The sequence below is a fragment of the Balaenoptera musculus genome, chromosome 6 (assembly GCF_009873245.2).
Source record: "Balaenoptera musculus isolate JJ_BM4_2016_0621 chromosome 6, mBalMus1.pri.v3, whole genome shotgun sequence".
Lineage (NCBI taxonomy): Eukaryota > Metazoa > Chordata > Mammalia > Artiodactyla > Balaenopteridae > Balaenoptera > Balaenoptera musculus.
The window spans coordinates 78,781,032-78,887,523 of record NC_045790.1 but is presented as its reverse complement, the minus strand read 5'-3'; the positions used below and the strand labels follow the sequence as shown (position 1 = coordinate 78,887,523).

At 43.8% G+C, this 106,492-nt stretch overlaps 2 protein-coding genes and 1 non-coding gene across 9 annotated transcripts; 1 reads left to right on the top strand and 2 right to left on the bottom strand.

Moving 5' to 3' along the window:
* Positions 1 to 20,077: 20,077 nt before the first annotated feature.
* Positions 20,078 to 28,799, bottom strand: DNAJB5 (DnaJ heat shock protein family (Hsp40) member B5). Of its 5 annotated transcripts, XM_036855250.1 has the most exons (5): positions 28,663 to 28,794; positions 27,681 to 27,822; positions 25,078 to 25,322; positions 21,649 to 22,250; positions 20,078 to 21,506 (listed from the first exon to the last, which is right to left on the bottom strand). In XM_036855250.1, the coding sequence occupies exons 2-5, from the start codon at positions 27,746 to 27,748 to the stop codon at positions 21,273 to 21,275; spliced, it is 1,149 nt and encodes a 382-aa protein (XP_036711145.1). In that variant the 5' UTR covers positions 27,749 to 27,822; positions 28,663 to 28,794; the 3' UTR covers positions 20,078 to 21,272. The 5 variants fall into 5 exon arrangements, with proteins under 5 accessions (XP_036711145.1, XP_036711146.1, XP_036711148.1 ...); XM_036855251.1 differs by lacking the exon at positions 27,681 to 27,822 and having other exon boundaries at positions 28,663 to 28,799; XM_036855253.1 differs by lacking the exons at positions 27,681 to 27,822; positions 28,663 to 28,794 and adding an exon at positions 27,882 to 28,200.
* Positions 28,800 to 33,592: 4,793 nt separating this feature from the next.
* On the top strand, positions 33,593 to 33,696 carry LOC118897634. Its single transcript, XR_005020520.1, has one exon. It is a non-coding gene; the product is annotated as a U6 spliceosomal RNA (small nuclear RNA).
* Positions 33,697 to 35,721: 2,025 nt separating this feature from the next.
* PHF24 (PHD finger protein 24) lies at positions 35,722 to 65,481 on the bottom strand. 3 transcript variants are annotated; one of them, XM_036855256.1, is made up of 8 exons: positions 65,394 to 65,481; positions 46,311 to 46,692; positions 45,490 to 45,675; positions 42,019 to 42,097; positions 41,517 to 41,722; positions 41,022 to 41,182; positions 40,621 to 40,716; positions 35,722 to 40,293 (listed from the first exon to the last, which is right to left on the bottom strand). In XM_036855256.1, exons 2-8 carry the CDS (start codon positions 46,686 to 46,688, stop codon positions 40,197 to 40,199), a joined length of 1,203 nt encoding a protein of 400 aa, XP_036711151.1. In that variant the 5' UTR covers positions 46,689 to 46,692; positions 65,394 to 65,481; the 3' UTR covers positions 35,722 to 40,196. The 3 variants fall into 3 exon arrangements, with proteins under 3 accessions (XP_036711151.1, XP_036711150.1, XP_036711152.1); XM_036855255.1 differs by lacking the exon at positions 65,394 to 65,481 and adding an exon at positions 64,701 to 64,832; XM_036855257.1 differs by lacking the exon at positions 65,394 to 65,481 and adding an exon at positions 64,701 to 64,832 and having other exon boundaries at positions 35,722 to 39,357.
* Between the last annotated feature and the right edge of the window lie 41,011 nt (positions 65,482 to 106,492).

Below are 106,492 nucleotides of genomic sequence, written 5' to 3'. Positions count from 1 at the left end.
ACGGTGTTTAAATAAATGTAGGTTTTCGTAAGGTAAGAAAGCTGTTAATATTTTTTTAAAAATAAATTTATTTATTTTAGGCTGCCTTGGGTCTTCGTTGCTCCACGCAGGCTTTCTCTAGTTGCCGCGGGCTACTCTTGTTGTGGTGCGCGGGCTTCTCATTGCGGTGGCTTCTCTCCGTGTGAAGCGCAGGTTTTAGGTGCGCAGGCTTCAGTAATTATGAACGCAGGCTGAGTAGTTGTGGCTCATAGGCTCTAGAGCGCAGGCTCCGTGGTTGTGGCGCACAGGCTTGGTTGCCCTGCGGCATGTGGGATCTTCCCGAACCAGGGATCGAACCCCAGGGATCGAACCCGTGTCCCCTGCATTGGCAGGCGGATTCTTAATCACTGCACCACCAGGGAAGCCCTATTTTATTTACTTTTTAACATTTATTTATTTGGCTGTCCCGGGTCTAAGTTGTGCCATGCAGGATCTAGTTCCCTGACCAGGGATCGAACCCGGGCCCACAGTGGTGTCCTAACCACTGGACTGCCAGGGAATTCCCCTAAGCATCATTTCTGATGACTGTATTATTCTCTGAAGTAGATTTTGTGAAGTAGTGAATTAGCCACTCATGTGGTTAGTTATTTCAGCACTGACTTCTATGAGCTTCAGTCTCATCGATTCCAGTTGCTTGCTAAACATCCCTAAGCTCAATTTCCCACGGGTACCCAGGCCTAACATCTTTATAACTTAGGTCATTTTCTTCTTCTGTCCCAACCTGTTCTTCCTGTTGTATTTCCCAAAGCAATTAGTATCACCTAATCATCCAGGCCAGAAACACAGGAGCCATTCTACACTGCTCCCTCTTCATCTTTCCTATTACTTGTCAGTCACCAACTTTTGCTAATTATATCTGCTATTTCTCAAATCTTTCTGCCCCATCCTTACTGTCACCCTAGTAGTTCAGGCCCTCCTCATTTCTCCCATAAACTGTGCAGTAGCTTCCTAGCTGATCTCCATTCCTCCAGCTTTATCCATCTTAAATCCTTTCCATTCACTACTGCCAAAGTAATCTACCTAAAACAAAAATGATCATGACACTCGCCTCCTTAAAATCCTTCAATGAGCCATACTTTCTGCATGGTATAGAGAACCCTCCACATGCAGGTCTTTCTCTACTCCTTTAGCTTCTCTAGTCATTACCTGCTGGCGTTTATTATTCTAGTAATAGAAGAATGCCTCTAGTTTCCCCTGAGCCCCCCATGCTGTTCATTGCTTCTATATCTTTTTGCTCATCAATATTTTGATTTCTCTGTCTGGAATGGCCTCAGCACTTTTTTTCAACTGGCTAATTCTGCATTGGAAACATGGAGTCTTAACCACTGGACCACCAGGGAAGTCCCCAACCTGGCTAATTCTTAATTGTCCTTCTATCCCAATTCAGGCATCATCTCAGAAAATTTACCCTGAAGGTCTGGTTTGGGCTAAATGTCCCTTTTTCCTGCTCTACATAGTGAAACCGAGTGGGGCCCTGTGGAGCTTCCGGGCATGGAGGCCTTTTTGTCCCCCATTTCTTGTAGGCAAGACTCCAGCCTCCATGACATTCCCTAAGTTCCAAAGGGCAGTTTCGAACAGTTGCTAATGAAGGAAGGAGCAGCCACGAAACCACCTGAGGCAAGATTAAAGGGATTAGAGAAGCTCATTAAGATTAGGAGACTTGAGACCCTCCACACAGCCTCATCTTGTCAGCAACCCCACCCTTGGAGCAGACCAGACCCAGTGTTGTAGCCATTTTGAAACTTTGCAAAAGAATGCAAGACTGTTACTGCCTTGATCCTTATTGCATACCCCTGACCACGAACTCCAACTATAAGACCTCTCCCTATTCCCCAGGGAGGGGGGCACAGTTCTTGAGGTGCTAACCTGCTGTGTTCCCCTCTCTGCCTGGCAAAGAATAAAGCCACCCTTTCTTTCTCCTCCAAAACTCTGTCTCCATATCTTGTATCTCATTTCGGCATCAGTGTACAGGAAACCAATATTTTGGCATCAATAGTGATTATCTCTGTCTTTTCATTTAAAACATCCTTCAGAACCCTTTAAATCTATTACTTTGTGTATAATGACTTTCTTTTTTTTTTTTTTTTTTAATAAATTTATTTATTTATTTACTTATTTTTGGCTGTGTTAGGTCTTCGTTTCTGTGTGAGGGCTTTCTCTAGTTGTGGCGAGCGGGGACCACTCTTCATCGCAGTGCGCGGGCCTTTCACTGTCGTGGCCTCTCTCGTTGTGGAGCACAGGCTCCAGACGCGCAGGCTCAGTAGTTGTGGCTCACGGGCCTACTTGCTCCGCGGCATGTGGGATCTTCCCATACCAGGGCTCGAACCCGTGTCCCCTGCATTGGCAGGCAGATTCTCAACCACTGCGCCACCAGGGAAGCCCTAATGACTTTCTTTTTAAAAATTAATTAATTAATTATATTTATTTATTTTTGGCTGAGTTGGGTCTTCGTTGCTGGTTGCAGGCTTCCTCTAGTTGCAGTGAGCAGGGGCTATTCTTCATTGCGGTGCGTGGGCTTCTCATTCTGGTGGCTTCTCTTGTTGCAGAGCTCGGACTCTAGGCACGTGGGCTTCAGTTGTGGCACGTGGGCTCAGTAGTTGTGGCTTGTAGGCTTAGTTGCTCTACGGCATGTGGGACCTTCCTGGACCAGGGATTGAATCCATGTCCCCTGCATTGGCAGGCGGATTCTTAACCACTGTGCCACCAGGGAAGTCCCTATAATGACTTCCTTATAATTTCAATAGCAGCAGTCTGAGCATGTCTTATTTTTCAGTTTGTAGTCTTCCTAGACTCTTGCTTATGGAGTCTGTTTCCTTGTATGTTTGCTATATTTTACTAGGAGCTCATTTGGTTATACTTTTAAACTTTGTGAATCCTGAAGAGCCTGGATTGAGATGATTTGTCTTGGTTTCTCCTGGGTGCTAAGGTACTTGACCAACCTGGAATTATTTGTTTTTTTCTTGGATTGACTATGTTTATTTCTCAGACTATGAATATGGTGTAAATTCACATCCCGGGTCTTCATGAAACTAGGGCTATGATTATAAATTATTAGGGAAAATTATTAGTATTAATGTTGTTAGTGTTTCCACTCAGTTTTGCTAATTCTGTTTCTCAAATCTGTCTCTTCTCCCAATCTGATGCTGAAAACTTGGCCTCTGTGCACTGGTGCTGAATCGAATCGAATCTCAGAGACTGAGTTTTGGGTGAAGTAGAAAAAAATAGCTTTATTGCTTTGCCAGGCAAAGGGGGACACAGGGGTCTCATGCCCTCAAAAACTGTGTGTCCCAACCCGGGGTGCGGTGGGGGGGCACTTGGTGAGGAGTTTTATAGCAGTGGTTCAAGGGTGGGGTTGCTGATAAGGATCAGGGTGTGTGCAGGGCCTGCATTCCTTTAATCTGGCCTCAGGTGGTCTCTTGATGAGCTTCTGTGGTTCTCAAGGTTATCAAAATGTGACCTTCTCTCTGGAATGAAGAATGCTTCATCAAGTAGTTAACATCTTCCATTTGTTGGGGGTTTTAGTTCTGCAGAAGAGCTCAAAGATATTGTTATGTGTATCCCTTGGGGCGAGGAGGAACCAGGACCCTGTCCCAAGGCTGCACTGTTGTTTCTTGACTGCTCCTCCCTTGTCTCTGCATCCCCTCCCTTCCCTGATTAGCAACTGTTTGAACCTGTCCTTTGGAACTAAGGGAAGGTCATGGAGACTGAAGCCTATTTCCTACAAACAAGAAATGGGGGACACAGAAAGACCTCCATGCCCAGGAGCCCCACAGGGTCCTTCTTGGTTTCACATTCTTAGTGTCACCAGAGACAAATTGGATTTTTATTGGCTCTTGTTTCCAGCATGCAGATTTTTTTTGTTCACGTGTTCACAATATAGCCCTTTTGGTTGCCTAGCTTTATGTGCAGTTCTCAGATTCAGCTCCCCCACTTTGTCAAGTCTAAATACTATTCCTTGGTGGGGCTGATAACCAGCAAAACTTTAGGTTTCTGGGTTGGGCATATTTTTAGGGCAACCGTAGTGTCTGTGTTGGCTTTCCATCTAATTTTGGCTCTAGAATCTCCTTCTTCCTCCTTTCCTCACCTCTTTCCCTCTCTCCCTTCCCCTCTCTTTTTTTCCCTTTCTCTCTTCCTCTCTCCCTGTCTCCTTTCTTCTTTCTTTCTCTCTTTCTTGCCTTCTCTTTCTCTCTTTCTTTCCCTTTCTTTCTCTCTCTCTCCCTCTCTCTCTTTCTTTCTCTCTCTCTCTTTCTTTCTCTCTCTCTCTCTCCTCCCTTCCTTCCCTCCTTCCTTCCTTCCTTCCTTCCTTCCTTCCTTCCTTCCTTCCTTCCTTCCTTCCTTCCTTCCTTCCTTTCTCCCCTTATAAAAGTGTATTTGTTCTAGTTAAGCCAGCATTTGGATTTTTGCAGTGCAAGGGCATTTCATAACATCTAGCCTAGTTAAATTGCCAGAAATGGAAATCTTATAGACTTCATTTTAAAAATTGGATTCTATTTCAAGCTTACTTGCAGATTTTTACCATGGAATCTCTGTCAAATACTTGTTTGCTTTTCTTTTGGTTATATTTAAAATTAGTGTTTTTTGTTGTTGTTTTTTTTAAATCAGAGTAATATATGCACATTGCTTTGAAAGTCAGATAGTAACAAAAAGCAGGCTTGGGAATTCCCTGGCCATCCAGTGGTTAGGACTCCGCACTTTAACTGCTGGGACCTGGGTTTGATCCCTGGTGGGGGAGCTGAGATCCAGCAATCCGTTCAGCGTGGGCAAGGCAAAAAAAAAAAAAGACAGGCTCTTTTCTCCCACCTTCTTCTACTGCAAGCTCTGCTTACCAGAGGTAACCACTTTAAGTTCTTTTGGCTATTTTTTGCATTGTTCACATCCTTATTTTTTATTTTAAAAAATAAGTTTATTTATTTATTTATTTTTGGCTGTGTTGGGTCTTTGTTGCTGTGCGCAGGCTTCCCCTAGTTGTGGCGAGCGGGGGCTACTCTTCGTTGTGGTGCGCTGGCTTCTCATTGCGGTGGCTTCTCTTGTTGCGGAGCATGGGCTCTAGGCGCGCGGGCTTCAGTAGCTGTGGCACATGGGCTCAGTAGTTGTGGCTCGTGGGCTCAGTAGTTGTGGCTCGCGGGCTCTAGAGTGCAGGGTCAGTAGCTGTGGCGCATGGGCTTAGTTGCTCTGCAGCATGTGGGATCTTCCCAGACCAGGGCTCGAACCTGTGTCCCCTGAATTGGCAGGTGGATTCTTAACCACTGAGCCACCAGGGAAGCCCCACATCCTTATTTTTAAGTAATAAACTTTTACCAATATTTCTTGATTTATTAATTTTAGACAGTATATATTGATTTTTTAAATTGAAATATAGTTGATTTACAATGTGTTAATTTCTGCTGTACAGCAAAGTGATTCAGTTATATATATATTCTTTTTTGTATTCTTTTCCATTATGGTTTATTACAAGATATTAAATATAGTTCCTGTGCTATACAGTAGGTCCTTGTTTATCTATTTTATATATAGTAGTTTGTATCCGTTAATCCCAAACTCCTACGTTATCCCTCCCCCACCCCCTTTCCCCTTTGGTGACCATAAGTTTGTTTTCTATCAAACACTTGATTTTAAATGTGTTACAGGACAAGATCCATTTTCTCATAAATATTTTAAAGTATTTATATAGAAATCTCAAGTTTTTAACAACATACACAGTTGTTTCTTTATGTATTTTTTGGCATGTTATAGTTACTGTGTCATTATTGTGCACATAATATTGTGTGTAATAATGTGCACTGCAATTGCCTTTGACAGATGATTTCCTTTATGTCGTGTGGAGGAAATTCACTTAAATGAGTCCTCACAGTTGACTACAGAGTGAGACCCAATGTTCAATGAGGGTCATCACCAATGCTGCAAAAGTCTGTTGTGAAAAAGTGTGTTTCTGAGTGATAAACACCAAAAGAATGCTCTACAGCAGAGAAAAATGAAAAAGCTGGTGGTTGTGTAAAAAATTTCCAGATAGTAAAATGGACAATGTTAAGAGACATTTGAGCAAATATTAAGAGATATTAAGAGCAAATTTGGTAAGGAGTTTCCTTTCGACAGTCATTTCAACATGTAAGCAATATGAAAAAATAATTACTGAGACATCTTTCATCCTTTTTGGTACTGTATTCGAAATCCAATGTATATTTTACACTTACAGCACATCTCAATTCAGACTAGCCCCATTTTAAAGTGCTTTAGCCATGTGTGGCTAGTGGCTACCATATGTAACAACACAGGATTAAATTATGAAGACAGTTCAGAGTACTTACAGGAGAACAGTCTTTAAACACACATTCTTCAGTCATGGTACCTTCTCAGGTATCTCTGGATCACGTGTTTCCTTCGTGATTGAGCTGATCTGGAGCACAATGCTGAGATGCTAGAGTCTAAGCTCCATACCCAGGGGACAAAATCCTATCGAATGGAACATTCATGCACTTGTTGGTCTGAGATTATTTACCCTTTTCATTAAGGAATACTGACTAAAAATCAGTTGAGGATCACGTACAGAAAACATTTGTTTGAGATTTTCAAAGGAGAAAAAATAGAAAATACTTTAACCATTTTAAAAATGATTTCTGGGTAAGAACCCAGAATTTCATTAATTCAATGTAGAAAATCATATTGTTCATATATAATGAATGTCTGCAGCTTGCCTAGAGAGAGGAGAGTAAGAATTGAGTCCAAGCACCTCATTCCTTTTTTGTTTTGTGGCATCAGTGCAGGGAAGAAGAGGAGCAAAGAGGGAGCATTTTGTGGGTAAGGTTCTGCCTATTCAATCTGGAGCTCTGAAGGGTTAACCTTAATCTCTCCTTTCTGTGAGACCCAGGTCCATATCCACAGTCTCTAAGGATGTCAGCTGCTAGAGCTCATCCCTCTTAGAAAACAAAGCTCTCAGCAGGGAGAGTCATAGGAAGGAGTCAGAACCAAGAACACTTCTCCAGTTCCCTGCTAGGTCCATCCCTGGGAATGGAAAAATGGTGGAGCGGGCCTGTGGTTCTTGCCCACTAGGTGGCAGTGTGAGACACAGTGGAAAGGATATCTGGAGGCAGACCTTTTGGGTCCTGTTTTGGGACAAATTGATTAATTTTCCTAAGGCTCAGATTCCTCCTTGAGATACACTTGACCTTCATCCCTCACAGCGTGGTAATGACGATCAGATGGGATAAAGTATAAAATGCTATTCCATACTTGAGCCTGTCTATTGTTGTCACTGTTTGACCTTGTGTACTAATGCTTGGGGCTCTTGGAGTCTAGTCTCCCAAGAGCCTCCCCCAGAGGACAGTTTTGCTCAGCCTCCTATAAGATCCTTTGCTCCTACCTTCACCACATGTAACCAAGTCTCCTGCTTTCCCAGCTTGGAGAGTTTGCCAGAAAGGAGCGCACGTGACATGGGACCTGCTTACTCTTTGGAAAAGCAGGTATTGATGAAGCTCTTCTCCTTCTTTTCTTCCCCCTCTTCCTAGCATGGCCTCTGTGACTGCAGGGCCCCTGTGCAGCCGAGGTTGACATGAGAGGGTAATCCTATAGGGAAGGGAATGTGAAAGAACTCCCTCATTGAGGAATAAAAGAAGCATCTTGAAGTCAGTGACGTAGGGAACGTGACTCCTGCCAGGCTTGCTGGGCCCTCCTAGCCTCATTCTGCTCCCAGCTGCAGCTTGTACATCCTGTCTTTTGCAGCCATCTGGGCAAGCTTCTTGATGAGGACAATTTGTAGCAAGATCCCTGCTGAGAGGATCATGATAGAGTGACTGTAGAAGCTGATCTTCTGATGTCTGGGGAGGTTGGGGAAGCTGCTTCTTCCTCTGTGTCCCTTTGGCTGTGTCCCATAGGTTCTCTGCCTGAGCCACCCACTGTCTGTCCTCCCCACTCTCACCAGACCCTCTAGAAAAGGAATTAAGAGCCCCTCTGAGTGACCTCTCTCACACTGTCCTATTTATCCCTCTGTCAGCCTGAGAACCTACAGAGACCCATCTTCCCATGCTGTACTCATCTTAGTTCATTGTCTCTCTTCCTTTAATTGTACCCCAACATCCCAGTGGGCCCCAGGCCTACATCACTCTTTTCATTCACATCACTGGCCTTCTTTCTGCCATTAGAGGTCACTCTGCCATTTGCCCCCATATTTTCACTGACCTATTTTTCTCATCCACTGATAGTTTTATCTCCTCCATCTGTGGAGTTTTGCCACTGGGTGCCCTCCTTGCCTTTTTATTCACTTAACCTTCTTTGACCACACCTCTAACTTTCTTTTTTTGAAAATAAATTTATTTTTATTTTTGGCTGTGTTGGATCTTCGTTGCTGTGCGCGGGCTTTCTCTAGTTGCGGCGAGTGGGGGCCACTCTTCATCGTGGTGCGCGGGCCTCTCACTATCGTGGCCTGTCTTGTTGCAGAGCACAGGCTCCAGACGCGCATGAGCCTCCCTTTATAACCTGTCTTTTTTATTACTCTCACCACCTTTTGGCCACCAGCCCTTTTTGCCACTGATTCCCACTTTCTTATTGGATTGTCCTCCATCTCTAACACTTGCCTTTTCCCATTTTCCTTCAGAGCACACTCAGATCCTATTCTCTAGCTAGACTTTGTGTCTGGACTATTTCACCTCACCTAACTCCACCTTTTCTCAGGATATCAACCTCTTATGCATGGATCTCTCTTATTCATTTAAAAAAATATTATTTCTAAAAATTGAGATATAATTCCCATACCATAGAATTCACCCCTATGAAGTGTACGATTCATAGTTTTTAGGATATTCTCAAGGTTGTGCAATCATCACCACTATCTAATTTCAAAATACTTTCATCATTTCAACAAGAGGCATGCCCATTAACACACTCCTCATTCTTTCCTTCTCCCAGCCCCTGGCAATCACTAATCTATTTTCTGTCTCTATAGATGTGCCTGTTCTGGATATCTCATATAAATGGAATATATAATATAATTGAAAATTTGTGCCTACCTTCTTTCACATAGCATAAGATTTTGAAAGTTTATCCTTTTGTAGCATGTACTAGTACTTCATTCCTTTTTTATGGCTGAATAATATTCCATTGTATCGATATACCACATTTTGTTTTTCCATTTGTCAGTTGGTGGACATTTGAGTTATTTCCATCTTTTGGTTATTATGAGTAATGCTATTATAAACATCTGTGTGTAAGTTTTTGTGGAAATATATGTTTTCATTTCTCTTGGGTATGTACCTTGGAGTGAGATTGTTGGGTCATATGATAATTCTATGTTTAACTTTTTGAGGAACCATAAAATTATTTTCCAAGTGACTGCACCATTTTACATTTCTCAACAATGTACAAGAGTTCCCTCATGACCCATGGCATTGACATCTTCTCATGTGTTTGTTGGCCATTTAAATATCTTGTAGTCTGGCAAAATTTCTATTCATGTTTTTTGCCTGTCTTAAAATTGGGTAGATTGTCTTTTTGTTGTTGAGTTATAAGAGTATTTTATGTATTCTGGATACTAAGCCGTTATAAATGTATGATTTGCAAATACTTTATCCCATTCTATGAGTTATCTTTTCACTCTCTTGACAGTGTCCTTTGACGCCCAAAGTTTTTAATTTTGATGAAGTCCAATTTTTCTATTTTTCCCTTTGTTGCTCACATATTTGGTGTCATATCTAAGAATCCATTGCCAAATCCAAGATCATGAAAATCTACTTCTGTGTTTTCTTCTAAGAGTTTTATGGTTTTAGCTCTTATATTTAGGTCTTTGATCCATTTTGATGTCATTGTTGTTTCTTTTAAATCATTAATTAATTTTATTGAGATATAATTGACACATAACATTGTATTAGTTTTAGATGTAGACTTCTTTTTTTTTTTTTTTTTAATGTTGTGGAGTGTCACGTACAGGGAAGTGTAGATTGTAGGAAAGCTCAGTGTTGTGTTTTTTAAAATTTTATTTATTTATTTATTTATTTATGGCTGTGTTGGGTCTTCGTTTCTGTGCGAGGGCTTTCTGTAGTTGCGGCAAGCGGGGGCCACTCTTCATCGCGGTGCACGGGCCTGTCACTATCGTGGCCTCTCTTGTTGCGAAGCACAGGCTCCAGACGCGCAGGCTCAGTAATTGTGGCTCACGGGCCCAGTTGCTCCGCGGCATGTGGGATCCTCCCAGACCAGGGCTCGAACCCGTGTCCCCTGCATTGGCAGGCAGATTCTCAACCACTGCGCCACCAGGGAAGCCCCGACTTCATTGTTTTTTATTGTGATAAAATACACGTAATATTTCTCATTCGTAAGTGTACAATTCAGATTCAGGCATTAGATACACTCACAATGTTGTGTAATCATCACCACTATCTACTCCTGAAACTTTTTCATCATCCCCAACATAAACTCTGTACCCATTAAATAATAACTCCCTCTCCGTCCCCCTCCCACAACCCCAGCTTCTGGTAACCTCTATTCTACTTTCTGTCCCTATGAATTTGCCTACTCTAGGTACCTCATATAAGTGGATTCATACAATATTTATCCTTCTGTGTCTAGTTAATTTCACATGTTTTTAAGATTCACCCATGTTGTAGCATATATAAAAATTTTCATTTCTTTGTTTTGGCTGACTTATATTCCACTGTATATATGGACTACATTTTGTTTATTCATTCATCTGTTGATGAACACTTGGGTTGTTTTCACTTTTTGGCTATTGTGAATAATGCTGCTATGAACATTGGTGTACAAATATATGTTCAAATTCCTGCTTTCAATTTTTTTGGATGTATACCTAGGAGTAGAATTGCTGGGTCATATGATAGTTCTATGTTTAACTTTTTAAGGAGCCACCAAATTGTTTTCCTTAGTGGCTGCACTATTTTTACATTCCCACCAGCAATGCACAAGTGTTCCGATTTCTCCATATCCTTGTGAACACTTCTTATTTTCTGTTTTTTAAATTTTATTATCCTACTTGGTGGAAGTGGTATGTCATTGTGGTTTTGATTTGCATTTCCCTCATGACTAATGAAGTTGAGCATCTTTTCATGTACTTATTGGCTATTCGTATATCTTCTTTGGAGAAATGTGAAGTTCTTTTATCTTCGATTTGGATTGTTTGCTTTTTTGTTGTTGAGTTGTTTATATATTCTGGATATTAATATCTTATAAGATATATAATTTGCAAATATTTTCTCCCATTCTGTAGGTTGTCTTTTCACTTTCTTAGTAGTGTCCTTTGATTCATAGAAGTGCTGAACTTTATGAAGTCTAATTTATCTATTTTTTTCTCTTGTTGCCTGTGCTTCTGGTGTCATACCCAGGAAACTGTTCCAAAATGCATTGTCATAAAGTTTTTTCCCAATGTTTTCTCCCCAGAGCTCTATAGTTTTAGCTTTTAAGTTTAGGCCTTTGATACATTTTGAGTTAATTTTTATATATGGTGTAATATAAATATTCAGTTTTCTCAGCATCATTTGTTGAAAAGATTGTCCTTTCCCCATTGAATGGTATTGGAACCCTTTTCAAAAATCAATTGACCATATATGTGAGGGTTTATTTCTGGGCTCCTTATTTGATTCCATTGGTCTGTATGTCTATCCTTATGCTAGTACTATACTGTTTTAATTAATGTAGTTTTTTAAAAAATTTATTTATTTATTTATTTATGGCTGCGTTGGGTCTTTGTTGTGGCGCGCGGGCTTCTCATGGCGGTGCCTTCTCTTGTTGTGGAGCATGGGCTCTAGGCATATGGGCTTCAGTAGTTGTGGCACACGGGCTCAGTAGTTGTGGCTCGCAGGCTCTAGAGTGCAGGCTCAGTAGTTGTGGTGTATGGGCTTAGTTGCTCCGCGACATGTGGGATCTTCCCGGACCAGGGATTGAACCTGTGTCCCCTGCATTGGCAGGCAGATTCTTAACCACTGTGCCACCAGGGAAGTCCCAATTAATGTAGTTTTTTAGTAAGTTTTGAAGTAAAGAAGTATGAGTTCTCCAACTTTATTCTTCTTTTTCAAGATTGTTTTGGCTATTTGAGACTCCTTGCAATTCCATATGATTTTGATGATGGCTTTTCCATTTCTACAAAAAAGGTAGTTGGAATTTTAATAGGGATTATGTTGAATCTGTAGATCATGTTGGATAATACTGACATCTTAACAATGTTAAGTCTTCCTATCCATGGGTACAGATGTCTTTCCATTTATATAGTTCTTTAATTTCTTTTAGCCATGTTTTTTAGTTTTCAGGATATAAATCCTTAATCTCCTCCGATAGATTAATTCCTAAGTATTTGATACTTTTTATGCTATTATAAATGGAATTGCCTTCATAATTTCCTTTTTGGATGGTTTATTTGTGGTGCATAGAGAAACACAACTGATTTTTGTGTGTTAATCTTGTACCCTGCAACTTTGTTGAATTTATTTATTAGTGCTACTAGCTTTCTTGTGGATTCTTTGGGATCTTCTATATATAAGATCATGTCATCTGTGAATAGAAATAGTTTCACCTTTTCCTTTCCAATTTGGATGACTTCTATTTCTTTTTCTTATCAAGGAGAACTTCCAATACACTGCTGAACAGCAGTAGTGAAAGTGAGCATCTTTGCCTTGTTCCTGATCTTAGGGGGAATACTTTTAGTCTTTCATCATGGAATATGAGGCTAGCTGTGGATTTTTAAAAAAAATACTCATTGTCATGTTGAGGAATTTTCCCTCTACTCCTTATTTCTGAGTTTTTGGCATGAAAAGTTTGGATTTTGTCAAATGTTTTTTCTGTGTCAGCTGAGATGATCATGTGGTTTTTTTCCCCTTTGTTCTATCAATATGATGTATTACATTGATTGATTTTCTTATGTTGAACCACCCTTGTATTCCTGGAATAAATCACACTTAGCTATGGTAAATAATTCTTGTAATATGCTATTGAGTTCAATTTGCTAATATTTTGTTAAAGATTTTTGCGTCTATTTTTTGCGTCTGTAAGGAATGTTGGGCTGTAATTTTCTTTTCTAATCTAATTTTATTATTTGAATTTATTATTTTCTAATTTTAGAATGTAAAATGGATTGTTTTCTAATTTTTCATTATCTGGCTTTGGTATCAGGGTACTGCTGACTTCATAGAATGAGTTAGAAAGTGTTGCCTCTTCAATTTTTGGAAAGAGTTTGAGAAGGATTGGTATTAATTCTTTAAATGTTTGGTAGAATTCACTAGTGAAGCCATCATTCTAGAATTTTTCTTTGTTGGAAGACTTTTGATTACTGATTCAATCTCTTTGCTTGTCATTTATCTGTTGAGATTTCTATTTCCTTTGAAGTCAGTTGGTAATTTCTATGTGTATTAATCAGGGTTCACCAGAAAAACAGAGCCAATAGGAGATCACATATATATATATATAAAACCTAGGCTCTCCTAATAATATGTATAATAATATATATATATATATAATCTAGGATCTCCCATTGGTTATGTATGTGTGTGTTTGATTTTTACATATACACAAATTTCCCCATTTCCCTTCTCTTATTGATTTCTTTCATTCCATTGTGATCATGGAACATACTTTGTATGATTTCAGTCCTTGTAAGTTTATTGATATTTGTTTTAACGATTAATATATGGTCTCACTTGGAGAATGTTTTATGTGTACTTGAAAAGAATGTATATTCTGCTATTATTGGATGGAGTGCTCTATAGATGTCTGTTAGGTCTAGTTGATTTATAATGTTGTTCAAGTCTTCTATTTCCTTGTTAATCTTTGGCCTAGTTGTTCTATACATTATTGAAAGTGGCATATTGAAATCTCTCATTATTATTGTTGAATTGTTTATTTCTCCCTTAAATTGTGTCAGTTTTTGCTTCATGTATTTGGGGTTCTGTTTTTAGGTGCATGTATGTTTATAATTGTTATATCTTCTTAATGAATTGACTCTTTTATAATTATAAAATATAATCTCTTTTTTTTTTACCTCTTGTAACAGTTTTTCTTTTAAAGTTTGATTTGTCTGATATTAGTACAGACACTTTAAAGCTTTCGTTTTGTTATTGTTTGCATGGTATATCTTTTTCCATCCTTTTACTCTCTCTTTTTTTTTAAAGGATGACCATATTTTAAAAAAATTATTTATAATTTTTATTTATTTATTTATTGATTGATTTTTGGCTATGCCAGGTCTTCGTTGCAGCATGCAGGATCTTCATTATGGCACGCGGATCTTTAGTTGCAGCATCCGGACTTCTTATTGTGAAGTTGTGGCATGCAGACTCTTAGTCATGACATGCAGACTTCTTAGTTGTGGCATAAGGACTTCTTAGTTGCGGCATGGGGGCTTCTTAGTTGCAGCATGCAGACTCTTAATTGCGGCATGCGAACTCTTAGTTGTGGCATGCATGCGGGATCTAGTTCCCCAACCCGGGCCCCCTGCATTGGAAGCCTGAAGTCTCACCCACTGGACCACCAGGGAAGTCCCTACATCCTTTTATTCTTAATTATCTGTGTCTTTGAATCCAAAGTGTGTCTCTTGTAGATAGCATATAATTGGATCGTATAAATATATTTTTAATTAATTAATTAATTAATTAATTTTTGGCTGTGTTGGGTCTTAGTTTCTGCGCGAGGGCTTTCTCCAGTTGCGGCAAGTGGGGGCCACTCTTCATCGCGGTGCGCGGGCCTCTCACTATCGCGGCCTCTCTTGTTGCGGAGCACAGGTTCCAGACACGCAGGCTCAGGTGTGGCTCATGGGCCGAGTTGCTCTGCGGCACGTGGGATCCTCCCAGACCAGGGCTCGAACCCGTGTCTCCTGCATTGGCAGGCAGATTCTCAACCACTGCGCCACCAGGGAAGCCCTGGATCGTATATTTTTTAAAGTCCAATTTTCCAATCTCAGTCTTTTAATTGGAAAGTTTTAATCCATTTATATTTAGTGTAGTATATGGTAGGGGTTATATCTACCATTTTGCTTTTGGTTTTTTATATTTCTTATGTCATTTTTGTTTGTTTCTCAGTTGCTCCTTTACTGCCTTCTTTTTTGTTAAATAGATGTTTTCTGGTATGCTATTTTAATTACATTGTCATTTCTTTTACTATAGTTTTGAGTTATTTTCTTAGTGGTTGCCTTGGGGATTATAATTGTCATAATTTATCGTACTAATTTAGCCTGATAAATCTTATCTGTATCTTATTTTATCTTAATAAATCTTAATTTATGACAATTTAGTTTGGACTAATACCAGTTCAATTTCTATAGTATATAAAAATTTTGCTCCTATACAGCTCCATTTTCTTCCCCCTCCTTTGTACTCTTATGGGCATACAAATTGCATCTTTATACATTGTATGTCCAGCAACACAGATTTATCATTATTGCTTTATGAAGGTATTTTAAAAATCAGATGGGAGAAGAAAAGAGTTACAAACAAATATACATTTATACTATCTTTTATATTTTCCTCTGTAGGTACCTGTGCCAGTGCTATTTATTTTTTTCATGTGGATTTGAGTTACTGGTCTAATTTCCTTTTTTATTTTTTTTCCAGCCTGAAGGACTCCACTGGTATTTTCTGTAGAGCAGAATTGCTAGCAATGGGTTTTCAGTTTTTGTTTATCTGGTCTTAATTCTTCCTCCATATTTGTGGATAGTTTCAGTGATTATAGAATTTTTCTTTCAGACCTTTGAGTATGCCATCCAATGCCTTCTGGCCTTCATAGCCTCTGATGAGAAATAAGCTGCTAATCTTATTGAGGATCTCTTGTACGTGATGAGTTACTTTTCTCTTGCTTCTTTCAAGATTGTCCCTGTCTTGTCTTCTGATAGTTTGATTATGATGTGTCTAACTGTGGATCTCTTTGTGTTTATCATACCTAGAACTTGTTAAGCTTCTTGGATATGTAGACTAGTCTTTCATTCAACTTGGAAAGTTTTGGCCATTATTTTTCTGGTTATTATTTCTGCCCCTTTCTTTCTGTCCTCTCTTTCTGGGACTCCCGTTATTTGTATGTTGTACACTTGATGTTGTCCCACAGGTCTTCTAGGCTCTGTTAATTTTTCTTCATTACTTTTTCTTTCTGTTCCTCACATTAGATAATCTCAGTTGACTTATCTTCAAAATCACTGATTTTTCTTCCACCCGTTCAGATCTGTCTTTGAGCTCCTATTGAAAGTTTCATTTCAGTTATCGTACTTTTCGACTTCAGAGTTCCTATTTGGTTATATTTAAAAAGTAATTCCTATCTCCTATTTATAATCTCTATTTGGTGAGCCATTGTTTTCATACTTTCCATTAGTTTTTTCTAAAACATAGTTTTCTTTACTTCTTTGAAAATATTTTGAATGGCTGATTTAAAGTCTTTGTCTGGTAAGTCCAGTATCTGGATTTCCTCAAGGTCAATTTTAATTTATTTTTATTATTTATTTATTTATTTATTGGCTGCACCATGCAGGTTGTGGGATTTTTATTTCCCTTACCAGAGATCGAACCCAGGCCCTCAGCACTGAGAGCACGGAGTCCTAACCACTGGATCGCCAGGGAATTCCCAGGGTCACTTTTTATTGATTTTTGTTTTTTCCCCTGCATATATGTATGGGCCATACTTTTTTGTGTCTTTGCATGTTTTATAGTTTTTATTGAAAATTGGACATTTTAAATAATATAACATGGCAACTCTAGAAGTCATATTCTCTCCAGAGTTTGTTGTTATTGCTGTTTTGTTATTTGCATATTGACTTTTCTGAACTAATTCTGTAAGATCTATATTCTTTGTTGTATGTAGACACTAAGTCTCTGCTTGATTAGCTTAGTGGTCAGTTAATTATTGAATAGAGGTTTTGTTATATCATTAGAACCGATGAGTTGCCCAGTCTTTGCTGAGAGGATATCTGGGACTATTTTAGAGTCATTTGCTGACATGCAGGACACCCAAGCTCCCAACCACTGTGGAACACTGATGACAAACCAAATCAACTGCACAGTCTTCAGCAGCTCCCACATCCTCAAACCTGGGAGGACTGTTTGCAGCATAAATGGAGCCAGCTTTTCTAGGGTCTCCCCTCTCTGCACAATGAGTCCCTTGTAGCTGCTGTCCTGATTTCTGGTGGTTGCTCCCCACTGGAGTCTCCCTTTGTTTTATTCAGTGGAATTTCTAATGCCTGTTCCTTCATCCCCTCTAATTTAAATGCAGGCTAAATATTCCCCACTGCTTCCCCAGCCCTGAACCCTGTTTCATTCCCAGCCCCTACCTAAGGCCCACCTTCAATCCTTGCTCCTATTCTTACTACCTTCTTCTCCACCCCAGATTAGGGCCTTTGGAGTAAACTTTCCTAGGACCCAGTGTGAGGTATAGTCTCTCACTCCAAATGAAATAATACCTGTTACAGAAGCAGACTGAAAATTTGTAGGTTTTAACTTCTTTTTGTATAGCCTGGGCTCCCAGCCCTATGTTCCAGTTTCCATTTTTCTTAGAGAATTTCCTATAGATAATATTTGGAACCAACTAAAGCACCACCTTTGAAAGAGTTCCATGTAACACTAGTGGGTCGTAGCCTGCAGGATCCAAGAGTTTCTGGCACTGATGTAGCCTCAGGGCAACTAACAGACAAATCTCAGAGAAGGAGCGATCATAGACTTTCACAGCCCTCTGTGTTTATGGGCCAAGACAGCAATGATCTAAGAATGATTGGATTGTGGCACCCAGGAATTTTCTATGTGAGGGGCCCAGCAAAGTTCCAGTTAGAGAATGACCTAGGGAAGAACCTGAGGCATAGCCTGAGAAAAGGCCCCAAATTTAACCTGTCAAGAAATTCAGAAAGCAACCTAGTGAAGGTTTTGAGGGACCATTCTTCAGAGGAGATAAAAAGTGACTTGAGTCACTCAGGGAATGAATCAGGAAATGACCTATCAATGTGTTTAAAAGAGAACCTAGACTAGAAGCAACTGGAAAATGTCCTGAAGGTTTACTTGGGCAAGAAACTGGGGCAGACCTATTAGAATGGGATCCCTATAGATATGTATTGTTCATGGCTTGCTGCCAAGTATACTCTACCCCCTCCTGGAAAGTCCTATAGCCACTTGGAAACTGGATATTTGGTTTACTCAGTGAGTCAAGAACACTGCCTGAATACCTCTTGGAAGCTTTCCTTCCTTGATCTAGGCATTAGACAAGCATTAGTAAGCCCAGATTATATGGTTTGGGGTATGGTAGAGGTAGAGCTTACCTCGCAAGCTCCTTGAATCCATAAAACTGTTTAGTTGATAGAGACTCAATCATGGCCCCTTCCTCAGTCCACCCTTCTCTCTCAGCCACCCAACTGTGCAGTTGATTTGGTTTGTTTGAGGGATGGCTAAGCCGAGGTTGCTTAGCTGTTTGAAAGAAACCCCGAGGCAGGATGAGGGACAGGCCGATCATAGTTATTATATAAATGAACAAATGATTGTCATAGTACTGTCATACAAAATTACCCCCTGACACACACACAACTACTATAAAAGGATTCAGGGGCTTGATCAAAGTGAGATAACCCAATAAAGACCCCATTCCCCAGGACCTGGCTGAACCAGACTTTCTCCCAGTTTCTTTACTATCTTAATTTTTATACAGGTGTGTGTGTGTGTGTGTGTGTGTGTGTGTTTAAGGTTACACAGGTATTAAAGAACCACAAATCCCGCATGTAATCTCCAAGAATGATAAGGCTGAGATTGTAGGCATAGCTGCAAGGCCAGTTTCAGGGTTTTCTCATTGAAGTGCCCCTGACCTCAGACAGCCTGGCCTCTAAGGTCTCATAGTCTATCCCCAGAAAGTACTCAGTGGGGACATGATAATTTTCCAGATCCCAGATCCTCTGCGTCCACAGGGAGGCCAGAGGGAGCAGTCTGGCCCAGCATACCTAGATCCCAAAGCTTCAGGCCTCAGGAAAGAGCTAGGAAAAGAATTTAGCCCTGGGTGAAGAGAGGGACAACCCTAGGAGACCTGGAATTGGAAAACATTGAGTAGGGGATGCAGGATTAGGGATCTCCCTGCCCAGGCTGGGGGATTAGCAGACATCCTTTTGAACAGAAACCCCTTGGTTTCTTCACTGGAAGGAACAGGCTCCGCCCAAAAGTATTTATTCTCCCTTGAATAAAAGAATGAGCTTTTTTCATTGGTGTTGTCCCAGGATAAAAACAAGGGCAGGAAGATCCCTGTTAAAAGCCTAGACCTTGTCAGCCTCTATGTGGAGCCCAGGTACAGGTGAAGGCAGAGTTGTCTTCATAGCACTGGGGACACTGAAGTTCAGGAGGGCATGGCTGTCATGGGCCTGATCCTGGAAAAGAATCTGGGAGGAAAGTCAGTACCAGGAGGAAGTCCAGGCCCAGGCAGAGCCTGCAGATGAGCATTCCTGCGACTACAGGGCTCCTCCCTACCCAGATCCAAGGAAAGTGACAAGTGCATCATGCAGTCAACACACAGGCCCTGAGGAACAGAGTTGTCTCAGCAGGGACAGGCAATTCAAAGACCTGGACAGACATCCCTGGAAAATTTAGACTTAAGTATCAGTAACAGTGTTCATGCCTCACAGGAATCCTGTGTCTTCAGCCAGGCCCTGCTAAGCATGGGCCAAGGATGCCAGGTACCTCCAGCCACCCTCTCCACTTGCCTCAGGCTCTGTCTTTGGGAATGTGTCTCTTCTAGTCAGCCAGAAAGTCCTCCTCCATCCCTCCTAAAAGGAAAATTTCTCTCAAAGGAAAATTCCAGTCCATGTAGAGAAAAATCTATTGATTCTCATGCTAGCACATCCTTAGAGGATAGTCTCTATTTCTCATAACCCAGGATATTTATTCTTTCCAAATATTTTTTGTTTCCTCTAATAGCTGAGTGATATCTTCTGTCTTTGCTGTGTTTTGGGTGTACATTTTGGAAATTCTGGGAATCTGGGCTTAGAGGAAGGAAGGAGTCAGCTTCACTGTATATTGAGGGCTGCTTGGGCTTCTCAAAGGTGAGCGGGGCTCAGGAGGGAGATTGTCAGGGCACATCCACTCCTATCACAGGTTCGTTGCTCCTGCTCAGATTCCATATTTTTAAAATACTTTATTTTTTCCATAATACTGTCATTACAAAAAAATACAAAAAAACTACTATAAAAACATTCAGGGGCTTGTCAAAGTGAGAAAGCCTAAAAACCCCACCCCAGAACATGGCTGAAGCAGTCTTACCCTAGCTCCTTCACTATTTGATCTTTATACAATTATGGGAGTGGGGTGGGGTCACACAGGCGTCAGAGGGCTAGAAATTCCCCCGCAGCCTCCATGAAGGGTAAGAAGTAAGTAGCTTTATATATCACAAAAATGGGATTTGGGAGTTTAGGAGTGGCTAGGCCCTGAGTTCAGAGGTGTGGGGAGAAACCTGTGACCCTGAATCTCTTGGTGGGGAATAGCTGCCACCTGACCCAAAGCCCTTTCCCTTCCTGATGAAGGCTAGGAGACAGACCCTGCCCTCCACCTCTTTGACTTAATACAGCAGCCCCCTCCCCTTCCTCTACCTTTGCACACTCCTAAGAGCAGCAGGGAGGACAGTACTTCCAGCTCTGCAGAGTCTGGGCAGGGCAGCTGTCAGGGAGGCTGCTGAGGGCCCCTTCACCTCCCTTTCCCAAATGAAAAGTGTCTCGTGCTCAATGGCCCGGTTCATGGGTTATGGACCTTCCCTTCCTATCTCAACCCTGGAGAGGCACACACAGCTCTAGGTGTGTGCTTTGTGTGCATGAATATGTGTGTGATAACCTTGGACACTGTGGACTTGGGGGTGGGACTGGGGTGGGGAAGCAGTGTCCTTTTTATCCTCTTCCTCCCCCAGTAGGAGGAAGCTGAAGGGAAGGGAAAGGAGAGGTATTAGCAAAGCTGAGAGGGGAAGGAGGACATGCTATTTACAGGCGTGGACAAGGAATCTCTATATCTTCAAGTAGCACTCAGGTCACTCTCCAGCCACTGGAGTGGGAACTGGATTCAAAGCTTGTGACATGAAAATTAACCCCTGGCCTGGGCTAGCTCTCCCCACCTCCCTCCCACTCCCCCAAGGCAGCCCAGCTCTGAAAGGGGTCAGGGACAGGAACATTTTCCCTGAAAACCAGTGGGTTTTTTTTGTTTTTTGTTTTTTTTTGCATTTAGAAAGAGTTGCTAGTGTCCAGTGGACATCAAGCTGGGTGCACAATGGGTGGGGTGAGTGTGGGGCTATTGCTGTGGAAGGCTCTGGGCTGGCTGGGGCAGGGCCTAGGAGCACGGTAGGTGCTGCTTAAGGATCTGTCTTGTCTGTGGTGTTAATCTATCTGGGAAGCGAACTTTGAACTCAACAATGAGGTCTCCCCGCTGGGTGGGCACCTTGGGGAAGGGAAGACCCTCCCCACGGAGTCTCTTCACGGTGCCTGGCTTGATGACATCATTGCAGGGCAAAGGGATCACTCGGCCATCAATGGTGGGAATGTTCACGGTACAGCCACACAGTGCCTGGGGAAAATGAGACAGAAAGTGAGGAAAAGGTAGGGTAGAGTGATTGGGAAGGGAAGAAAAGAGAAAGTGGGGAAAGAATGTCTCCGTCACCTCCACCCCCCACCCGATAAAAACACACACAATCTGATCCAGGCCCCACCTCCTTGAGGCTGATCAGGGCACTGTAGAGCACGTTGGTGCCATCTCGGCGGAAGTGTGCATGGGGCTTGTCTTTGAGCACAAAGACGATGTCAGCAGGGATGTTGTCGGGTGTGGCATCGCCCTCTTTGGGGAAGGTGATCTTGGTGCCTTCCTTCCAGCCACGCTTGATGACAATGTGCAGGATCTTGTCCTCGGTGCGTACAGTTCGCCCGTCAGGGTTGAGGCGCCGCCTTGTGATCTTCATGCGTTTGGTGGAGCCGTGGTAGATTTCCTCCAGGGACACCCTCAGCTCATGCACCACAGGTGGGTCCTGCACCTTGCGCCGAGAGTACAGTGGTTCTGGGGCTCGCCTTGGACCCCTACTCAGCCCATTGAACCCAAAGCGGCCAAAGGAGCCAAATGGGTCCTCATCTTCATCCACATCCATGTCGTCTGGGTCAAAGCCACTGAAGGGACGAGTGGAGCGAGTGCTGGCAAAGAAGATATCGAAGGGGTTGGAGCCGCCAAAGAAGGAGGCAAATGTGGCGTGGGGGTCCCCATGAAAGGTGTAGTGAAAGGAGCCACTGGAGCCCCCTGATGAACCGCCGCCGCTCTTCAGGCCTGGAGGGAGGAGAAGTTAGGGGCAGTATGGCTGGTCTCTGCCCCACCCCACTCTCCTCCCCCTGCCCTCTAGCTCCTAGTTCATGGGCCTAGAGAAAGAAGCAAGCTTTAACTTCCACAGAGAGGGCTGGCCTAATAGAGTAAGAAAAATCTCTGGCAAGATTTCTACTCTTAATTATATGTTTAATAATAAGGCACATCTTGAGGTTCAAAGAGGCTGAAAAGCTAAGACTAGAAGACTGGTAAGATGTGACTTCCAGCACTGTAAACTCTTCCATGTACCTGTGACCCAAAGATGTCTCACAAAACCTTGAATGAGTGGCCTGGGGTCACATTACAAGTCATACCTGGCTCCCATATCTTTGCTTATCTCCAAAGACAGGGCAAGAGGCAATCAGACAGAATTTGACCATACAGAGGGCTGTAAGTGACCTGTCCCAAATAAGGTGGCGATACAGTCCAGGAGGAAGTCCACTCTCACTCTACTTCTAGCATGGTTTCCTCTTTCTCTGACTCGTGCCCAAATGGGAAATCAGGAGGGCCCCCAAAAAGCAGGAAAGATCATTAGCTTGGAGAAGAGAAGCTATTTCTCTACAAAAAGTTTTCAAGTGCTTTGTTCCCACACTCATGGCTCACAGTGTTGCACAGCTCCAGGGGTTGCCATTCACACACTGGACAGACATAGATTGCAATGGGAAGGGAGCTCCTTGGAGTTGTACAACACCAAGGCTTACACCCCATACCTAATGTCAGAGCAACCAAAAAGGATAAGTGAGCTGGCACATTGCAGGTGGTGACCCCAGCTACTCTCTCTGGAGTCAGGTTCTGTCTAAGGGGCTCAGATTTGTGGGGGCAGTCTTCAAGGGGGATGGTAGTGGTGGTGATTGGAGTAGTTGGGGGGCTTGTGTGGGGAGGAGTGAGGAAGGGGATTAACACTGAGGGGTGGGGCCCAGGCTTGGGGAAGGGACTCTTCTCTTTGAGGGCTTTATCTAGAATTTCATTGGCTGTGGAAGCCTGAGCCTAAATTAGCCTCTTATTTCCTGGGACCACAAGAGGAGATTTGGGTTTCATTAGAGAGGCCAAGTGGCAAGCAATTCAGTGACTTGTGACAGCTGCCTCTTCACCCTTCCCCTAAGACTCAAGGTCTGTTCTTTCCTTTTATTGAGGGTCTGATTATCAGGTGAGTTCAAGAAGCTTGGCAGAGCCCAGTGAGAGAGGGAAGTTGGACTGATGATGACAGGAGGGGGTGACTTCTCTGCAAGGATTCCTGCTGTACCACTACCACCCCCCTTTCAAGCTGGGAACAACTTGTCCCCAGGGAGGGCTGCACACAGAGTCTATGTGCACAACTGTTCTAGCTGGCTACTGGGGAGGGGGCAGGGCAGACAGAAATACAACCCACATTTCCAAGGCTGCTTCTCCCTTCCCAGGCCCTGGATGTCTCCTTAAGGTTGTGCTGCATCCTCAGGAGCCCTCCTGGGATGTAGATCTCCATTAGAACTGGTGCCTGGACCTCAGGCATGAGCTTTGCCCTTCGCTTAGGTTTGGTCATGCAGAAAGCGGAGGTCTCCCAGCTCCTACCTTCTTCCTAATCAAAGGTGAGGCCGAGCAGAGGAATGAGTGCAATTCCTAGACAGGTCACATGGTGGCATGGTGTCTGTACTGCTTCCCTCTTCCCCACCACTACCCCTCCCATCCCTCTACCCCAGAGAGAAACATTTCTTAGCTGAGAGAATACTGGGGATTCCAGCAGATGCCTGGTGAATCTGGGAATTGGCAAGTCTAGTAGGTGAGGAGGGAAAAACGGAAGGAACTAGTGGCATGGAGAATAAGAAGAGGGGGTTGGGAGGACTGGGGTGTACAGAGGACAGGGCCATGGAACATAAAGCAAGGAGGAGGAAAGGAAAAGAACATTCTTTTGAGCACCTGCTTTGTATCAGGTACAGTATATATCATTAGCCCATCTAATTTTGAGACTAGAACGGGGGGAGTGAGGAGGAGAATGTGGAAGAAAGGTGGATGCCACTGGGGAGGAAGGACAGTTCCTCCTGGAAAGGAGAGTCCTCAGCTGTGACAATGTCTCTTAATATAGCCTGACAGGTGCTTGTGGCTGGCGGGTGGCAGGCGGCCCTGAGGGGCAGGCCCAGAATTAGCAGCTACATCATGCCCGTGGGATGTGCTGGGAGGAGCCGCCCTCTCAGAGGCTTTATTTGGACCTTTCCTGACACCCTGTGCGTGGCCACCAGCTACCCCAGGAGGGGGCAAGGTGCCAGCAGCAGTTCCCCTTCCACTCTTGCTTGGATCCCTGCCACTTCCGCAGGGAGCCGAAACTCTACCTCTGTTCTGCTGGCCTGAAGTGGGCAGGAAGGGGGCAGGGAAGGGGACAACCATCTCTAGCTCAGAGCTCCAGTGGTTAATTCCTCGGCTGCTTAAGGGCCAAACTTTTATGCTGATGACTGTAAATGCGCTGTCCTCAGAGAGCCACACACTCCCTTTCCTAACCTTCCCCATCAGCCAATGAAGAAGCGGGGACTTCAGGCAGGACTAATAAGGCTGGGAGGGAAAGAAGGGCGGGGAAGGTCTCTGGCTCTAGCTTTTCTAAGGCCTTAACTTGAGGAGGGAGAGGGGCAGAGAGAGGCAGGGAGAGCTGTGGTGAGCTGAGGCTGGGTAGTGGGTAGTCTCTTCTTTCCTCTGGATGTCAGTGCTGGGAACACTTGCCTCCCTCACCCCCTTCTCAGTCTCCAGTTCCCTGCTTTGAGAACTGGGTCACCCAGGACCCCAGACAAGGACAGGTGTCCAGTATCAGGCTGGAGCACTGCCCTCTTACCTTCCTCCCCATACTGGTCATACAGGCCCCGTTTCTTAGGGTCACTCAGCACGTCATAGGCCTCTGCGATCTCCTTAAACTTCTCCTCAGCGTTGGGTTCTTTGTTCTTATCTGGGTGGTACTTCAAGGCCATCTTCCGATAGGCTTTCTTGATCTCATCCTCATTGGCTCCCGATGGGATCCCAAGAATCTTGTAGTAATCCTTTCCCATCACAGCCACCGGACCGGCACTGGTGTCCTTGTTTCTGAAAGAAACCAGGGCCGATCCTTGATGCCTCTATTCCCTTCTACCCCGGTCCTGTTCCTGATGATCCTGCAATCCCTAAATGACTCACTGTGTAACTTTCAGCAGGTCATGCCTGTTCTGTGGGCCTCTGTCTCCCCATCAGTAAAATGAAAGGGTTGGACTAGATGATCTCTTCCAGCTCTGACATTCTAGGATTCTGTGATTCTCTCCTTAGCTCCTGGGTTTTCCCAACAGGAAGCTGGGGGCTGTGGCCCACTTCTTGGGGCTATTCTAAGGCCCAGGTCCTTGGGCCAGACTGAGGACTCCCACGAGCTCTGCTGAGTGAGGTGGCACCATGGACTGACAGACCCACGCACAGAAGCTGGTGAAGATCAGCGTACTGGGTGAGGTCACCTGAGCATCGTGGTCTCCTATGCCATGCCTCAGGCATAGTGCCCAGGCTAAGGGCAGCTGGGGCAGTGGCCCAGGACTGGGAACAGGCCTGGGTCTTCAGCCAGCTGCCTTGGCCAGCCAGGCTGAGTCAGGGTGTGTGTACCTGAATTCCTCTCGGCCATTGGAGACCCCAGGCCTCCCTGCCCCCGCTCCCCAGACTATGCTAAGCCTCACGTGTGATTCAGATTAGAGGATGACTCACAGCCTTTGGATACTGCTGTTTCTAACTCTCTCATTAGCAGGGCGGGGTGACACCGTCCTTCCCCCAACCAGGGCAACAGTTCCCTTTAGTCATTTCCCAGTGTCTACACACAAAACTGTGTGTGAAGACATGTCTGTGCCACCTAAGCATCAGTGTTAGTGAACAAAAGCATCCTGGAGGTAGGGCCTTTTAAACCTTAGTTGTTAGGAGACAACTGGGCACTAACCACCAGTTCCTTAGTACCTTCTCTACCAGTCCCTCCCTCTCACCTGCCTCATGGTTTAGGATCTGGCCCAGTGCCAGGCCCACACTCCTCTGATAGTCCCTGACATGCTGGGTGCAGGGGCATTTGTTATTTATATGAGGGAGAAACACAGGACTCTCATTCTTTCACTCTAATCTCCCTCCATCAATGTCTCTGTTGTGGATAGAGGGAAAGGCACTTTCCTGTAGCTAGAGCTAGTTGGAGGAATGGCCAGAAGCCATTCTCTAACCCATCTGAGACTTGGCCAACCCCTGCCAAAGCCCAGAGAACCGGCGTCTTTCTAGCAATGTCCTGGGCTGGCAGCCACAGCTAAGGCCTGCTTTTTTGCCTCTGACTGCTTCAGAGAGATTACAGGGTGTCCTGGCAGGAGTGAGGGCTGTAATGGGTTAGGGGAGGCCTCAAGGGCCCAGGTAGACAGGGACAACAGCCCTAACTCCTGCCCCCACAGGGCCTGTTACAGGTGGCTGGGTTGACTCATGGTTCTGGGAGTCACCTCACTCTGACGAAGAGAAGGCTCCATTAGGGCGGGCACTCCCCCTTTTCCCCTACCAGCATGTCATGCCTGGTGGGGGAGCCTGTGGCTGGGGAGGCAGAGAAGAAAGGGCATCTGGGGGAGGGCAGCCATTTTCGGAAGCAGCAGTAAAAGCTGTCTGAGAGGGAGTTGGGGGTGGTCTGCCGGCATCTCTGCCTCAGCCTACACCTTCTTTCCCCTGAAACTGGGAAGGAACCCTACCTAGCACACCAAGAGGGTGCCCCCAGAGAACTGTAGCAGCTTTTAGGCTGAGGGTGAGTGGAACGCCTTGCCAGTGCTTTCAACCCTCCCCTCACTGTCCCTGCATTACCCCTTCATCCGGCCAGCTTCCTCCCTTGCACCCCCGCGCTAGCTGTTCTACACCTGTAATTCTCTTGCCTCCACAGACATAGGGCAAGCTCTTTCAGGAGTTGCCTTTTTTCCTCCTTCTTTCCTCCCTCCCTCCCCTACCCACAAGCCACGTGTTGGAATGACAAAGGAGCCCCATGGCATGGCACTGCCTTTGATGGAGAGAATGAAGAGGATGTTAATGTAGAGGCAGGACTAAAAAATGAGAAATGGCAAGAGGGACTGGTACAGGGAGGGGGGATGGTTGATACAGAAAATGAAGTACTGATGGAGGGGGATGAAGGATGACAAATGGAAAATGTCTGAAGTGGCAAATGGGTTACCAATGGGATGTAGAGAGTTGAAATACTAGAGGAGGTGTTCGTGGAAAACGGATGCCTGAAGGGTTTGGTATAAGAGATGAATGACAAGGGGTGCAGTTCATTCAAATGTAAGGGTGGGACAGAAGGGGGGTTCTTATACGTAACTGGGGATGAGACGAGGATGAGATGGAGGAAGCGGGTAGGCAATGGAGGGGATATGACATGGAGAATTTGACTCGGTATGGGTATGAGTGCCCTTCTCCAGAGGGACTTACCGAAACTTTACAAACCCATTCAGCGTCCACGCTCGAAGTTTTAAGGGCTCCAGCTGAATTTTAAACATCAAGCTGGCTAAGAAGTCTTCTCCCCAGAAGTGTGGGAAGCTCCGGAAAGCGCCTCGGGCCTGTAGTTGGGGTGCTGCTGGGGATGGGCAGGAGAGCACTGTACGCTTAAACATGCCCAGCCCAGCCCCTCACCTCTGATCGCTCCACTGGAGCCTGCTTGGAGAGCTGCAGCTCTGGAAGCCGCCTCCTCAGGTTCTCAGAGGCACTTGCCCAGCAAGGCCTGTCCGGTGCAGCAGGAGGAGTTGGACCTGATCCCCAGGTGTGGAGAGTGAAGGAATAGGGTCCAGCGGTCACCTGCTCTCAGGTGCAGCGATGTCTGGCTGATCGTGAATGGCTGTATGGCTGTGTGACAGTAAGGCTGGCAGTGCGAAGAGTGTGTGCTTGTGAGTGGCAGCGTGTGTACCTCTGACAGGTGCGATTGTCTGTGAGGGCCTGAGAGGCAGCGTGTTCTCGCCTCTCTCTCCGGGGAGGACCAGACCCCAATCCCCAAGAATCTACTCAATGAAGTCACTGACAGGGAGTCTCCTCCCTCGCAGATGGGCGGGGCGGGGCGGGGCAGAGCTCGGCTGGGACAAAAGGCGCGGCGAGGAGAGGAGGGGAGGAGAGGGGAGGGGGCTCCGGCGGGGGAGGGTAGTCGGTGATGTCACCGGCGCTGGCTGACTGGGCTGGCTCAGAAACGCCTCCCCGGAACCCAGTGCGACCCGGCCCGACCCTCCCCCGGCTCAGACGCGGGCTGCCCCCTGTAAGAGGGTCGCGGACATCGAGCACCTTGCAGACCCCGAGCCTCCACACCCCCGCGGTGGAAGAGCCGATGGGCCCTCAGTGTCCCGACATCCCGACACCAGGACCCCTGGCTTCGCGACGCGCGACGCCCCCCTCCCGGGACCCTCGAGTCCTGGCTCGGCGCCCTCACCAGTGAGGAGCTGCGGGCGCCGCCGCGGTCCGTCAGACAGCCGTTGCCCCCTCCCCCGGCTCTGGCTCCGTCGCCTCCACTCGGGACAGGAGTCGCCCGCCCGCCCGGCGGCGGCCAGCGGGCCCGGGAACCCGCCCCCACAGCTCCGCCTCCGCGCTGCCCATTGCGCTGTCTGCCCGTCACTCAGCTCAGCCTCTGCTGTAATTGGACAGCTTTCAACGAGTGGCTTTGTGGTAGCCGCCCATTCTCCGCCTCTGTCACCCGGCCACACGCGCACACATTCCGGGCCGTGATTGGTGTGGGTCTGATTGGTGCACTTTGGGATCAATCAACCACACCTCTTCGCTATCTCGTCGTGTCATTGGTAAAAGGGACAGAGGGCGGCAACTCCACGCGCCCTTTGATTTTATTGGTTGGTCTGTGGGGCTCAGACCCCAGTCGGGGGACAACTATTTTAGTCCAATCTCCGGTTTGAGAACGTGGGACGTACTGGCCACTGCCCGAATCCCCGGGAGAACCTTCTGGAACCCGTGCAACGTCAAAGGCAGCCTTAAAGGAAAACTGCGCCCACCAGTTGGCGGTGACTCTGGGCATTCTTTCCTGTCTTCATTTAGGAGGGTAGGGGAGAGAATAGTGCACTCTGGGAGGTGTGGTCCCTGGACCGGGGTGAAAAGGTTACCATTCTTACCTGTCTTCCATTGAACCGTGAACTGACCTAGCCCTGACCTGATTTAGCTTTACCTTACCGTGACCCGGAGTTGACCTGATATGACCTAACTGAATCTCAAAACGGACCCCGGTAGACGAGCATAGTTTAAGTACCCTTCTGCTCTCTCCTTTGTAACCGAGCAGTTCTCCACGGTTTTAGCACCTCCAAGATTCCCTTTATGAGTCCCCTTTTCATCCTCTGTATAATCTCCTCAACCCTGCTCCCTCATGAGCAGCCCCTTCTCAACAATCCCCACAATCCTCATTAAAGTTCTCCCTATAATCTTTCATCCTACTTCCCTTTTGAGTTCCCACATTTTATCCCCCTTTTACTTCCCCCCCCCCCTTCCTGGCCCCATATGATCTCCTGTCTTTCCCCCATGATCTTCTGTCTTATCCTATTCTTAATCCTTATCCACTCCCATGAGCTCCCCTATCCTAGCCCCCCCCCCTTTAACCCTTCGTCTCAGCTCCACATGATCTCCTTTCTTAACACCCTCAGAATCTCCCATTTCAGTACCCCCACCCCCACCCCCATTAATTCTCAGCCCCAGTGTCCCCGATGTTCAGAGCAGGCAGGGCTGCGTAGGCGGTTGCCAGCGGAAGCCGACGCTTGAGCAGACACGGTGCCTGGCGCCCACGTCACTGTCTCCCAGGCCCATCTGTGCTAGAGGGAGCGGGGATAGGGAGGGGGTAATCCAGGGGTGAAGAGGGGGAAGGAGTTCTTGGGGGCTTTGAGGACAAAGGAAGGGCCAGAGCAGAAGCTTTCACTTCTCTTTCCTTGCAGTTTCCCTGAGGCAGTGTATGGACACCCATGAGGTCATGCAAACTAGACAGAGCTGGAAACAGGCTTGGAGAGCATCAATACCTAGGCTACAGAGCAGAACAGGAGAGCAGTCTAGGGATCCTGAGGTTAGGTCTGCCTATTCTCCACTATACGCCTTCTTTCTAGTTATCACGATGGGGATCCCAGGTATAAAGGGGTGTGCGGTGTGAGGCAAGGAAAGGAAATGTGGTAAGAGGAGGCAGGGTGCTGGGGATAAGGAGAGGAGGGAGGGAAGATGGGGTAAGGGAGTGGAGGGAGGGGAGATGGGGTGAGGGGGATAGGGAGAGGAGGGAGGGGAGATGGGATGAGTAGCAAAAGGATGGGACAGAGAGATGAGGTGAGAAGAAATGAGGAAGGGAGGGGAGGTGGGGTGATGAAGGAATGGAATAGTGTGACATGGAGGTGGGAAAGGGAGGGTGAGGGGGCCCAGGAATGGTACTGGCTCCTTATGTCTGAGGGCTCTCACTCCCCCACCTCCAGATTCATGGGGGCCTGGGCTGTGGGCGGCTCTGCTTCTTCCTATGCCAGGTTTGTCTATTTTGCCTCCTCCAGCCTTGCCTGTGCCAACACGGAGGCAGAGTTTAGTCACCGGCCTTTACCTGGTCCCTGCTAATGCTGAAGTGTAGGCTTAGACCTTCAAGGGTGCAGGGCTGTGCCTTCAGGTATTGGTGGCACAGATTCCGTTGTTTGCTGAGTTTGCAGTTGCTGTCCTGTGTCCCATTGCGCTGGGTATCAGGAACGTATGAGAGGAACCAGGGGTGCCTCAGGGTGTGGCATAGGGTATGAGAATGTAGGCTCTGAAGGCAGACTGTTGACCTTGTGAGGTTACTTGCCACATCCTTGCCTCATTTCCTCCTTTGTAAAATGGGGACAGCAGTACCTCATAGGGTCATTGAGAGGGTTAATTAAGGTAACACATGTAATGCACTTAGTTCTGAGCTCGGCCTGTAGTTAACGCTCAAGAAAGTTAACTTACACTGTATGTTCACAGATATCTCGGTATGTGAGTGCATCTGTAAATGTTTGAGCCTGGGAATTATTTGTCATGTTGTATCTGTCATGCAATTTGTAAGTGAGTGTATCTGTGTAATTATTTTTGTGTGGTAGTGTGCCTGATTCTGTGTTATTTGCTGTAGGTATGTGATTTTGTGTTACTGTACATATGTGATTAAATGACTAAGCAGGCCTGTGTCTACATGACAAAGAGTGGATGAAGTGTGGCTTCATGGCTGTTGATATGCTGACACCATGTCTGCCAGTGTATGCATGCATCTGTGATCATGTCAGTTCCAAACACCCCCACTCACCCTCCCTCCCTCTGGAGACATCACAACCCTAGATGTCCCTCATTTCCTCACCCTGAGGGAACCAGAACCCGGGGGCAGGGGCGGGGGTGGGTGCCAGTGAGGAGGTGTTTAGACAGGGGCACATGTTCCCTCCCAGACTGTGTCTGGGAGGGGGACCCCTATCTTGCACATATCCTGAAGCCTCCAGAGGAAGTGCTCCCCCCCCAACTTGTTCTCAGTTCCCTGTCTTGTCACCATGGCAGCAGTTGCCAGGGGCTCCCAGGGTTGCTAAGATCTGGGTGTGGGAGGCTGCCAAGCCTTGTTGCCAGTAGACACAGAGAATCCTGGGGGAAAGGAAGACTACCCCCACAGCTGCCAGCTTTCTGCAGTGACAGGACTGGTCCTTGGACCTCTCCTGTCCCCAAATTGTTCCTATAATTTGTATGTGGCAGTACTAGGGTTGGTGGGGGGCTTTAACAGGAAGCTGGAACTAGAACACTGAGATTCACATTCTGAGGAGAAAGGGGTGCTCTAGCTTGGCTATTTCCATCTTTAAGGTTGGGAGGTCCTTAGAAATTAGCGACTTGCTTATTCTGTCCCCCATCTCTTATACTTCTTCTCTGGCAATATCTCTGCTTGAGTTCTCCAATGGCTGGTGCTTATTATCTAATGTTTCCACCTGGTATAGGAATACTACATTGACCCCAGTACCCTGGATGCAGACTGACTCCTTCCTGTGGTCAGACTCTTAGCATATCACCTGGATACACACTTCATGCTGACACTTGAGCCCAGAGTTCAGTCCCACAATGAGCCCTAACTTTGGCCTCAGCCTGAGACACTGACCTTGGTCTTAGTCCTGGACCAGAAAGTTCCCTATACCCAGCCTCAGTCTAAGCCCTCCTCCTAGACACAGATGAGCCCTGATCTTGATACTGATACTTGAACCATCCACAGATTCAGTTATGATCCTGTAAGTTGACTGAACACTGACCAGTGATCTAACTCCCTGGTACTTGCCTCGTGTCTCCCCGTCTGTTCTGAACCTACACTGACTAGTACCATAAAGGTTCAAAAGGGTTTTTTCTTTGGGGTGAGAGAACAGTACTGGGAATGACCAGCAGAGGGCGTGCAACATCAGGTTCTAAAGGCATGCTTCCCAGAGCCCACCTGGAAAGGGGATAATAGCCATATTGGGATCTTGGATCTTTTCTCTCAGGTCAGGACTCAGAGCTGGAGGCACAGCAGTCGGTTTAAGAGGTTGAACTGAAAAAAGGTTCCCAACCCAGTGATGCTGATGCTTTGGGGTCACTTGGGTCTGTATAAGCATGGATCTTCCTACAGCTCAGCAGGCCTCAGGGCTGGGGATGCACCAGAAGGTGCTTAACCATTTACTGGCATCGCAGGTCTCAAGAGGACTGGGCACCTGGGAAGACATTTCACCCCCAACTCCACATTTCTGTCATATGCTTGTACAGCTTCACTACCTTCCCTGGTATTCAGTTATCTTTTGGTCCTATTGAGCAGAAATCTGTCTCTCTTCCACCTTTGATCTTAGCTCTGTGCTTGAGGTCACATTGACTTCATTGGTCCCATCTACCAGACATCAGCCATCTGCATCCCTTGAGTCTGATCCTCGACAGGGTGAACACCTCTCAGGCCTTCATGGGTTCTTCCTCTGCCTTGTTCAATCCCAGCCACTAAGACCATGTTCCCCTGGCTGGGTTTCAGTTCATGATGCCTGGCTCTGGTTAGCTTTTTCCAGGAGTGCTGGTGCAGCATACCAGCCGGCCTGCATCCCTCCTCTGACCCTGTACTTCTTTCCATGTAGCCTCAGGTTACATCAGCTTTTTAGTAGTTCACTCACACCAGGTGAAGACTGCATCCTCTGTTCTCCCTGACCTGCTAAATCACATCTTGCCCATTTTGTACCTGTTATAGTTTTGAAAGGAGTGTTATTATTTATTTATTATTATTATTAAAGACAAAGATACTTGAAATTACTGAAATAAAAAACATTTTGGCACTAATTTCTGAGCTTTAGGGCAATCCTTGGGCTTGGAAGTCTCTGTATTTGATGCTTACTTAGATGGGACAAGGAGGGACTCAAGTGCTCACTTTAGCAGCACATATACTAAAACTGGAACATTACAGAGATTAGCATGGCCTCTGCACAAGGATGACATGCAAATTCATGAAGCGTTCCATGTTTTTGTTTTTGATGAATATTAAAATGTAATAATGTAAAGTGAATGTATATATGGATAAATTAGTATATTGCCAAAAAAAAAAAAAAAAGAAAAAGAGGGACTGAAGATCCCCAGCTGGCTTGGCTGTGACTTCAGCACTGTGGACAGAGGCCAATGGAAGTTCCCACGGCTATGCCTGGGACTGTGGGTGGGTGGAAGATGATACACACACAGCCTTCAGGTGGGGCCAGAAATTCTTGCTGCTCACTCAGTGCCTTACAGTGTACCAAGCTCTTTCCTCTTACCAGATTTATTCTGTCCTCACTCAACTATCAGCCCAGGAAGCATACAAAATGAACTGTTTTCCAGATTTTTACAGATGAGGAAACTGAGGTTTTGCAAGGTCAAACTCCAAGTAACCCTATGAGTGGGATGGGAGAGAGAACACTGATTACTCCATATTTAGCAAATTTAGCAACCACTGCCCTTCTCTGACTCAAGTGCACTCCTCTTTATCTCTAGGGAAAGTCAGGGTCGGTGGAAGTTTTTGTGGAACTGAGGTTCCAGCCAACCATGGAAACAAGTGGCAGTTGGTAGCAGGAACAGTGCTGGGAGGCTCTGAAGTTCCAGTCAGGACTGCCCGAATGAGGGTGGGGAAACCTTGCTTGTCATTAAGGTTCACAGAGGTCCAGCTTTTATGCCTCTTCTTCTGTCCCAATACTTGGCTTCACTGAGCCTGGAGATAAGGAAAAGGGACGTGTAGGATGTTATTAAGGTGTTTCTGAGCCTGATGGACCTTTGTGGGAAAATTCCGGGAAGGGTGTGGGAGTCTTTGTGAAGGGGGTGTTGTGCAGGTGGTAAGAAATCCTCTGACATGGGCTACAGGTCTGGCTATCTGTGTATGCCTATTCCCTGGGTGTGGAAACAGGAGGTGCTGGACCACACAGCATCTTTCTTTGAGGTGTACTTTGACAGGCAGCACAATAAAGTAGTTCAGAGCGTGGGCACTGAAGCCAGACTACCTGGTTCCCCTGCTTCCTAGCTGTGTGACTGTGGAACCTTGAGAAATTCTCAGCCTCTCGGTTCCTCACTTTCTCATCTGTAATACAAATCACGTAGGGTTGTTTTGAAGATTAATTAGTTTATGCAAAGCACTTAGAATTGCCCAGTGCATAGTAAGTGCTCAAAAATATTAGTAATTACATTTGGCTCTTGAACAATGTGGGAATTAGGGGTGCCAATGCACCCGCTGCAAAAATCCTCTTGTAGCTTTATAGCTGGGTCTCTGTATCCCCGGTTCCACATCTGTGGATTCAACCAACTGAGGACTGTGTGGTACTGTTGTACCTATTTATTGAAAAAAATCTGCATGTAAGTGGACGCATGCAACTGAATGGCCTCTGGTCCCTCAGGGGTTAACCATATTTGTATTTGGGGCTCCTATGGTTTTGAGGTAGAATATCTATCTGCCTCTGATCCACAGTCTAGAGATGCTTTCCTGTCTACATGTACTGGCTCTGTTCATACCAGGCAAAAGGGATGAATGGGGATTTCATAGTCCTCTGAAAGCTTCTCCAGACCTTAGTTTACCCAGCCCTACCATATCACATTAAAACAATTTGCAAAGATGGGGAGGAAACTCAGACCAAGGACAGCCCAGAAGACCCGGAGAAAACAGCCAACTAGCTTCCCTACTTTGTAGCTCAGCAAAAACTGGGAAGGGAAAAATGTCTAAAGCTGGCCCTTGGTGTGTGTTTGGGGGCAATACATAGCAGACAGGCTTGGAGGGCTTACCTTTTCCTTAATTTCTTCAAAAACTTTGGCTCTTCTCTTCAGTGCCCTCATCTCCTCCTTGTCCATGGTGGAGCCCCTGCCTCCTCCCACCCCCACCTATCTTATGGGTTCCTTGGAGGTCACAGCTGCTCCTATTTTAGACTCAGGAATTGGCCGATGACAGGAAACCAAACAGAAACTTGGTAGGTGCCCCAAACAACAGGAAACAAGAAGCCAAAATAGCATCACAATCTTTTTATTATGATTCCCACTGTGCCCAGCCTCTGGGAACATCAGCTCCTTCTGGAGTGAAGGCTGAGCCATGGGGAGGAGCATGCAGCTGTAGTGATGGGAAGACAGGGCTTGAGGATGTTCCCCTCAGCTTACTGTCAAGTTACCTTCCGCAGAAAAGCACACAGGAAGGGCATAAAGGACCAGAGGCCATTGGCTCCTCCATTGTTACTTGAGCGCTCTCAGAGCCCTTCTCACAAGCCTGTGTTTGGCGGGGAGACAGATCAGAGGCCATCTCTTATAGGAGGCTAGGCTTGATGGCCTTCGTTTCACCATGGATACGGAAAGGCCTTGCTACTTATACATTGATGTTCTTATCTGTGGTCATGCCAACCCATGCTATACAAACCAGAATGTGATTGGGCTTCTTAGTCACTGGCCTGAGCAGACCTGACACCCTCTCCATGATCTGGGTCATCAGGGCACTTGGCCCAGAGGGAAGAAAGTTTTTCCTTCGTGCTAGTGGGGTCTACTGGAGATTCTGCAACCTGTTCATTTTCTTTCCTTTCAAGGTTTCTAAAAGCAGTGGCAGCAGAAAAGCAACAGCAGAGAAAATGCCCAGTCCCACCCCACTCCAGCGTGGGCTGTCGGGAGCAGGCAGGATGCATTACTATCCCCCAATCAAGGAGAACTCTGTTGTCTGGGCTGTAGCTAAGGGCCCAGAGAGAGATTCTGGGCAATTCAAACTAAGAGGCATGGAGAAAGCAGCAAGTTTATTCCACTGTAAATAGAGGGGTAAAAAGGGGTTACGGTTACAGGTGCTGCCTGGATGTCCTGAAATTCTGGCATCAATGTTGTTTTGCCTTTTAAACTCCAAGTATGTATCTGCCTTTACTCTGCTGGTTTAAAGGGGACATGCCTGCAGGATCACTAGAGCCTGCCACCAGTCCTGTCTGAAAGTTACTCTTGGCTCCGTGGTGGTCATGGCTGGCCTGTGACCCTGCCATACAGCTTCTTCTGAGCTTCCCTCTTGCCTTTAGGGCTTCTTGCACCAGCTTTACTGAAGCCACGAGACATGCAGTGGTTGAGGTTGAGGCTTAGAGGCCTAGGCACAATCCTGAGCCCACCCCCCAGAGAGGTGCCCTCTTCCCAGGTGGTTTGATTCTGTGCTTCCCATACTGTTGATAGGAATGGGGGACCCCTATATTTGGCCACTCTAACAAGGCCAGAGTGACATGCCATAGGGAGCACCAGGGCCAGAAAGGCCAGTGTCTGGCCTGCAGCCACAGTTGCTTAGGCTGCGGACAGAAAGAGGCAACATGCTCATAGCTTCAGCCGTGGCTGTCCTCAAAGGAAGAGCTCTTGAAAGGGGTCAGTACCTAGGAGTAAGGAAACTGCTCCATCCCTGGGATCAAAGGGGCCCATTGCTCAAAAGAGCAGAGCCTGAATCTATTGGGGAAGGCTGATCTCAGGAGAGGAAGCCACGGAGCAGACCTAAAGAGGCTACATGGCCACAGCTATTGCCTCAGCTGACCCTGTGTCCCTGAAGCTCCATCGTGTCATCAAATGCCCCTGTCTTTAAATCTGAGCATGGAAAAGAGGACTTCTGGGTGAAAAACAGACTTAGGGCAAGTAGTCTTCAGAGGAGCATCTGTGTAACCTCAGCCTCCCTTGGCTGGGGGGTGGGGTGGGTGGTGCTTGGGAAAAGAACTGATCTCTGCAATTTTGGGCAGCCAAGAAGAAAAGACTGAAACATTTTCTCATACTCTTATTAGAGTCAGTCGCTAATTTCTGTACTTGGCAGAATTTCAGACAGTCACAATGATGAAAGGGCTTGAAAAGGAAAGGAAATTGGCTTCACTACGTTTATAAAAGTTTGAACATGTCCATATGTACTGGAGAGGGGCTCCGTGGATTAGGACACTGCAAAGGGAGATCTCAGAAAGGGGCTTGGGGTGGAGCTTCTGCAACTCTTGACTGAGGGAGCAGTGGAACCTCTCCTTTGGTAAAAAGCTAGATGCCTATGGAGAAGAGGCTGGTTGCTTCTCTGTGCTTTTCTGCTTCCTAGGATTCTTGTGACTGGGCACTCTATCCTTTGCTGAGGGCAACGTCCCCTGGACCCTTTGCAGCACGCCCCCACTGAGGAAGCTTACCGCCCTGGAATAGGGAGAGGGTGATCCCAAATGGGCCAGATCCTGTTGTGGAAGAACTCTGGGGTCTGCTTTGCCAGGCCCTGGTATACAGCTGGCCTGATCCAGTGGCCCCCAGTCTTTACCACTCACCCACAGAAAGCTAGAAGCTGCAGCTCCAGAGAGGTAGGCATCGCCTTGGTCTGTGAAGGATCAGGGAACAAGAAGATGGACTGCCAATCCTTTTGACTGATGACGAGGCAGGAGAAAAAGCTACCGAGTTCTCAAAGCCCAGAGCTTGTTTTTACTCAAAATGCCCTGTCCATGAGATCAAGCAGCCCAAGGCCATTGACATAGAAGGTGATTTGCCAGGAGAGTAAGCAAAAGCCCTTGTGCTTAATGTGCTTTAATCTCAGCGCAAAACCCTAGGGCTGGCTGCTTCGGATGCAGTCTTTGGGCCCAAAAGTCATGTGCTTTCTATTTCTTTCTTTGTTTTTTTTTCTTTTTTTGGCTGGACTGAATAATGGCCCCTCCTACTGATTAGTCTTGGGAGTATGGCTATGGAGTATTTACAAAGAACTGGGGTTTTTGAAATGTTCGGAGCCATACACATGAACCCAGTTCATCTTCTGTATGCTTCCTTTCAGTCCTAAATAATCCAACCTCAGAAGCCTCTTACCTGGCTTCTAGGTCAGGCTCTAAGGGAGGAGACCATATAGTGCTCTTACCATGCCCCAGGTTACAGCTCCCTGCTTTCCTCTGAGCAGCACTGAGCTGTATGCTGCTTCTTCTGTAGAAGTGCCTTGAGCAATGGGGTTGTGTTAACTTCTGCATGACTGAGCCAACCCCCTCTCAAATAACTTGGTCGTCAGAACTGGCTAACCTAAGCCATTAGCTTGGAAACAGAAACTTGAACTCCAGGGCCTGTGCTTACCTGTAACATACACTGATTGGGGAATTTAATGACAACTTAGGAAGGACAGCTGGGGCTGGGAGGCCAGGCTTGGTGGCCTTGTGGCAGCCTCTCCTTGCCCCCAAAGTCTTCCCATGCCAGGTCCAGGCCCTACGCTGGTGGGGAAGGACATGTAGTGAGCAATGGGGAAAAGCAGCAACTCAGGCCATATCTCAGTAACAGGGAGAAGGGAACACCTCTTCCTTCTGTGAGGCTTTGCTGGGACTTTCTCTGTTCAAGAGAGTTGAGATGCAAATCCTCTTCTTAGCTTCAGTGTCTTATCCTCATTGTCAGGTGGTTTGAAAGGAATCCCTTTTGAGGGCTTCTGTGGAGTTGTTCTTTCTTGGGCTATGAAAAAGGCTGGCTCTGTACTCCATACCATGGCACACTTTTCTAGGTCTGCAGTTGAGCTGAGCTGGAAGAATGGAAAAGCATGAGCCTTCTTCTCTCCTCTTCCATCCAGGCCTTGTCCTCATTGGAGCTCAGGCTTTGGGTCTCTGTGGTAGCTGACCTGGGTGAAGCACTTAACCCAGAGGGCTGTGACTCTTGCCATCATACCTGTTCCATTCAGGCCCCTGGGCTCTGGGTCATGAGCACCCACCTAAAAAACAGGGGCCAGGATGGCTCACCTTGGTTTTGGACTGTTCTGTTAAATAAAGACTTTTGGACTTGAATGACCTGGCTGAGAGGTTCCTAGAATTCTGGGTCCCTGGGAGGGGCTGCCTTCCCTTTTCTAATTAGGACTCCACAGACTAGTTGCCTTCTCTGTCACCAGGAATTGGAATTTAAATAAATAATAAATAAATAATAAGTGCAGTGGTGGTTTTCAACCATTTCCCCACCCCACCTGAGGGACATAGCACACACCTACCGGAACAGTGGCTCACCACAGAAGGGATTTTCAGTGTGGGAAGAGGGAGCCTGTCAGCATCTCTAGGAGAGTATGTGAGTCTGATATGCCCCCTTATTAAGAATCACTTGGCCAGAGACTGATCTATTGTGAATCAGAACTGGCCAATAGAAGGGCTAAGTAGAGACCCCCTCGTTTATACCAAGGGCTTCACGAAAGAACTTTGGTCCTTCTTCAACCAAAAAGAACCAGGTCTCTGCAGGCATGGACAGCTAGGCATGTGTGTATGTGTGCATGTGTGTGCACACATATACGTGTGCAGTGGCAGGTCCAGTCTATGGTGTGAGGGCAGGGGGTGGTCCAGGAGCAGATACTGCCACAGCTCCCAGGGCTTCTCCCTGTGGCAATGCATTTACTGTCTCTGTTGTGATGGGAATGTTGATTTCAGTGCCATAAAGCTTAGTGACAAACTGAGATGTGGCCAGTGCTCCATCCCCATAAGTCTCAGTACCAGAGGTTGGTGGGGGAAGGGAGAAAGTAAAGGAGGGAGAGAACGCCACTGTCCCCAAACTGAGCTTTTCTGCTCCATGCTATCCTGGGGGTTTCAGGTGAATGGCTGCACTGTTGGGGCGAGCAGCCAAGATGTAGACGACATTCTCCTGCAGGAAGGTAGGCCAGTCCACAAATCTGGAGTGGAAGCAAAGAACAGGTTTGTGAGGCCGGTTGCTGAGCCTGGAGGCTCATGAGACCTGCTCCCAGTGGCAGCATGGCTTGAGGTGGGCAAAACTCAGGGAAGCCCTGGCTTGTGCGTGACATGGTGATGGCAGGCTGTGCTTCCAGGGTGACAGACCAGCTCACTGGCCCTATGGATCTGGGGTCAAATGTGTACTCTTGAAGTCTGGTTTCTGGGGTGGGCATTTGCTGTTTTGGGGTGATGGCGGGTAACACCCAACCTTACTTGTGTGTGTGTAGGGGTCAGGGGTGTAGACAGCCAGGTGAGGAGGTGTCACTCACCTGGACTCAGGCTCTGTGGGCAGCGGGGCCTTGTCCTGACTCTTGCTGCTGCTGCTGGCTGGGCTGCTGTCTGCTATGGGACCCACATGGCTGACGCTGTTGGGCACAAGGACATGTGGTTAGGAGTGGGACACTGAAAGGTCCGGCCCCTTCCACATTCTGGTGAACCCAAAGCTCTGGATGTGCTTGTCCAGGCTTTTCTGACATGGGGCGACAGAGTTCGGAGCAGAGGCTGCTCTACGCCTTGGCCAGTAGGAGTCACTGTCCACTGTGTAAAGCACAGGAGGATCTTCTGGCTCTTGGAGAAACTGGCAGGAGGAACAGGGAGGTGGGTACCTTTCATATCAAGGGCCATTTGGCATGGAGAAAGGAGGAGGGGCAGGGATTGGTAGGGAGCGGACCTGACACTGCAGGAGGAAGCATCTGGGGGGCGTTTGCAGAACCAAGAGTGCTGGGCACGGCGGCACTCTGCCTCACTGATAGCGCTCCCGCTGCCCCGGGCCAGGAAAGTGGCCCGGGCTCGCTCCCGCTCCTTGACTGTCAGAAGCCTTAACAGAGAGTTCTGGGGAAGAAGAGATATAGTAAGACCTGGAGGTGAAAATATTTTGTAAACGGTCAAGCCACAGAGAATCCTACCTCCATTACCACCTCTGCACCCTCCCTTTGAAGCTGCCCAGAGCGTTTCTGGTAACACCAACATTTGCAGTGGGGTCCAGCGCTAATCAGTCTTCCTTGGGCAGTTTCCCCAGCCTAGGCACTGGATCACCTGTCACTGGATGGAACCTGAGCCCTTTCCTGCTCAGAGAGTACCCAGTGCTCCTCCAACCTGCCTGGCATGTTTCCCTGGTCTCTGTCACCCAGTATCCCACGGATGTTTACCCCCAGCTGGCCCTTACCTGGGGACGTAATTGCTGTAGAAGTAGGAGGGACTCATGGGACAAGAAATCAGGCCACTCTATGTGTCCTCGGTGTTCAGGGTCCAGGGCTGCAAACTGGCGGGCTGCCTGCTCCTCTTGCTCCTCACTTAGAGCCCTGTCACCGTCCCCTCGCTTCGCTGTTTGGTGGCGGTAGCGCAGGAAATCATCCAGCGTCAGGGAGCAGTCTGTGGGGAGGCACCCCGTGCTAGCCATGCCCACCCTTTCCGCAGCCTCTGGAGTACCTGCACTCACCGCTAGGGTACCCTCCAGAGCCCCACCACCCACAGCTCTCATCCAGTCTTTGTCTCCATAGCCAGGATAACTGAGGCTGTGGCCAGTGGTGGGCCAACAGCTTGCGAACACGGCCCCATTTATGCCCTTGCCCCACAAATTCCGGAATACTCCTTTCATGGTTCATCCTAGAAAGTATGAAGAAGAAATCTGCCTGGCTCTCTCCATTGGCACTACCATCCAGCCTTACCGGGGATAACTTTACACTGCTGAAAGGTCTCTGTGAGGCTGTACATTTCTTCCTCAGTTAGCAGCAAGTTGAGGTTGTTCTGAAAAAGAGGAAGAGCTAAGTCAGTGGCCATGTTGGCCAGTAAGAAAGAAAGGCCAAGGATCAAGAAGGATGGAAATAGTATTTCAGCTGGAAGGCAATTATTGGATCATCTAATCCCAGCCTCTCATTCACAGTCAAGGAGACTGAGGCCCCAGAAAGGGGAAAGGACTTTCTCAGAGCTGTCCAGCTCTGGGCAGGATCTTTCCCAGAACCCAGATATCCTCCTGGCTCCAGCCCTGAGTCCCTTTTACTAAAATAGTGGTTTTTGAATTATTCTCTGAGATAGCTTAGGGGTTCCCTGGAGGTGCCTTAGGAAGCTGTTGCAAGGGAGAAGGGGGCAAGTGGGCAGGGTTCTGAATCCCTAGCTCCATCAACCAGAGCAGCTCCATCTTTATCCATTTTATGTATCTGGCTTCTGTGTTAGGCTGTGTTCAAAGAGTATTTTAGTTAAAAAAGTTTAATTCTAACTCCAGTTTCCATATTGCTAAAAATTGTTTAATCCTAAAGTTGTATCACTTTAACTCCAGAATGGTTTTGAAAGAGATGCCATCATGAAAAAGTTCCTAAAACCAAATGAATTTTTTTTTGTGGTGCCAGGGAAGTTTTAATTCCAAAAGAGCACTGATATGTTATGTTGTTAGCATTAATTTACAGTCTTACAGTCTTTAAACTACCGAATATTCTTTATAGTAGATCATTTTCCCTCTAAAATACCAGTAAAGAACAGGAGCAGACATTTCATGTCTATTCATTTGTGGATTTCATGAAGAACTCAAACCATTCTTTCAATAAACACTTTTTGAGCACCTAGTATGTGCTTGGCACAATGGTGTACAACACTGTGAGATGTTTAGTATGGCTGGAATGTAGAGTATGTGTGTGTGTGTCTGTCTTGGGAGAGGGTAGGGTGGGGATAAAAGATAAGGGAGGGGAGGTAGGCAGAAGCCTGACTGTGAAGTGCTTCAAATGCCCTTTTTGAGCCCCTCAAATTGGGCCTTTTTTTCTGAGGGCAAATGGGAGTCATGGAAGGGTTTTTAAGTGTGGAGTGCCATGGTCAGCTCTTTGTCTGCTGTGTGGAGAATGGATTAGATGGGCAAAGTCTGGAGGCATGGAGGGCAGTTAAGTAATTGTTGCAATAAAGAAAAGTGGCTAAACTAAGACATGAGAATGAAGAAAAGGGGAGAGATTTGAGAGAGATTAGGAGGTAGAGTGTATAGGACCGGCTGACTCACTGGACGTGAGGGGTGAGGGAGAGAAATGAGTTGGGATTGGTTAACTGTGGGGTGGTAGTGGTATTACTATTCACAGAGACAAGGCAGGGAGGGAGAATGGGTTTGGGGAAAAAGATGAGTTCATTTGGGGGCATGTTGAGTGTGAAGTACCTGTGAGACATCAAGATGGATATAAGTCCAGGAGACAGGAAATTTAGGTCTGGACCCACAGATTTGGGAATGATTGGTATTTAGATGGTGGAGTAGCCAAGTGGATGAAGACCCAGAGAGAGAGAGTATAGTGGGAAAAGAACCCTGAGAAACACCAGCATTTAGGACTGGGACAAGAAACTAAGGGCACTTAGAAAGAATGGTCGGGACTTCCCTGGCAGTCCAGTGGTTAAGACTTTGTCTTCCAGTGCAGGGGGTTGTGGGTTCCATCCCTGGTCATGGAGCTAAGACCCCACGTGCCTCGTGGCCAAAAAACCAAAACATAAAAAAGAAGCAATATTGTAACAAATTTAATAAAGACTTTAAACAATGGTCCACATCAAAAAAAAAAAATCTAAAAAAAAAAAAAACGAAAGAAAGAATGGTCAGAGAAGAACCTGGGAAGAGAATCAGTAGAGGGTACTGGAAGCCAAGAAAAGAGAGTTGTACAATGTAGGAGGTAATGTTAACAGTGGTTATACGAGTCAGATGGAATTTTATTGATTTTCTATTTTCTCTGGTTTCCGTATTTTGTGTAATAATTCTCACAAAAATACTCATACCCTAAGAAAAGAGGGGGCAGTAAGGAAGTGCTAAATACGTCAGAGAGATCAAGTAAAAGATTCCTGAGAAAAGGTCACCGGACTTGACAATTAGGTCACTGGCGACCTTAGAAGAGCTAATTCAGCAAAATGATGGATGCAGAAGCCGAATTACAAGTGGTTGCAGAACCACAAGGAGATAATGAAGTCCTCTCAAGAAGCTTGGCTGTGAAGGGAAGGAAAGAAAAGGGAGGAGCTTGGAAGAAGGCTTTGTAAAAGGTCTGGTGGAGAGTGGTGGTAATGAAGGCAGGACTGTGACAGAAAGCCAGGAAGGGAGCCGTGTAATCCTGAGGGTTTAGGAAGGAGACACTCAGTCCTACATCAGCAGAACACTGCCAAGCAGAGTTGCTGTGAGTGTGAAAAGGCTAGCATTTGGAGGAGTGGTGACTAGAGAAGATTGCCTGTAGAGCAGGCTCTGCTGTGGCATATTCCAGCTGGGGAGAAGGTATTTAAGTGACTGGAAATAACTGTTCTATACTTCATTTTATGGACAAGCCATAGAGAAAGTGTTATTTGTTAGAAAGTGGCACATCTTTGCTTTCTCCTAGGCAGTAGGAAGAAGAGGGGATCAGCAGATACTCCTTACTCTGAAATCAGTGGATGAAGATACCTGCAGGGCAACAGATCAATAAAGCAAGACTTGAACTCTATTCAGGTGTGCTGAGAAATGGATATGAATCTCGCTTTTAATCTTTTCAAAATTTGGAAGGCATTTATGTATAATTTGCAAAGTTCTGAATCAACAGGCCTTTGTTACTTAATTCACAAAATGATTGCTTCAGAGATGAAGAAAAATGCTCCTAAGAGTTAGGTAGAAGACCAAGTGAGAATCTTAGGACTAAGATGTTTTTCTTGGATGGAATCCATCCCTATTGGAAGCAAGCCGGTTAGGATTTCAGGTTGGTTTTTCAGATGAATACAATGAATGACAACTATAGACTAACAGAGAGTAAGTACTGCTCCAAGCAGAATTCGTTGTGAATAATTAGGTCTCGTCCTACCCATTCAGTCCTCTAGCTCAGTGGTTCTCAATTGGAACAATTTCGTTCCCCCACGATACATTTGGTAGTATCTGGAGATATTTTGGGTTGTCACAACTGGGGGTGGGTGCTACTGGCGTCTAATGGGTAGAGGCTAGGGATGTTGTTAAACATCCTACAGTGCACACAGCCCGCTCAACAAAGAATTATTGTGCCCCAAACGTCAATAGTACTGAGGTAAGGAAAGTCTGTCCTAACTCTAGTGACCTGAACCTGAATACTCTTCAGGTTACTGCCTAGAAACCAGTGGTCTAAGACTGGGCCTCCAGGAAATGTGCCAAATCTCTGGCAGTGCAGGAGCCCACCATCCCTGCAGTCTAGGCTCACACAGTAGTGGCAGCTCCAGCCTGTTTCCGTGTGTGCCGTCTCAGTCACCTCCGCGGCACTGTCTCCTTGGATGTAGCCCATGCGGCGCAGGCAGCCATCATGGAAGACCCTGGTGCAGACCCTGCACGGGAAGAGGCTCTCGGCTGTCCAGACCTCACAGACATCACACATCTCATCATTAACAACCTGGGGAAAGATGGCAGGAGTGTATAGGGATGTATAAACACAGCAGCAAGATCCTAGGCCACCAAGCACAGTGCTACCTGCCTGGGGCTGAGTGACCCTGGAGCAGCCTAAAGGAACTGAAGCCAGTGTTATGGCAATAGAGCTTTCTCTCTGGAAGACAAGAACCAGTAGGTTCTTCCAGCTGCTCAGGTCTCTGTGATCATGTTTCTGAGCAGGGATGCTACTAGCATTTTTGGAAAGAATAATCTGTTGTGAGAGATTGTCCCAGGCATTGCAGGACCCTTATCATCCCTGTTTTTCTTGGCACCAAATACCAGGAGCAACTCCCAGTTTTGTGACCTTCCTGAACTCCCCCTACCCCCACCCCAAATTTCCAATTGCCTCCTACAGGGGACAGTATTATCCCTTAGGTGGGAGGGCTGGCATGGTATAATTCCTTATCACCCATTTTCTCAAGTCTTTCACTAAGACAAATCCAGGATGTAACATTTTTATTCTTGGGGAAGAAATTCAAAGACTCAGCTCCATCCTTCTGGTTTTGAGTCTCACTTCAACCATACCCAGGCCTCCCTGTCCTGCTCCCTGATCCCCAGAAGGTCTAAGACTGCGGGATTCTGCCCTTACTGGACACTCACAGGCTCTCTGGGCTCCAAGCGGATATCTGGAGGCTTGTCATCATCCAGCTTCCGGGTGGGGCGGATGAAGGCAGGGGGTGTGAAACGACTGGTCCTGTCAAACTCCTCCGGCTCCACTCCACGCCCATCCCGGAGCCTCTCCCAGGCGGCACGGTTGACACTGCTCTCTTCTTGGAGTGCTGGGGTGCTTGCCTCTGCTTCTTTCTCTTCCTGCACCTCCTGGACAGAGCCCTCTACCGTGCCACGGTGAGACCCTGAAAGTTCACCTGTGCGTCGGATGGAAGGCCTGTCCCGCAGCCCATCCTTGAAGGCAGACACAGCCAGGCTCACCTTCTGCACCTGCTCCACTGTCTGCCGCTTGGACATCAACACCCCCATGGCTCTGTGGACAGAAAGCAGAGGGGTCCAGACTCAGCCAATGGCTGACCATATTAGGGCAATTCGTTTCAACCATTCACCTAAGTGGCAAGTGCTATTAAATAGCTTCTCCCTTTTCTGGAACTCAGTAGCATGGCGGGGTGGACAGAGCACTTGTTAAAGGGTCAGAAGACCTTGGTTCTATTTCTGACTGGCCCTGTGACTTTGGTTTTCCTGTCTACAAAATGAGGGCGATCTGCTCAGCACACTTCATAGGGCTATCATGAGGATAACATCAGAAAAGGGGCTTAACAGCGCGTGTAGACTAGAAAGCATTCTACAAATGTGAGATGGTATCTCTGTCTCCCTTCCTGTCCCAAAGCCAATTAGGTATAGGGGTCCCAGGCCTCCGCGACTTTGAGATAGTAGGAGACTCCAGAGCCCAAGTCTCTCCCAAAGATGACCCAAGGCATAAAGCAAGACTACAGCTACACATTTCAGACTTCTGACTGAAGGAATGCTCCTCTGACAAGTGCTGTGCACAAGAATCCATATCAAACGCCTACTTTTTGAGTCAGAGTGAATGAACTCCTATTTTTAGAGGACTCCTGAATTAGGCATTCAGGAAACTCTACCACCTCATCCATGTGGTCAAGGTCTCACACACTCCTTTGCTCCTTCTAATTAGTAGCTATGCCTGTTTATGTGTCTGTTTGTCTATCACAGACAACCTGCCCATCACAAGCTCTCAGGTGCTTCTCACACTTCTAAGGCTTTACTAATGTCACTGCCACATTTTCTGCTTTGATTCTCACAACAGTTCAAGAAAGGTCCATATCCTTTACAGGTTAAAAAGGAATGTTATTCTTGCTCTTCTTCTGTAGTACCAGGGCATTGGAAAGTGAGGGTATGACATGGCACACTGCAAAGCTGGTCTGCTATTTCCTAGCCTGAAGGGTCTTAGTGGCATTCAGTTGGGGAATGTTTGTTCTAAGTGGAGCAGAGAGTCCATTTTAGCCTTGCTATCAATCCATCATAATCAAGGCTTATTGAACAGTACTATATGCAAGGCACCGACTGCTCATCATTGGAAATAGAAGATGGGAGAACACAGTCTCATCACTCAAGCTACTTAAGATCAGAACTGAAAGAAGAGTAAGACAGAGTACTGGAAGTGCCTAAAGGAAGGTGAGACCATATTACTGGGAGTCAGAGTGGACCCTGAAGGATGGGTAGGAAGTTATCCTCAGTTTGTTTGGGGAAAAAGGTGACAGAGGGAAGGAGGAGAGATTCAGACCAACTAGAAGGCTACTATAATAGTCCAGGCAAGAGGTAGAGGGTTTAAACTGAAATGGTGGCAGCAAGAATGATACTGAGTTGATTTGATACTATGGAAATAGAGAAATTTAGGAATAAATTGATAACTTGATTGGATCAGGCGTGAAGTGCAAGAGAGCAATTTTATATTTATTTCCCAGCTTTACTGAGATATAATTGACATATAACATTGTTTAAGTTTAAACTGTAAATGTGATGATTTGATACATGAATATATTGTGAAATGTGTAACACAATAAAGTTAGTTAGCACATCTTTTTTTTTAACATCTTTACTGGAGTATAATTGCTTTACAATGGTGCGTTAGTTTCTGCTTTATAACAAAGTCAATCAGCTATACATATACATATATCCTCATATCTCCTTCCTCTTGCATCTCCCTCCCACCCTCCCTATCCCACCCCTCTAGGTGGTCACAGAGCACCGAGCTGATCTCCCTGTGCTATGTGGCTGCTTCCCACTAGCTATCTATTTCACATTTGGTAGTGTATATATGTCCATGCCACTCTCTCACTTCGTCCCAGCTTCCCCTTCCCCCTCCCCGTGTCCTCAAGTCCATTCTCTACATCTGTGTCTTGGCCCTAGGTTCTTCAGAACCTTTTTTTCTTTTTTAGATTCCATATATATATGTTAGCATATGGTATTTGTTTTTCTCTTTCTGACTTACTTCACTCTGTATGACAGACTCTAGATCCATCCACCTCACTACAAATAACTCAATTTCGTTTCTTTTCATGGCTGAGTAATATTCCATGGTATATATGTGCCACATCTTACATACCCATTCATCTGTCGATGGACACTTAGGTTGCTTCCATGTCCTGGCTACTGTAAACAGAGCTGCAATGAACACTGTGGTACATGACTCTTTTTGAATTATGGTTTTCTCAGGGTATACGCCCAATAGCAGGATGGCTGGGTCGTATGGTAGTTCTATTTTTAGTTTTTTAAGGAACCTCCATACTGTTCTCCATAGTGGCTGTATCAATTTACATTCCCACCAACAGTGCAAGAGGGTTCCCTTTTCTCCACACCCTCTCCAGCATTTTTTGTTTGTAGATTTTTTTTTTTTTTTAAATGGCACATCCATCAACGGAGTCTTCCCAGGCTATTATTATTATTTATTTATTTATTTATGACTGTGTTGAGTCTTCGTTTCTGTGTGAGGGCTTTCTCTAGTTGCGGCAAGTGGGGACCACTCTTCATCGCGGTGCGCGGGCCTCTCACCATCGCGGCCTCTCTTGTTGCGGAGCAGAGGCTCCAGACGCTCAGGCTCAGTAGTTGTGGCTCACGGGCCCAGTTGCTCCACGGCATGTGGGATCTTCCCAGACCAGGGCCCGAACCCGTGTCCCCTGCATTGGCAGGCAGATCCTCAACCACTGCGCCACCAGGGAAGCCCGTTTGTAGATTTTTTAATGATGGCCATTCTGACTGGTGTGGGGTGACACCTCACTGTAGTTTTGATTTGCATTTCTCTAATGATCAGTGATGTTGAGCATCCTTTCATGTGTTTGTTGGCAATCTGTATATCTCCTTTGGAGAAATGTCTATTTAGGTCTTCTGCCCATTTTTGGATTGGGTTGTTTGTTTTTTTGATATTGAGCTGCATGAGCTGCTTGTAAATTTTGGAGATTAATCCTTGGTCAGCTGCTTCATTTGCAAATATTTTCTCCCATTCTGAGGGTTGTCTTTTCGTCTTCTTTATGGTTTCCTTTGCTGTGCAAAAGCTTTTAAATTTCATTAGGTCCCATTTGTTTATTTTTGTTTTTATTTCCATTTCTCTAGGAGGTGGGTCAAAAAGGATCTTGCTGTGATTTATGTCAGAGTGTTCTGCCTATGTTTTCCTCTAAGAATTTAATAGTGTCTGGCCTTACATTTAGGTCTTTAATCCATTTTGAGTTTATTTTTGTGTATGGTGTTAGGGAGTGTTCTAATTTCATTCTTTTACATGTAGCTGTCCAGTTTTCCCAGCACCACTTATTGAAGAGGCTGTCTTTTCTCCATTGTATATTCTTTCCTCCTTTATCAAAGATAAGGTGACCATATGTGCGTGGGTTTATCTCTGAGCTTTCCATCTTGTTTCATTGATCTATATTTCTGTTTTTGTGCCAGTACCATACTGTCTTGATTACTGTGGCTTGGTAGTATAGTCTGAAGTCCGGGAGCCTGATTCCTCCAGCTCCGTTTTTCTTTCTCAAGATTGCTTTGGCTATTCAGGGTCTTTTGTGTTTCCATACAAATTGTGAAATTTTTTGTTCTAGATTGGTGAAAAATTCCATTGGTAGTTTGATAGGGATTGCATTGAATCTGTAGATTGCTTTGGGTAGTACGATCATTTTCACAATGTTGATTCTTCCAATCCAAGAACATGGTCTATCTCTCCATCAGTTTGTATCATCTTTAATTTCTTTCATCAGTGTCTTATAGTTTTCTGCATACAGGTCTTCTGTCTCCTTAGGTAGGTGTATTCCTAGGTATTTTATTTTTTTGTTGCAATGGTCAGTGGGAGTGTTTCCTTAATTTCTGTTTCAGATTTTTCATCATTAGTGTATAGGAATGCAAGAGATTTCTGTGCATTAATTTTGTATCCTGCTACTTTACCAAATTCATAGATTAGCTCTAGTAGTTTTTTGGTAGCATCTTTAGGATTCTCTATGTATAGTATCATGTCATCTGCAAACAGTGACAGCCTTACTTCTTCTTTTCTGATTTGGATTCATTTCTTTTTCTTCTCTGATTGCTGTGGCTAAAGCTTCCAAAGCTATGCTGAATAATAGTGGTGAGAGTGGACAACCTTGTCTTGTTCCTGATCTTAGAGGAAATGGTTTCAGTTTTTCACCACTGAGAATGATGTTGGCTGTGGGTTTGTCATATATGGCCTTTATTATGCTGAGGTAAGTTCTCTCTATGCCTACTTTCTGGAGAGTTTTTATCATAAATCGGTGTTGAATTTTGTCAAAAGCTTTTTCTGCATCTATTGAGACGATCATATGGTTTTTCTCCTTCAATTTAACATGGTGTATCACATTGATTGATTTGCATATATTGAAGAATCCTTGCATTCCTGGGATAAACCCCACTTGATCATGGTGTATGATCCTTTTATTGTGCTGTTGGATTCTGTTTGCTAGTATTTTGTTGAGAATTTTTGCATCTATGTTCATCAGTGATATTGGCCCGTAGTTTTCTTTCTTTGTGACATCTTTGTCTGGTTTTGGTATCAGGGTGATGGTGGCCTCATAGAATGAGTTTGGGAATGTTCCTCCCTCTGCTATATTTTGGAAGAGTTTGAGAAGGATAGGTGTTAGCTCTTCTCTAAATGTTTGATAGACTTCGCCTGTGAAGACATCTGGTCCTGGGCTTTTGTTTGTTGGAAGATTTTTTTTTAAAATTAATTAATTAATTAATTTATTTTTGGCTGTGTTGGGTCTTCGTTTCTGTGCGAGGGCTTTCTCTAGTTGTGGCAAGCGGGGCCACTCTTCATCGCGGTGCGTGGGCCTCTATCGCGGCCTCTCGTTGCGGAGCACAGGCTCCAGAGGCGCAGGCTCAGTAGTTGTGGCTCACGGGCCTAGTTGCTCCGCGGCATGTGGGATCATCCCAGACCAGGGCTCGAACCTGTGTCCCCTGCACTGGCAGGCAGATTCTCAACCACTGCGCCACCAGGGAAGCCCTGTTGGAAGATTTTTAATCACAGTTTCAATTTCAGTGCTTGTGATTTGTCTGTTTATATTTTCTATTTCTTCCTGGTTCAGTCTCGAAAGGTTGTGCTTTTCTAAGAATTTGTCTATTTCTTCCAGGTTGTCCATTTTATTGGCATATCGTTGCTTGTAGTAATCTCCAATGATCCTTTGTATTTCTGCAGTGTCAGTTGTTACTTCTCCTTTTTCATTTCTAATTCTATTGATTTGAGTCTTCTCCCTTTTTTCTTGATGAGTCTGGCTAATGGTTTATCAATTTTGTTTATCTTCTCAAAGAACCAGCTTTTAGTTTTATTGATCTTTGCTATTGTTTCCTTCATTTCTTTTTCATTTATTTCTGATCTGATATTTATGATTTCTTTCCTTCTGCTAACTTCAGGATTTTTTTGTTCTTCTTTCTCTAATTAGTTAGCACATCTTTTATCTCACACGATTACCATTTTGTTGTTGTTCTTATGGTGAGAACATTAAAGCTCTACTCTCACAGCGTCTTTCAAGTACACAGTATAGTATTGTTAACTATGGTCACATGCTGTACCTTAGATTCCTGGAAGTTTTTCATCTTATATCTGAATGTTGGTACCCTTTGACCAACATCCCTCCATTTCCCTCACCCCTCAGCCTTTGGCAACCATCATTCTGCTCTCTGTTTCTATGAGTTCAATGTTTTTAGATTTCGCACACAAGTGAAGTCATACAGTATTTCATATTTCATACAGCCTATCCCCGCCTGACTTAGAGGACAGTCTTAAATCGACTAACGAGAAGAAGGGTAGTGCCATTTACAGAAATTGTGAAATAAGAAAGAGGAACAATGAAATTGGATTTTGTATGTATTGAATTAAAGATGTCTCTGTGACATTCAGCTGATATGTTATCTGCTGCTTAAAACTTTTCAATGGCTTTCCAAAGCTTTCAGGATAAAGTCCTCCAAATCAGTTTCTTTACTATGGCCTGTGAGGCTCTCCTCAGTCTGGTGTCCCTTCTTTACTCTGTTCTAACCACACTGGTCTTTCCGTCTTTGTTTGCCATGCTCCCTCTATTATTATTATTTTTTTTTAATAAATCTATTTATTTATTTTTGGCTGTGTTGGGTCTTCGTTGCTGCGTGCGGGCTTTCTCTAGTTGTGGCGAGTAGGGGCTGCTCTTCGTTGTGGTGCGCAGGCTTCTCATTGTGGTGGCTTCACTTGTTGCAGAGCACGGGCTCTAGGTGCATGGGCTTCAGTAGTTGTGGCACACGGGCTCAGTATTTGTGGCTCGCGGGCTCTAGAGCACAGGCTCAGTAGTTGTGGTCCATGGGCTTAGTTGCTCTGTGGCATGTGGGATCTTCCCGGACCAGGGCTGAAACCTGTGTCCTCTGCATTGGCAGGCAGATTCTGTCCCCTGTGCCACCAGAGAAGTCTCCATGCTCCCTCTATTTTGGACCTTTGAACATTCCTTTCCCCTGATTAGAGCTCAGTTCAAGTACTGCTTCCTCATGGAAGTTACTGCCGTCTCCCCAAGCCAGGTAGGTGTGCTGACAGCACCATGCTCTTCTGCTCTAGAACACTCATCTTTGTTATTACATATTCAATAGGATGATTATCTAATCAGTGTCAGTTTCCTCTCTTAGATCGTTTTACCATGTGTAGTACCTGTCTCCACTGCCTAGCAATATGTCTAAAAGAGGAAAGGCATTTAATAATATTTCCCAATTAATTAATTGTGTATAAGTCTTTCTGATTTTTCAATAAAGTCTTAATACTCATAATATCTGATGACAGCCACGTCTTCTTTCTAGAAACAACTATTTTCTGTGCCACAGTGGTGCAAATTCCTACCCTGTCTGGGTGCTTGCCCTGCCATCACTTGTTATCAAAGAAACCCAGCCCATATTTTTAAATTTATAAACCTACTGATAAGAAAGGAAAGATCCCCTCTCCCCATTTGTAAAATTTGTTTGTAAAATTAAATTATATGACTAAAGAATATTTGCTTTGGGCTTCCCTGGTGGCGCAGTGGTTGAGAATCTGCCTGCCAATGCAGGGGACACGGGTTCGAGCCCTGGTCTGGGAGGATCCCACATGCCGCGGAGCAACTAGGCCCGTGAGCCACAACTACTGAGCCTGCGCCTCTGGAGCCTGTGGTCCACAACAAGAGAGGCCACGATAGTGAGAGGCCCGCGCACTGCGATGAAGAGTGGCCCCCCCGCTTGCCGCAACTGGAGAAAGCCCTCGTACAGAAACGAAGACCCAACACGGCCAAAAATAAATAAATAAATAAAGAATTATTAAAAAAAAAAAAAAAGAATATTTGCTTTGAGTAAGTGACTGTCATTTACAGGATGGTGGCAAAGGAGATTTATTGAGGAAAGATTCATTTATTTATTTACTGCTGCGTTGGGTCTTCGTTGCTATGCATGGGCTTTTGCTAGTTGTGGCGAGCGGGGGCTACTCTTCCTTGCGCTGCGCTGGCTTCTCATTGCGGTGGCTTCTCTTGGTGTGGAGCACGGGCTCTAGGCCCACGGGCTTCTGTAGTTGTGGCATGCAGGCTCAGTAGTTGTGGCTCGTGGGCTGTAGAGTGCAGGCTCAATAGTTGTGGTGCACGGGCTTAGTTGCTCTGCGGCATGTGGGATCTTCCCGGACCAGGGCTCGAACCCATGTCGCCTGCACCGGCAGGCGGATTCTTAACCACTGCGCCACCAGGGAAGTTCAAGGAAAGATTTACTGATCAAATTAGGAAATTGTTTAAGATGATTAAAAACTCATTCTTTTCCTCAGTTGCAAACAAATATGGGACAATAGGGGAATGGTTAAATTATGGTACAATGGAAGAATGAACAATATGTAAAACATTAAGGTAAAAGTAAATTTATTAATGTGGAAAAATGTTCAAAATATATGAACATATTTATGAAAAATGCAAGTTACAGAAATGCTCGTTATTATCTAATTTTGTAAGAATGCACGTTTTATCATATTTTTGTTAATCTGTTTTTTTCTAATTTTCCTACGTTGTACATTAATTATATAATTTAAAAAGTCACAGAGGCAACCTGGTGACTTGTTTTAGTTCTGGATCTGTTGTGACCCAGGACACGTTATTTTACTGCTTTGGGCTTCAGTTCTCTATCTGTTAATGCGTATGCTTGGAATATGTAGTCAAGCATTTAGAATGCTTCTTTTCCATATTCTTTTAAAAGTCCATGTGACCTAATGAGGGTATCCAGCCTTGGGTGGTGGTGGGGCTAGGGGTGGAGAAGGGAGTGTGTGTATGTTAGAGCTTTTGCTGAGGCTGTGGACCCAGGGGGTTCTTGAAGAGGCCGGGCCTGCAGTCTGCAGACACTGCCCACATGGCTTATGCATACTGGCTGTGCTCTACAGTTAGGTGGAAAAGCAGGTCCCCAACTTACAGCAAGAGGAACAGGCACACCACATCAAGAAGGAGAATGCAAAACTAACACCCAGCTCTTCACTGCAAACCTTCCTCATGATCAATTACTATTTCCAAGGCCACAGTGTTTTCCTCAGAAAACTTTCTGTGGTATGTTTTTCACATTTTTTGACTGTGACCCATAGTAAGAAGTATAGTTTATGATGTGACCCTGTACACACAAAATTATAAACACATGTTCATAGACCTATAACTGAACCCAAAGTTTTGTGAAAGAATCCTAATTTTACTACATGTGATGCTCCCAGATATTTTCTATCCTCTCTATCCTAGTTCATTAAAACAATCATGATAGTGACTCTCTAAAATGATTTGATGAGGGACTTCCCTGGTGGTCCATTTGTTAAGACTTTGCCTTCTAATGTGGGGGGTGTAGGTTTGATCCCTGGTCGGGGAGCTAAGATCCCATGTGCCTCATGGCCAAAAAACCAAAACATAAAACAGAAGCAATACTGTAACAAATTCAATAAAGACTTTAAAAATGGTCCACATCAGGGACTTCCCTCGTGGTCCACTGGTTAAGACTCTGCGCTCCCAATGCAGGGGGCCCGGGTTTGATCCCTGGTCAGGGAACTAGATCCCACATGCCGCAACTAAGAGCCAGCATGCCGCAACGAAGATCCCAAGTGCTGCAACTAAAAGATCCCACATGCTGCAACTAAGATCCGGTGCAGCCAAATAAATAAATAAATATTTTTAAAAAATCGTCCACATAAAAAAAAGATTGTAAAAAAATGATTTGGTGACTGTGTAATGGGTCCGGACTGGCAATTTGAAAAACACAGCCTTAGAATCACTATACATTTTTGATTAGAGAACTATGCTTTTGTCTTTTGATTTAAAGATAGTTACCTCTGAAAGACAAGGATAACATTGTGGGGTATAAGGTATGCTTTCCCCTTGACTGGAGTGATGCAAGAATTGAATTCTCAAGCTTGTCCTAAGAGTCTGTGTGGTTGGAAGGTCTAGCAGATCTGGACTGATACTAATATACTTTTGAATGAAGAAAACCGTACTACATACAAGAGTTTGATCCTCTACCTGTGGGCATATTTAAAAGAATATTTATCAAAGCATTAAAAAATTTTTTTATTATTTATTTATTTTTGGCTGCGTTGGGTCTTCGTTGCTGCGCACAGGCTTTCTCTAGTTGTGGCGAGTGGGGGCTACTCTTTGTTGCGGTGTGCAGACTTCTCATTGCGGTGGCTTCTCTTGTTGCAGAGCACGGGCTCTAGGCACGCAGGCTCAGTAGTTGTGGCTCGCGGGCTCTAGAGCGCAGGCTCAGTAGTTGTGGCGCACGGGCTTAGTTGCTCCTCAGCGTGTGGGGTCTTCCTGGACCAGGGCTCGAACCCGTGTCTCCTGTGTTGGCAGGCGGATTCTTAACCACTGCGCCACCAGGGAAGTCCCTATCAAAGCATTTTTCACAGTGATAAAAAGGTGGAAATAACCTTAGTAGGAGAATTATTGGATAACTTGTGATATATTCATGCTATAAAAGTAAAGAGAAAAAACTGGTTTAATCCAATACGAACATAAAGATCAGAGCAATGACTCACATTGGCTGGATCCTGGGGCATGTAGGGGTTTATATATTAGAACTCCAGGAGGAGGGAAGAAATAGTGGATTGAAAAAGCATATAAATTATAATATATTTATATTTGGAAAGCAAATATCAAAAGCCATTACTTTTTTCTTCGTAACATGGACAACAAAACAGCAGAGCTTGACAGTATCCTCCTGGTTCCTGTGGGAGATACAGAAGGTGCCAGCTTTCCAAATCGTTGGGGGCAGCCCCCTCCCAGAAGTTGTAGGTCAAGTTTTAGGGAGCAGTCATAAGACATTAATTTAAAAAAAATTTTTTAAAATTTTATTTATTTTTTTGGCTGCGCTGGGTCTTTGTTGCTGTGCGCGGGCTCTCTCTAGCTGTGGCAAGTGGGGGCTACTCTTAGTCGCAGTGCGCGGGCTTCTCGTGCTCTAGGGCATGTGGGCTTCGGTAGTTGTGGCACGTGGGCTCAGTAGTTCTGGCTGGCGGGCTCTAGAGCGCAGGCTCAGTAGTTGTGGTGCACGGGCTTAGTTGCTCCGTGGCATGTGGGATCTTCCCGGACCAGGGATTGGACCTGTGTCTCCTGCATTGGCAGGCGGATTCCTTACCACTGCACCACCAGGGAAGTCCCAACATTAATGCTTATCAGCAAGAAGGCATGGGTTAAAAAAAAGGTTGATAAACACTTATTTGGAGACCTGGAATAACCATATGAAATTCACTTTTTCAAGAATGATTCATTGGAGGAAAATCAATGGTATGCATTTGGTTCTTATTGGCTTTTTCAGATAATGTAATAAGAGTTTTGAACAAAGGCCAGCCAATTAGGAGGGTTACTCTGTAAGTGACCTGACACATTAATAGTGTATCGGCAAACTAACCACAAGCATATCCCAACACACTGCAGTCCTGCACAACCACTACTCTCTGTAAGGATACCAAGAATCACTATTAAGCTACTCAACTGTTAATGATGTCACTGCAGTGGATTTGGAGTTTATCCTCAAAGGAATTTCAATGAAGACTGAAGATAACATCCACCAGCAAAACAATCAAACAAACAAACATAAAAACCAATAAAAAACTACTTTCTAGTCCTGACCACAGGATCTTGGAGTACTGCTATTCCCTCCAGTTTTCTAGGCCACTTTATGCCCATAAGGGCAGAAAATGTAGAGCAGAGCCATTAAAAAGAAGGTATCAAAATCCAAACAAGACCCCAAGTCATTTTCATCACATGGCTTTGATTTTGAGAGTAAACTGTGAGGACACAACAGAATTAGGCTTTAAGAGTGAGGCTAAAACCCCTTAATGCTTAATGGAGAGGGTTGGAACTATATGCAAAAGACACCTTGATTAAAAGCAAGTATGCTGAAATATCCACGATGTGCACCTGGGGTGTTTGAGAAATTAACAAAATCAGTTCTAATGTCTAGAGAAACAAGTGGTCCTGATTAGTGAGGAGTAAAAACAAATGCCTGGTGAGAAAAACCTGGCCTCTCCTGTGCTGGAAGGAGTCCTAGGAAGAAGAGTGAGTTAAAAGGAAATCAAGTTGCGAAGATGCCACAAATTATATCTAATGATTACTCCTTTGGCTGATGGGTGGAACTAGGGTTTTCTGCCTCCCTAACAAGGATGAAAGAGGCATAAAAAGACATTGTCCCAAGAATGATGTGACTGTCAGAGGATTTGTAGAACCTAGGGAAGGCTTGGAAAAAAACCTCATGGGAGCAGGAGCAGGTGGTGGTGAATAAGAGGGACATGAGGTAGAACAGGGCTGTCTGACTCTACGATCTGGAGGAAATGAAAACAGATGACAACCAGAGCCTTTCTTCAGAGAAGAGGAGTCTGTCTAAATGAATTTGTCAGGCAGTAAGACATACGTGGGCAGCTTGAAATGTGTGCGTGCAAGACACACCCATTCTCTGCAGAGCACATGCTTACAACGCAGTGGGATGATTTATAAGGGCAAAGTGGTGGGAGTAAGAGGAGGAGGGGCTGCTCCACAGCAGGAGCTGGTGGCAAAATAAGGAAAAGGAAGGCAGCTAGGGAACCTCTTCCAAAGCTCTCTATAAAGACTTCTGGCTGTGAGGAGCCTCTCAACAGGCAGGAGTCTCCTCATTGGGCGTGCTAAATGTAAAGCACATTTACTTGCTTTCATCTGATTCTTGGTATGGGAATGGCAGCTGTTTGAAAAAGGCTCAAAAGCAACTAAAAGTGATTGTTTGGAGGTTATGAAGGCTTCCCTAGGCAGGAACAAGGCAAAGAAAACTTCTGAGCTGGGAGACAGGGGAAAACAACCAGAGTGGGTTGAGCAGATGGAAAAAGGAATCCCAGTTTTTCACTGAGATTGAGAAGGAGAAGAATCTAGATGGTTCCCACTGCCTTCCACAGAGTATGTGTTCTATAAATCTTGGTTCAATGAATGTTGCAGAGATAACTAGGCAACATAAAAAGTTTGAGATCATGGTGTCAGTACCTTTTCTCTTCCTCAAAGTTGGCCAGAGAGACTGATCAGACCAAATCTTCAGAACTCAATTCTAGAAACTATACAGTCACCTGCTCATTTCATCCCATCTACTCTGCTTCCCCAGAGGGGACCCTATCTGCTGATTCAGGGATAGCAGGGATGAGAACAGGTAACCATACAGTAGTTATGGGTGATTTCTTTGACCACAGGAGAGAGCTACAGAATTTTAGAATTTGGCCAGTTTCCACAACCACAATTATAAAAAAAGAGAGACTAATATTACCAAAGTCAACAGTCCCCTGCATCTATGCTGTGTCCTGGGGGCACTGTGAACTGGCCCACAGGAGGGCAGCTGCCCTGAGGGCATGTGCAGTAAACTTAAAAGTGTATCTCCTCCCTCCTGGGTTTGGGCTGGAGAAATTTAGCATGAGATGAGCAGCATCTGCAAATAAGGGTGAAAAACTTCAAGGTGGTTGACAATTGGCTCCAGGTATAGCATGTGCCTAAAAGGTTGTCTGAGAGCCTCAAGGAAGCCACATACCTAACACAGAAGGTGATTAGCCATAAGGGTATGGAAAACCAGCAGAACCAGGGTCTACAAAATACAGAATGCACAGCACAGACCCTAAGTTCACTGTGCACATCAACATCAATCTAGAGACTTTAAACAAAAATTATCAAAGAGTCCCCTTACCCTCTGCTCGTCTTTGAGGAATTCAAGCCCGAAATAGTCTGGATGATCTCCAGTATCTGGGTCCTGCTTTAGGAATCCATTGCCTCACCACAGTGCCCCTGGAGCCTGTTTCTAGTCAGCCATTCTGTTGCCTGGCAGTAGCCTATGGGCTACTTATAGTTTTCATGTCTAAAGGGGTCTAACTGATACCTCCCTGTCTTCTTCCAGTCTCCTCTGTTTATCCAGTGCAGCGGCACTGGCTTCAGTCAGCCCAGGAAGACACAGTCACCCCTGACTGCACAGGACTCTTCCGGGATTTCCAAGGAGAAGAAGGGCTGAAGATTGAGTTAAAATGTCTTCCTGGACTCAGCTCAAGAGAATGAGGCGTGAGGGAGGTGCTGCTGTTGTTTAATATTTACTGAAAGCCCAAAAGCTCTAATAAACATGAGGACAAAATTATGGCATGATCTTTAGCCTCTAGGGGCCTGGGATGGGTCTTCGTGAGAAGCTACAGTGCAGGCTTCCCACAGAAGCAGAGCAACAGTTAAGGAATAGCACACCATCAGTGATTGGCTGGTGTAATTGCACTTAGCAAGCAGAGCTTTTCAGAAAGATGGAGAGACACTCCCTGTTCTCTGCTCTGGGGCCCTGAAGCACAGATGGGGCCCTGAAGCACAGATTCGGCCCCATTTAATGCACTCATTACACCTTAATTATCATGACTTATTTGTTGATTCTACAAATATTTGCTGAGTGCAGCCTACTATGTGTTAGGCACAAATTAGGCGCTTAGTAACTGTTGGTAGATTGAACACATGGAACCTCACTCAGCCTGTGAGAAAGCAGTGTGAGTATGTGCGTGTGTAGGGGGCATAAGTGTAGGATTAAAAAAAAAAGTGTTGCTTGAGCTAAATTTTGAAATATGAGTGGGAGTTACCCCAGTGGATAGGAAAAAAAAGGCATTCCAGGAAGAGATAAAAGCACATGCCAAGGCATGGAGCTATACGGAAACTCCATCATGGCTTAGATGGTATGAAGCCAGCCGGGTGTTAGATACAAATAGGCAAAGAAACCTGCCTTCACATAAGAATCAGCCCAAAGAACTGGTTTGAGATAGTATGCTTAAACTATTTGTCTAGAAGGGAATATGTATTTAGATTTCAGGGAGGAAAGAAAACACAGAGAATTGGATTTTCTGAGGCCAGGTAGCAGGACAGCCCTGATAAGTCCCAGGGTTGACCAGTGAGTGCATTGCTTGGCCTTTGGACCCAACAGGAATCTCCTCTTCATAGCCTAAGAGCTAGTAGGTAGAGGCTGTAGTAAATCGGGGCTTTCCCTCTGGAGACCCGTAACCCTGATTAGGAGGCTCAAAAAACAAAACAAAACAAAATGAAACAAAACAAAAAAAAGGAGAGAAAACCAGCCAGCCAACCAACACACTGTTGTTTTAGTAAGAAGACCACAGTTAAGATGAAACATTTCTGAAAACCAAATGAGATCATGTAAGAGGGCTTGTAAATTGTCACATATTATCCAAATATAAGGTACTGTCATTATTATCATAGAGAGCCAAGAGTGGCCAGTTCATTCAAAGTATATGGGCGGAAGTAATTCTGGCAGGGCAATGGCACGGGGGCTAAGGATGTGGCTGCCAGAGGAGGCACAGAACAGCAGTGGTGCTTCAGTGATGCCTGGGAAAAGGCATAGTGTATGATGATTCCTATAGATACTCTGTAAAGCTGTACTTCTTTTTTCTTACTTTTTATAGTAAATGGTTAGAGAAATGCAGACTGATCCTGTGTGAACACCTCAAGGGCAAGGAACTCTCATATTTATCTAGCATAGTGCCTGACAAGTGGGTAGCACTTAGTAAATGTATATGGGTCTCTGAGTGGATTGCTGGAAGGGGAGGAAGGATGAAGGGGGATGTTATAATAGAAAAAATAGTCATGTCTCCAGCTGGACACTGATGGTCTTGGTTTCTTGGTCAAAAGCTGGTAAGCATTTCTGTCAGAACTTGGTCATTAAGATTGAGGGGTTGGAGTGGATAATGATATTCCCATTAGAAATGAATAAAGCAATTTGGGAAATGAAGATAGCAGAAACCAAGAGCACTGCTGGAGAAAAGCATGTGGGACTGGAAGATAATAGATTCTATAGCTAAAAAGAAAGGAAACTTTTTGTATAAATATGATCCACTTAGGAACAGGTGTACTGGAAAAAATACAAGGAGTATGAGAAATGGGCAGGGGTAGGTCCTACTATTTATGTGTCTGAGGAAGAGGAAGCATTGTCTAAAGATGGCAAATGTAGGAGGAAGAAAACCATAAGAATGTGGTCAGAGATGATGAGGAAGATTAAAGGCTAAAAAATCCAGACTCATTTGTGTACACTCAAGTGAAATTGTGTGAGCCATGCTCTCCCCTTTTCTCTTTAGAGAGAGCTTTTTTTTTAAAAGAAGATTAAGGCCACCTGGTGACATCCTTCATACCCACTGTGGAATGATTTGATTTGCAGACTCACGTTGTGATTAGAGGAGACAGTCAGTATTCTTAGGGTTTTGTAATCTTAATGTTTACCCAATGCTGGACATCAAAGAAGTGATATCCAAGGTCCAATATTTGGGGAGCACCTGGAGCCATCTAGCAATTTTTCCAGGGTCATGAGTGGGTGTGATACCAAGAGCCCTCAGTAAAAAGACCAGTTTAGGAATAAAACCCAGTGACAAATCTCTGAATCGGAGCAAAGATCATATTTGCAGGCTTGCTCTGATTTTCTTAAAAAAGATATATATCCCTGTTTATTTTGGTGTGTTAAACTGATGAGAGGGGTTTGAACTGAAAGGGGATATAAACAATTCTCTAATGGGGAGGTGCTTAACCAATATCAGCCTTTGTCAGAGTTTGTTCCACTGAGCTGTGCATGAGATGCCACACCCAGGTTTTTCTGTTTTCTCACAAGCCTGATCTCCCTTCTCACTATGTAACCCCAGGAGCCCAGGGAACCCACTTCTGTTAAGGGAGGATGTCACTAGGTTTGGCTATGTGGAAGGAGAAAGGAAGGGGAACAGGAAAACTCTTCCAGAATACTCTGGTGAATTCCACTGCTTAGCTCCCTCACCACTCCATTTATGGACAAGAAACCAGAGTCTATCCTTGGTTCCAAATTCACACCCTTGGGATTCAGGTGGCATGAAAGCTACCACAGCCCAGAGGGTGAGATGAGGGTGCATCACTATGTCAGGCACAGACCCTTTGCATTCCCCAGACGACGGACTCCCAATAAACGTTCCTTGGCTCTGAGCCTTTCCTGCCCTCCTCCTCATCATGCAGAGGCACTGCTGGGCAAGTATCCTGAGTGGTATCTGTGGACCAATGTCTGCTAGTGCATGGAGTCAGATGGCCACAAAGACACTGTGGGTCATGCTTCCTAAAAGTGATCCTGTCTCTCTGTCCTCTCCCTCAAGGATTCTGCAAGCAGGGAGGGTAGTCTCAGAATACTCCATCCTCCGAAGGGTTCCACTAGATCCCCAGAGCAAGTCCTGTCAAAGACCACACCCAGAGGCCTCTCCCAGACCCAATTAAGTGCAGAGCCACCCAGAGGCATAATTACAGTAGGGTTGCCAGTGAAGGAAGCCACACCCTGAAATCTGGGGATTCAGTGGAAATCAGTTCCTGCAGCACACACGTCCCCAATTAAACTGTCTTCATCCACTTAATTAATCATCACATTTAGTGAGCGTATACTATTGCAAAGCCCTGTGCTTGGTATCTTAATGCAATTTATTAACAAATAAACATTCTTGCTTCTGCCTCTCCTTGATACCCAAATAAACTTAGAAAAACAGATTTCATGATTCCATGCTTTGTGACCTTGGGCAAATTGCTAAACCTGAGTCTAAAGTGCCAAATGTTTAAAAGGGGATAATTTCATAAGGCTGTTGTAAGGACTCTATGAGACGTTAAACATCCCTGGTTTAGTACTTGGCACACTGGTGCTCAATAATCCTACATATCCTTTTCTCCTTCGGTCAAAGGATTTTCTTTACAGGACCTGGCTGAGTCAGTTATTCTACCTGATTTTACTGCTTTCTTCCTGAGGGTCAAGCCCAGGGGCTCAAATCTCCTTTCTTTGCTTCAGAGGCCTCACTGGTCCTCCCCTCTCTTGCACCCTGTGTTCTGATATTAGTTGCTGCCTTCAGCTTGGAGCCAACTGGGCTACCACGGAGAATACAAATTCTAATAGGGTGGGGGACGAATGGACAAAGGCGCAGCCCCACAGGACCCCTGCCTCTCGACCACGCTGGAGGGATACAAGTTAGGAAACACTGAGCCCTGAAGGAGGGCAAAGCCAAAGACTTTTGAGCACACGGGAAGTGACTCCTGGCCTGGATCCCAAGGCAGGATCCTCTCCTTCCAGTCAGAGGTTTCTTCCAGGCAGGTCTAGGGCACAGTCTCAGGTCCTCCTATATACACGGGTCCTCTGTGGGGTCCGTCCCGACGGTGCAGGCTCCTAAGGCTCCCCTATGTTCCCGAATGGTCTTCCACTGAGACAACACCAGAGACCACCCTTGCCCTCCCGTAGGTACACAGTCTCTCTGGGGATGGCGTCCTCCCCACTGGGCCTCCCCGTGGCAGCAAATGCCGAGAGAGCCCTGGGAATCTCCACTCGCACAGGGGTCTTCCATGGGGGCGGCTCCGCACACCGCCTCCGGGACTCTCCCAAGGGGTAGAGGCAGGGACACTCGGGGTTCATCCACTTACACAGGGACCCCCTCGGGGCGGCTCCCACACAGCACCTCTGAGTCCGCTGTCCGCTGCCCGCAGACCCGCCCCTCACGGTGCCTGCCTGGTCCCCGCCGCCCCCGCCCCCGCTTACCGGGACTGTCAGGGTGCGGGATGCGGGTCCGGGGCTGGCGGACTCTACACCGCGGGCCCCGCGCAACCCATGGCCGCTCCGGAGTCGGCGTGCTGCGGCCGAGCGCCGGGAGCAGGCGGCGCGGGCGGAGCAGCAGGCTGAAGCGGCGGCGGCGCGCGCGCCCAAAGCATACCCACCCTCCCCGCCCCGCGCGGCTGCGGCGCGTGCGCCCGCGCGAGACGACCTCCGCGGTCCGGGGGGCGCGCACCCCGCCCCGCCCTCCCGCGCCTAGACGCGCGGCCTCCGCGCCTCAGTCGGCTACCGCGCGCGGGAATGAAGCGCCGAGGGACGGCGGGGGGGGCGGCGGCTCCACACGGGCTCTGCGGCCCGCCCCGACGAGCTGTGGGTCCAGGTGCCAGTGGGCGCCCCCCACCAGCTCCGGGCTCTGCAGCGCTGGGACTGCGGCAGCCCGGACGCCTACGGCAAGGTCAGTGCCCGCCCGGAGGCGGCGGCCCGGGAGAGGGCTCCGCGGGGAATGCCGCCGCTCCCGGTCCCGCCCGCGCCGTGGCGAAGCGGAAGCGTCCTGCCGCCCGCACCTGCCTAGAGAGGTGAGAATGATTCATCCAGCGGCCTCGGCCGGGCTCTGTCTCTCCTACCGAGGCCAGCTGCCCACTCAGGCCTCCAGGCCCGCGACCCTGGCATCAGGGCACTCACCTTCATAGTACCCCACGGCGGAGGGTCTAAATGAGCCTTCACAAAGTGCTTGGCTGGCCCAACTCTTTCTGTGCGCTGTTTTCTGGGATTATTGGCCTTTCATCTCCAGCAGAAAAGTAATGTACTTTAACCCAGTTTTTGCTGCAGTAACCTCATCACTCAGACTGAATAGCCAGCTTGTCAGGAGGCCAGCAGTTCTGAGAGATATAACCTGTATTACACCAAACTACATGCTCTGAGAGGGCAAGAAAAAGATCAAGTAATAAAGCACCTAGGAACTAATTATAAAGCAATAACTGAAGGTATGCAAATGATATGCCAAGAACTCTTTTTATTTAAATTAATTGTGTTTACATTTTAACCTACATTCATTTTCTTGTGCATTCGATCTCTGTGTCTCAAATACAATTCACGTCGTCATTTTTTGAACGTCTAGTATTTGTTTCACTCTGCTAAGTGCTGTAGGAGATAAAAAGAAAAAAAAAAAAACAACTCATTTTGTTCTTAACATCATGCAACTTACCAATAGGGAATATAAGGTAAATGTAGTGCTACATATTACAACCACTTTTTTTAAAATTTTTTTTTTTTTTAATTTTACTTATTTATTTTTGGCTATGTTGGGTCTTCGTTTCTGCACGAGGGCTTTCTCTAGTTGTGGCAAGCGGGGGCCACTCTTCATCACGGTGCGCGGGCCTCTCACTGTCGCGGCCTCTCTTGTTGCGGAGCACAGGCTCCAGACGCGCAGGCTCAGTAGTTGTGGCTCACGGGCCCAGTTGCTCCGCGGCATGTGGGATCTTCCCAGACCAGGGCTCGAATCCGTGTCCCCTGCATTGGTAGGCGGATTCTCAACCACTGCGCCACCAGGGAAGCCCTACAATCACTTTTAAACAAAGTGTCAGGTATACTATTCTAAACACTTTAAATATTCAATATATTAAATCATTAATTTTTCACACCATCCCTTAGAGGGACTGTACTGTTAAGTTTCTGCCTTTTACTGGTGATGAAAATGAGGCACAAAGATATTAAACAACTTGCCTAAGGTCCCATAGCTAATATGTGGTGGAGGTAAGATTGAAATCCTGGTAGTCTGACATCAGACCCCAAGTTCCTAACCATTTTACTGTACTGCTACTGAGAAAGAACTGGCTGCTTGCTAATCATTAATATATGGAATGCTAAAATTAGCACTTATTTCTCAGGAACCACTATCTTTTTTTTTTTTGCTTGGGAAAGTAACACAGAAGAGAAGACAGCTTTCTGTGTAGTCTGGGGGCCCCAAACCTACTTTAGAATTACATTGTACCAACAATTTCACAGATAGGGTTCTCTGAACTGTTTTCAGTGTTTTATTTCTAGGCTGTTTGACAGGCTTATATGGAAGATGAGACTGTAATAATATCACCATAGAAATCTCTGTTGGTTAATTCCTTCCTTCATTTAAGAAAAAAGTGTGTTGTGCTGAGAACTAGAAGGGGTGCACATTACAGTAAGACACAGTTCTTGCCCTCAAGGAGCCGTAATCTCACAGAAGAAACAGGTATTGACAGAGAACCATAATGCAAAACAGAAAACGAGTTGTGCTCAATAGAGGAATGAAATGTAATGGAAGTTCCAAGGAGTAGAGAGACAGATTACCTCATGAAGGGAGGTGCTTGGGTTAAGGAAAACACAGAATTATCGTTTAACTTACTCTTGATACTAAAGTATTACAAATAGTATAAAAATTTATCCAATTCCTTAATTTTTGAAAAATTACATGCAAAGTTCTTCTCATACTCAGAAAAGACAGCTTTTTGTTATGTTACAAGAATTGTTCAGAGTATGGAGAGGTTAGTAAGCACAAACATTTTGAAGATGGTTTACCTTATTTCCTCTAGTGGGGGGCACAGAATAGAGTGATGATGCACAAGATAAATTTTCAAGGTCAAAGGAATAGCAAAAGAAAAGCAAGGTGGGCGTGAACAAGGTAGGCCTGGGGGCAGCCTGGATTCTGAACAGGGTCAAAGGTTGCTGGGCAGTACCCTATACCACACAGAACTACTCTTGCAAGATAGAGACTGTGTTTTCAACTTTTTTTTTTGGTGTGTGTGATATCTTTTAATTATGGCAAACATGCCACAGATATTCTGGGATGGTCTCAGTTCAGATATTTGATTCCATTATGCCCATAAATTCTTGTCAATAAGATTGACAAATAAGGTCATCATATTCATGTTAGTGTCTAGAAAGTAGAGATCACTGTATGTTCAACAGATGTTTAATAAATGAGGAGTTGGAAAAGTCAGGGAGGGGCTATTTGATAAGAAACTCTAAATTCTCAGATGCTTTAATGTGGTAGGTAATAGGGAGCCCCTACAAGTTTTTGAGCAAGGTAGTAGCATGTTAAAGCTACTACTTAACATACCCTAAGCATTTATTTATTTATTTTTATTTTAAAAATTGATTAATTTTTACTGGAGTATAGTTGCTTTATTTCACTGTTGTGTTAGTTTCTACTGTACAGCAAAGTACGGTGAAGAAGCTATACGTATACATATATCTCCTCTTTTTTGGATTTTCTTCCCATTTTGGTCACCACAGAGCATTGAGTAGAGTTCCTTGTATACAGTAGGTTCTCATTAGTTATCTATTTTTTACATAGTATCAATAGTGTATATATGTCATAACCTAAGCATTTAGAGGTATTATCTTTTAGATGGAGGACCGAGTGAGAATGCGTATGATCTTTTGTCAGTAATTTAAACAAAACTTTAAAATATAAACATGAGAATGAGGGTAATTTCTCCTAGGCTGTAGACAAAAACCTGTTGGGATATTAAAGAGACTGGGGGAAAAAGTAATGAGAATGCCACTGAACTCTTTTTGTCCTTTCCATATCCTGTTGGTGACCTCTAGTGGAAGAGGATTGGTGCATCCTTTTTGCTTATAATACACATTTCTTGGGGCACCTACCTAGCACACAGTTCCCCTTCGCTGTGAGTGGCTCCAGTGCACAGGGACAAGTCCCAGCGACTTTCTCAGACTTAGGTAACTTGCCCACCGCCTACTGCCAATTTTATCCAGAGGTAGACATCCAACTTAAACCGGTGCAATCATAGTCTCTCCCAGGAATCTGAAACTCAGAACCAAGCAGCAAAGAGGTTGGGAATTGCTAGACCTGAGTTAGTGAGAATGTGTTCTGAAGAGAACTTCCCACTGCTACTGCTTAGACCCCAGATCTGTCTCAGTCCCTGCTCTTCCCGCATCTTGGATCTTCTTCTCTTCCTTCCGTCCCTTTTCCTTATGCTTTGGCCATCCAGTTGAGGGACATTAGGTCTGTTTCTAGTTTTTGGTGATTATGAATAAAGTCACTAGAAACATTTACATATAGGTTTCTCTGTGATAAGTTTTCATTTCACTTTGGTAAACACCTACGAGTATGATGGCTGGGTGGTATGGTAAGTGTATGTTTGACTTTATAAGGAAAGTGTTTTCCAAAATGGGTGTGTCATTTTGCATTCCCATCAGCAATGCATGGGTGTTCTAGGTGCTCCACATCCTCTCCAGTACTTGGTATTATCAGTTTTTTGTTTTTAGACATTTTAATAAGTATATATTGGTATCTTACTGAGTTTTGTTGGATTTTTGTAGTGACTAATGATGTTGAACTTCTCTTTTCCTGTGCTTGTTTGCCATTCATTTAACATTTTTGGTGAAGTGTCTGTTCAAATCTTTTGTCTGTTTTTTAAAAAAATTCGCCTGTTTGTCTTCTTATCATTGAGTTTTGAGAGTTCTTTGTATATTCTTTTTTTAAAAATTAATTTATTTTATTTATTTTTATTTTTGGCTGTGTTTGGTCTTTGTTGCTGCACACGGGCTTTCTCTAGCTGCGGAAAGCGGGGGCTACTCTTCGTTGTGGTGTGCAGGCTTCTCATTGGGGTGCCTTCTCTTGTTGTGGAGCACGGGCTCTAGGTGCGTGGGCTTCAGTAGTTGCAGCATGTGGGCTCAGTAGTTGTGGCTTGTAGTCTCTAAAGTGCAGGCTCAGTAGTTGTGGTGCACGGGCTTAGTTGCTCCGCGGCATGTGGGATCTTCCCGGACCAGGGCTCGAACCAGTGTCCCCTGCATTGGCAGGCGGATTCTTAACCACTGCACCACCAGGGAAGCCCCTTCTTTATATATTCTGATACAAGTCCCTTTTTTTTTTAAATGTTTATTGGAGTATAATTACTTTACCATGTCGCGTTAGTTTCTGCTGTATAACAAAGTGAATCAGCTATATGCATACGTATATCCCCATATCCCCTCCCTCTTGCGTCTCCCTCCCACCCTCCTTATCCCACCCCTCTAGATGTTCGCAAAGCACAGAGCTGATCTCCCTGTGCTATGCAGCTGCTTCCCACTATTCCCACTAGCTATCTGTTTTACATTTGGTAGTGTGTATATGTCCATGCCACTCTCTCACTTTGTCCCAGCTTACCCTTCCGCCTCCCTGTGTCCTCAAGTCCATTCCCTACGTCTGTGTCTATTCCTGTCCTGCCACTAGGTTCATCAGAACCATTGTTTTTTTTTTTTTTAGATTCCATATATATGTGTTAGCATACGGTATTTGTTTTTCTCTTTCTGACTTACTTCACTCTGTAGGACAGACTCTAGGTCCATCCACCTCACTACAAATAACTCAATTTCGTTTCTTTCTATGGCTGAGTAATATTCCATTGTATATATGTGCCACATCTTCTTTATACATTAATCTGTCGATGGACACTTAGGTCGCTTCCATGTCCTGGCTACTGTAAATAGAGCTGCAATGAACATTGTGGTACATGACTCTTTTTTTTTTTTTTTTCCACACACACACGCTGTATTTTATTTTTACAAGAGATAAATAGACTGACACCAAGCATTGTACATGGATGACCACAACAAAAGCAACAATGATTGCAATTACCAAACACGAAACACACTCATACTATGTCAAAATATTGACATTCAGTCTGGTAATCCTCCACTGTAACAGCTCCTTTACTTTGCAGTGAAAATTGATTTCTATATTCTTTGCCTCTGAGTCCTTGTGGGATTTTTTTTTCTAAATTCAAACAGAAAGTCACAAAAATTATACTCATCCTCATCAGTTCACTCAGTCCCATGTAATTAATTTTTTTTTCATCTTGATCTTTTGTTAGCACTTTTATGAGTTCATCAGTTTTTCATTAGAGTTCTGAAAATGCTTATTCATTCAGTTCAGCAGTACAGTCAGTTACCAGAAACCTGTACTTGTCAGAGTCTTTTCCATGAATTTCTTGAAGATGAAACCCTTTTATAGGAACATATTTGCAAAAGCATCAGAGTACACCCAGAACTGTCTGTAAATGACAAAAGACTTAAAAATGACCATGGTTAAAGATTTGATGAAAGTTCATAATAATGCAGTTGACAAGAAAATTAGTTCTTTCTGAGATATACATTTTAAAGTAATAACTAGGATTATGACTTATAACATTATACCAGAACATATAAGATTTTTAGAAATTTCATGTAATGTCTGAAACATTTATATTAGCATATTTCCATACAAATAACCCAATGAAAGTTTAGTATTAGTTGTTTTGTTTGTTTTTTTATACTGCAGGTTCTTATTAGTCATCAATTTTATACACATCAGTGTATACATGTCAATCCCAGTCTCCCAATTCAGCAAACCACCATCCCCACCCCACTGCAGTTTTCCCCCCTTGGTGTCCATATGTCTGTTCTCTACATCTGTGTCTCAACTTCTGCCCTGCAAACCGGCTCATCTGTACCGTTTTTCTAGGTTCCACATACATGTGTTAATATACGATATTTGTTTTTCTCTTTCTGACTTACTTCACTCTGTATGACAGTCTCTAGATCCATCCACGTCTCAACAAATGACTGAATTTCGTTCCTTTTTATGGCTGAGTAATATTCCATTGTATATATGTACCACAACTTCTTTATCCATTCATCTGTCGATGGGCATTTAGGTTGCTTCCATGACCTGGCTATTGTAAATAGTGCTGCAATGAACATTGGGGTGCATGTGTCTTTTTGAATTACGGTTTTCTCTGGGTATATGCCCAGTAGTGGGATTGCTGGGTCATATGGTAATTCTATTTTTAGTTTTTTAAGGAACCTCCATATTGTTCTCCATAGTGGCTGTATCAATTTACATTCCCACCAACAGTGCAAGAGGGTTCCCTTTTCTCCACACCCTCTCCAGCATTTGTTGTTTGTAGATTTTCTGATGATGCCCATTCTAACTGGTGTGAGGTGATACCTCATTGTAGTTTTGATTTGCATTTCTCTAATAATTAGTGATGTTGAGCATCTTTTCATGTGCTTCGTGGCTGTCTGTATGTCTTCTTTGGAGAAATGTCTATTCTGCCCATTTTTGGATTGGGTTGTTTGTTTCTTTAATATTGAGCTGAATGAGCTGTTTATATATTTTGGAGATTAATCCTTTGTCCATTGATTCGTTTGCAAATATTTTCTCCCATACTGAGGGTTGTCTTTTCGTCTTGTTTATGGTTTCCTTAGCTGTGCAAAAGCTTTGAAGTTTCATTAGGTCCCATTTGTTTATTTTTGTTTTTATTTCCATTACTCTAGGAGGTGGATCAAAAAAGATCTTGCTGTGATTTATGTCAAAGAGTGTTCTTCCTATGTTTTCCTCTAAGAGTTTTATAGTGTCCAGTCTTACATTTATTTCTCTAATCCATTTTGAGTTTATTTTTGTGTATGGTGTTAGGGAGTATTCTAATTTCATTCTTTTACATGTAGCTGTCCAGTTTTCCCAGCACCACTTATTGAAGAGACTGTCTTTTCTCCATTGTATATCTTTGCCTCCTTTGTCATAGATTAGTTGACCATAGGTGCGTGGGTCTATCTCTGGGCTTTCTATCCTGTTCCATTGATCTATGTTTCTGTTTTTGTGCCAGTACCATATTGTCTTGATTACTGTAGCTTTGTAGTATAGTCTGAAGTCAGGGAGTCTGATTCCTCCAGCTCCGTTTTTTTCCCTCAAGACTGCTTTGGCTATTCGGGGTCTTTTGTGTCTCCATACACTTTATTTATTTATTTATTTATTTATTTATTTATTTATTTATTTATTTATTTATTGGAGGCATTGGGTTTTCATTGAGGTGCATGGGCTTCTCATTACAGTGGCTTCTCTTGTTGCGGAGCGTGGGCTCTAGGTGCACGGGCTTCAGTAGTTGTGGCACACAGGCTCAGTAGTTGTGGCTCAAGGGCTCTAGAGTGCAGGCTCAGTAGTTGTGGTGCATGGGCTTAGTTGCTCTGCGGTATGTGGGATCTTCCCAGACCAGGGCTCGAACCCGAGTTCCCTGCATTGGCAGGCAGATTCTTAACCACTGTGCCACCAGGGAAGTCCCTCCATACACATTTTAAGATGATTTGTTCTAGCTCTGTAAAAAATGCCATTGGTAATTTGGTAGGGATTGCATTGAATCTGTAGATTGCTTTGGGTAGTATAGTCATTTTCACAATGTTGATTCTTCCAATCCAAGAACATGGTATATCTCTCCATCTGTTGGTATCATCTTTAATTTCTTTCATCAGTGTCTTATAGTTTTCTGCATACAGGTCTTCTGTCTCCCTAGGTAGGTTTATTCCTAGGTATTTTATTCTTTTTGTTGCAATGGTAAATGGGAGTGTTTCCATAATTTCTCTTTCAGAATTTTCATCATTAGTGTATAGGAATGCAAGAGATTTCTGTGCATTAATTTTGTATCCTGCAACTTTACCAAATTCATTAATTAGCTCTAGCAGTTTTCTGGTGGCAGTTTTAGGATTCTCTATGTATAGTATCATGTCATCTGCAAACAGTGACAGTTTTACTTCTTCTTTTCCAATTTGTATTCCTTTTATTTATTTTTCTTCTCTGATTGCTGTGGCTAGGACTTCCAGAACTATGTTGAATAATAGTAGTGAGAGTGGACATCCTTGTCTCGTTCCTGATCTTAGAGGAAATGCTTTCAGTTTTTCACCATTGAGAATGATGTTTGCTGTGGGTTTGTCATATATGGCCTTTATTATGTTGAGGTAGGTTCCCTCTGTGCCGACTTTCTGGAGAGTTTTCATCATAAATGGGTGTTGAATTTTGTCAAAAGCTTTTTCTGCATCTATTGAGATGATCATATGGTTTTTATTCTTCAATTTGTTAATATGGTGTATCACATTGCTTGATTTGCGTATATTGAAGAATCCTTGCATCCCTGAGATAAATCCCACTTGATCGTGGTGTATGATCCTTTTAATGTGTTGTTGGATTCTGTTTGCTAGTATTTTGTTGAGGATATTTGCATCTATATTCATCAGTGATATTGGTCTGTAATTTTCTTTTTTTGTAGTGTCTTTGTCTGGTTTTGGTATCAGGGTGATACCAAAGGAGTGTTCCTTCCTCTGCAATTTTTTGGAAGAGTTTGAGAAGGATGGGTGTTAGCTCTTCTCTAAATGTTTGATAGAATTCACCTGTGAAGCCATCTGGTCCTGGACTTTTGTTTGTTGGAAGATTTTTAATCACAGTTTCAGTTTCATTACTTGTGATTGGTCTGTTCATATTTTCTGTTTCTTCCTGGTTCAGTCTTGGAAGGTTATACCTTTCTAAGAATTTGTCCATTTCTTCCAGTTTGTTCATTTTATTGGCATAAAGTTGCTTGTAGTAGTTTCTTAGGATGCTTTGTATTTCTGCGGGGTCTGTTGTAACTTCTCCTTTTTCATTTCTGATTTTATTGATTCGAGTCCTCTCCCTCTTTTTCTTGATGAGTCTGGCTAATGGCTTATCAATTTTGTTTATCTTCTCAAAGAACCAGCTTTTAGTTTTATTGATCTTTGCTATTGTTATCTTCGTTTCTATTTCATTTATTTCTGCTCTGATCTTTATGATTTCTTTCCTTCTGCTAACTTTGGGTTTTGTTTGTTCATCTTTCTCTAGTTTCTTTAGGTGTAAGGTTAGATTGTTTACTTGAGATTTTTCTTGTTTCTTGAGGTAGGCTTGTATAGCTATAAACTTCCCTCTTAGAACTGCTTTTGCTGCATCCCATAGGTTTTGGGTCGTCGTGTTTTCATTGTCATTTGTCTCTAGGTAGTTTTTGATTTCCTCTTTGATTTCTTCAGTGATCTCTTGGTTATTTAGTAACGTATTGTTTAGTCTCCATGTGTTTGTGTTTTTTACGTTTTTTCCCCTGTAATTCATTTCTAATCTCATAGCGTTGTGGTCAGAAAAGATGCTTGATATGATTTCAATTTTCTTAAATTTACTGAGGCTTGATTTGTGACCCAAGATGTGATCTGTCCTGGAGAATGTTCCTTGTGCACTTGAGAAGAAAGTGTAATCTGGTGTTTTTGGATGGAATGTCCTATAAACATCAATTAAGTCCATCTTGTTTAATGTATCATTTAAAGCTTGTGTTTCCTTATTTATTCTCATTTCGGATGATCTGTCCATTGGTGAAAGTGGGGTGTTAAAGTTCCCTACTATGATAGTGTTACTGTCGATTTCCCCTTTTATAGCTGTTAGCATTTGCCTTATGTATTGAGTTGCTCCTATGTTGGATGCATAAATATTTACAATTTTTATATCTTCTTCTTGGATTGATCCCTTGATCATTATGTAGTGTCCTTATTTGTCTCTTGTAATAGTCTTAATTTTAAAGTCTATTTTGTCTGAGATGAGAGTTGCTACTCCAGCTTTCTTTTGATTTCCATTTGCATGGAATATCTTTTCCATCCCCTCACTTTCAGTCTGTATGTGTCCCTATGTCTGAAGTGGGTCTCTTGTAGACAGCATATATATGGGTCTTCTTTTTGTATCCATTCAGCCAGTCTGTGTCTTTTGGTTGGAGCTTTTAATCCATTTACATTTAAGGTAGTTATCGATATGTGTGTTCCTATTACCATTTTCTTAATTGTTTTTGGTTTGTTATTGTAGGTCTTTTCCTTCTCTTGTGTTTCCTGCCTAGAGAAGTTCCTCTAGCATTTGTTGTAAAGCTGGTTTGGTGGTGCTGAATTCTCTTAGTCTTTGTTTGTCTGTAAAGGTTTTAATTTCTCCGTCGAATCTGAATGAGATCCTTGCTGGGTAGTGTAATCTTGGTTATAGGTTTTTCCCTTTCATCACTTTAAATATGTCTTGCCACTCCCTTCTGGCTTCTAGAGTTTCTGCTGAAAGACCAGCTGTTAACCTTATGGGGATTCCCTTGTATGTTATTTGTTGTTTTTCCCTTGCTGCTTTTAATATTTTTTCTTTGTATGTAATTTTTGATAGTTTGATTAATATGTGTCTTGGCGTGTTTCTCCTTGGATGTATCCTGTATGGGACTCTCTGCGCTTCCTGGACTCGATTGACTATTTCCTTTCCCATATTGGGGAAGTTTTCAACTATAATCTCTTCAAATATTTTCTCAGTCCCTTTCTTTTTCTCTTCTTCTTCTGGTACCCCTATAATTCGAATATTTGTGCATTTAATGTTGTCCCAGAGGTCTCTAAGACTGTCCTCAATTCTCTTCATTCTTTTTTCTTTATTCTGCTCTGCAGTAGTTATTTCCACTATTTTATCTTCCAGGTCACTTATCTCTTCTTCTGCCTCAGTTATTCTGCTATTGATTCCTTCTAGAGAATTTTTCGTTTCATTTATTGTGTTGTTCATCATTGTTTGTTTGCTCTTTAGTTCTTCTAGCTCCTTGTTAAACGTTTCTTGTATTTTCTCCATTCTATTCCCAAGATTTTAGATCATCTTTACTATCATTACTCTGAATTCTTTTTCAGGTAGACTGCCTATTTCCTCTTCATTTGTTTGGTTTGGTGGGTTTTTACCTTGCTCTTTCACCTGCTGTGTGTTTCTCTGTCTTCTCATTTTGCTTAACTTACTGTGTTTGGGGTCTCCTTTTCGCACGCTGCAGGTTCGTAGTTCCCGTTGTTTTTGCTGTCTGCCCCCAGTGGCTAAGGTTGGTTCAATGGGTTGTGGAGGCTTCCTGGTGGAGGGGACTAGGGCCTGTGTTCTGGTGGATGAGGCTGGCTCTTGTCTTTGTGGTGGGCCGGACCACGTCTGGTGGTGTGTTTTTGGGTGTCTGTGACCTTATTATCATTTTAGGCAGCCTCTCTGCTAATGGGTTGGGTCATGTTCCTGTCTTGCTAGTTGTTTGGCATAGGGTGTCCAGCACTGTTGATTTCTGGTCGTTGAGTGGAGCTGGGTCTTAGCGTTTAGATAGACATCTCTGGGAGAGCTTTCGCCATTTGATATTACGTGGAGCTAGGAGGTCTCTGGTGGACCAATGTCCTGAACTCAGCTCTCCCACCTCAGAGGCACAGGCCTGACACCTGGGGAGCACCAAGACCCTGTTAGCCACACGGCTTAGAAGAAAAGGGAGGAAGGAAGGGAGGGAGGGAGGGAGGAAGTGAGGGAGCGAGGGAGGGAGGGAGGGAGCAAGGAAATAAAAAGAAAGTTATTAAAATAAAAAATAAAAATAATTGTTAAAAATAAACAAATTAAAAAGTAATAAAAAAAAAAGAAAGAAAGAAGAGAGCAACCAAACCAAAAAACAAATCTACCAATGATAACAAGTGCTAAAAACTATACTAAAACAAACAAACAAAAAGGACAGACAGAACCCTAGCACAAATGGTAACAACTATACAGACAAACTCACACAAAGAAGCATACATGTACACACTCACAAAAAGAGAAAAAGGGAAAAAAATATCTCTATATAAAAAAAAAAAGGAAGAGAGCAACCAAATCAGTAAACAAATTTACCAATGAAAATAAATGCTAAATACTAAACTAAGATAAAAATTAAAACCAGAAACCAGTCAGTCGCTTACAGCAAACCCCAAGTCTACAGTTGCTCCCAAAGTCCATCGCCTCAATTTGGGATGATTCGTTGTCTATTCAGGTATTCCACAGATGCATGGTACATCCAGTTGATTGTGGAGATTTAATCTGTGGCTTGTGAGGCTGCTGGGAGAGATTTCCCTTTCTGTTCTTTGTTCGCGCACCTCCTGGGGTTCAGCTTTGGATTTGGCCTCGCCTCTGCGTGTAGGTCACCTGAGGGCATCTGTTCTTCGCTCACACAGGATGGGGTTAAAGTAGCAGCTGATGAGGGGGCTCTGGCTCACTCAGGCTGGGGGGAGGGAGGGGTACGGAATGCGGGGTGAGCCTCTGGCGGCAGAGGCTGGCGTGACGTTGCACCAGCCTGAGGCGCGCCGTGTGTTCTCCCGGGGAAGTTGTCCCTGGATCACAGGTTCCTGGGAGGGGAGGTGTGGAGAGTGACCTGTGCTTGCACACAGGCTTCTTGGTGGTGGCAGCAGCAGCCTTAGCGTTTCATGCCCGTCTCTGGGGTCCGCGCTGATAGCCGTGGCTTGCGCCCGTCTCTGGAGCTCGTTTAGGTGGTGCTCTGAATCCCCTCTCCTCGTGCACCCGAAACAATGGTCTCTTGCCTCTTAAGCAGTTCCAGACTTTTTCCCGGACTCCCCCCTCCACCGGCTAACTGTGGTGCACTAGCCCCCTTCAGGCTATGTTCACGCAGCCAACCCCAGTCCCCTCCCTGGGATCCGACCTCCGAAGCCCGAACCTCAGCTCCCAGCCCCCGCCCGCCCCGGCGGGTGAGCAGAGAAGCCTCTCAGGCTGGTGAGTGCTGGTTGGCACCGATTCTCTGTGTGGGAATCTCTCCGCTTTGCCCTCTGCACCCCTGTTGCTGCGCTCTCCTCCGTGGCTCCGAAGCTTCCCCTCTGCCACCCCCATCTCAGCCAGTGAAGGGACTTCCTAGTGTGTGGAAACTTTTCCTCCTTCACAGCTCCCTCCCCGAGGTGCAGGTCCTGTCCCTATTCTTTTGTCTCTGTTTTTTCTTTTTTCTTTTGCCCTACCCAGGTACGTAGGGAGTTTCTCGCCTTTTGGGAAGTCTGAGGTCTAATGCCAGCGTTCAGTAGGAGTTGTTCCACATGTAGATGTATTTCTGATGTATTTGTGGGGGGGAAGGTGATCTCCACGTCTTACTCCTCTGCCATCTTGAAGGTCCGAGCTATAAAGAACTCTTAAAACTAAATAGTAGGGCTTCCCTGGTGGCGCAGTGGTTAAGAATCCGCCTGCCAATGCAGGGGACACGGGTTCGAGCCCTGGTCCGGGAAGATCCCACATGCCATGGAGCAACTAAGCCCGTGTGCCACAACTACTGAGCCTGTGTGCCTAGAGCGCGTGCTCCGCAGCAAGAGAAGCGACCGCAATGAGAAGCCCGCGCACCGCAGTGAAGAGTAGCCCCCACTCTCCACAACTAGAGAAAGCCCGCGCGCAGCAACGAAGACCCAATGCAGCCAAAAATAAATAAATTTATTAAAAAAAAAAAACTAAATAGTAAAAAAAAAAAAAAAAAGAAAGAAAGTGATGCCCAATGTTGAGTGAAGTAGAAACGCTTGAGCTATCTTGGCAGATAGTAGAAGGCTGAGGAAAGTGGCCAAGGACGAATGACTATATTATGTGAGGATACAAAACATATCCATTGATTGTATTCCATGAGAGAGCTCAGGAAACACACCATTCACCAAGGCCATCAGGAACGCACTGGTGAGAGTAGCACTAGCATCACAGTGGTGGCTCTTCTCTACAGGTCAGGGCTAATTGTAGGCGAGGTGGTCGCAGAGCTGAGTTCATGAATATCCATGGGGATGAAGAGCTTCATTGTAATAGAGGCCATAATAATTGTAATGACCTTCAGGGTCTGAGGGAACAGCCAAGGGACTTGAGCTGCATGGAGTTGTGGAGAAGGTAATAGAGCATGATGTCCCCAGGAGAAAAATAGGTAGCAAAGCATGGCAGGTATATACTATGATGATTTCCCTAGTTCTTTTCCCAAAGGGACCTGTGGACGTTTACTTGGGTGATTGTATATTGGGAAAGGGAAGATACCCAGACAGTTTTAGGCCCACAGTCTGAGTTGACATTGATACCTGGAGACCCAAAGCATCAGCATAGTTCTAATAGAGTGGACCTCCGATAGGCCTACAGGGACCACATAATAAATGAAGTCCTTGCTCACGTCTGGCTCCAAGTGGGCCTGCTGGGTTTGTGGATACACTCAGTGGTCATTTCTCCTGTTCCTGATTGCATTGATATAGTTGCATGTTAGGGTAGCCCTCATGTTGGGTTCTTAGTCTGTGGGGTAAAAGGTATAGTGAGGAAGGCCAAGTGGGAAGCTTTGAAATTGTTCCTTCATCTTCCTTCCTCTCCCAGCCACGATAGTAAATCGGAAACAATATCACATCCCTGGAGCACGACTGAAGACTATTGCTGGCTTAAACAATCAGTAGTCTTCATCATAGCTCCTGTGCCAGATATGATCTAATTGCTAGAGTAGATCAATAAGGCTTCAGGTACATGGTATATGGCCATTGATCTGACAAAAGCATTCTTTTCAGTTCCAATCAGAAAAGAGGGTCATAACAGTTTGTATTCATGAGGGATGGCCAACAATATTCTTTACATTTTGGCCTCAGGGCTATGTCAGCTTTCCTGCCCAGTCATAATATAGCTTGATGAGATCTGGACTGCTTGGGCATTCCACAGATTATCACACTGATCCATTTCATTGATGGCATGCTGATGTGCTCTAGAGGATGGGAGAAAAACCCTACAAAGATTCAGGAACCTGCCATTTCAGTGAAGTTTTTAGGATTCCAATGGTCAGGAGTATGTTGGGATAGCTCTCCAAAGTAAAAAACAAATCACTGCATCTTGTGTCCCCTACCACAATGATGGAAGCACAGCACCAGTAGTCCTCTTTGGGTTTGGAAAGCAATATTTTCTACAACTAGGTTCATTGCTCTGGCTCACATAGAGTGACCGAAGGCTGCCAGCTTTGAGTGAGACCTAGAAAAGGAAAGTCTCTGCCAATAGGATCTGGAGGACCCTATGGTGTTGGAAGTGTCAGTGGTAGGAAATGATGCGGTATGGGCATATGTTAAGCTCCAGTGAGACAATCACTTTGCAGGCCCTTGGAATTCTGGCTCCTGCTGCCTCTGAATATTCAACCTGTCAGCAATAGAGACCAATGCTGAGCCCTTGATAGGGCACTTTTCCTTGAGGAGACCAACCAGCTACTTGGTGGCAAGTCAACTGCTTTGGGCCTCTCCCACAATGGCTGGGCCAGTGGTTCATCCTCACAGGAATATATGACTTATTTGGGGTATGGGTTTGCATTTCCTACCTGTAATGGCTCAGCCAGCATCACTGTTTAGGGGCTTATGGAATGCCTGATCTATAGGCAGGGATTCTCACACAGCTTAGCATCCAAACATGGGAGCCTCTTCATAGTGAAGGAAGCGTGGAGTGGGCCCATGATCATAGGTCCACTGGTCATATCACATACTATACCAACCAGGGGCAGCTGGTCTCAGAAAATGTTGAATAGCCTTTTCAAGGCACAGCTAAAGTGCCAGTGTGTGTATGGGAAGAATACATGGCTCTGGGAAGCAAGGGGTACAAGCAGAAGTAACCCCACTTACCATTACTCACAATGACCCAGTGGGGGATTTTGTACTTCGTATCCCTGCACCTCTGAGCTTTGTAGAGTTGGAGGTTCTGATCTCTAAAGAAGGTGTACTCTTGCCAGGGGACACAGCAAGGATCCTACTGAACTATAAGCGATGGCTGCCACCAGGGCATTTTGGACTCCTGTGTCCAGGGACCAGCCTGAGAGAAGAGCCACCATATTGGCAGAAGTAATTGACCCTGATCAGCAGGAGAAGGTAAGGGTGTTTTACAGGGAGGGAATATGTGTGGAATCTCTGTGATGCAGTTGGGCATTTCCTGGTATTTCCTTGCCCTCTTGAATAGACACACGCAGCAACTCTAGTCTGAGAAGGCTGTGGTTACCCACAGCATGATTACCTACTTCAGGAATGAAGGCTCAGGTCACACTACCAGGTGAATCAACAAGACCAGCCAAGGTGACAGATGACAGTGAGGGGAATTTAGAAAGGAGGAGGCAGAGTATGAGTACCAGTTGCAGGCCTGAGATCAGCAGCAGTGATAAGGGCTGTAGTTTTTTCCACTCAGTGGGCCCTTCCTTAGGAAGAGAGGCCCCATGGAACCATGGAGGAGCTGCTCCCCAGGCCCCTGTGGAGAAGGAGATGTGTGCGGCCATGGGAATGTGCCTCTTAGATCTCCTACTGGGGGCAGCGTAGTTGACGCCCCACCTGCTCTGATCTACATACACCACCACATTTGCTCCGAGGCCACGGTTCCTGTGGTCTTTTTCCAGACAGTGGTGGTACACAGCAGGCCCATTCCTGTGAGACAGAGGACGCCTCTGACAGATGATTTTGGCCTGAGGATTCTACATCAGCTTTCAGATACTCTCTGAAAGCTTCATGGCATTCTAAGGCCCCTCCTACCTTCCTTCTTTGCCTCGCTCCTTCTCACGGGTTAGATGTGTGTCACTGTCTGGCAGATCTCAGCCTTCTCTAGCTTTCTCCCCATTTTTTTCCACAGGCATTTCCCCCAGTTTCTTGCAAGTCTAGTCTGATCTTGGTGTCTACTTCTTGGACCTGAACTGACACAGGTAGGTAGAAATTTACTCACTTTATAGATGAAGAAACTGTGCTTCAGGGAGCTTGAGTAACCTGCTCAAGGTTATATAACCAATAAGTGGCAGAGCCATGATTTAAATCCAGGATCATCTGGCTTCAAAGCCCACGTGCCTAGATTTTATATTTCTGTTTTCCTGCTTCTGCAGTTTCTGTTAGCTTCATTCTCCCCCAGTCTCCTGGAAAGGCTTTTTAAAAAAAATTTTATTTATTTATTTATTTATGGCTGTGTTGGGTCTTCGTTTCTGTGCGAGGGCTTTCTCTAGTTGCGGCAAGTGGGGGCCACTCTTCATCGCGGTGCGCGGGCCTCTCACTATCGCGGCCTCTCTTGTTGCAGAGCACAAGCTCCAGACGCGCAGGCTCAGTAGTTGTGGCTCACGGGCCTAGTTGCTCCGCGGCATGTGGGATCTTCCCAGACCAGGGCTTGAACCCGTGTCCCCTGCATTGGCAGGCAGATTCTCAACCACTGCGCCACCAGGGAAGCCCTGGAAAGGCTTTTGAATATTCTAGTCTGTCTCTACCCTGCAAAGGCAGGAGGACTTATGAGTACTACACTTGTAACAGAATGTGAAAGAAAGAACATTGTACTCTTGGGGTCAGTTACAGTTCTTGGGTTTAAAGAACCCACCTGGGAAGGAGAAACTAAGGGGACAGGGTTGCTGAACTTTCCCTCCCTTCCTGGAGAGTCTTTCTGAAGAGTTAAACCATGAAAGTTCAGAGTTTTGTTTTATAAGAGAAACTGTATGCCTTTATACCCATGATCTTACTAGTAATTGTCCCTCCTTTATGTCCCTCATCTTCTATGAATTTGTGAGTTTTCCTCTTAATTAAATACGACACAAAATTTTTAAGGAGTGAAAATCAAAGGCTGTGTGGACTTTGTGGCTAGGCACCACCTGTGGAATTCATTCACCCTTTCCTGATCACAGTTTCCCTCACTGCCCTGGCCTCAAGGAGATTGTGCTCTTTTACCATGCGGATTCTCACGTGGACATATGGTTTTTGTGAGATTCTCTATCGAAAGCTGGAATATCTGAATGAGATGTTAGTAAAGGATAACAAAAGGAAAACCAACCTAGGGAGTGCTGTCTGCGTATTGCAGGCAACATGGCTTTCAAGTCAGATTTGTTTTCAGAGTCTGTAGGATGCTTTCCATCCCTGGACAGCTCAGCCAAGGTCTTCCCTTCCTGGCCCTTTCCATTAGGTGAAAACCACTACCTTTTACAGGAGTGAGGCCAGATAGCTGTCTGCCTCAGGGCCCACCTTAATTGTTCTGTTTCAAATAAATTGTTCCCTTTCTTTTTGGAGGACCCTTGCTTACCCTAGATGTTTGACACAGGGAGTCTCTTCACCCATCTGCTGAAGCTCTATCCCTTTCCAGTAAGGATGCAGTTTCCACAGCGTATCATAATTTAACCTTTTCTCCTTGCCCATCTTCATCTTCATCGTCATTCTCATCTCTACTGGATCATTCCCATATTCTCATCAGCACACAAGCATGCTGTGATATAGCATCTTAACAAAAAACAAACCACAGAACTACAAATCACAGAACTACAAACCACAAACAGTACAGAAATATACTCTATTCTACAACCATTTTCAATTTATGGCTCTTTTCTCGGTTCTCCTTTCTAGCATAACTCTCATCTGTTTCCAGTGCCTCTCTCCCCATTTTTTCCTGAACCTACTACATCAATTAGACTTTCATTCCTGCCATTCCACTGAGAATGCTCTTGTGAAGGCCACCAGTGGCCTCCAGTTTATGAAACTCAGCATTTAATTCTAAGTCCCCATCTTGCTTGTCCACTAGGCAATGTTAACATAGTCGATCACTCCTTGGGACCTTCAAAACGATGTTCACTTGACTTTGGAGACACCACACTCCCCTGGTTTCCTGCCTATGTCATGAACTGCTCCTCCTCATATTTTTTATCTCATATTTCTTATCATATTGGAGTGCCCTAGGACTCCAGCCTCAGCCTTTTCTCTACCTATATTCATACCCTATTAAGGGTTGACAAACCACTTCTATAAAGGACCAGATAGTAAATATTTTTGGTTTTGTGGGCCATATGGTCTTTTACAACTACTCAAGAAGCCGTAGACAGGATAAACATGAATGCTGAATTGATCAGTGTCATGATTGCTATAGTCATTCAGTGTTTATTATGAGCCTTACATTGCTAAATAAACAATAATTTATCAACCTGGTATTTTAGCATGGTTACCTGAGCATTACTGGAACTCAGAGGGAGGAAAAGTTCCCTACCTGTGTAGGGGAGGGGGTGGAGTTCTATTTTGAAATGTCTGTATATTTCTCCAGGACCTCGTGCCCAATTTTGTTTAAAATTCAAGGGTTTTAAAGGCTCAAGGCTCAATCTGAACTCTTTTTTCTTATTGATGTCAGCATTCAGCCTTTGCTCATCATGTGGGAGAAGGACGTGTGTAGGGGGTGGAGGGTGACTTGGGCATGGCTGGGGGGAGGAATGAGGGACAGCTTCTTAGTAGGGTCTGAGAAGGAGGGAGGTTACTTTATTTGTTGAGATGGGGTGATTAAACTCCCAAAGTGAATTTTGAGAGACAGCTGCACACAGAAAAGAGATGGTGATTAGAACTAATTACTGTTGTTGTAGATGTTTTGCATTTCTATAGCACTTTGTATTTACAAAGAATTTTGTAAGCGCTTATTAACTTTCCCCCACCAGAACCTTGTGACATGGGCAACAGTACCACAGATGTTTGTATTTGTCTTCTGGGAAGAAATTTGAGCTGCTTTGGCCACATACTAGAATTAAGGAATCAAAATCCTTATTGCACCTCTTTTACTTCCTTTGTGACTTTGAGAATCCAAATAAGAAGGACTTTAACACTGTTTTATTCTATAATTTTATTATGAAGAGTAACTCATGAAGATGGTTTAGTACTTTGCTAAATTAAAAAAGATATTATATGTAGGTACATAATAACAATACTACTCAAAAATTGTTTTCTCCAGATTTTTAAAAAATAAAATTAATAATAGTGTCTGTATCATATTTTTACATATCAAGTGTTTAGCATAGTGCCTAGCGTATTTACCTAATGAGTGCTTAATAAATGTTATCCATTATTAATACTGTAACAAGACCCAAGTAACATATGCATTCTTATTTCCTCCACTTGATTTCTTTCTTTAGTGTTCCTGTCTTTGGGTAAAGATGCATGCAGATGTACATTCACTTATTCAGCAATATTTATTGAGTGACTACTGTTTATCAAGCATTGTTCTTGGAGCTAGGTATAGAGCGGTGAACAAAAAAGGAGTACCTGCTCGCATGAAGCTTATATTCTGGCAGGATGGGGAGGACTCACATCATTGTGGAGGAGGGACTTAACATTCTAGTGGGAGTTAGGCTGGGATAGAGAGGATAGAAGCATGATTAGGGTATATTTAGAATATGTGTGGAAAAACTTTTTCCTGAAATTTTTATATAAAAATAGTATTTTGTTATAGCAATAGGTTGTTTATGTTTAAGCTATTCATTTTTATAAAAGTATTTAAATATATACTTGTTTATTTTATTTTAGGAAAAATATACTTAGGAATTTATAAAATATTTAAAGAAAATATTATTTTATTTATTATAATAGAAATAATAATACCACCATACTGAAATTTTTTAAGATAGAAAACGTATCTATAATTTCATTACAATATTATTCCTTTTAAGTCGTCTGCTTCAACGTAGGAAAAATGGGCTCAGTTTCCTGACATTTGGGCATGGCTTGGAGCGGCAGACAGCTCAGTGGATGGCAGCCGTGGGAAAGGATATCACATAAAGGCATCCTGAACTCCCTTAGCCCAGAGCCTGCTTTGAAGGGATGAGGTAAAGGGAGAGGAATATTGGCCATGCTGAAAAAGAGCAGGTAAAGATGAGTAGACTGGATCAGGATTAAATCCCTGGGACATGCCAGGTGCCAGAAGACCAGAGAGAAGGTTCTGGAGGTCGAGAGGAGCCCCAGGTTCTCACTGTTGCCTTGTCAACCTCAGGTGATTTCTGGGGAAACAGCTGCCCCTACCCCCGCAACGTAAAGACTTAACACTTTTCTTTCCGTTAGGGTATTAGGGCTGTGGATTGACATGCAAGCCAGAGTCCTTGCTAAGATGACCCTGAAACGAGTTAATTTGGAGTTCCACAAGCTGTGATTTTGGCCTCTTTCCCTCTTTTCCAGCTTCCACCAATGTCTTCTCAGTCTGGGTTCTTGCCTGGATACATCTAAATTGTGATGCAGTTTCCCAATTTATTCCTCACTCTTCGGACACTGAAATGAGTTGATGAACAACTTGTAGATTTTTAAGGTCAGAATTAGAGTTATGGAACTGAAAAATATGCCCAAAAAGGTCATCTGGGAAGTTTCTCTCCATGTTCCTGACCCTGTCTGAAAAGTTTGTTTGTTTCTTTGTCCTGCTTAAAACTTTAGTTCTCTGACAGCAAGATTTCATAAAATGAGACCAACAGTCACACAATTACCAGAAATCTTCATGAATATCAGGAGTAGATGTCCCCGATCTTGATGGAAATGTGTTGGGGGCTCTTCTGCCTTCTTCTAGGCCCCTTCCTGAGACACTCCCTTGATTCTGCTCTGGGTGTGAGCACTAGCTGCAAAGCCCTTAAGCTTTCTTTATTCTGGACACTAGGCCGACTGGCTTTCTGACACCTCCTTTAATGGTGCAGCCTCCATGCTTTGTCATTCTGTTGGAAAATCCTATAAGGGTTAGGAACAAGAGATGTTGTTTTAGGAGAAAACTCCCAAATAGTGTCTCTGATCTCAGGTTCCTTCTGTTTTATCAAAGGAAAAGTCAGCCAGGTCATCCTCTGACACGAAGAGACCCAGGCAGGAGTCCACAGCAGCACTTCAGTGCACTGAGAAACCTACGTAAACAGATGCCTTGTCCCAGGTGCTGAGAACTTAAACTTCAGGCTTGGATGAAGCCCCTAGACACATTAGGGAGACGACCAACAGTTTTTCTATTTTACATGGAAATGCTAATCTCACTTGCAGAAGAGAAGTACCAAAATAGTATTATGATTATAACAGTAGAAATGTAGGAGTGTGGAATTTGTAATGTTATAGACAAATTAAGCACGAAATGCAAATACCACACCAGAGTGGGCTGTGTATCCAGATCTCAGCTGAAATTCTCGGAAAGGGTTACAATGGCTAACTAGTGCAGCTGACGAAAGGGCTACGGTGTGAGGAGATGGAGGGGGTAAAAATAGGTGATGTAGAGAGAGGAGGAGGCAGTCTTAGCTGACATCTCCTCAGCTCTTCTGGGGAAGTTGTTCATAGATTTGAATATCTACAGTAATGAATTCTCCCACTGAAATACGTATACTTGAGAATTAATTTAATAACCGTTACTTGGGAGGATAATACAGACTGCTGCTTGTGATGACGTGACAACTTGAAGACTTAGTACGTTTGGGCTTCTATAACAATACCATAGACTGGGTGGCTTATAAATAGCAGGAATTATTTCTTTTGGCTCTGGAGGCTGGGAAGTCCAAACCAAGGTGCCAGTCAGTAGATTGAGTGTTTGGTGAGGACCCAGTTCCTGGTTCATAGATGGCCATCTTTTTGTTGCAGTCTCAGATGGTGGAAAACAGAGGGGGAAGCAAGCTCTATCATGACCCTTATAAGGGTACAATCCCATTCATGAGGGCTCCACCTCCATGACCTCATCTAATCCTAATTACCTCCCAAAGGCCCCACTTCCTAATACCATCACATTGGGGTTAGGGTTTCAACATGTGAATTTGTAAGGGGGACATAAACATTTAGTCCATACAAAGACATTTGATGACCTGCAAATCTGATTGCTTCAATCCTCTGCTCAGAGTCCTCCAATGGATCCTAGTGCCAATAGCGCAAGTCACTCATTATTTATTGGTTTGCTCATATTTTTTTCATTCTTTCCGCAAATATTTGTTGAGTAGCAGGCTGTGCTAGGTGCTGGAGATGTAGACGTAAAGAAGACAGACAAGGGAGACCCACCCCTCTTGGAGCTTGTATCTTGTGGAGACAGACAATAAACAAATAATTTAAATGGAGGTGGTATTTTAATAATAAACTAATGTGGATTTGTTTCACAGACATCCTAACCCCAGTCATGTTTCCCAAATCCAATCGTATTCCCTTGTAGCCATTCCACCAGTATGTTCTCCACCATAAAGAAGAACCATATGATAGAGGGGAAACTCCCTCCAGAGAAAATAATGAAGCAAAAGAAAGCACTTTCATTGAGAGTAGGGGTATGGAGGTGGGAGGATGTAACAGAAATATTCAGATAGTGCGAAGGTGATCTGAGACCCTTTGAGCCTGATGGCAGGTACAAACCTTGGAGAAGCTCTATGTTTGATGTGGAGGTGGGGAAGGGGAGAGTAGGCAACGAAGGAGCATCTGTGAAGGCAAGTGTCTGGGTAAAACTCCTCCCAAAATGCTGCTCGTTCTCAGTGGTCTGTATTTAAAATGCAGAGATTCAACAGTCTCTGTGTAGCCCTAGAGTACTCTGAGGACAGCAAGACCAAGGGACACCTGAGCCACTGAGATGATGGCAGTAATGGAGGTTGGTGGTGGTCCTTGTTGATCCCAAGTGGATTCCAGAAGGACAGAAACTAACAGTCAGGGGTGGATTAGAGATAAACAGGGTGAAACAGCTCAATTGAAGACCAGCAGAAAAAGAGTACGGAGACCAGCTGTACTCCTATGTTTCCAGGGAAAAGTAGTAGACTTTCCCTGACACTGGGACACTGTGTTTGAGAAGCGGGAGGGGGAAGGGAAGAACACTCCTATGAGGGCTGAACTTCGAATTGGCTTAATACTTACCAGAAAGTGACTATCACATATGAAAAGATCAAGGGGCAAAGGAGAGAATGAAAAGAAGCCTGGACTGATAGGAAAAGTTTAGCTCATGAGAGTCTTTTTTTTTTGCCACAAAGCAGAAGCATAATATTTGTCATTTGATTAATGTTTTAAAACACAAGTTTCATGATGCCACGCCCCTACTTAAAATCCTTCAATAGTTTTCCATTACATTTAGAATGAATCCTAAATCTTTAATAGGGCCTAAAAACCTCTATGATATTGTGGCCCTCCAACATCTTGTAGTACCGCTTCATTTTAATCTCACCAGTCAGAATAATAATACACTAATATTTACTGAACAATTACAAACACCCTATGAGGTAGGTATAAATGAGGAAACCAAGGTCCAGAGAGGTTATGTAACTTTTCCAAGGTCACACAGCAAGTCAGGGGCATAGCTGGGATTCAAACCCAGGCCATTTGACTTTGGAGCCTGGGCACTTCACCACCACACTGTACTGTCTGTTTCAGTTCCTCATAGTGCAAGTGCTTTCCCACTTCAACCCCCTTGTGTACATTATTCCCTGTCTGAAACGTTCTTCTTCAAATAAACTCACTCTTTCAGTCTCAGCCTAAATGTCACTTCCTCTGCAAAGCTTTCCCTGATAGCCATATCCCCAAGGTTAGGCTACATGTCAGTCCTATACACAATCAGGATACCCTTCTTATTCCTAAGTAGCACTTTTTGTAATCTTATATTTATTTTGTGTGATAATATAGTGCTGGTGGGAGGTTGGGTCAAAAATTTTAAACTCGAACACATACACCAAAAAAAGTAGCTTTTTTAAAAAAAAGCTGACCTAGGGAATTCCCTGGCGGTCCAGTGGTTAGGACTCTGCACTTTCACTGCTGAGGGCCGGGGTTCCATCCCTAGTCGGGGAACTAAGATTCCACAGGCTGCGGTGCTGCCAAAAAAAAAAAAAGCTGATCTAATCTTACTTTTGAGCCCCAGCCCCATTGTTTGTATTTCTGACTTGTTTTGAACAGCATTAGGAAAGTCCTTATACATATAGATAAGTGGTTGTAAAATGTAACAATTTGTTTTTATGTACTGTCTTTCAGTCTCAGGATTTTCTTCAGTTAAACAGAGCCATTAGAGAAGTTTTATTCCAATTTTTGTATAACTTCATAGTTTGGTAGTTTCCAGTGTGTTAAAAATTAGTAGAGGGCCCATTAGAGAGTGCATGCTATTGTGTATTTATTTAAAAAAAAATAAATAAAATGTTTATGGATAAAACAGAGCAATGGGCTTGCATGACATCATGCTTATAATTGAAACTAGTAGTCCTAGGTGGAGTATTTGCTGGTGCTAGGGGTTAGGTTCCAGGGGCTGATGCTAAGATGCGTAACTTACTGAAGCAGCAAAGAACAGGATGATTAGGAAGAGTTCTAAAGAAAGTTTGTAAGAAAAACTGAGAGTCAAGCTGAGAAGCCAAAAGCAGTTGAGACATCTGGTGGCAGGATCAAGGCTGAAAATGAGAGAAAAATGAGAAAAATGCACATACAGGTTTTTGTGTCATCAGAGGCTTTCATTTCACTTAGGTAAATACCTAGGCCTGGGATAACTGGGCTGTACGGTAAGTCTGTTAAATTTATAAGAAACTGCTAAAATGTTTTCCAAAGTAGCTGTACCATTTTGCATTTCCACCAGCAATGTATGAGAATGAGAGTTCCAATTGTTCTACATCCTGATTGGCACTTGGTAACATCAGTTTTTTTTTTTTGTTTTGTTTTGGTTTGGTTTTTAGGCATTCTATTAGGTTTATAATAGTATCTCATTGTGGCTTTAATTTTCATTTCCCTAATGACTAATAATATTGAACATCTTTTTACGTGCTGATTTGTCATCTGTGTATCTTTCTTTGGTTAACTGTCTGTTCAAGGCTTTTGTCCATTACAAAACATTACAGATTATTTCCTGTTCCTCTACATCCTTGCCAGCATTTGGTGTTGTCAGTGTTCTGGATTTTGGCCATTTTAATAGGTGTTTAGTGGTATCTCATTGTTTTTCTTTTTTTTTTTTTTTAAATTTAACATCTTTATTGGAGTATAATTGCTTTACAGTGTTGTGTTAGTTTCTGCTGTATAACAAAGTAAATCAGCTATATGTACACATATATCCCCATATCCCCTCCCTCTTGCGTCTCCCTCCCACCCTCCCTATCCCACCCCTCTAGGTGGATACAAAGCACAGAGCTGATCTCCCTGTACTATGCAGCTGCTTCCCACTAGCTATCTATTTTACATTTGGTAGTGTATATATGTCAACGCTACTCTCTCACTTCGTCTCAATTTACCCTTCCCCCTCCCCGTGTCCTCAAGTCCATTCTCTACATCTTTGTCTTCATTCCTGTCCTGCCCCTAGGTTCATCAGAACCTTTTTTTTTTTTTTTTTTAGATTCCATATATATGTGTTAGCATATGGTATTTGTTTTTCTCTTTCTGACTTACTTCACTCTGTATGACAGACTCTAGGTCCATCCTCATTGTTTTAATTTGTAGTTCCTTGATGACATGTGATGTGGGGCATCTTTCATGTGCTTATTTGCCATCTGTATATCTTCTTTTGCCCATTTTAAAATTGGGTTGTTTGTTTTATTACTGTGGAGTCTTGAGAGTTTTTTATATATTTTAGATAAAGTCTTTTGTCAAATATCTGATTTGCAAATATTTTCTCCCAATTTGTGGCTTGTCTTTTCATTCTCTTAACAGTATCTTTCAAAGAGCAGAAGTTCAGAATTTTGATGAAGTACAATTTATCAATGTGATCTTTTATGGATCTTGCTTGGATAGTATATTTAAAAACTGTGTTCCTAGCTCAAAATCACAAAGGTTCTCTTGTGTTTTCTTCTAAGAGTTTTAGTATTATACTTTGCCTTTAGGTCTGTGATCAATCTTGAGTTAATTTGGAGTGTGTGAGGTATAAGTCAAGAATCAGTTGGTCTTTATTGTGAGGGGGTGCAAATGGATGCACAATTATTCTGGCACCATTTGTTGAAAAGACTTATCATCTCTCCATTGATTTGGCTTTTCACTTTGATCGAAAATCATTTGTCCATTTATGCGTTGGGTCTATTTCTGGACTCCCTGTTTTAGGAATTGACTATTATTTTTTCCTTAAAGGGCCAGATATTAAATAGTTTAGGCTTTGCAGGTCAGATGGTCTCTGTTGCAACTACTCAACTAAGTTATTGTAGCATGAAAGCAACTATAGACAACATGTAAATGAATGAGCATGACTATGTTCCATAAAACTTTATTTTCAAAATAGGCTGTCGGTCACATTTGGCCCACAGGCCACAGTTTGCCAATCCCTGCTCTATTCTGTTCCATTGACTTTTGTGTCTCTCTTTTCTCCAGTACCACACTGTGTTGGTTACTGTAGTAAGCCTTGAAATCAGGTAATGGGAGTCCTCCACTTTACTTTTCTTTTCTTCAATTGTTTTGGGTATTCTACTTTCTTTGCTTTTCCATATAAATCTATAAGAAATCCTGCTGGGAATGTACAGATCAATTTGGGGAAAATTGAAACATTAACTAAATTAAATTTTCCATTCTTTAAACTTAATATGTCTCTTTGTTTATTTGGGTCTTCTCTGATTTTTTTCATCAGCAATTTTTTTCCATCAGCATTTTGTAATTTCCAAATATTTGGGGATTTTCCAGAAATCTTTCTAGTCATTAAATAATGACTTGCAGTTTAATTATTTTATGATCAGACAATATACTTTGTACAATTTTAATTTTTAAAAAATTGTTAAGGTTTGTTTTACGGCCCAGAATATGGCTTATCTTGATGAATACTCCATGTGCACTTGAAGTGAATGTGTATTCTGCTCCCGTTGGGTGGCGTGCTGTATAAATGTCAATATGGTCAGGTTGGTTGATAGTATTGTTCAGGTCTTCTATATCCTTGCTAGTTTTTGGTCTACCTGTTACACAGAGAGGGGTATTTAAATGTCCAGGTATACTTGTGGATTTGTCTCTATCTCTTTTGTATCAGTTTTTGCTTCATGTATTCTGGAGCTCTGGGTTCTTAGGAGTATATACATTTAAAATTGTTCTCTTCTTGGGTAGTTGCCCCATTCTTCACTATAAAATTTTCCTCTTTACTGCTGGTAATTTTCCTTGTTCTGAGGTCTGCTTTTTCTGACATTGAAAGAGCCAATCCAGCTTTTTTTCTGATTAGTGATTGCATTACCTATCTATCTATCTATCTATCTATCTATCTATCTATCTATCTATCTATCTATCTATCTATCTATCTATCATCTATCTAGTAGGTTTCTTGAAAGCAGCATATTGTTATATAGTTTGGTCTTTTAAAAATTGAATGTGAGAATTTCTTTGTTTTAATTGGTATGTATAGACCATTTATATTTACTGTGATAATCGAAATGGTTAGATTTTGTTGTACATTTTATTATTTTCCTGTTTGTCTTCTTTGTTTCTTGCTCCTCTTTCCTGGCTTCTATTGGAATTTTTGCATATTTACTAATATTCTATTTTAACTTATTTACTGGCTTTTGGCCATGTAGCTTTGCATCATTTTTAGTGGTTGCTCCAGTGATTATAATATATAATACATACCCAGCTCTCACAGTCTATTTAGATTTAATATCACTTCGAGTGAAACACAGGAGCCTTACAACCACAAAGCTCCCTTTATCATGTCCTTTTATCAGTGTCTTATGTATTACATCTATAAATACAATGTTGTAATTGTTGGTTTCAACATTCATACATATATTAAAGTACTTAAGAGTAGAAAAATAGTCTATTTATCCTGATATTTACCCTTTCTGTTGTTCTTCCTTAATTCCTGAAGTTACAACTTTCCTTCTGGGATCATGTCTCTTAGGCCTGAAGAACTTCCTTTAGAATATCTTTTAGAGCAGGTCTACTGGTGACAGATTCTGTTAGTTTTCTTTCTTATGAGAATGTTTCTAGTTCACCTTCATTTTAAAAAACTTTAAAAATTAAGATATAGTTGGGGTACAATATTATATAACTTACAGGTGTACAACATAGTGATTTATAATTTTTTTTTAGTGATTTACAATTTTTTAAGGTTATACTCCATTTATAGTTATTGTAAAATATTAGCTATATTCCCTCTGTGTTTGTATAATATATCCTTGTAGCTTATTTATTTTATTTTATTTTAATTTTTTTAAAACTTTATTTATTTTTGGCTGTGTTGGGTGTTCGTTGCTGCGCGTGGGCTTTCTCTAGTTGTGGTGAGCGGGGGCTACTCTTCGTTACAGTGCGCAGGCTTCTCATTGCAGTGGCTTCTCTTTGTTGTGGAGCATGGGCTCTAGGTGTGTGGCTTCAGTAGTTGCAGCACATGGGCTCTAGAGTGCAAGCTCAGTAGTTGTGGCGCATGGGCTTAGTTGCTCCGTGACATGTGGGATCTTCCCGGACTAGGGCTCAAACCCATGTCGCCTGCATTGGCAGGCAGATTCTTAACCACTGCACCACCAGGGAAGTCCCTGATTTTATACATAATAGTTTGTACTTCTTAATCTGCTATCCCTGTCTTGCCCCTCCCCACTTCCCTCTCCCCACTGTTAACCACTAGTTTGCTCTCTATATTGTGAGTCTGTTTCCTTTTTGTTATATTCGCTGGTTTGTTTTATTTTTTAGATTCCACATATAAGTGATACCATACAGTATTTGCCTCTGTCTGTCTGACTTATTTCACTTAGCATAAGTACCCTCTAAGTCCATCCATGTTGCAAATGGCAAAATTTCATTCTTTTTTATGGCTGAGTAGTATTCCATTGTATATATGTACCACATCTTTATCTAGTCATCTGTTGATTGACACGTTGCTTCCATATCTTGGCAGTTTGAACACTGGGGTGCATGTTAGTTCATCTTCATTTCTGAAGGACATTTTAGCTGGCTATAACATTGTGGAATTTTAACACTTTAAAGATGTTGTTACACTGTCTTCTGGCCTATATGGTTTATGATGAGAAATTCAGTCATTCAAACTGTAACGTAGTATTTTTCTGTCTTTTTTTTTAAGTTAATTTTTATTGGAGTATAGCTGTTTTGCAATGTTGTGTTAGCTTCTATTGCACAACAAAATGAATCAGCCATACATGTACATATATCCCCTCCCTTTTGGATTTCCCTCCCATTTAAGACACCACAGTGCATTAAGTAGAGTTCCCTGTGCTATACAGTATGTTCCCCTCAGTTGTCTATTTTACGCATAGTATCAATAGTGTATATGTGTCAATCCCAACCTCCCAATTCCTCCCACCCCACCCCTTTCCCCCTTGGTATCCATACATTTGTCTCTACGTCTGTGTCTCTATTTCTGCATTGCAAATAAGGTCATCTGTACCATTTTTCTAGATTCCACGTATACATGTTACTATACGATATTTGTTTTTCTCTTTCTGACTTACTTCACTCTGTATGACACTCTGTAGGTCCATCCACGTCTCTACAAATGACCCAATTTCGTTCCTTTTTATGGCTGAGTAATATTCCATTGTATATATGTACCACATCTTCTTTATCCATTCGTCTGTCAATGGACATTTAGGTTGCTTCCATGACCTGGCTATTGTAAATGGTGCTGCAGTGAACATTGGGGTGCATGTGTCTTTTTTTTTTTTTTAATTAATAGACTTTTACTTTTTTTTTTTTAAGTATTTGTTTACTTATTTATTTATGGCTGTGTTGGGTCTTCATTTCTGTGCGAGGGCTTTCTCTAGTTGTGGCAAGCGGGGGCCACTCCTCATCGCGGTGCGTGGGCCTCTCACTATCGCGGCCTCTCTTGTTGCGGAGCACAGACTCCAGACGCGCAGGCTCAGTAATTGTGGCTCACGGGCCCAGCTGCTCCGCGGCATGTGGGATCTTCCCAGACCAGGGCTCAAACCTGTGTCTCCTGCATTGGCAGGCAGACTCTCAACCACTGCGCCACCAGGGAAGCCCACATGTGTCTTTTTGAATTATGGTTTTCTCTGGATATATGCCCAGTAGTGGGATTGCTGGGTCATATGGTAGTTCTACTTTTAGTTTTTTAAGGAACCTCCATACTGTTTTCCGTAGTGGCTGTATCAGTTTACATTCCCATCAACTGTGTAAGAGGGTTCCCTTTTCTCCACACCCTCTCCAGCATTTATCGTTTGTAGATTTTTTGGTGATGGCCATTCTGACCAGGGTGAGGTGATATCTCATTGTAGTTTTGATTTGCATTTCTCTAATAATTAGTGATGTTGAGCATCCTTTCATGTGTTTGTTGGCCATCTGTATGTCTTCTTTGGAGAAATGTCTATTTAGGTCTTCCACCCATTTTTTTTTTAATTAATAAATTTATTTATTTTTAGCTGTGTTGGGTCTTCGTTTCTGTGCAAGGGCTTTTCTCTAGTTGTGGCGAGCGGGGGCCACTCTTCATTGCGGTGCACGGGCCTCTCACTATCGCGGCCTCTCTTGTTGCGGAGCACAGGCTCCAGACGCGCAGGCTCAGTAACTGTGGCTCACGGGCCCAGTTGCTCTGCGGCATGTGGGATCTTCCCAGACCAGGGCTTGAACCCGTGTCCCCTGCATTGGCAGGCAGACTCTCAACCACTGCGCCACCAGGGAAGCCCCCCCACCCATTTTTTTGATTGGGTTGTTTATTTTTTTGATATTGAGCTGCCTGAGCTGCTTGTATATTTTGGAGATTAATCCTTTGTCAGTTGCTTCATTTGCAAATACTTTCTCCCATTCTGAGGGTTGTCTTTTTGTCTTGTTTATGGTTTCCTTTGCTGTGCAAAAGCTGTTAAGTTTCATTAGGTCCCATTTGTTTATTTTTGTTTTAATTTTCATTATTCTAGGAGGTGGGTCAAAAAAGATTGTGCTGCAATTTATGTCAGAGTGTTCTATGTTTTCCTCTTAAGAGTTTTATAGTGTCTGGTCTTAAATTTAAGTCTTTAATCCATTTTGAGTTTATTTTTGTGTCTGGTGTTAGGGAGTGTTCTAATTTCATTCTTTTACCTATAGGTGTCCAGTTTTCCCAGCACCACTTATTGAAGAGGCTGTCTTTTCTCCATTGTATATTCTTTCCTCCTTTATCAAAGATAAGGTGACCATATGTGTGTGGGTTTATCTCTGGGCTTTCTATCCTGTTCCATTGGTCTATATTTCTGTTTTTGTGCCAGTACCATACTGTTTTGATTACTGTAGCTTTGTAGTATAGTCTGAAGTCAGGGAGCCTGATTCCTCTAGCTCTGTTTTTCTTTCTCAAGATCGCTTTGGCTATTTGGGGTCTTTTGTGTTTCCATATAAATTGTAAAAATTTCTGATCTAGTTCTGTGAAAAATGCCATTGGTAATTTGATAGGGATTGCATTGAATTTGTAGATTGCTTTGGGTAGTATAGTCATTTTCACAATATTGATTCTTCCAATCCAAGAACATGGTATGTCTCTCTATCTGTTGGTGTCATCTTTGATTTCTTTCACCAGTATCTTATAGTTTTCTGTGTACAGGTCTTTTGCCTCCTTAGGTAGGTTTATTCCTAGGTATTTTATCTTTTTTTGTTGCAGTGGTAAATGGGATTGTTTCCTTAATTTCTCTTTCTAATCTTTCATTGTTAGTGTATAGGAATGCAAGAGATTTCTCTGTATTAAGTTTGTATCCTGCAATTTTACTTAATTCATTGATTAGTTCTAGTAGTTTTCTGGTGGCATCTTCAGGATTTTCTTCTTTTTTTAAATTTATTTTTTGGCTGCGTTGGGTCTTCATTTCTGTGCGCAGGCTTTCTCTAGTTGCTGCAAGCGGGGGCTACTCTTCGTTACGGCGTGCAGGCTTCTTCTCATTGTGGTGGCTTCTCTTGTTGCGGAGCACAGGCTCTAGGTGCTCAGGCTCCAGTAGTTGCAGCATGCGGGCCCTAGAGCACACAGGCTTCAGTAGTTGTGGTGCATGGGCTCAGTAGTTGTGGCGCGCAGGCTCAAGGGCACGCAGGCTTCAGTAGTTGTGACACACGGGCTCAGTAGTTGTGGCTTGTGGTCTCTAGAGCTCAGGCTCAGTAGTTGTGGCACACGGGCTTAGTTGTTCCGTGGCATGTGGGATCTTCCCGGACCAGGGATCGAACCCATGTCCCCTGCATTGGCAGGTGGGTTCTTAGCCACTGTGCCGCCAGGGAAGTCCCTTTAGGATTTTCTATGTATAGTATCATGTCATCTGCAAACAGCGACAGTTTTACTTCTTTTTTTTTCCAATTTATATTCCTTTTATTTCATTTTCTTCTCTGATTGCCGTGGCTATGACTTCCAAAACTGTTGAATAATAGTGGCGAGAGTGGACACCCTTGTCTTGTTCCTCATCTTAGAGGAAATACTTTCAGTTTTTCACCATTGAGAATAATGTTTCCTGTGGGTTTGTCATATATGGCCTTTATTATGTTGAGGTAGGTTTCCCTCTGTGCCCACTTTCTGGAGAGTTTTTATCATAAGTGGGTGTTGAATTTTGTCAAAAGCTTTTTCTGCATCTATTGAGATGATCATATGGTTTTTATTCTTCAATTTGTTAATATGGTGTATCACACTGATTGATTTGCATATATTGAAGAATCCTTGGATCCCTCGATAAATCCCACTTGATCATGGTGCATGATCCTTTTAATGTATTGTTGGATTCGGTTGGCTAGTATTTTGTTGAGGATTTTTGCGTCTATGTTCATCAGTGGTATTGGCCTGTAATTTTCTTTCTTTGTGATATCTTTGTCTGGTTTTGGTATCGGGGTGATGGTGGCCTCCTAGAATCAGTTTGGGAGTATTCCATCCTCTGCAATTTTTTGGAAGAGTTTGAGAAGGATAGGTGTTAGCTCTTCTCTAAATCTTTGATAGAATTCACCTGTGAAGACATCTGGTCCTGCATTTTTGTTTGTTGGAAGATTTTTAATCACAGTTTCAATTTCATTACTTGTGATTTGTCTCTTCATATTTTCTATTTCTTCCTGGTTCAGTCTTGGAAGGTTGTACTTTTCTAAGAATTTGTCCATTTCTTCCAGGTTGTCCATTTTATTGGCATAGAGTTGCTTGTAGTACTCTCTTATGATCCTTTGTATTTCTGTGATGTCAGTTGTAACTTCTTTTTTATTTCTAATTTTATTGATTTGAGTCCTCTGTGTAATGTAGTATTTTTCTCTTGTTGCTTTCAAGATTTCTTTATCTTTGGTTTTAAGAAACTTGATTATCATGTGTCTGGGCATGGTTTTCTTTTAATTTGTCCTGTTTGGAGCTCATTGAACATTTTGAATTTGTAAATTTATGACTTTTATTAAGTTTGAGCAATTTTCAAGTCATTGTTTCTGAAATTATTATGAAATCCTTACAATTCTAGAACTCATAAGGATATATTAGGTAAAATTATATTTCCAGATCTTTAACCTTAAGAGCTTAATCATTAAACAAATGATTAAGTTAATTAATAAACCATCTTTGGATACCTGAACTATTTCTAAGAAACAGATGCAAAAATACTGCTCACTAAATATAATTTTGATTTACCCTCATTTCTTGGAATGGCAGTATATTAACAAATACGAAAAAATATGCAAATTCACTGGATGATTATTTGCTACCTCAGTTTTCTTAAGATGATATGTAGTAGATGCCCATGGAAAAACTAGCTAAATCACTCTTGCTTTTCTGTCTTCTAGTTTTCTCCTATGTCTGGAGAAAAGAAAAGCTGGTTATTTCAGTTAAAGATGATCATCAATATAATTGGTTGACTATTCTAGGCATTTTTCTCTGTTTCTTCAGTAACTAGAACAATGCCTTTAACATATACCAAAGCACCCAATTAAAATCTGTTGAATCGACTGTGGCAGTGAAGATAAATGCCTAAGATTGAGCCTAAAATATCTTTACAACAAGAAGTACCCCTTTTGCAATTTAAAAACATTTGTTTTCTGGGGTATGGGTGGGGTATGGTATTAGCTTCATAAGTTAGAAGAGAAAGGAAAAACTTACAGAAAGACAAAATTCCAATAAAGGAATTAATAGGACTGGGAGGATAAGAAAATAAGACACCAAAAGAAAAAAAAAATCCAAAAAGAGGACTAAATTGGGTGAAAGGAAGGACGAATGAAAAGACATAGAATGTGATGGATAAAACATAGCAGTTTGAAACACTAGCCTTTTACCAATGAATGTTTTATTATTAGAAAAAGAACTTCTGAGGTCAATAGGACAATCAATTATCAACTACTTAAAATACTAATGATGTGTAGGAGTTTCACATTTGGGCTTTGGACAGAGGTTCAGCTCAACAGCTTCTCACTCCCTTTCCTCTCTTTCTTCTCCTCCTCACCTCTACTCCTTCCTCTCTCTTTCCTTCCCATTCCCTCAGGACTGCATGTGCACACACCCACAAAGATCAAAAAGTCTGTAGAGAAATGCACCCACACAGGCATTTATACCTAGAAACACAATGGTCAGATTCAGGAGACCCATCTACACAGTTCATGTCCACGTGATGCAGAAAAACACACCCACAAGGAGATATCCACAACCTCAGTTTTCACACAAAGACAAAAAGAAATCTAAACCTCACTTCATTGAGATCGAATATATACAAAATAAAATGTACCCCATAGTAAAATAAATATTTCAGGAATCCTTCTGTTATTTCCACATATCATTACACAGAGGCACCAGCCGCTTTATCCATGCTGACTCCTGCATGTGGATCACTCTCTTCCAATTCCATGTATTAAAATCCTCCGTCTGCTTCAAGCACCAGTTTAAATGCCATTTTCTACAACATGGAGCTTTCCCAGATCACTTCAGCCAAAAGTAACCTCTCTCCTCTTTAGAGGAGATTTATATAGTAGTTTATCTGTACCAGGCACATTCTGAGATATTTTGAGTGTTTCTGTATAACTAACTGTTATTTCCTACTTTTAAGTTATCGGGATTCACTTATGGATAACATTTATTACTCTCCCCCCCGCCCAAATGCTTTATTCAATAAATAGCCTTTGATAGATACTACTCTGTATTAATGGGAAAAAACTGAGGCACACAGAGGAAGGTAGCTCAAACTGAGAAATAGTGCTGCTCTCCTCTGTGAGGAGGCTGGGGATTGTGGTCATTGCAGCAGCCTCATGTTTAGAATTGCCCTCCCTGCCTCTGCAACTGGTCAGGAGGGTGGAGACTAACTAGGAGGAACGGAAAGGAGGGAGAACTAGGAGTCAGTGTTCCTCAGCTGTACAAGCAGAAAGACTACATCTTGTCAAGGTTCTCTGAGCCAGTTGGTTTCCTGAAGAAACCAACTGTATTTAAACTGAATTACCAACTGAAATTAAACTGAAAGGAGTCTGAGGCATAAAGTCATCATGCTAATTTACGAATTTATATTGAGAAATATAATCCCGAGGGACCTGGAATACTCCTACATGCTAGTCAGGTCATTCTCTTTGTATAGGTCCATTTACATTGTACGTTACATTCTAGTCAGAAGGCACTTGGTGAGCCTGTAATCAAGCCAGGCGTGTGAATGGGACAGTCTCAGATGCTAATGTCACTGGGCTGTTGCCCCTGGGGGACATACCTGATGAGAAGTAGGTATGACCTGGACGACATTGGATACCTTTGGACCCAGCCTTGCTCTTTGGCTCCTGTTTTAGAGTCCTTTTATTACTGTGGCCCTTCTTTTCAAAAACAACTGGACATGTGAGTAGTCTGCAGTTTCAAACATCTTAGAATCATATGTTATGTCCATTTCCTCTCAACTTGATTGAATTGAAGGTTGCAAGGCTTAGTGGAGTTTAGAAACAAACATTTTATCCATCACTAAGTTGCTACGTGACCTCAGGCTAGTGTTACTTTACTTACAGGTGATTCAGTTTCCTTGTATATAACAAGGGATAACAGTACCTGGGTCTGGTTGAGGGTAAGGACTGAATGAGGTGATGTGTGTAAAGGGCCTGGCACATAGTACTTTTTCTCAGTCAGGGTCAATTCTCCTTTCTTCCTTGTGTTCCTGAATTCTTAACTTCCATTTACAGATCACTGTCTAAGTTAGGTCATTGCCAGAGATGGCCAAACTCACCTACTATAGGAGATTTTTTTTTTTATAACATCATCCGCAGATAGTTGCTTCAAATTTCATCCAGCAATCCCACTTCTGGTTATATATCTGAAGGAAGTGATATCACTATCTCCAAGAGATATCTGTACACACATGCTCATTGCAGCATTATTTATAATAGCTAAGACATGAAAACAACCTAAGCGTCCATTGACAGATGAATGGATAAAGAAGATGATATCATGGAATATTTTTCAGCCATAAAAAAGAAGGAAATCCTGCCATTTGCAACAACACGGATGGACCTTGACAGCATTATGCTAAGTGAAGTAGGTCAGGCAGAGAAAGACAAATATTATGTGATCTCACTTATATATGGAATCTAAAAAGAACACCAAACTCATTCAAACAGAGAACAGATTGGTGGTTGCCAGTGTCAGTGAGTGGGGGTGGGAGACATGGATGAAGGTGATCAAAAGGGACAAAATGCCAGTTATAAGATTAATAAGTTCTGGGGGTCTAATGTATAGCCTGGTGACTGTAGTTAATATATTTGAAAGTTGCTGAAAGAGTAGATCTTAAAAGTTCTTATTACAAGAAAAAAATTGTAACTCTGAGGTGATGGATGTTAACTAAACTTATTGTGGTGACCATTTCACAATACCTACATACATCAAATGATTATGTTGTTCCCCTTAAACTAATACAATGTTATGTGCCAATTATATCTCAATAAAACTTGGGTGGGAGGAAGAATTGTTGCTCTTTGGAGGCCATTTGCTCCCCAATACACACCCCAAAGCCCAGTGCTCTATTGCTTGAGGATTATTTTTGACACTTATTTAATACATAGATTGCAAGACCGTGCCGCTAGAGATTCTGATTAATTAAGTCTAGGGTGAGGCCAGGAAATGTATATTTCCACAAGCTTCCCAGTGATTCTGATGTAAGGCCAGGATTGAGAGCCACTGGAACAGACGGCCTTTTGAAAGTTCCTGAAACGGAGTCCTCGGGACTCATTGGGTGGGCAAGTGCTGCCCTCTAGTGCCTCTAGCTGCTTGCTACACTTCTGCGTAGCATAGTAACCTGCTGTGAAGCGCTGGTGGTCTTGCAGATACTGCTCTGGGGTGTGTCCAACTCTTCCTGTCCAACTCTTGGGCATTAATAAAAATGCTAGCATATAAAAATGTTGCTTCTGAATGGAAGCAGTTATGCCTCTGCCCCCATCACATGAGACATCTAAGGTATTCACTAGTGTTTTCTGAGAATGAGACACAGCAAAACTCCTAAGTAAGGCTTGTGTGGAGGGACAAAATCACATCAGTGTCCTATCAGGATTTTTCTTTATCGGGCTGTGGTATGACCCATGGTGCATATGAATCAGTAATCATGAACAGTTTCCTGAAGAAATTCTACTATTACAGTAATTGTGGCACTGTAGCATTATCATGCAAGCAGGGTCCAGCTTTGGCAAGTTTTCTAGAAACAGACGAATCTGAATCCTTTACAGTTGTGTAGCCCTCCAGAGTCCACAGAGGCCTTTGATGTACTTCATCTCCCTTGTTTGCCGTTCACGATAAACCATGAGGCAGGAAGGGCAAAGGTGAAGGTCCATGCCCACATCATTAAAAGCGACAGTGGCCATCATCAAAAAATCTACAAACAGTAGATGCTGGAGAGGGTGTGGAGACAAGGGAACCCTCTTGCACTGTTGGTGGGAATGTAAATTGATACAGCCAATATGGAGAACAATATGGAGGTTCCTTAAAAAACTAAAAATAGAACTACCATACGACCCAGCAATCCCACTACTGGGCATATACCCTGAGAAAACCATAATTCAAAAACAGTCATGTACAACAATGTTCACTGCAGCTCTGTTTACAATAGCCAGGACATGGAAGCAACCTAAAGTGTCCATCGACAGATGAATGGATAAAGAAGATGTGGTACATATATACAATGGAATATTACTCATCCATAAAAAGAAACGAAATTGAGTTATTTGTAGTGAGGTGGATGGACCTAGAGACTATAATACAGAGTGAAGTAAGTCAGAAAGAGAAAAACAAATACCGTATGCTAACACATATATATGAAATCTAAAAAAAAAAAAAAAAAAAAACTGGTTCTGAAGAACCTAGGGACAGGACAGGAATAAAGATGCAGACATAGAGAATGGACTTGAGGACACGGGGAGAGGGAAGGGTAAGCTGGGACGGAGAGGGAAGGGTAAGCTGCGACGAAGTGAGAGAGTGGCATGGACATATACATACACTACCAAATGTAAAATAGCTAGTGGTAAGCAGCCGCATAGCACAGGGAGATCAGCTTGGTGCTTTGTGTCCACCTAGAGGGGAGGGGTAAGGAGGGTGGGAGGGAGACGCAAGAGGGAGGGGATATGGGGATATATGTATACGTATAGCTGATTCACTTTGTTATACAGCAGAAACTAACACACCATTGTAAAGCAATTATACTCCAATAAAGATGTTAAAAAAAAAAAAAAAGACAGTGTGTGGACTTCCCTGGTGGTGTAGTGGTTAAGAATCCTCCTGCCAGTGCAGGGGACACGGGTTCGATCCCTGGTCCGGGAAGATCCCACATGCCACGGAGCAACTAAGCCTGTGTGCAACAGCTACTGAGACTGTGCTCTAGAGCCCATGAGCCACAACTACTGAGCCTGCGTGCCACAACTACTGAAGCCCGCGCGTCTAGAGCCCGTGCTCTGCAACAAGAGAAGCCACCACAATGAGAAGCCTGCGCACTGCAACGAAGACCCAACACAGCCAAAAATAAACAGATAAATAAATAAATTTTTAAAAAAAGAAATGATCCATTAAAAAAACAAAAACGATAGTATGTTCATTACATGAATGTGCCCTTGTTTAGGAAGACGCTGATCCCACTGTCCTATCCACACAAGCACCCTCTGTCAGTGGGTACCAAATCAATAAATAAACCTGTACTAAAAGTCTACTCTGTAGAAAGGCATAAGATTGTCATTTGACTCTACCTCCTCAGCTCTGAGACAGAGGAGCAAGGGTGGGTAAGTTGCTATAGAGGAGTTTGCAGCATATGGTTTTAACAGTTTAGTGGGATGACAGTGGCTGTGGATTATCTGTTAAGTAAATAGTATACTAGTTGGAGCTGGTGCCAATGTTGCCAAATTTGGTGATTTTGTCTGGGGCAAAGAGGTCAGGCTAATGGGAGACTAAGCAGTGTTGCAGCAGTAGCTGCAGGAAGCAGGAGCTGGTTGTGTAGGAGATACAGTGTTCTATGCACCTCCTCTTCATCCCATTGGTAATCCTGGGGTTCTGGGGATGGCCGAACGAGCAACATCTGACACTGGACCTATAAGACTGAATGAAGTTTATTAATTACCTACATTCATAGTCCAGGGAAGGAGGACCCCAAGCACCACGCAGTGCCATCCATACCGGGTCAGGTTAACGGGAGGCTGAGAACCTTTGCAGCAGCATAGAGGCCGGCAGCAGCTGCAGGAAGCCGGAGCTTGGTTTGGTAGGAATAACAACAGTAATAAAAGATTCAAGCCACTTTGTACGTATCTTGATCTACTGCTAAAAAGCTGATGCAAGATGCTTTTTCACTGATTATTGTTAACCTGTCATTCAGTGCTCTTTAGTTGGAAAAGTCTTCTCATTCCTGTATTATGGAATTTACAAGTTCAGGAAAGATGTTGAAATGGCTCAAATTCATCCCGTCTTCAGGGTGAGACTCTTCTTAAATTATCTTAAATGTAAGGATCTATTTTGTATTTATTTTGTTCTGTAAAAAAGGACATTTAAGAAAAACATTCACTAATCCATTTTTTTGCCAAAGTATTTTCAGAATATTCTTCCTTATAGGTAGCAAAAAACCCCCTCATGCTAACGATTGGGTTTTCTTGGCCTTTTGTTTTTTAAATTGTGGTAAAATATACTCAATATAAACTTTACTATTTTAACCACTTTCATGTGTACTTGTCACTGACATTAAGGACATTCACAGTGCTGTGCAACCATCACCACCATCCATTTTCAGAACTTTTTCATCATCCCATACAGAAACTTTGTACCCATTAAATAACTCCCTACACCTCTCTTTCCCAACTCCTAGTAAGGCTGGTTCTTGATTCAACTCTTAATAAGGTGGGTTCTTGATTGTGAATTAATCTTGTCTTTGAAACTAGGTTTTTAAGTGTCTTGAGAGCAGGCAGGTAACATAACTCAAATGTCTTTGTACCTTTGACACTGTCCAGCTTAGGGATGAGACTGGGAGGACTCCTTTAACTCTCAGTAAGTTATTTAAAAGAACAGAAGCTATGTCCTTTCCTTGTCCCATTAATCACTGTCCTTTTCCTGAACCTCTTGATACTGACCACCTATTGCCTGTGGTGTCAAAAACTTCACTGTCCAAGACTTAACAAGACGATGTGTGCACTGTCCTCTTGTGTGTTTTCTAGTTATCTTCCCAGTACAGGTGATATAGTTCATGGAGTTCCTCTGACCTAGCCACTGTCTCTGTTTTAGGGCATGCAGTGTACATAAACAC

What these genes read in the sequence shown, in the direction of transcription:
- DNAJB5 (XM_036855249.1), bottom strand. Translation starts at nt 27,862, where the DNA reads ATGTTTAAGCGTACAGTGCTCTCCTGCCCATCCCCAGCAGCACCCCAA. An exon ending in TGACCAGTATGGGGAGGAAG is followed by an intron (nt 22,251 to 25,077) that starts GTAAGAGGGCAG and finishes TCCTCCCTCCAG; the next exon opens with GCCTGAAGAGCGGCGGCGGT. An exon ending in CCCTGATCAGCCTCAAGGAG is followed by an intron (nt 21,507 to 21,648) that starts GTGGGGCCTGGA and finishes CATTTTCCCCAG; the next exon opens with GCACTGTGTGGCTGTACCGT.
- PHF24 (XM_036855256.1), bottom strand. Translation starts at nt 46,688, where the DNA reads ATGGGGGTGTTGATGTCCAAGCGGCAGACAGTGGAGCAGGTGCAGAAG. An exon ending in GCAGTGTAAAGTTATCCCCG is followed by an intron (nt 41,723 to 42,018) that starts GTAAGGCTGGAT and finishes GCCTCCCCACAG; the next exon opens with ACTGCTCCCTGACGCTGGAT. An exon ending in CCCACAGAGCCTGAGTCCAG is followed by an intron (nt 40,294 to 40,620) that starts GTGAGTGACACC and finishes CTTCCACTCCAG; the next exon opens with ATTTGTGGACTGGCCTACCT.